Source organism: Meles meles, chromosome 6, assembly GCF_922984935.1.
Source record: "Meles meles chromosome 6, mMelMel3.1 paternal haplotype, whole genome shotgun sequence".
Lineage (NCBI taxonomy): Eukaryota > Metazoa > Chordata > Mammalia > Carnivora > Mustelidae > Meles > Meles meles.
The window spans coordinates 74,576,154-74,677,792 of NC_060071.1; the positions used below are offsets into that span (position 1 = coordinate 74,576,154).

General features: G+C 42.3%; 1 protein-coding gene and 1 long non-coding RNA gene across 4 annotated transcripts; one reads left to right on the plus strand and one right to left on the minus strand.

Annotated features, from left to right (window-relative positions):
- Positions 1-377: 377 nt before the first annotated feature.
- On the minus strand, positions 378-19,131 carry LOC123944467. The gene is made up of 3 exons (XR_006818795.1): positions 18,996-19,131; positions 11,072-11,134; positions 378-677 (listed from the first exon to the last, which is right to left on the minus strand). It is a non-coding gene; the product is annotated as an uncharacterized LOC123944467 (long non-coding RNA).
- Positions 19,132-19,205: 74 nt separating this feature from the next.
- MAPK6 (mitogen-activated protein kinase 6) lies at positions 19,206-59,561 on the plus strand. Of its 3 annotated transcripts, none has more exons than XM_046008605.1 (6): positions 19,206-19,358; positions 41,274-42,463; positions 44,317-44,461; positions 49,790-49,954; positions 54,843-55,044; positions 57,192-59,561. In XM_046008605.1, the coding sequence occupies exons 2-6, from the start codon at positions 41,909-41,911 to the stop codon at positions 58,291-58,293; spliced, it is 2,169 nt and encodes a 722-aa protein (XP_045864561.1). In that variant the 5' UTR covers positions 19,206-19,358; positions 41,274-41,908; the 3' UTR covers positions 58,294-59,561. The 3 variants fall into 3 exon arrangements, with proteins under 3 accessions (XP_045864561.1, XP_045864562.1, XP_045864563.1); XM_046008606.1 differs by lacking the exon at positions 19,206-19,358 and adding an exon at positions 19,779-20,031; XM_046008607.1 differs by lacking the exon at positions 19,206-19,358 and adding an exon at positions 20,038-20,227.
- The last annotated feature ends 42,078 nt before the right edge of the window (positions 59,562-101,639 follow it).

Genomic DNA, 101,639 nt, shown 5'->3' on the forward strand with positions numbered 1-101,639 from the left:
GGAGGTTGGGGAGTACATTATTGGGACCACTAACAAAATTTGTATGAGGGCTGAGGATAAGATTGTAACATATATCAATGTTAAATTCCTGATTTTGATCATTCTACAGAGGTTATCTAGATGAAAGTGCTTATTAGTAAGAAACGCACCCTGAAGTATTTGAGATGACAGGGCATTTCACAGTTTAGACTCTGCAGGAAGAAGACTCTGAGTCAGAGTTTAGTGTCCAGGATGTTTATTAGGGAGTGCCTTTGGTATTGACACCTGTGGAAGGGAAGAGGTGGAAACAGGCTTGGACAGAAAGAATACCAAGCTGTGTGTAAGGAAGGCCCAGCAGCCTCAGTTAACCCCATGAGCGGCCCTGGCACTGAAATGGCCCTTCATTACTGTCCCAAACCAGGCTGCCAGGGCTGGGCTTTAAATTCACGCCTTGATCAGGCATTGGACATGGGCCATTTCCCAAAGGGTGTGAGCTTTGATGAGGCAGCTCTCTGCAGCTGTAGGAGCTGGTAACTGAGGCTATCTGCTGATGGTCCTCCTAGTAGCCCAGACAAGAAGTCTTGCAAAGGGAAATCTCAGGGGCTCAGCACTATGTTCCTGCCCTGTGTTGCTCTCAGATCCACTTCTTCATTTTTGTTGGGAAGTAGCCTCTCCAGGTTTCAGATGAGCGTCTCCTCCTGGGAAAATGTAGAAGAGGAAGGTTTGTAGGACAATCTACAGCCCTCTGCTGCAGCTGTTTTGGGGGTGTTACAGGATTTCTTTTTCTTTAGTGCCCATGGTTCTTAGTCACACTGCTTTGAAGATTGAAGAGAGAGTAGACCAAAGAGTGGTGGGTGGCAAAGCAAAGATTATTGAGCCCTGGTACAAAGCTCCCCAAGAAGGAAGGGCTCTGAGAGGGTTGCTGATTTGGCATTTAGATCTAGGGGTTTTTATGGACTTGTTGGTGGGCTGTTTTAATCTGATTAATCCTCCATGCACCTGTCACCCAATCAGGTTTTCGTCATCTATTTTTCCTGTGGGAAATGGTGGAGGGTTCCCTCCAGGATGGTGTAAAATCCTCTTGAGGGTGGTTTCCTCTTAGGGTGGTGGCCCCTTGTCCCTGCCTGCCTTTCTTCCACCTATCCTTCATCAATATTCTTCCCTACCCTTATTGTATAACAGCAAACCGAACTTCTTCTAATGATCAGGGTAAATACCATGCCAAGATTGTTCCTCTACTTATAGCCCACTCGTTCCTGAATCCTAGGAGCCCAAAGTGCACAGGCAGCAGTTTTCATTAGTAAATCAAAGCAACTCTTGTTGTACCATCTGGTAGAAATATTCGCCTTTTAGGAACCAGGCCTTCACCCTGTGGAGTCCAGGATAGCAGGAACAGGAAGCACAAATTTCCCAAGGGCCCATTGGGAGTGATGATAAGCAGGACCACTCCTACTTCCATATTTTTCCTCACAGACCCATCTATTCTTCCTGTTGGATACATAGCATCGTATGAAGATGGTATGAAGATCTTTTATTCAGTAGATTTAACATATCCTGAAAGATGGTACTCAGAGAATTTCACCTGAGCTAATACTTCAGCCGTGCCTTCAGCAAAGCATCCCAATGCTCTGTCAGGCCAGAAGCTTCAGAGTGCTACCATAAGTGATATGACCAGTAGATAACAGTGTCATAAGTTTACTCTCACACCTTTTTTTGCTGTAAGTTGGGTTCCTTGGTCTGATGCAATGTTATGGGAGGTCCCCTGATGGTGGCTCAAACATTGTATAAGGCTAGGGCAATGCCTGAAGACCAGACATCTAAACCCTTACCGGTAGTATATGTTCTCTGGCTTTTTCAAGGTAGAAAGATCCCGAAGTAATCAACTTGCCACCAACTGCCTAGCCGGTCTCCTTGAAGAATGGTGCTCTATCAGGAGCTCAGCATCAATCTTTTGCTGTCAAGTTGGATATTTGGCAGTGGTAATGGCTAGATGAGTCCTGATAAGTAAGAACCCATGTTATTGACCCAGAATAATCTCAATCTCTGTCACCATGGCCACTTCATTCATGTATCCATTGTGGCAGCAATAGTGTGGTCAGTGACAGAAGCAGAATCAACTGGCTGAGTCATTTTATACTCAGGATTTATATCTGCCCATCCGCCATTTTGATTTCTTCCCTATATGCCATGTCTTTTTTAGTTCCTATATTATTGCCTTCTTTTGTGCTAAAAAAATATTTTCCAATTCCCTTGTCATTTCTCTCTTTTTCTCTCTATTTATAGAGATACATATGTATCTATCTTTTGAGTTATTTTCTTAGTGGTTGCTTGGGGCATTATAATTAACATCTTAATTTATTTTATTTTATTTATTTTTTTTTTAAAGATTTTATTTATTTATTTGACAGAGAGAAATCACAATTAGGCAGAGAGGCAGGTAGAGAGAGAGGAGGAAGCAGGCTCCCCGCTGAGCAGAGAGCCCGATGCGGGACTCGATCCCAGGACCCTGAGATCATGACCTGAGCCGAAGGCAGCGGCTTAACCCACTGAGCCACCCAGGTGCCCCAACATCTTAATTTATAATGACCTTGTTCAGATTAATCACAATTTAATTTCAATAGTATACAAGAACTTTGCTCCCACATATTCCATTCCTTGTACCCTCTTTGTTTTCTTCTGCTTGTACAGACTGAGCAGTAACCTTATTTGGTGCCCATCCATTTTTCAGCAAGTGACACCATGCTTTATTAACTATCTGTATAACTCTCTGTAGGTCGGGTACTCAGGGCCGCCACTTTGATCTTGCCACTCATTATCATAATTGTATCCACATGATTTCTGACAGTTGCATGATGCCATCTGGCTCAATTATTTCTGGGTTGTATTATGTCCATTGTTAATAAGGAGCTCAGGTTTATAACAGCTTCCCCTACTTATAAGTCCGGCCTTCAAAACAAAGCCACAACTAGACTTCACAGTGATCATGGTGCCATTTACCAACACAAGCTTTTTGTTTTGGTAGACACTGTACTCCAGGTCCTCCCATGGAACAGTCATCTGAGGGTTTTCTGATCTTACTTACTAATATATCCACACCAGCACTCCCTTGTCCCTGAACCCTTTTTTCAAAAATTGAGGTAACATGAACATACACAAAATTCTCCATTTTGAAGCATACAGCAGTGGTTTTTATTTTTTATTTTTATTTTTTAAAGATTTTATTTATTTACTTGATAAGGAGAGAGCAATAGCAAGAGAGAGCACAAGCAGGAAGAGCAGCAGGCAGAGGGAGAGGGAGAAGCAGGCTCCCCACTGAGTGAGGAGCCTGATGCGGGGCTCAATCCCAGGACCCTGGGATCATGACCTGAGCCAGAGGCAGATGCTTAACCCACTGAGCCACCCAGGCACCCCAACAGTGTTTTTTAGTATGTTCACAAGTTTGTGTAGTCATTACAACAATCAATTTTATAATATTTCATCCCCCCAAAACGTGACCCTGTGCCAGTTAGCAGTCACTCCTCATTCTCCCCTACCGACAGCCCCTGGCAACCACTCATTCACAGTATGTCACTATGGATTTGCCTCTTCTGGACATGTCTTTTGAATGGAATCATAAATGTGGCCTTTTACGTCTGCTTTCTTCCACTGTGCATAATGTTTTCCAAAGTTTATCCATGTTGTAGCATGGATCAAAGTTTCATTACTACTATAACTGAATAGTTTTCCATAATACAGATACAGCATATTTCATTTATCCATTAATCAGTAGATGGACATTTGGGTGTTTCCACTTTTTGGCTATTATAAATAATGTTGTGATAGATAATTGTATATAAGTTTTTGTGGGGACGTATGTTTCAGTTCTCTTCAGTATTACAAAGAAGTGGAATTCCTAGGCCAATTGTAACTTATGTTTAACTATTTCAGCAGTTGTCACTGTTTTCTCAACTTGCTGTATTGTTTTACATTTCTACCAGCAATGTATGTTGTCTCCAATTTCCCTACATCCTCACCAACAGTTATTATTTTCCATCTTTTTCTTATAGTCATTCTGTTGGTGCTAAATGGCATCTCACTGTGGTTTATTTTTTAAGATTTTATTTACTTATTTATGAGAAAGAGCACATGTGCATGAGAGAGGGAGAGAGGGAGAGAGCGCATATGCAAGCAGGGGGAGGGGCAGAGGGAGAGGGAAAGAAAGAATATCAAGAAGACACTGCACCAAGCACGGAGCCTGACATGGAGCTCAATACCAGGACCCTAAGATCATGACCTGAGCTGAAATCAAGAATAGACACTCAACTGACTGAGCCACCCAGGTGCCCCTCTCACTGTGGTTTTGATTTGCACTTACATACTGACCACTGATGTTGAACATCTTTTCATGCATTTGTCGTCCATTTGTGTACCTTCTTTGGAAAGATCTCTATTGAAATTCTTTGCTGTTTTAGAATTGGGTTATTTTTCTTCTTTTTATTGAGTAAAAGAGATAGATAGATAGATACTGGATATTAGACCCTTATTAGATACATGATTTGCAAATAATTTCTCCTATTCTGTGGGTTGTCTTTTCACTTTCTTTTAAGATTTTATTTATTTATTTGACAGAGATCACAAGTAGGCAGAGAGGCAGGCAGAGAGAGAGGGGGAAGCAGGCTCCCCGCTGAGCAGAGAGCCCAATGCTGGGCTTGATCCCAGGACCCTGAGATCATGACCTGAGCTGAAGGCAGAGGCTTAAACCTCTGAGCCACCCAGACGCCCCTGTCTTTTCACTTTCTTGATGGTATTTTTTTTTAAGATTTTATTTATTTATTTATCAGAGACAAAGGAGAGAGAGCACAAGCAGGGGAACAGCAGGCAGAGATAGAAGCAGGCTTCCTACTGGAAGCAAGGAGCCCGATGCGGGACTCGCTCCCAGGACCCTGGGATCATGACCTGAGCAGAAGGGATCCGCTTAACTGACTGAGCCACAGGCAGCCCTCCTGATGGTATCCTTCAAAGCACAAAGCCTTTTAATTTTGATGAAGTCCAAATTACCTATTTTTCTTTGGTTGGCTATGTTTTTGTCTTTGTTTTTAAAGATTTATTTATTTGTCAGAGAGAGAGAAAGGAGAGAGAGGAAAAGCAGGGGAAGCGGCAGGCAGAGAGAGAAGCAGGCACCCCGCCAAGCAAGGAGCCCAATGCAGGATTCGATCCCAGGACTTTGGGAATCATAACCTGAACCGAAGGCAGAAGCCTAACTGACCGAGCCACCCAGGCATCCCATATTTCTCTTAACATTTTAATCCTTTCCTCTACCACCTGCCAAGACATTTATGGTATTTTGACTTCACTTAGCTTGGGTCATCACTTTTACCATGCGTCATAGAAGCTGTCTTATAGCAAGTTTGCATCATTTCCTGGGGGCTTTCTCAGGGTGTAAATTTTATACTTTGGGAAAGCACACACAAATTGTTACCTAATCTCATGTTCTATCTCCCCTTAATCAAGGACCTTCAAAATCTAGTCCCACATGTATTCCTCCACCTCCTGCAGTCTGTGCCAGTTAGATCTTTTTGCGCCTTTGGGGTCTGGTTTCTTTCCTACCTTATCATGCCCAGAATGTTCCCAGCTGGGTTATACTGCCCCTTAACCTTAATTATAGATTTAGTGGATAGGAGGGTAGGTGGGGGCAGATCCCCAGGGCTGACATGTTGTCTGGCCTAGAGGTGTTGGCATTTTCTCAAGCAAACGGAATATGCAGCTCTTCGTCGGGAAGGGTGGCTCACTTCTGCAGGCACAGAGGGTCAAAAGAAATCTGGGAATTCAAGATTGGGGGGGCATCAACTCAGATGTCCCCATTCCACATGTCAGGGTCTCATTCTTTCCCACCCACAGTGCTGTCTCTAGCATAGGACACCTAGCTCAGTCGATAGTTTAACCTTTGGAGCTCGGCTACCTGATGATTTAGCTCGACCTGGTCCGCAGCGCTCTGCCATTCTTCTGCCTGTGATGAAATCCTCTTGCTACGAAAGAGACCTTCTGGCACTCACACTTGGCTTTCAGCTGTCTGCTAGGCCTCTCTCAGCTTTTTTATTTCTTTGTCTGGAGTTTCAGTGGAGCTAAACAATAACCATTCAACTGTCTTACAGTTACTCTTTCCCCCACATAGTGCACCAGCAAATATACTCTCTTTCGCTGCTATACTATTCCAGTTCACCACAGGTGAAGGTCTTAACAGCTGAGCTACTACCTCCTAGTAGCGATCTGTACTCCATCTATCACCAGCGACGAGGTCCTCCTACTAGCAGAGGGGCAAGTGATCCAGATCCAAAACTCCGTTTTATGGTCTGCTTTCTCAGACCTTTCCTGGCTCCAGCGGCAGCAGTTCGGGTTTCCCAGCAAGCAGACTCTGAGGCAGACTTCAGCGTTCAGAATAATTACTAGGGAGAGTCTTGGGATCAACATCTGTGGATGGGAGGGGAAGCAAACAGGACTGGGCAGAGGTAGATGTTGATCTGAGCTGCAGGGGGATAGCCTCAGCTAACCCCACTGCGAGCTCTTGAGTGGAAATGGCCCATCGAGGTTGTCTTACACAGGGCCAGAATAGCCAGTCCTTTCTGTCCTTCCATGATCAGCCATTGATTTCGGGTCACCTGGGAAAAGGAACATCTCCTTGGGCTCTCTACCAATGAAGCCAACCCTGAAGGCAATGATAGCTGACAGCTGTGTGCTGACCACGGTCCCCACAGCTGGGCAATAAGTCCTTCCTTGAAGGGCATCTAGTCCATGCATCTCAATGTCTGCCACAGAAATGTCAGGTTATCTCAAATTGTTAGGGTGAAAAGAAAAAAAGTTTATTATGCTATACATTATGCTCTATGCACAACTTTTCTGTAAGTTTAATTTTTTTAAAAAAGCAAAACAATACTTTCAAAATAAAAATATTTTTATAAATATATTTTTAAAAATATTGTTTCAAAAATGAGCATACCTCTATAAATTAAATATGACTAAAGAAATACCTAAAAAAGAACCCCCTATTGCTGATACAAAGAAAGGGAAATGACCAATTATACCTAAACTTAAAAAAAATAACAAAAATAAAAAATTAAAATAACAAGAACAAGCAAGGAGAATGATGTTGAAAGACAAACATTCATTTGAGTGAGTAAAACACAGATCACCAGAAAAGCTGGTGGGAAATAAGGCTGAAAGGCAAGTTGAGGCTTCATCCTTGCTGACATGACATACCTCAGACTAGGGCAAGAACAGAAAATGCCTGTTTCATCACAGCTAGCCAGGCCTTTAATTTTACCTCACCTCTTCAGAATAGGTAAAGTCTTTTCCAGATTACCTTTAATAATTACTGTTTCCTATTTTCATCTTTCTTTTGTTCCGTCCCTGTCCAAGGCCATCATGGAACTTGGAATGTGAAGACGTCTTTGCTCAGCTTCCCCAGACTGGGATGAAAATTATTTTTAGGATGAATCTCTGAGTCACAGAGGGAGGAGGGAAAGAACCATTTTAATCTCTTCCTTTTCCCTCCTTCATAACCTGCTGTATAGCTAAATCATTTTAAAATTGTGCCTTTTCCCCCCTCTTCCTCAACAATCATTTGCCTTTTATTTTTCCTTTGGAAAGAGTATCTATCAATCTTCATCAGAAGCTTCTAAAAATGGAGGACATTTGTCTTTGCTGAATGGACCAGAGGCTAAATTAAAGGGGATTGCCTTAAGCCACTTTCATGTAAGTAAATTTATTTATTGTAATACTGATTGTTGGGATCTGAGAGGTTATGTACAGCTACTGCTCACCCCCTCTTCACTGTCCCCTCTGCTGCACCTCCGCTGGGCTTTTCCTTCTGCCTGTCCTTGCCTGAGAGTGGTAGAAGGCATCATTGCTCCCTGTGGGGAGATGCAGGAACAGATTGTGTTCTGGCCATCCACCTTCGCAGCAACAGGCATGAGCATGTCTCATGCTTCACTGTTTGACCACATTTCTTTGAGAGAGAAATAACATGGCAACAGGGAACATGGCACTTTTTAAAGTTTCTACCAAATTACCCGATAAACAATGCGGGAAAAAAATCTTAGCCATGGAAGCTACCAAGAAAGTTCTATCTTGGATAAAGTAGGCAATTGAAGAATATCTGGGGAATGAATTGAATGAAAGAAAGAAAAAGCTGACTTAACTTAAAACCATGTTTTAATCTGGCAAGCTTCTGGGTGAAATATTAATAGCATGCATTATTTATGCGGTCGTTCAGCATTTTCACGCGCATTGTCCCAGGTGATCCTTGGAACGACCCTTTGAGGGAAGTGAGGCTGGTATTATTGATACCATTGAAAGAATAAGATTCAGGGGCGCCTGGGTGGCTCAGTGGGTTGAGCCGCTGCCTTCGGCTCAGGTCATGATCTCAGGGTCCTGGGATCGAGTCCCACATCGGGCTCTCTGCTCGGCAGGGAGCCTGCTTCCCTCTCTCTCTCTGCCTGCCTCTCTGCTTATGTGTGATCTCTCTCTCTCGCTGTCAAATAAATAAATAAAATCTTTAAAAAAAAAAAGAATAAGATTCAGGGGCACCTGGGTGACTCAGTGAGTTAAGCCTCTGCCTTCAGTTCGGGTCATGATCTCAGGGTCCTGGGATCAAGCCCTGCATCAGGCTCTCTGCTCAGCAGGGAGCCTGCTTCCCCTTCTCTCTGCCTGTCTCTCTACCTACTTGTGATATCTCTCTCTCTGTCAAATAAATTAAAAAAAAAAAAAAAAAAGAACAAGATTCAATGATAATAAGTGGTGACCTAGGGCCAGGACTCAGGTCAAGTCAGCTGTCTACTGTTGGTGCCGGGGTACCAGACAGATTCTCCTTATTTCAGAATGGAGCCCTCAAGGGTTACGGCTGGGAAACTTGTCTTATTTAAAACTTGCAGGGACTGCTTGGAAGCAGGCTCATATAGAAAAAAAAAGTCATGGGGCTGAGATGTCCTCAGGCTCTCTGTCATAGTAAATACCAAGCAGATGGATCTAAATTGAGGAAAAGATAAATTGCACAAACCTCTGTGAGTGGACAGAAGTATGGCAAATAAGTTTCATTCTGTACTAATTTTGGATAATGTATTTAGGATTGTTAGTCTGAAGCATACTCAAAAGAAAAGGAGTTTGGAGATATGTTTTATTTCAAGAAAGAGAACCATGAGGGGCACCTGGCTGGGTCAGTCGGTAGATCCTGCAGATCTTGATCTCAGGGGCATGAGTTTGAGCCCACACTGGGCATGGAGCTTATTTAAAAAAAAAAAAAAAGAGAGAGAGGGAGAGAGAACCACAAGTTATTGTTGACTTTTCTTAAAGTCGTATAAAATGTTAGGTCTTATTGCTAAGAATGTGGAAAATAAAACTGAAAGCGTTATTTTATCTTGCATTTGACAAAATGATAATGAAACTATACCTGGAATCGTGCACCAAATTCTGCCCCAAAACTTTAAAAAAAGGGGGGCCTTGTAAATACATGAAGTCATAGTAAAGGACCACTAAAATAACCAAGTATGTTTCCAAGAAGACAGTTGCTTTAAAAAAATTATTAAATAAGTGGAGGGTGCCTGGGTGGCTCAGTTGGTTAAGTGACTGCCTTTGGCTCAGGTCATGATCCCAGAGTGTCAGGATCAAGTCCTGCATCAGGCTCTTTGCTCAGTAGGGAGTCTGTTTCTCCCTCTGACCCTCCCCCTACTCTTGTGCTCTCTCTCTCAAATAAATGAATAAATAAATCTTAAATAAATAAATAAGTGGATACTTGGAGAAAATCCTTACCTTTCTGAAGTTTATGTCATAGAGAGCAATTACAATATTCAAAAAACACTTCATTTCCAACAAACATTTATTGAGCTAATATATTATATTCAGGCCCTATGCTCAACACTAGAGTTTACAATGAATAAAACACAGAAGTTCACAAGCATTGTCAGAGAATACCAGACTGGTTGGATCTTTAGGCCAGATGAGCACAGCTTTTCTTGTGTCTTAAGTGGACTGGCATCTGGTTTGCACACACCGTCTCAGGTTTGGTAGGTGCTGCTGGTTGTCAGAGACCAAGCACCCCCTGGGGAACATGAAGTCAAGTTGTTCGAGCTATAGATCTACAGGACTGGATTCTTCATACCACCATGAGGATGAAGTGAAGTTATTACTTTTATTAATTAATTAACTAATTAATTTATTAATTTATAGACAGCATGCCGTGCATGAGCAGGGGGAGGGGCAGAGAGAGAGAGAATCCAAAGCTGATACTGTGCCAAGCACAGAGCCTGACATGGGGCTCGATCCTAGGACCTGAGGTCCTAACCTGAGCTGAAATCAAGAGTCAGATGCTTAAACTGACTAATCCACTCAGGCGCCCTATGAAGTTATTACTTTTTTTTTTTTTTAAGATTATTTATTTATTTATTTGACAGACAGAGGCTGAGAGAGAGAGGAGGAAGCAGGCTCCCCGCAGAGCAGAGAACCCGATGCAGGGCTCGATCCCAGGACCCTGGGACCATGACCTGAGCCGAAGGCAGAGGCTTTAACCCACTGAGCCACCCAGGCGCCCCTGAAGTTATTACTTTTAATAACCTTCTCATTAATGTTTAGTTGTTTACGTAGGTCTTAACAGACACCATCCTTCTCTGTGGTTAGCATTTCTGAGCTAAGAAGGTACAGACGGGCCCTGTAAGTTCAAGATATGTTCCAAAAGCTGACTTCTAACTTGGTTGTTTGCAAATGCATTTTCCCCAGAGAAACAAAGTGACAAACCGGGGTTAGATTCTCAGGCCCATTCTTAGGAGCCCATTAGCACATGTGCAACTCTAGGAGAGGATGAGAACTGTGACCACAACATTGTTTCTATGAGGAAAATGTGGTGCAGCAGCGGAAGAAGGTCTTCCTTCCTCCCCCACTTCCTACCTCCATGAGTAATGAAGCCAGGGTGTTTACTACAGGAAGTGCAGCTCCCGGTGTGGGGGGCTGGGCGCTGTGGCAGCCTGGAATGCCAAACCCACTGGGCAGAGACAGTCTCTCACCTCTCTTGCCCTAAGCCTGTCAGTGAGGGGAGTAGGAGAAGGTGCGCAGTCATTCCCCAACTCACCTTTTCCAGAATAGGGCTCTTGGAATTCTTTTGAGGGGTTCAGAGTCATAATTTCTGGCGACCCTTGTTCAAAAAGAAAAAAATGCAGCTAAAGGTACTGAAACAGAAAGATTTTTCCTTTCTTCTGGTTGCTCTCTCGATTTGTCCTAGTTTTTTAATTTAGATAGACAGTTTATTACAACTATTTAATATCATTCCAAGTAAGGAAATATTTTGTTATTAGCAAGAATTTTATATTGTACAATGCCAGTTTGAAATACAAGAGCATTTAACTCCTATGTGAAATCACCAAAGATGACACAATTTTTGTTTTGTAGTTCATACATGGATATATATTTTCTTCTTACTAGAGCAGTGGGAACATTGCAGAAAACTAACTTAACCATTATTATTTCACTTCTTGATACACACACATTCCACCACTTTGCTTTATTGAGGGGTAAGAAAGGACTGAAAGGAAACGAGAATGTTTTCAGCATAGGGGTTCGTAATACAGAGAAGAAACATTAGAAAGAAAGGGTACAATAGGGCTCCTTGGTCTTTTGTGTTTCTTAGAATACCATTGCCTTCTCTCTGCGTTCAAAGCAAGTTCTGGTTTCAGTAGAAAGCATGGCCTTTCAGAGCTATCAGTACCCCTACTTACTCACCTGTAGGCATAACACACCTTGTATTTATTCGCTTTGTTTTGCTGAATGCAGCACATTGTGGGTCTACTAGAGTTCTGTGCTCATGGGGCCCCGAGAATGCTATGTGTGAATGGGGCAGCAAGGAATGGTGGACGTGCACATTGTGTCTTCTCTTGCTCACGTGTGTACCCCATTGTCTCATCAACTGCACTACAGAACCTGAGTTCAAAGATAAATTGGTTAGGAATTTCAAGGTGGCAGCAATAGGATATTGAACTAGGTATGGGGTCTTTCTGAATGTGGGGTTCTGTATAATGCCCTAGTTATGGGAATGTGGGGGAGGGGGAAGAGGCCTGTGGCAGCCTAGGTGGGGGGCATTCACAAAGATAGAGCTACCCAGGGTGGGCAGATGGATCTTAGGCCTCTTGAGGGCCTGGGCATTTTCCTTTCAGGACACCACACCCAGGGTATTATTAGACACTGTGATGGCTTCAGTCAAGCCCCCAGAGGCAGGTACTGACCTCTAGGGATGATGACATTTTCAGGGAAGTGTACTCTAGTAGTAACAACGACCGAGTGGCAAAATATTTGTCAAATAGGAGGTGAGAGATTGTGGAAGGCAGACCTACTAAAGCATATTGTAAACTAGTTGATAACTTGAGCACTCAGAATGATCAATGTAAACAAACCTTCCACACAAGTTTACTTAGAGTTATAGATAGTGATTCCCATCTTCCCCAAGTGACAGATAGCTTCTCTATTTCGGAGTGTAAAATGGAAGGGAATGACCTTGTATAGTGAAAGCTGCTTTGTCCCCACAGTTCAAAATATTTATCACTCCCCGTGGATCGGCTAAAGGACATCATGTCTATTCTTTCCTTTTATTTGCAGTGGTCATGTGGCAGAAGTCTGGGTTGTTCTCAAAATTACTCCAATAGGTATTTCCCAGTACATTTAAGTGTTTAGTTACATCACCATTATTCAAGAAGTACACAGATTTTTGTTTCATAAAGCAATCTTATTACACAGAAAGCCTGGCTCTGTCTAAAAAATTTAAGTAGCATACTGCAGCTTTTCTACAAAATCCCATTTATCATAGCCTAAGAGAATGATATCATGTTTATAAAGTGTTTACCTGAAACAGGCTACTTGGTGAGAACTTGATAAATGACACTATTACCATTCTCCTGAGGGGAAAGCTCTTTGTTGTTCTATCAAGTGAAATGCAGGATTTCTGATTTTCATTTATACTTGTCTCCCACTGCAAAAAAGCATTCCACTGATCTGCCTCTTAATGAAATTTATATACAGCTTCAATTGATTTTGACTGGAAACATCCTCTTCATATTTTTTTTAAATTTAAATTTATTTATTTAAGAGAGTGTGCAAGCCCACGCAGGTGGGGGGAGGGGCCCAGGGAGAGAATCTTCAAGCATACTGCCTGCTGAGCACAAAGCCAGATGCAGGGCTTGATCTCAAGACCCATGAGATCATGACCTGAACTGAAACCAAGAGCTGGATGCTTAACCCACTGAGTAACCCAGGTATCTCCCCTTTATAATTTTTTTAAAAGATTTACTTATTTGGAAAAGAGGAAGAGAACGTGTGTGCGCACATGTGCACAGGGGAAGAGGCAGAAGGAGAGAATCTCAAGCAGACTCCCTACTGAATGTGAAGCCCGATGCAGGGCCTGATCCCATGATCCATGACACCATGACCTGAGCTGAGACTAAGAGTTGGCCTCTAACCGAGCCACCCAGCTGTCCCGACTTTCAAAAATTTTAACTAGAGTCAATGCTCATTATTCACAGATTCTGCATGCAAATTTGACTACTTATTTTAATTTATATGTCCCAAAGTGTATGAACTATAAACCAGACATCAATCCATTAAGAACACAAGAAAAGCAAAATCAGTAGTCAGCATTTTTTTGCTGTCATTTGCTGACATGCACAGAGTGGTGAAAAATTTGTTGCCCTCTGTGTCTGTTCCCAATGAGGTTGAACGAGGCAGTACTCTGTCTTCTTGTTTCAACTCTCGTGCTATAAAAAGTGTCTTTTCCATGGTCTATTTAGTGCCATGTTTTTTGCCTTTTCTTCTTCTTTTTTGGTGATATAGCTGTTTAAAATGGCCTCTAAGCATAATATTGATGTCGTGGGTAGTGTCCCTAAGTGTAAGAAAGGTGTGATATGCCTTCCAGAGAAAATATGTTAGATAATCTTCACGTAGCATGAATTATAGTACTTTAGGTCACTTAGCAAATCAACAATATATATTAAATTGGGTCTCTTTAAAGAGAAGCACACATAAAATTATATATTGACTGGTTGACAAAAACATTGTGACCAGAGGCTTGCGGGAACCTAACCCTGTATTTCCCCTAGGAGCAATGGCTCCGCAGCCAGTGATTCAGCGTTCTTGGTGACTTTATAGAACAAAGCTACCATGAACAAAGAGTCAACTGTACCTGGCAAAGAATTTCTTCAGTGGAAAGTTATTTTACTTACAAATCAAATTACAATGTGTTCTTTTAGAAACCATGTCTAAGAGAGCAATCATTTTAAATTAAGAGTATAAACATAGACACATAGAAGCTTTAAGTTAGCAAAGACCTTGGATGTTATCACCTCTCTGCAGGCCCGTCCTCCCCCCATTAATTCCTTTTACAGCATCCCTGACAGGTGGCCATTGTTTTCTGATTGAATGCTTCCAGTGATGTGGAGCTCACTTCACCAGGAAGTCCTGTCCACTGTGGCTCAGTTCCAATATTCAAAACTGTCTTTTCTTATGCTAAGCCAAGATCTTCCTCTTGGAAATTGACCTCCTGATGGTTTAGATCTGAACTCCAGAGCAGTATGGAATAAATCTACTCTCTCCTCTGCAGGTTAAGTAGGCCCAATTCTCTCATCTTTTCTTCAGAGAGCAAGATTTCCACACTTTTCCTGGATGTCTCTTCCAAATGAATCCTAATTTTTTTTTTACATATGGTAGCTCTTTTTATGTGATATCTACATTTGAACACACAAGTTCAGAAATCCTGAGCTCAACAACACAGTCAACACTGTGACCTGAATGCTGTTTTGCTTTAACACAGTTTACATTATGTTAGTTTTTTGGTGGTTGCTCACACTGCTTGAGTATTTGTAACTTACTCTCACAGTATCAGGTCAAGCTGAATCTCCCAAATCCTGGCCCTTTCCAAATGATTTTTTTTTTTTAAGATTTTTATTTATTTATTTGAGAGAGAGAGTGAGACAGAGCATGATGCGGGGGAGAAGGTAGAGAGAGAGGGAGAAGCAGACTCCCCACTCAGCAGGGAGCCCAATGCCGGGGCTCAATCCCAGGACCCTGAGATCATGACCTGAGCTGAATGCAGATGCTTAACTGACTAAGCCACCCAGGTGTCCTTCAAATGATTTATCTGAGTGAAGATACTAGACTTTATATTTACTGTAATAAACATTAATGTCATCTTTAAGAAAAAACGTGATTTTGAATAATTATTCTGTCATCTATCATTTCTGATCTCTTTGAGTTCTTAAATTTGTTATCTTAACTCAGAACATTGACAAAAATATTACTCAGGACTAGCCAAAAGGGGGAAAAAAGTCTGGTTGTTTTTTTTTTTTTTGAGAAGTCAAAACCTCAAGATTTGTGTCACTCCATTAGTCAGCATTGTTTGAATCAACCTCTCTCTGCAGTAATATAAACTCATGTCTCTTCATCTCATCCAAAAGGTGTCTTGACTTTTTGAAATGCCCAACACTTGTTCAGTGACATAATAATCCTATCAAGAAAGGAAGTGGTATTTCTCTTTTCTTTTTATTTAAGATTTTATTTATTTTAAAGAGGCAGAGAGAGCATAAGCAAGGGGAGGAGCAGAGGGAGAGGGAGGAGAAGCAGACTCCCTGCCCAACAGGGAGCCTGACTCGGGGCTCCATCCCAGGGCCCTGAGATCATGACCCGAGCCAAAGTCAGACATGGAACCAACTGAGCTACCCACACGCCCCAGGAAGTGGTATTTCTTTGTAATGGTTTACTTGAAAACAATCAATGACTCCCATTAACTGTTATATTTTCCCTAACACAATGTGTTCAATGATTTATATTGTAAAATTTCCAGGGACTGGCATCAAGCTTAGTGGTCTGTATTTTTAAAATCCGTTTTTCCCTCCATCTTGCAAATAATGACATTGGCAGTTTATCTTAATAGGAAGATAGTAATCAAATTGGGAAGAATTAAACAAGTAACCTAATGTGGGGATTTAAACTCAAACAGGTGAAGTGGGAGCTCCTGGGTGACTCCAGACTCACCCCTCACTCATCTCAGCATTCACCAAGACTAGCTAATTCTGCCCCAAGAATATCACTTGTATTGTCATCACCTTTCTGTGTCCAGTAGAGACACATTCTCTCCCTTTCTTTTTCTCTCATGCTTAAACCAGAGTTTGGATTGGGTTTTCCATCACTGTGACAGAATTCTGACTTACTCAGGAAAGGGCAGCTCTTAGAGGACATCAGAGTATTGTTATCAGATTAAGGATGCAGGGCAGAAAAAACAATGGATTCTTCTACCCTCTTGCTGTCTCCAATTTCTTGTTCATCTAACCTACCCTTCCCATGTATGCCAGAATCATTGGTCTAAAATACTAGTTGTATCCTCTTAATGTGTCTCCTACTTCCTATAGCATAAATCCAAAAGTTTTGGCATAAAATCAAGGCCTTTTCAGGTGCTAACTTGTCTTCATTCCCTTGGGCCTGTCAGATTTCTTTCATTCCCAAAGTGTGCCCTGCACATTCATGCCTTTGTACATTTTTTTTTTTTTTTAAATAGGCTCCACGCCTAGTGTGGAAACCAGTGGGGGTCTTGATCTTAGGGTCTTGAGTTTGGGGTTTGAACTCATGACCCTGAGATCAAGACCTGAGCTGAGATCAAGATCAGATGCTTAACTGACTGAGCCACCCAAGTTCCTGCCTTTGTATGTTCTGCTCTCTCATTCAGAAATCTTCTTCTTGATCCTTCCTGATGGAATCAAGCCCAGCTCAGATATTTTCCCTTCCAGCTTAACCTTTCCTGATGTTCTCATTAATTGTTCCTTCCAATAAGAGCAGGTAATTTGCATTTCTGCTCTGGAAGCCCTCATCTCATGCTGCTTTATGGTGTATTTACTTGATCCTTTCCTGCATTACTCCACTACAATAGTGGCTTTCAGACTCTTTTAACAGTAGCATAGTTTGTAGCAAAAATGGGTGATAAGTAGAAAAACATTTTACATTGTTTATCCAATTGGCACATTTATATATATCTTATTTCATCAAGTTTAAGAAATACTTCTATGTTAGTATTTCTGAAATTACGATATAGCAGAGTATCATATTTTGATGAGATTTTATTTCCTTTTTTTGTTGTTTTTCCTTTCAAACAATAGTACATAAAGTAATGGTGTGTCATAATTTATGACATTTCAGACTTGTTGAAATACAGTACATAATGGAAACAAAAGTTTCACAAAACCATATTTACCCTGTGGGCAATGCTTTCTAGTTTTTTGCTCTCTTTCCTTAAGAAGAAAAATGCTGGTCATAATCCACCAAAATCATTTCACTACTTACTACTTGATCATAACCTGCAGTGTGAAAAATTGAGACTATTTACTGAGACACAATAGGATTAAGAACTCAGACGGACTGCAGTAACATGACTTTACATCTCCACTGTTTGCATAAACACGACTTGAATTCCAAGAAATTCTTGCCCAAGAAGATGAAGTTGCAAATAACTTAATTGCAGTTTCAGGAACTTTCTATTTATCTGAACAATAGACTACTGACTGACATAGCCTTCATCAGGATAAAGAGCCTGCTCCTCAACGCAATTACTGTTGAGTTTATCAAACAACTGTTTGCTCTTCTGGCCTTGCTTCAAAACTCTCCCCTGCCTGTAATCATCTTAAATGATTATATCGCAAATTTAGTTCAATCTCAATCGTGCTTTCATTACAAGACTTGTCTTAAACCAGATGCCCTGAATCTTCTAACTATTCTACACTTTCCTCTTTGAGAGACTACTAAGACTTATCAACATAGTGGAATCACTTGCTGTTGTAAGCAATAAACTTAGCTTTGTTTGATCAACAGTTTCTTTTGCTGGTCTTTGCGGGAAGTCAGGAGCTGACACTATAGTGCAGGCTCTCAAGGGAAAACACAGCATTTATTTATTTTCCTCCTACCTCCTCCCAGTGATGAAACGCTGATGGATGAGGAAGGAAAGGTGTCTCAAGAGTCCGAAAGTATCCTATTGCAGGGGCAGTAGGGACCTATAGTGGTCACAGGTGAGAAGCTCTTGCTTCAGAGAAGCTGCAACCACAAATTAAGGTGAGGAGCTCTTGCTTCAGAGAAGCTGCAACCACAAATTAGAAATCCTGCAGTTGGACCAGGCCTTCCCTTTCTCTTGGTTTTATCTATTCGCCATCTCCTCTTCACACCTGGTATTCAGATGGCATTACTTTAAATGTAGAAAATAGGAATTCAAGTTCCATCCCAACCACTTAACTTCAAGGTACTACGTGATCTTTAAAGTGGTTATTTGCCTCCAGCTTGAGGCTTGAAGATGTATCTAATAATGGGTAAGGGGCTGCCAAACGTTTGGTTCTCATCAGAAATGATTAAGTCATTGAAAAAATATGCTGACCCGCGTCTCTAATTTCATAAATACCTACATAAATTTCCCATAAACACTGGAAAGGCTCCTTGGACCCAATAAGCCGTGGTAAATAAAACAAGTTTGTTCTCATCCAAGTGATCCCAAGAAGGCACCAATCTACATTTCCCAAATTCTAGAATTCAGGCCTAGCCCCAGCTCAGCAACAAGCCAGGTGCTCTCCTCCTTCCTGTTTTTGCTTTCATAGTACCACCCCGCCTTCCTGCCTTCCTCCGGTTATACTGATCCTCCTTCTGATCCAGCTGAAAGGTCACCCGTGGCGACCTCACTTAGAAGCATTCTTCCTTCCTCCTTATCCTCAGGCAGAATTAATGACCTAAGCACCAGGCCTCTAACAGCGTTTGCCTGGTACTTCGGCTGTTGCCTTCTAGACAGTCCATCTTCAGGCCCACGCTATAGTGTTCCCCGCCCATCCCTAGGCACATGGCGAAGAAGGCTAACTCCTCTCGGATCGCCCAGTGGCTTGCCAGTCGGAGGTGCGCAGTAAACCACCGCCCCCACTCCCCTCCAAGGAGTTTGGTCACTTTGAACTGTAGTGTTGGGCTAAGGGCAGGGCTAGGAGGGCCTATCTGCCTACCTGTTCGCCAGTCCCCGGCCCAGGCCCCCGGTGGTGGCTGACTAGACTACGTGCCTCTCCCACCGCCCCCGGAGCGCGCGGAGCTCAGTCACCAGCGTTGGAAATTCCGGCGCGTGCAACCGCTCGGGGCCGGGCGGGGGCGGGGGAACCCGTGGAGTGAGCCTGTGACGCGAGGGGGGCGTGGCTCGTGAAAACCCCGCCCCCTCTCCCTCGCCCTCTCTCGCGGGTCGGGGTTACATGGCGGCGACTGCGGCAAAGCGAGAGCCTCGGAGACGCCGCTGCCGCCAGCACAGCCGGAGACCTGAGCCGACACTGGGGGCTGTCCGCGGGCCCCGCACTCCCTCGATGAGCCGGCGAAGTCCCGTGAGTGTGTGTGTGTGTGTGTACGTGTGCGGGGCGCGCTGGAGGGGCGGCGCGGAAGGGCGCCGCGGCGGGCCCGGCGGCGGCGGCGGAGCCGGCTCCCTCCTCCATTGTGTGTGACCCTCCGGCGGCCGCCGCTCAACAAAGGCGCTTTTGTTCCGTCTCCGGCCCGCCCGTCCGCCCGCCGGCCCACCCGCTCGGGCCTGGCCGGCGCGTCCCCGCGCGGTCCGGCGGGCTGGCGGGCGACGGGCCGGGGTCCCCGCGTGGGGCCGGCAGAGCGGCCGGCGCGCCCCTCCCACCCGGCACGCCCCTCGCCGGCCTCCCGGCCCGGCCGCGCCAGCCAGCCCCCGGGCCCCGCCGCTCGGCTGCGGCGGCGCCGCCTGCGCGCGGTTCCGCGGGTTCGAAGCCCGCCCCGGGCGGCGGGCGAGGGGCGGCGGCCGGGAGGGGCGGCCCGGGGAACGTGAGGTGGCGCGGAGTCTCGCCTTCCTGGCGCGCTGCCCTCGAAATGCTCCCGCGTCTCCTCCCCCATCCCACTCGGGTGACTCGGCCTCAGCTGACTCCGGCCGGGCAAAGTCCCCGGCGGACTCGGCGAACTGCGTAGCGCGCTCCGCTCACCCGGCTGGTCTCGGAGCCCCGGAGTCCTCTGCCCAAGTTCTGAGTTCTGGTCGTAAACGAGGTACAGAAAACTTGCCCGGCTCGGAATTGCTCATTTCTCTGCTCCCCCGCTCCCCCACCCTGCTGCCGCCTTTCCTTCCCTGGCTGTTCGGGACGCGGAGCGCTGGTCTGTGAAAGTGCCTCAATGGAAACTTGTTTTGTCCGTCACCGAAAAGGGCCTCTTGACTTGGCGGTGCGTTTCTACCTGCCTTGGTGAGGTGCGTGGAGAAGTAGAGGTCTCTTGGCCGCCTTTTGTTCCTCGGCTTCGTACGACTCCACTGGTTCAGGTGTTACGTGGGAGCTCTGTGAAGCAGGATCTTTTTGATTCCTTTCCTGTTTTATTTTCTCTTTTGCTTGCTCATTGGCAAAGGTCCAGTGAAGTGGTGGGATTAGAAGCCTTACTGCATTTGCAGCAAAATTCCTGTTGTTTTCCTCATTGCTACAAATGCTTTTAAAAGTCAGTATTAACTTTTTTTTTTTTTTAACGATAGAAGATGATTTGTCAAGGAGGGAAAAAAATTTACGGGGGACAAAATGGAGTGCAGACCGCTCCAGAGTAATTTTCTGATTGGGGCTGCTTCTAGCCTTGTTAGTTTTAAAGGTTCTGATTGAACATAGTCTCTCTCTTCAACCTTGGGAAACTGAGGTGGAAACAGTAATTTGACTAGAAGAATGTAGGGTCCAGTCCAAACAGAGCCTGGCCCTGAAAAGGAACTACCTCTAGAGTTTATTATTAGAGATGTCAGATTTTAATGTTTGAAAAATAATCTTGAATTGGGTGGGAGAATCTCTAAGATCTCTAACGGGTAGTTGTTCAAACACGTTTATGAAGGGTTTGCTTGCTATGTGCCAGGAGTGTAAAGTCCTTTCATATATATATGTTACATCACTTAATAAGAATTGCCTAGTGAAACTTGTAAAATTGCTTATTGGTGTTCTAAATTCAGTAATTGCAGTCATCTAGGAAATATGCCAGATTTGAGCAGGCCATGTTTTATTATTTAGATTTTACTGTTCAGGAAAAAAACAACTGGCAAACAGAATTGTTTATAAAAAACCTATATATATATATTTTGGAGTTTGGTTACTTGCAAAGGAGGATTCAGTGTAGTGTTTGACTATTTGTGATTGAGAAAGAATCTAAAGAAGATTGATTTGAAGATGGGTTAAATTTGTAAAAGAAAGAGTATATGTTCTAATGACAAGTGTTAGTACTAAATGTGTTGCAGTGTTTTTGCATAAGTTCATTTAAACATCGTGAGAATTCATAACTGACAAAATAGTGAGGTTTGCTGACTCAGGGTACATTGGTGAAGGGGATGGGGTCTGGTAGGAGGAAGCTCAGAAGTGCTGCAAGTTTTGAGTTGGGTGATGACTCACACTGCCCACGGACTGCTACGTGGCCCTTTTTTTTATACACTGTATTTTTTTAAATGATAGGGCTAAAATGTTTCTATCCACATTATAATTCTCTCTCAAAAAGAACCACAGTTTCTCTAAGAGTAATGGCTTAAGTTACATTTTAAAAGGAGAGCAGATATCCTACAGGTGGAATTTTATAACATTTGTTGAGAGGAAAAGGTGAAATTAATTGCTGGTCAGTTGTTAAAAGTTTGATACTAGCAGTTTTCTCTTATTGAGAAAGATTTGTTACAGATTATTTATAAAAGAATTTTATGGTGTGAGTAGAAATTAGGCTTTTATTTCTCATTAGTAATGTAAAAGTTACCTTTATAATATCTAGAAACTAGTTTAAGTGTTGTGAAAGTGCAGAAGTATTAATCGGATATAGCTCTGAAAATGAACATTTCATTCAGACAGAATTATACAATAGTGCTTTCTCCCAATCTGTATGGATTTTCTATGTGTATTTATGATATATATGAATTTTCTGTTTTAATAAAGACAACTTGAAGTAGGTATTGTTATAGGCACTTTTCCGTCTTTTTAAGTTTTAAAAAAATTTTTATTTTTAAGTAATCTCTGCACACATCATGGGCTTGAACCCACAACCCTGAGATCAAGAGTCATGTGTTCCACCAACTGAGTCAGCCAGGTGACCCTCATCAGTCTTTTTTAAAGATAAGCAGAATGTACAGTTCCAAATTTAGGACCCACACTGAAATTTGGTAATAAGATATTTTGACTAATTGTTAAAAGCCACCTTTTAGCAGGTTGTCCTAAATTAAGATTGGGAGGAAAAAAAGAGTGAATAGCAGTTCGTTTTAAAAAGTGAGAAGAAAAAACTCCTCATCTCTTAGGTTTTTTTAATATACTGTTTATCTTTTCAAAGTGATTTATTTGAAGAGTTTCCTAAGTAGTAAAATGTATTGTTAAAGGGAATTAAATCTTTGGAAAGATTTTGGAAGTGCCTGACATTTATATAGAAGAACTTTAATGAAGTTTAATTTAAACTTTAAAATATATTTCTTATTAAAGGAAATATAAAAATATAAATATAAAAAAGTACAGATTTTCAAAACATCCTGTCACCTAGAAGTTGAACATGTATTTCCAGGGTTGTTGTTTTTCAAGTTTTTATTTATTTATTCGAGAGCACGGAGGCAGGGGAAGCATTAAGGGAGAGTGAGGGAGAAGCAGATTCCCTGCTGGGCAGAGAGCCTGCCATGGGAATCGATCCCAGGACCCTGGAATCATGACCTGAGGCAAAAGCAGATGCTTAACTACCTAGAGCCACTCAGGAGCCCTCCAGTTTTTTCTTTGTTTGTTTTTTAAGAACATAAGTAATTACCTATCATGCATAATCCAGAATTTATGAACAGAGTGGATATTTTAGCCTGTCTCCTTTTTATGAGATACTGCTTTATGAAATGGTGAGCCACACCACTGCTGTCCATTTCATTGTTTGAACTGCCTGTTTGAACCATGTATGACTGTAGGGCCCCTGTTGAAATAGGAGGCTGTCCCAAGGGTAGTTCTTTGTGGCATTGTTGGCTGCCCCACCTCAGCTCTTTCAGCCTGTTCTGTGGACTGTTTACAATGTTGCCTGTTAGTGGCATGGGGATTTTGGTCACTTTTTTATTGCTCAGAGCCTTGACTGAAACTTCACCAAAACAAAACAACAGTAATGTTATTGTAGTTAACGGCTTTTTCCAGGGAGTTGCTTTTCATGTAGAACTGATGCTTTTAAGGTAACAGTAGTACAGGCTGAGTCCTGCATTGTTTTTTTTTGTTTGTTTGTTTGTTTTTTTCCTCCATGAGCTCTGTATTTAGAAAATATAGTGCGCCTCTCTGGTGATTCTTAGTGGTTTGTCTTTCATACACGTCAGCTTTCAGCCTTTTAAACCCATTTCTGAAAATTTGTACAGAGATTGAATATTTATATGGCAAATCACATTTTCCCATTGCTTTTCATTTAAATTTAGAGTGTCTTTTCATGGAAAAAAAAATGGTAGCACAAATATTGTTTGTTAGAATCCTGGCGTTTACTTCAGGGAAGAAAATTCCTCTGCAGAAACCGAAATCTCTGCATTTCATTCTGTACAAACTACATGTTAGTGTTTACAGGGGGTTCAGGACCAATGTCTTTTTCCAGTTACTTGACAGCTGAGGAAACTGAGACCCAGAGAGAACTAAGATCTTAGTACACAAAGTGTGATTGCTGGACCAGCAGTATTAACATTACCTATGAATATGTTAGTGCAGAATTCTTGACCCCATCCCAAGACCTACTGAATTAGAATCTACATTTTCACAGCATTCTTAGGTGATTCAAATGCACATTCATTTCTAGAAGCACTGTTAAATGATACACATACATCGTTGCTCAGCTGGCTAGTGCTGATTTGGAAAACTCAGATCTTCTGAGTTATTCCTTTTATTGGCTCTCCTAAAAAAGTCAAAAGAAAAATTGAAGATATAATTAATCACTGTTCAGTAGCACTTTTGATAGAAGGCTCTATTCTTTGTTGTTCATTGAAGTAGCCAACTAGCCACATGTGACTGTTGAGCACTTAACAGTTGTGACTAGTGCACCTGAGGAACTGAATTTTTAATTTAATTTTAATTATTTTTAAATAGCTTGCAAGTAGCTAGTGGCTACCATATTGGACAGCTCAGATCTGGGTGATTTATGTTGACACTAAATTTAAAGTAATCTAAGCTATAATTTAATAACTGATTTGGCTCAGTTTAATAATTTCCTCCTTCATTTACAAATTGGAGAGATGGTCAGTTTCTAACTTCCTACTTTTTCAGCATGCCCAGATAGGATTTTTTTTTTGCCCAGATACGATTTTGTAGTTATTATAAAGCACTGCCAGTTTTCTGATTGATACTCTTGTAAAATAGATAAGTTTGGCAAGAATGTGTTTTCCTGTTTGTCTTAATAAAGGCATTTTCACTTAGATTAAAAAAAATTAAAAATTGTTGTTAAATAAATGTTCCTTAATTAGCTTATAGATAGCGTGGAGGGGACCGTTTTTACCTCTGGCCTACTACTTCCAGGCTCATTGGTACTTGTTAGCTGCCAGATTTATCTGCCATTTTTTAATGTTTCCAGGTGTGGAAACATTGGTTCTTAACCTGCCCCCCTTATGTAGTGGTAAGATTCTAACCCTAAAGTAAATCAGACTGGCCTGTGACTAAATCTTGACATTTACTATGTATGTGATTTCAGTGAAGTTGCTTTACTTCTCAGAGCATCCATACTCTTGTTTGTAAAATAAGACTGACAAGGCACTTTATGGTTTTTCAGTAGCAAAATAATTTGTCACAGAAAATGCCTGGCACTGAATGCATACTCAGTAGATACAAATTACCTTCCCAAGCTCTCCTGCTTAGCTTTTCTACCTTCTGTAATTTATTCTTATGCTTGAGATTTCAACCAGGCTTAAGTGACACTCTGATGTTAAATTTTACAGTTCCCACTGATTGCTCTAACTTCAGGCTTTGCTTCACTCATGTTTATCCCTTGTAGATTCTTCCGCTTTTGCTTTGGATTCCTTCCCTTCACTTCTTAAGGACTCATCTCTTGCTTGCATCATGCATTTTCCTGTTTCTTTTGGGTTGTCTTTAGTAGTATACAAATGTGCTCTGAACTCTACTGTCCAGTCTGGTAGCTACTGGCTACATGTGGCTATTTATTTATTTATTTTGTAAGATTTTAAAATTTTACTGATGAGAGAGAGAGTTCACAAATAGAGAGGCAGGCAGAGAGGGGAAAGCAGGCTTCCCACTAAGCAGAGAGCCCGATGCAGGGCTCCATCCCAGGACCCTGAGATCATGACCTGAGCTGAAGGCAAAGGTTTAACCCACTGAGCCACCCAGGTGACCCTATTTATTTATTTTTTTAAAAAAGATTTTATTTGTTTGAGAGTGAGTGAAAGAGAGCATGGGGGGGAAGGAGGGAAGGGTCAGAAGGAGAAGCAGACTCCTTGCTAAGCAGGGAGCCCCATGCGGGTTTGATCCTGGAACTCTGGGATCGTGACCTGAGCCTAATGCAGATGGATGCTTAACTGACTGAGCCACCCAGGCACCACATGTGTGGCTATTTAAATAAAAATTTATGGGGCATCTGGGTGGCTCAGTCAATAAGCATCTGCCTTCGGCCCAGGGTATGGTCCTCCGGTCCTGGGATCGAGCCCTGTGTCGGGCTCCCTGCTTATTGGGAAGCCTGCTTCTCCTTTTCCCACTCCCCCAGCTTGTGTTCCCTCTCTCGTTGTGTCTCTCTCTGTCAAATAAAAATAAATAAATAAAAATTTATTAGAAAAAAAATTAGTTTCTCAGCCCTGCTCACCACATTTCATTTATTCAGTAATTGGCTACCATATTGAACAGTATGGATATGGAAATCTGTTACAAACCCTCTCAGATTCCATTTTCTCTTTTAGCTATTGTCTAGTTTCTCATTTCTCTGATCATCTTTCAAGCAAATTTTCAAGAGTTGTCTTTGTGTGTTCTCTTCACTTTGCTCCTCAACCTGTTCCGGATTGACTTCTGTTAAACCATCTCACCACTTAAAATTGCTCTAAACAAGACATCAATGACTTTAATTTACCAAATCTATCTTACAGGATCTTGTGACAGCTTTCAGTATAGTTGACCATTGTTTTCTGCTTATTCACCTGCTTTTCTTAGCTTATGAAACTTATTCTTGTTTTTCTCCTACTTCACACTTTGGCATAAGTTTTTACAGGCTTCTGTCATCTACTTGCCTTCATGTATTGGCATATCCCAGAGTTTAGTTCCTGCTCTCATCCACCTTTCTAAATTCTTTCCCCAAGTGGTCTCGTTCAGTTTATTAAGTACTATCTACATATGAGTAATTCTCAGATTTACATTTAGACTTCTTGCCTGAACTCCAGACACATAATCCAATTGCGTGCTTGATGTTACCACTCAATTATTTAAATAGACACTACATGAATAGGCTTAACGTATCCAAAATAGAACTCTCTTTCCTGTATCATTCTCCCAGTTTTCCCCATCTCAGTAATTGGCATGTAGGAATTACTCTTAAATCCTCTTCCCCTTATCCCCCATATCTAATCTATCACCAAGTTCTCTTGGTGTACTGGTCAATAAAAAAAAATTCATCATTATTTGAAAGAAGATCTTGGGCTTTGGTTTACAATCTGAGATTCAAGTCCTAGTTCTTTCATTGATATGTAATGTTGAATGTATTATTTAAATTCTCTGAAGTAAAGTGCATAAAACCCATACAGTTAGGATTTATTATAAGAGTATATATGTCCAGTACACTGTTTTATGCATAATACATTCTTAATCAAGCTTGATATTTTTGTTTTTTATATTCTTTGAAAATTCAGATATTAAAAATGCTGTTCTCATGTTCAGTGCCTTTATTATATAAACAAATCCTTTTTTTCCCATTAATTGCTTTTATAATATTTGATAATGTGGGATAGATATGTGCCAAACATACTTATATCCTCCAATTTGAACTTTGGGGCCATAATCGATAATACAATTTTTTACTGTCTTGAAAGTATATACTTTTAAAGCAGGAAGTACAGCCCCTCAAAGTTATTTCAGTTAAAATATGTATGTTTACTTTGATTAACATGGTTAATTTCCATTTCCTTTGGAACTATCCATGAATCTGTGATGATACTTTAATGTTAACATACTGGTTTATATTATGATTGATGTAAAAGTACACAAAAACTACTTGCAGTTGGTGATTTAGTTTTCTTTTTAACCTTCCTTTTACTCTCCATTGATATGTCTGTTATTAAGTAAACATAATGACCAAAAAGGAAGGTGTTTAAAGATGACCCATGAGCCTTTCAGTAGTTATCATAATTTTTTTTAAATAATCTAAACTATTTCACCAATACTGTAAACCTTATGATAACACAATTCGGTTCATCCCCTTCCAACACTGAGCGCTTGTTGTCTTTTATTTCTACATGTGCTATAAACCTCGTAATACCTTATTTTGCTTTAAATAATCAGTCTCTTAAAGACATTTCAACATGTAGACAGGGGGTGCCTGGGTGGCTCATTTGGTTAAGCATCTGCCTTTGGCTCAGGTCATGATCCCAGGGTCCTGGGATTGAGTCCTGTGACAGGCTCCCTGCTCAGCTGAGGGAGTCTGCTCCTTCTCCTTCTGCTTCCCCCCCTGCTCGTGTGCGTGTGTGCTCTCTCAAATAAAAATAAAATCTTAAAAAAAAATAAACATGTAGGGGCACCTGGGTGGCTCAGTGGTTAGCCTCTGCCTTTGGCTCAGGTCATGATCTCAGGGTCCTGGGATGGTGCCCCTCATCAGGCTCTCTGCTCAGCAGGGAGCCTGCTTCCCCCTCTCTCTCTCTGCCTGCCTCTCTGCCTACTTGTGATCTCTGTCAAATAAATAAATAAAATCTTTAAAATAATAATAAACATGTAGATAAGTTTTCTGTTGTTTTTTTTTTAAAGACCTTTTATATTTTCTAATTATTTATCCTTTCTGGAGATTTTGTTCCTTTATGCAGGTTCCATTTGTTGTCATTTTCCTTCAGCATAAGAACTTTTACCATTTCTTTAGCAAAACTCAGAAGTGCTATAGGAAAGATGTTAGGGTTCAAAGCTGATGGCCAAGAAAGAATTCTTGAGACATCTTTGGTGCAAACAGGTGATTTTATTAAGGCACGGGGTCAGGACCCATGGGTAGAAAGAGCTGTACCAGGGTCATGAAGAGTGGCCTGTTATATAATTTCAAGTTGGGAGGGGGTTAGGGATAGCGTAAGTCTCAAAGGAATTTGGAAGCAAAGTTTCCAGGACCTTGAAGGGGCTACCTATTGTTAGGAAAAGATCGTTTATTACTGTCTAATGAAACCTTAGTCATGAGACCCTTTGGATGTATATTGGTGGGCTATATCCTTGGGTTGCGGTATGGGGGGAGAGGTGATTGCTAACATGTATCTTGGGGGTTTTAGAGATAAAGGAAGTTTCCAAAAGAATTTTTGTGTGTTGGGGCGCCTGGGTGGCTCAGTGGTTTAAGCCGCTGCCTTCGGCTCAGGTCATGATCTCAGGGTCCTGGGATCGAGTCCCGCATCGGGCTCTCTGCTCGGCGGGGAGCCTGCTTCCCTCTCACTCTCTCTGCCTGCCTCTCTGCCTACTTGTGATCTCTCTCTGTCAAATAAATAAATAAAAATCTTAAAAAAAAAAAAAAAAAAAAGAATTTTTGTGTGTTAAACTAGGCTTACTGGATCTGGTGGGGTGGGGGTGTCGAACTAGGATTGCCTTTTGCCCTTGGCAAAGTGTCAACGTGGAGGCAGTTAAGTCTCTAGAGGAATGTCACTCTGCACATTTCAAGGACTTGTCAGTGGGCTGTAGGTAGTAAGGAAATTTAATAATTCTTCTGCCTTTGTTTCCCACATCGTGAGGGAGACCAATTCTTTTCACTTTTGTCTCTTTGAAGACACTTTGTGTCTTTCACTTTGTCTTTATTTCATCTTCATTTTTGTTTTTTTGTTTTGTTTTGTTTTTGTTTTTTAAGATTTTATTAATTCATTTGACAGAGATCACAAGCAGGCAGAGAGGCAGGCAGAGAGAGAGAAGGGGAAGCAGGCACCCCGCTGAGCAGAGAGCCCAATGCGGGGCTCGATCCCAGGACCCTGGGATCACGACCTGAGCTGAAGGCAGAGGATTTAACCCACTGAGCCACCCAGGCACCCTCGTCTTCATTTCTGAATGAAGATCTTCATTTCATCTTCATTTCCCTAGGTACAAAATTCTGGGTTGATATTTCTCTTTCTGGCACTTGAAAAATGATGTACTCTTGTCTTCCGGCTTTCATCATTTCTAGTGATTAATCAGGTATCCCTCCTATTGTACTTCCCTAGTATAGAGTTAACTCTCTTTCACCTGGTTCCTTTTAACAGTTGCTCTCCACCACCCCACCCCGCAACTCGTCATTTTCAACAGTTTGGCTATGATAGACCTAGGTATGGGTTTCTTTTCCTTATTCTGCTTGTAGTTCATTTGAGTACTTGGGTCTGTGAGTTGGTGTCTTTTGTAGTTTTGGAAAATTGTTTAGTTTAGTTTTGTTATTTATTTATTTTTTAAAAAGATTTTGTCAGAGAGAGTGCACACATGCCCAAGCGGGGTGGGGGGGCGGGGAGCAGCAGGCAGAGGAAGAAGCAGGTTCCCCCTAGGCAAGGAGCCTGATGTAGAACTCGATCCCAGGACCCGGTGATCAAGACCTAAGCCAGAGGTAGATGCTTAACTGACGGAGCCACCCTGTCGCCTTGTTTTGTTTTGTAAAGATTTATCTATTTTAGAGAGAGCGCGCGCAGGCAAGCAGGAGGAAGAGGGGCAGAGGGAGAGAGGATCTCAAGCAGACTCTGGAATGAGCGGAGACCCTAACATGGGGCTCAGTCTCACAGCCCTGAGATTATGACCTGAGCTTAAACCAAGAGTCGGACACTTAACCAACTGTGCCACCCAGACACCCTGGTTTTAGAAAATTTTTTCTATGATCTCTTCATATATTTCTATCCTGTCAGCTTTCTGAACCTGTTCATCTTAGCTGCCAGCAGCTCTTTGGACTGCTTGGACATTTTCTTTGCTCTCCAGTACCACCTCAGGTTTTCTTTTCTTCTTTCATTCTCTCTTTCTTTCTTTCTCTAGACACAGAGAGATCACAAGTAGGCAGAGCTGCAGGCAGAGAGTGAGGGGGAAGCAGGCTCCCCGCTGAGCAGAGAGCCTGATGCAGGCCTCAATCCCAGGACCCCTAGGTCATGACCTGAGACAAAGGCAGAGGCTTAACCCACTGAGCCACTCAGGCACCCCTCACCTCAGTTTTTCTTTATTTCATGTTTGTGCCCTTTATTTGCCTTAGCGATACTATCTGCCTTGTACTCAGAATGCATTGGAGGGGTTTATCTCATGCTTTTTGACTTGTCCTCCACCTTCAGAACAGCTGCCTTGGATGTGGTGGAGGCCTGTATAGTTTATGAGATACTCTCTTAGCTTTTCTGCCTTGCCCTCAGACTTTAGCTCTCTGTGATGACCTGTGGGAAGGAATTGGCAGGTGGGGCTTATAGCTGGGCCTCCTCTGAATTCTAATCTGTTAATTGCAACCACATTCAGCTATTAAAAGTTGGTTATAAATTTGGCTGGTTTCTTCTCAATTCTGTTGGTGGAAATTTCCTGGCTTTGCCACTTTGCCAGGAATGAGAATAGCCATGGTCTCTTTTATGAAGGGCTTAATATTTTCTAGAATTTAGTTTATTTAGATTTCTTTGCATCTTTAGCTTTCCTGATGGGTTTTTCAAAAACTACAGTATTGTATCTTATCTGTCTTATCATGTTATATGGTGTGAGTAACAGTGTTTTGTAATTTTTCTGCATTCTAATCAGAAGTGGAAATCCTGAACTTTTCATTAAAATGATAAAACTTTAGAGCTGGAAGAGGCCATAGAAGTCATGTAGTTTAGCTACATCATTTTCCTGATGAGGAACTGAGGCCTAGAAATGCTTTGATTATAAGCTAATTTAGCCATAGACCTGGACTAGATGTCACATCTCCTTAACTCATATTTTTCCCCTTTTAATATGGTCTTAGTGAAACTAGAGAGAAACTAGAGAGGAATAGTATGAAACTTCAGTGTGAATCTGATAGGAAACTTACACTTTTTTAAAAAAATCTTGTGGGGCGCCTGGGTGGCTCAGCGGGTTGAAGCCTCTGCCTTCGGCTCGGGTCATGATCCCGGGGTCCTGGGATCCAGCCCCGCATCGGGCTCTCTGCTTGGCTGGGAGCCTGCTTCCTCCTCTCTTTCTCTCTGCCTGCCTCTCTGCCTGCTTGTAGTCTCTATTTGTCAAATAAAAAAATAAATCTTTAAAAAATCTTGTAAGCTTTGTTTAGCCTTGAAGAAAATGAGAAACAAAGGAAGAAGGATATTCCAGGAAAGTTATATGCTATTCTGATTCATTTTTTAAAAATTGGGTGCTCACCAATAAAGCATATGGTTTTCCCTTTGATGAGAGTCCAGAAATATTTTGTATGGATGGCCTTGCATGTTGTGGCCTTCATACCCTCACTAGGGTTAGCTGAAAAATGACAGCAGTTATATTTGGTGTGCAGTCTGGAAAGCTGTGGTGCTAAATGCCATAGAGCCTACTAGGATGGACTGAAGAATAATCAGAATAATGTCAAGGTCTCACATATCTTCACGATACCTACTTGGTATCACATGGGCTAACGGGACTTTTTATAGAATCCTGCTTGTCTGCTAATATAAGACACTATTTCGGTGGCATAATCCCTTCTTACTACCTCAACAGAATAAAACAGGAGCTATAACAAAGTCAAAGTTTTCTTTTTTTTCTTCAGTCTGAGTTAGTTGAAATCCTTGCTTTCGTCATGTATTGACAAACCTATGTGTTTACCATACAGTGAAGCTCCTGGGGGGAATTCCTGGAAAGGAAAGTACCATATCTAGGAGTCATCACTGATGTTCCCCCAGTGGGTCAAAGTGTGAGCAGATTCTGAGGAAGTTGAGACTAGAGCTTGTTTTCTCCAGAATGTTTTACTATCAAATAAAATATGCTGTTTACATTAATTCAGTTAGTACAGTTTATAAAGTGCCTGCTAAGCACCCAGGTACTATGCTCAGAAAGTATAAGTAAAGCAACTGAGTTTCAAATCTTTTTAAAAAAGATTTATTTACTTATCAGAGAGAGAGTAGATGGAGGGCTGGAGGGAGAGAAACTCAAGCAGACTCCATGGTGAGTGTGGAGTCCAGCATGGGGCTTGATCCCACGACACCGAGATCACAGCCTGAACTGAAATCAAGAGTCAGACACTCAACTGACTGAGCCACCCAGGCGCCCCTCAAACTTTTTATTTTATTTTATTTTTAAATTTTTTTTAGATTTTATTTATTTGACAGAGAGAGATCATAAGTAGGTAGAGAGGCAGTCAGAGAGAGTGAGAGGGAAGCAGGCTTCCTGCCGAGCAGAGAGCCCGATGTGGGACTCAATCCCAGGACCCTGAGATCATGACCCGAGCCGAAGGCAGCGGCTTAAACCACTGAGCCACCCAGGCGCCCCTATTTTATTTTTTAAAAGATTTTATTTGACAGAGAATAAGCGGGGGGAGCGGCAGGCAGAGGGAGAGGGAGAAGCAGGCTGCCTGCTGAGCAGGGAGCCTGATGCAGAACTCAGTCCCAGGACCATGAGATCATGACCTGAGCTGAAGGCAGCCGCTTAGCTGACTGAGCGACCCAGGCACCCCTCAAACCTTTTTTTTTTTTTATTGACAGATCACAAGTAGGCAGAGAGACCGGCAGAGAGAGAGAGGAAGGGAAGCAGGCTCTCCACCCAGCAGAAAGCCCGATGCGGGGCTCGATCCCAGGACCCTGGGATCATGACCTGAGCCAAAGGCAGAGGCTTTAACCCACTGAGCCACCCAGGCACCCCAAACCTTTTATTTTAAAATAGAGTTACATACAACAAAGCGGAGGGAGGGGAAAGTGGTAAGGTGGTGCCCTAGGAGAGATTAGACTAGACTAGAGAAGAATGGCCTAAGACAGAGAAGGAGAATAGTATTAGAAAAGAGAGGAGGAAGAAGTTAGTGGGACAGAGAGGAAGCAACTACAATGACCTAGGAGTTTGTTCTCCATGAGGTCAGGGTGATTTCTTTGTTGTTGTTTTTTTTAACCTATTATGCCAAAAACAACATCAGGCATATGATAAACACTCAGCAAGGTTTTGTAGAGTAAAAATGGATGGATGGTAGAATTGAAACTGTTTTAGTCAAAGCTGTTAGAACATCTTGGTTCTCTGCTACTGAAACAATGTTGGGATTGCATTTTCCTACTCCCTTGAAGCAGGTGTGACCATGTGATCTGCCTTGGTCAGTAAAAGGTGACCAGAAGTGAAGTGTGTTTTGGATGGAAGCTTTAGACCAGCAAAATATTCCCACTTCTTTGTTCCTTCCAGCACGTTGAGTGGCAGTGGTCAGAGCTAGTAGTTACTTTGACAACTTGCATGACAGCTGTGTTGGACTTGTTGCATTAGCAAGACTTAAAACTTCTCTTGTAAGTCATTAGATGTTGGGGGTTATTTGTTAACTGTATTTCTAACCTATCCTGACTGCTACAGAAAGTTATATTTTCATCTGGTTGGAATCCTCATATGGCCAAAGATACTTGAAGAAGAAGGCTGCCCACGTGTCTCCTGTTTATATATAAGCACCAGTGTTTCCTTAACATGAGTTAGGAGAGGAGTCTTAGAAATGAGGGCTTAGGCAGGAGAAAGGTAAGAGAGGGGATGAAGGGTTATTATAATTATTTTTAAATTTCTAGCCATAAATATATATAGAGGATTGTGTTTGTTTAATGTTTAGTATACAGAAGTTTGAATCACATATCCCCCAATCTGGGCATACCACCGTAATAAGTGCTTGGGAACAAATGACCAGTGAAGTAAAAGACTTGTACAGGGCTTTCATAGATGATAGACTGAGAATTGGAAGGGTCCTTAAAGATTTTTTGACCAATTTATCTGATCTGTGGAGTTCTTTATATTCTACTACAGGTACCCTAGAAGAAATAGCAACTAGAGATGAGCATCAAAATGAACACAATGGGGGCACCTGGGTGGCTCAGTGGGTTAAAGCCTCTGCCTTCGGCTCCGGTCATGATCCCAGGGTCCTGGGATCGAGCCCCGTGTCGGGCTCTCTGCTCAGCGAGAAGCCTGTTTCCTCCTCTCTCTCTCTGCCTGCCTCTCTGCCTACTTGTGATCTCTATCTGTCAAATAAATTTTTAAAAAATGAACATAATGGCTTTTTAAGATTTTATTTGTCAGAAAGAGAGAGAGCATAAGCAGGCAGAGTAGCAGGCAGAGGCAGAGGGAGAAGTGGGTTCCCTCCTGAGCAAGGAGCCCGATGATCATCCTGGGATCACGACCTGAGTCGAAGGCAGCCACTTAGCTGACTGAGCCACCCAGGCATCCCACATACTGGCTTTTTAAACAAAGGCAAATGCAAGTCCCTAATGTTAACTTGTTATTAGGCAAAGGTTCAGACAATTTAAGAACAGAAGTTGGGAGTGGAAGAGTTTTTGGATACTTTGTTAGAAGCCAAGCAATCCTTTCTTTGACTTCCCAAGTTTGTTCTATAGAACACACTGGTTACTGGTAGCAGACAAGGCCTTGTTAGACTTTAGTGTTTGAGTTTCAAGGTCCCCCTCCCATGCCAGATGACTAAGATCATTCATTGACATTAGTTTACACCATGAGCCTCCTTGAGGTCCAAATCCTGAGAAGGATCTCTGGTAACTGTAAGGGCTACCTTACATCAGGAATAAGGGTATTGTCAAGAATGCATCTGAACACGCAGTTAAGCTGTAGCCTTTGGCCTTCTCTGCCCTAGAAACTTAGTAACTTTGAGAGCTTGAGATAATGATCTTAGGGAAGGATGAATTTGCTATAACAACACCTCTCTGTGCCAGGGTTAAGAGATAGTCCTATGTGAATTTAAGTAGAGCTCAACCTTGCCCTTCTCTCCAAAAGCAACTGGATTTTGGCTGAGGAGATGTGAGGCTGGCTGGATTCCATTTAACTCAAGTTACTCACTTGACCTGGGAGAAGAGCAAAATAGGCAAGAGCCATTGAGGAGGGGGGAGGTGGAGAGCTGTCAGTGCATGTGATCAGGCCAGATGACCCATGTCAACATTTAACCTGATAAGCGGCCGGGTGGAAGATGGTAGAGAAAACCAGGTAAGGTTTATGTTTAAGGCTCTCACCTCAAACTTGCTTTGCACATCCAGACTCCTTTTCTGATATGCGGCCAAGTTGTTCTTAGATAAGAAGGGAAAGAAAACCCAGTTTCTACACAATGGAGAAATGGGGCAAAGTTGCTGTCTTCTTTCTTTTGCATTTTATAACTTTACTGAATATACTTAGACTTGACTCAGAGTACGTGTATTTCTTTTGGCTTGGAGGTAGGCTCAGTGACAGAAAGCAGGTGGTGATTAAGGAAAGAAAGGAGTGCTGGAGGAGACCAGTGTGGCTAATGCAGTTTCAGGGAACTGTCTTATAAACGTAGGAAGCCAGTGCCCAGACTGTGCTACATAGAAAACTTTTACTTCCATTTTTATGGTGGAAAGAAAGCCAAAGGGGAAAGCATAAAGCCAACTTTATTAGTTTTTTAAGATTTATTTATTGAGGGCTTTAAGATTTATTTGTTGAGGTGGCTCCGTTAGTTAAGCAACTGCCTTCCGCTCAGGTCATGATCCCAGAGTCCCAGGATAAAGTCCTGTGTTGGACTCTCCGCTTGATTGGGGTCTGCTTCTCCCTCTGACCTTCTCCTCTCTCATGCTCTCTCTCACTGTCTCTGTCTCAAATAAATAAATAAAATCTTAAAAAAAAAAGATTTCTTTATTGAGAGAACATGCACTAGAGAAAGAGAGAGAGAGAGACGAGGGAGGGGCAGAGGGAGAGGGAAAGAGAATCCCAAGCAGACTCCCTGCTGTGCAGAGTGTGTCTCAGGGCTGAATCCCAGGACCTTGAGATCATGACCTGTGTGGATATCAAGAGTTGGGCACTTAACCGACTGAGCCCCCCACGTACCCCAAGCCAACTTTATTTTTATAAATCATTCCCTATGATTCGTTTTTTCCACCCCATTGTTAAAAGCAAAACATTGGCCCAGCTAATTAAAATTTAAGTAAGGATCCCTCTGCAAGCAACACAGTATCAGCACTGAGATTTGGAGGCAGAGAAACTGGATGCTGGGAAGGGTTATTTTAAGTTACTGTCTCATCTTAGTTACTGTTTTCTTCCCTTGAAGTGTGTGGAAGTGCAAAAGGAATATGGAGCCCCAGATCTTTCTTTGAACTTGTTTTAATGAAGTTAAATGTCAAAGATAATAAAGAAAGTGGTGTAAATGGGACATTTCTAGATTGCTGATTCAAATGGAGCGTGCTTGACCAGTAATCTGCTGGTCCAGTTGAGTTGTATCTGCATACTTGAGTCTGGCCCAAGAATTCCATGATGGATGTGGGAAGTGGAAGGTAGTTGGACACCTCACAATCCGGTATCAGGGTGATAAGGAGGATCTTCATGGTCACTAAGCCTTTTTATGGCTTCCAGAGGCATACATTCTGATCTCCCTAATTAGGTCAAATCCCCCAGTGTGCAGGTCTCAGCATCCCGTACCATTCCTTAGTACCACTTGTCCCTTGCCTCCCCCCTTTTCCTCTTATTAGTTTATTATTGTTTATCCCCAGCCATACTGTAAACCCCATGAGGGCAGGGCACAAGTCTGTTTTTACTTACCATTTTATCCCCAGTACCTAGTGTATTAACAGGTATATAACATTGTTAGCAACTACTTGCTGAATGGAGCATGACTGAATTGGAAACATTCACTGGATCCACTTCATCATACACCAGTGTAACATTACCTTCAACTTACTGCTTAAGGTGGGCTTACTTTCCAAGCTTCTGGATGAAAACATGCTCCAGTAGCTTTTGGTCTAATAGTTATTGAAGGATTTTGAAGAATAGTGCAGAGCAGTGAGGCATATCATTGGGCAAGCACTGCTGTTGGTCTGCTCCACCCCCCACTCCCAACTTTTCATTGGCATAATTCTGACCTAGAGTTACAGTTTGGTGATTAATATTCCTTTCTTTCTTAGAATGGTCTCGTATTTCTGAAAAGTCTGTTCAAGTCTTTCAATATAGTCATCACCTGAATCTGTAATGAGGACTCTGCAGTTCTCAGCCTAGGCACAAGTTCCTGCCCTCCCCAAGGTGAATTTTTACCTACTCTACCTCTGTTGAGTGCTGACCAGTCACAGAGATTTCTGAAAAAGTATTGTCATCCTTGTAGTTTTTGGTCTGTGATTCTTCTTGGTTTCACTGTAATTTAAAGAGAGCAGATGTGGGTGGAAGTCTTGAGTAGAGCTCTCATTCTCTTACCTCTCTCCAGTAATCTGGCTGCAGTTCTATAATAGTGCTAATAGTCAAATAATAGTGGTGTCCTTTTTAGCAAAGCTAAATTATTTGTGCTTGACTATGATTGCTCCACTAGTGAACTAGAAGCTTAAGAGAATACTTAGAGATTTTAATGTTCTTATGTCAAGTCTGTAGAACTGACTTTAAAATGTACATTTATCAAAAATCTAAAAATTGAGGTTTAAGGGATTGGTCACGGAAGGGTAAGAACAGAGAAGAGAGAAAGTATGCATGCACGTGCATGTTTGTATGAACAAACATCTGTTTCAGGTGGAGACTAGAAATGTAAGATCTCAGAAATACTGGAGACTTTAAAAAACACTGTTTTTAAAGGGACATTTGGTAGGGAACTGGAAAATCAAGATGTATACAAATAGAAAAAATTGGGAAGGGGAGACAGTATTCATTAAAGTCCTTTAAAAGTCTGAAATATTTTTTAATTCAAAAGTTTATTTGCAAAATTTAACTTTTTAAATGTTTTATGCAGACTGACAAAGTAGAGAATTTTTAGGAGTCCTCTTGGTTTTTTGTTTTTTATTTTTTCCTTGAGTTAGTTTTTTTTCCTTGAGAAGCAGACAAAAGCTTGCAAACAGAAGAAACTGTCTGTTAGAGTAAAACAAAGCTGTTATGCTGTTAATGTCCTTTACAACGTTAAGCAGATACAAGAAGTGCTCATATTTGTTAAAAGAATTCAATAGTAAATATCAATTTTTATTAAATAAAGCTGTAGCCAGGCGGAGTGGGTGGCTCATTTGGTTAAGTGTCTGACTTTTGATTTCAGCTCTGGTCATGATCTCAGGGTCCTGAGATTTAGCTTCACGCCCGGTGTTAGGGGAGTCTGCTTAGGGTTCTCTCCTTCTGCCCCTCCCCACTTTCTCTTTTGTGGTGCCTGTATGCGCACTTTCTCTCTCTCATAAATCTTTTAAAAAAGGTGTTGCCTTAAGGATTTTGTATCTACTTAGTCTGAGTTATCAGTATCATCTGTTTCTCTGTCACATAGTTGTAATGGATGTGGATTTCTTGAAGTTGAAGATGTGCTCAGATTGTGGCAAGTAGCTGTTACCTTGTATTTCCACATGTGAGTTATGTGGGAATATGTAGCAGGAAGGAAATAAAGGCAGATTCCTTGTTGTATAAAAGCTTCACCCTTGTGAAACAGCTGATGAGTTTGAGAGTCCTAGCAGTTCTCTTAAGCCAAACCTGAAGGTGATTGAAAGTTGTCACATAATTCAAGTTCAGAATGGGCTGCTTTATTTCATGTCTTGGTACAGTTTCTCATTGCCTTTAAATGATTAGCCCTTTGAATAAATGAATATTGCACCTGTCCTGCTTCCAATTTCTTCAGACCCAATCAGAATATAACACTATATATATACCTGTACCAGTTTTTAGATAAAAAGCTAGCAACAAGAAGCCTTTCCATTTAAGGTTTAGGCTGTATTATTTGCTTATGGGCATGTACACTTAAATGAGCTACTATGTTGACTACCTAGTTATTTCTTAGACATGAGGCGCATACTCACCTTCTGGCTTTCATGTGCTAGCCCCTCTGTCCATAGCAGTTACTCCCACATAGCACCCCCTGAGACCCACCCACTTCAGAGCTTTGCTCCCAGTACCACCTTACTAGAGGCTCTTTCTCCTGACCACTCTCCTGGGCTCTTTCTCTTTTATTTTTTTACATCACTTATTGCCATCTGATATCTGTGTTTTGCTTATTTGTCAGCCTGTCTTCTCACACTATGATTGGATCTCTTCATATACATACCTCTGAACTCTATGAGATTCTAATAATTTGTCATACTTCCACAATTTTTTCTTTAAAGAAATAACACATTAGGGGCGCCTGGATGGCTCAGTGGGTTAAGCCTCTGCCTTCGGCTCAGGTTATGGTCTTGGGATCCTGGGATCCAGCCTGTGCTGGGCTCTCTGCTTGGTGGGGAACCTGCTCCCTGCCCCCTGCCTGCATTTCTGCCTACTTGTGATCTCTGTCTGTCAAATAAATAAATAAAACCTTAAACACACACACACACACATTAAAGGGGCGCCTGGGTGGCTCAGTTGGTTAGACAACTGCCTTTGGCTCAGGTCATGATTCCAGAGTCTCAGGATTGAGTCCTGCATTGGGCTCTCAGCTCCACGGGGAGTCTGCTTCTTCTTCTGACCTTCTTCCCTCTCATGCTCTCTCTCACTCACTCTCTCAAATGGATAAATAAAATCTTAAAAAAAAAAAAAAAAAACAAAAAACAGGGGCGCCTGGGTGGCTCAGTGGTTTAAAGCCTCTGCCTTCGGCTCAGGTCATGATCCCAGGGTCCTGGGATCGAGCCCCGCATCGGGCTCTCTGCTCGGCAGGGAGCCTGCTTCCTCCTCTCTCTCTGCCTACTTGTGATCTCTGTCTATCAAATAAATAAATAAAATCTTAAAAAAAAAAACACATTAAAGATGTAGTTGGAGCATACTGTGTAATCCCACCCTTATTACTTCCCTCATTCCTGAAAGCAATGATTATCATGAATTTGGTACTTAACAGCCAAATATGTTTTTAATACTTTTGCTACATTTATATATGCACTCATAAAATAACATCACATGTGCTTATAAACCTGAAGTAAGTGGTTTCAGCATGTGCATTTCTTTTTCCTTTTTTTTTTTTTTTTAAGATTTTGTTTATTTGACAGGGAGAGACAGCGAGAGAGTGAACACAAGCTGGGGGAGTGGGAGAGAGAGAAGCAGGCTTCCCAGAGGAGCAGGGAGCCCAATGCTGGGCTTGATCTCAGGACCCTGGGGTCATGACCTGAGCCAAAAGCAGCCGCTTAATGACTGAGCCACCCAGGTGCCCCAGCATGTACATTTCTATCTGCAGTTTGCTTTTTAAATTTATTGTATGGTGATTTCAGCCATCTCTGTTCATTTTTACTATTATGTAATAGTGCACTCTATAAATAAAATTCATTTATCCCCAAATTGTTGAAAGTTTAGGCTGTTTTTTAATATTTTGCCATTACAAAAAAGGTGGGCATTTGTATGTTCATTTGCAAGTATTTCTCTAGGCAGTGTTTTTTGGAGGAAAAATAGCCAAGTCATAGGTATGCTACTTATTTATGCATTTATTTATTCTAAATTGCTCTTTGTCATTCTTTTACTAATTTAAACTCACCAGTATTGTATGAAAGTTCTTATTTTTCCACATTCCTCCTCAGACTTAATAGTAACAGACTCTTAAAAATGTTTTTCTATTCTGAAATGTATCTTCTTGAGATAGTTTGATTTTTCTGATTATCAATGAAGCCAGACACATTTTCATTGGTTTATTCACTGTTTGAGTTCATTCTATTGTAAATTGAAGAGCATACGCTGTAGGTTTCTTAATTTGTACTGATTTTTGTTCACTGTTTACTGGTGTAGTAAATAAGTAAACATGTTCTTTAAGAAAGTAACACATTGCAGTCTTATTTAATATATATATATTTTAAGAGAAATGGTAGTAATGTAGTACTGCTCAAATTCTAAAGAGTTCTGTAAAAATACTGTGAACCTTCCTTCCTTTGCTCTTTGGCCTTTAAGAAATGATACAACCCACTGACCATAAATATAAAGAATCTAATGTGGTGGGATCTAGAGTCTGAGGCCCGGTACATGTGAATTGCTTACAGCATGGATAGCTATTTTTGATTGAGGGTCATTTTTCCATTTAGTAACTATAAATAAATAAGTTCTGTACCAGTAGTCATTTATAGCTAACTGCCCAATTTGTGCCATTTTACAAAGTTGAAGAGAAGAGTATTTAGTATTTCCTGGTGGTGACTCTTTTCCTTCTTTTTTCTAATCCTCCAGGTTTTATCAGAGTAAGATGGACGGTAGCTTTGATTGTGATTGTGGTGAGCTGGAGCCACCTGATCACTAACAAAAGACATCTTCTATTAACCAACAGCCGCCAGGGCTTCCTGTTGAAATATACAGCAACAAAGGAAGAAAAGAGGCAAAACGGAAATAGTGCTTACCAGCACCTTAGAATGATGCTGCTCAGGACCAGTCCAACACTGAATGTATCTGCACTGTGAGGAGAATGTTCATAGAAGCCTGTTGTGTGCATATTTATTCACATTTTTGTTAAATGTTAAATCGTTTAGCACAGTAAATCTGAGTGCATAGTATGTCATTTCATTCCGTTTGAGTTTCTTGAGTGTTTTCTTTAAATGTCTGCAGAGTTGCTGCCCCTTTCTTGAACTATGAGTACTGCAATCTTTTTAATTCTCAGTATGAATAGAGCTTTTTGAGCTTTAAATCTAAGGGGAACTCAACGGGCCTGGTTGGCATATGCAATGAACATCAAGAAATCATCTTGTTGTGGAAGCAAAATTATTTTTCTTTTCATTTTTTGAAAGATCTTTCCTTTTGATGTCAGTTTTCTTCCTTGTTTACACAAGTTCAACAATTCGAAAGGAAAAGGCAATAGTAAAGGTTTCAAAATGGCAGAGAAATTTGAAAGTCTCATGAACATTCATGGTTTTGATCTGGGCTCTAGGTATATGGACTTAAAACCATTGGGTTGTGGAGGCAATGGCTTGGTTTTTTCTGCTGTAGACAATGACTGTGACAAAAGAGTAGCCATCAAGAAAATTGTCCTTACTGATCCCCAGAGTGTCAAACATGCTCTACGTGAAATCAAAATTATTAGAAGACTTGACCATGATAACATTGTGAAAGTGTTTGAAATTCTTGGTCCTAGTGGAAGCCAGTTAACAGACGATGTAGGCTCTCTTACTGAACTGAACAGTGTCTACATTGTTCAGGAGTACATGGAGACAGACTTGGCTAATGTGCTGGAGCAGGGCCCTTTACTGGAAGAGCATGCCAGGCTTTTCATGTATCAGCTGCTACGTGGGCTCAAATATATTCACTCTGCAAACGTACTGCACAGAGATCTCAAACCAGCTAATCTTTTCATTAATACTGAAGACTTGGTGCTGAAGATAGGTGACTTTGGTCTTGCACGGATCATGGATCCCCATTATTCCCATAAGGTACGTGGAAAGCTAGGTGAGACAGACCTTTAAACTAATGGACATCATCAGGAAGGAATAGGTACTTGTATCTTCTTAGTATATTGTGACAGGTTTTTATCGTTAATTGTATTAAACTTTATGTAGTATCTTTTTTTCTGATACAGATCTACCTTCATTCAGAATGTCCATATGTTTATAAAAGGAAGTTGGAGTGTGATCCTCATTACTTACAAATTCCTAAAAGTGTATGGTTATTTATTATAACTAAAACTGTCCCTTATTTAAAAGTGGAATATATTCTTATGTGTTTAGGGCAGAATTGTGGTCCTGTCTGAAGGTAAGAGAAGTTTCTATTTCAACTTCTAGGTCTTTTGTCCTTTTGAGTCTCTACTGTCTTTTAGGCCTTGTTCAGGCAAATTTAATTTTGCTTAGTATCTAAATTTGCATAAAGATAAAATGGAAGTAAGAATAGCTAAAAAGGGGGCGCCTGAGTGGCTCAGCGGGTTAAGGCCTCTGCCTTCGGCTCACGTCATGATCTCGGGGTCCTGGGATTGAGCCCCGCATCGGGCTCTCTGCTTGGTGGGGAGCTTGCTTCCTCCTCTCTATCTCTCTGCCTGCCTCTCTGCCTACTTGTGATCTCTGTCTGTCAGATAAAGAAATAAAATCTAAAAAAAAAAAAAAAGAATAGCTAAAAGGATTCATAGTAACTATACTTTAGGTAACAATTTGCCTTCTTAGAAGAATTTAGTATTTTCTGAGCTGAACTTCAGTCTTTTAGTTTTCAAATGAAATTGTCTGTGGGACCCTGATGTTTAAAATATTAAAGTGGAGCTCCTTTGGTTATAAAGAACCTCTGGGAACTCCCTGCTAGCTTGGCTTCCCATAGCATACATCTAAACAAACAAATGTTCTTATTCACATGTATCATCTCATATTAAGCATAATTTATTTTTTAAGAACTTGAATGTAGAAATTTAGTATTTAAAATGAAATGGATGACCACATCTTTTTTTTTTTTAAGATTTTATTTATTTATATGACAGAGATCATAAGTAGGCAGAGAGAGAGGGAGAGGGGGAAAGCAGGCTCCCTGCTGAGCAGGGGAGTCCGATGCGGAGCTTGATCCCAGAACCCTGAGATCACAAGGCAGAGGCTTTAACCCACTGAACCACCCAGGCGCCCCTCACCACATCATTTTATGAAGAATGGTGGATAGAACACTGAACTGAGAGTTAAACTATCTAAAATTGAGTTCCATTTCTACATCCAAATAAGCTATATTGACCTTAAGCAGATTCCTTTATCTACCACCCCTCTAAATTGGAGTTAATATCTACCTTCATAATTTTTCAGGGTTGTTTTAAGGATGAAGTAAGGTCATATATGTATAACTATTTTTGTTAAATGCTTTATAAATGTGAAGTAGTAAAACTGATTAGGAATGGGATACATAGTAGAGCCAGGTCCACTGGGTTGTCAGGAGGTTGGCAGTGGTTTATACTTTACCTGTCCCTCATTGATTTAAAGCATCCCAGCTCTTTAAGTAACTTAAGACTTGAAGTGAAAAATAGCTCCTCTTCTGAAACATGTTTGGAATTTGTGACATAGAATCAGCACTAAATTCTTATTGGTCAGCAGACTTCATGTGAATATCTTCTTATAGATGATCAGTGCCAGGGGGAATTTAACCTCCATTCAGCCTGAAAAGTCCAAGAGCCTTGAAAATAGACATAGAAATCAACAGTATTGTTTTAGGATTTCACGGTACTTTTTTTTTTTTTAAAGATCAGTGATTCTTTAATGAATCAAGTTTTATGTACTGTTCTTCAGCTAAAGTAAAAAATTAAAGTATGTTTTTGTTTTTTTTCCAGGGTCATCTTTCTGAAGGATTGGTTACTAAATGGTACAGGTCTCCACGTCTTTTACTTTCTCCTAATAATTATACTAAAGCCATTGATATGTGGGCTGCAGGCTGCATCTTTGCTGAAATGCTGACTGGTAAAACCCTCTTTGCAGGTTAGAAATTTTAAAATATATGGAAAAAAATTACCTCAAAGGAATAATTTTGCATGTATCTGTGAAGCAAGATATGTATGATTTAACACAATTTACTATAGTCTATGATACTGAAAAGATAATTGGTTTTTTAATATTTAAAAAATTTTAAAAACTTACTAATATATTCACTGAATTGTTCACTCAACAAATTTAATCAGAATTCTAGTGCTCTTATTTTATAATTATCTTATTTCTTAAACATAATTTTATATTTTGTGGATTCACAGTGCTCATTGGTAATCTGTGTTAAATAATACCTGAGTTGCATAATCCTGTCAGTATTTGTCACTCCTAGTGAAAATTTTTAGCTGTCATTGAAAATGTAATGATTCTTTGTCCCCTGTCATCTGTGTTGCCTGAACTGCTGTATTCTGTTGCCTGACTGCTGTGATCTTAACAGAAACAACCAAACAAACAATTTTTTGCTGAGTTTGGTTCTATGAGGGAGTCCACAGAAGTGTAAGAGAGAGGATTTAGTCAAGATGGGAAGGGATGAATAACCCATGAATGAAAAAACATCAGGTGTTATAAAACATAGGATGAGTTTGTATAAAATTATTTTGTATAGATTATAGGAGCTATAAACTTAGAGTGTTCATCATTGATGTCTGGAACAAAAGGCATGAAGAAGTCAAAAGATTTTCCACTACTCAGGAATAGTGAAGAATTTTGGTGGGAGGAAGAGAGAAAAAAAAATGGTATTATATAAATGAGAGTATGAGCCTGAATCAGTGAGAAAAGTTTGATGAAAATAATCATGTATGTGCATAAATTAGTGAGAAAAGTTGGATGAAAGGAAGGTGTCAAATAATGAACACATTTATGACTAGTTTAAAATAGGGCCAGAATACTTAGAAAGTAGACAGAGGAATTTCCATTTGGAAAAATAGGAAATAGTAGGGTACTGAAGATTTTTTTAGTTAGAGAAGAGACGATGGTAATTTAGGTCTTTTTCTCTCTTTTGACATAACTTTTTTAGAGTGGCCCTCCCACCACTTACATCAAAACACAGTGGCTTAAACAACAAACATTGATTATCTCAAAGTTTGTATGAGTCAGGAATTGGGAGGTGACTTAGCTAGGTGGGTCTAGTCAAGATGTTGGTTGGCTTTACTAGGGCAGAAAGACCCACTTCTAGATAGATTTTTTTTTTTTTTTTTTATTTCTTTGAGAGACAGAGATCACAAGTAGGCAGAGAGGCAGGCAGAGAGAGAGAGGAGGAAGCAGGCTCCCTGCTGAGCAGAGAGCCCAATGTGAGGCTCAATCCCAGGACTCTGAGATCATGACCTGAGCCGAAGGCAGATGCTTAATGACTGAACCACCCACGCGCCTTCCCCCACCCCTTTTTTTTCATTTCTAGATAGCTTACTCATGTGACTTTGAGCAGGAGACCTCAGTTTATCACCATGCAGGTTTCTCTGTAAGATTGCTTGAGTGCCTTCATGATATTGTAGCTGGCTTCCCCCATAGCGCTCTCCAAAAGAGAGCAAGGAGAAAGCTTTTGTATCTTTAAAAAAAAAAATTCCTATCAATATGTAATTCATAGGCCAGACGATTCACCCATTTAAATATATACAGTTGAGTGTTTTTTAGTATATTCACAGGATTGTATAACCATCTAATTTTAGGACATTTTTGTCATCTCTCTCCCTTGCCCTGAGAAGGTACCCTGTAACCATTAGCAGTCACTTCCCATTTCCCCCTTCTTCTAGCTCCTGGCAACCACTAATCTGCTATAGATTTGTTCTGGACATTTCATATAAATACATCATATAACTTGTGGCTTTATGACTGGCATCTTTCACTTAGCATGGTACTTTAGAGGTTCATCCATATTATAACATGTATCAATTCGTCGTCTTTTTATGGCCAGATAATTCCACTCTGTGCATATGTCATACTTCGTTTACCCATTCATCAGTTTATGGAAATTTGGATTTTCTTTTTGATTATTTTTAATGATGCTACTATGTACATTAGTGTACAGTTTTTGTGTGGATGTATGTTTTCCATTCTCTTGGGTGCATATACACTGAAGAGTGGAATTACTGTGTCATATGGTAACTCTGTTTAACTTTTTGAAGAAATGCCAGACCATTTTCTAAAGTAGTCATAACACTTTACATTCCCACCATCATTGTATGAGCATTCCAGTTTCTCCACATTCTCACCAACAATTATTTAAAGTGTAGTCTATCTTATGGTTGTCTTTTTGAATATGAAGTAGTATCTCATGGTGGTTTGGTTTTGCATTTTCCTAATGACTAATAATACTGAGCATTGGCAATTTTTCTTTTTTGAAGAAACACTTAACCAGATCTGTTGCCTATTTTTTTTTCCATTGCCTATTTTTAAATTGAGTTGTTTATATTTTTTAATTGAGGTAAGAGTTCTTTACATATTGTGGATACAAATCACTTACAGATATATGATTTGAATGTATTTTTTCCCATTCTGTGGGTTATCTTTTCACTTTCTTGTTGGTTTTGAAGCACAAAAGATTTTAATTCTCATGAAATCCAATGACCCCTAAGAACTTTATCGTTTTAGCTTTTAAATTAGGTCTGTGATCCATTTTGAGTTAGTTTTTGTGTGGAGGTAGGGCCCCAACGTTATTCTTTCACATGTGGATATCCAGTTATGCTGGCACCATTTGTTGAAAAGATTATTCTTTCTCCATTGAATTGTTTTGACCTTAAATGCAAAATACCTTTTTGTGACCTAGACTGAAAAGTGACACAGTCATTTCAGCTTATTTTATACAGAAGTGAGTCACCTAAGTATACCTCACATTCAGGGGGAAGGGAATTGAATTCCACTTTTTTTTTTTTTTTAAGATTTTATTTATTTATTTGACAGACAGAAATCACAAGTAGGCAGAGAGATGGGCAGAGAGAGAGGAGGTTGCAGGCTCTGTGCTGAGCAGAGAGCCCGATGTGGGGCTCGATCCCAGGACCCTGAGATCATGACCTGAGCCAAAGGCAGAGGCTTTAACCCACTGAGCCACCGAGGCGCCCCTGAATTCCACTTTTTGAAGGGATTAGGGCCAAAGAATTTGTGGACTTTTTTTTAAAGTAGGGTCCACACCCTCCTTGGGACTTGAACTCACGACCCTGAGGTCAAGAGTCACATGCTGTACCAATTGAGTCAGCCAGGCACTGCACATTTATTTTATTTTTATTTGTTTAAGGAGGTTCCACGCCCAGTGCCTGACCTGAGGCTTGAACTCATGATCCTGAGACATTTAATTTAAAAAAAAAATTATTTATTTATTTGAAAGAGAGAATACAAGCAGAGGGAAGAGGCGGAGGCAGAAGTAGGCTCCCCGTGAAGCAAGGAGCCCCATGCGGGACTCGATCCCAAGACCCTGGGTTCATGACTTGAGCCACCCAGGCATCCCTGGGTGGACATAATTTTAATGCTACCACAATAATGAATATTTTATCAGGAAAACTAATTTGTTTAAAATTGTTAGATCATGCTCTAAGTCATTTGAAATGGGGTCAAAACTTACTGCTGTTCTAATTATACATAGGTACTTAATGTATTTTTAAATGTTCATTCAGCATATTTAGAATTGTTCAAGTATAGCACTAAAAATAATTGGATTAAGATACATCTAAATAACATAATTTTGATCTTAAACCCATGTAAACTTTTAACAGTTAATGGGAATTGTTTCGGAAATGATTTGAAAGATCTAGTTTTAGTTTACTTCTTTCTTATAAAGGGAGATTTGTGAACCATTCAGTAAAAGCAGCATGATGGAGATCTGTTTATTAGGTGCAGTTTCCAAATACACAGCGCAATAAAAGGCATGGACTAAGATGTCTAATAGCGTCTCAAATTTAACCTATCCAAAATTGAACTCCTGATATTTCTCCCTCGTATTTTCTTTTTCTGCTGTCTTCTTCATCTTAGTAAACCAGATCCCCTTTTTAGTTGCTGAGTCAAAAATCTTGGCTTCATCCTACACTTCTGTCAGTACAGATTCTATGGGCTCTTCCTTTGAAATATGAATAGAATCTAACTGCTTGTTATTATCTCTCTCACGACCCGCCTCCCCACAGTTCAGTCAACCATTATGTTTCTCCTGGTCTAATGCAGGATTTAACTGCTTTTTCTGCTTTAATATTTGCTGTCTGTAGCCTAGTTACCACATGGCAGCCATAGGAGTTCTCTGAAAACATAAATCAGAACATGCCATTTTTCTGCTTGAAACTCTGTAGTGTCTCCCTATCAAATTCAGGATAAAGCAAACCCTTTGTGTTCTGGTACCACTTCATTTCTTATACACACCCCTCCCCCTCCACCACTCTGTTTCAGCCACACTTAACTGCTGTTTCTTAAACACACCAAGCCCACTCTCCTCTGAGCCTTTGCACCTTTTCCCATCTTCCTGGAACTCCCTTCCTCCTTGTGAATGCATGGTGTGTTCCCCAACTTCCTCCATTTTTAGCTTCTCACTGAGGCCTTACTTGGTCATCCTTTATTAATTAGCAATCCTACCCATAAAGTGCCCTTTATCCTCCCTGCTTACTCAATTTTTCTTCATAGCATTTGTCACCATTTGACATAAATGTTGATAGAGTTACTATCTGTCTTCTTCCACTGGATTATAAGCTCCACAAAGGCAGGGACTTGGTCTGTTTTGCCTCACACTTGTATTTTAAAGTGCCTTGCTCACCGTAGATACTGAAGAAAAATTTAGAGGTGCAATGAATTCTAGAAATCTGTGGAAAAGCAAACTGAATTTTTAGTCACTATTTAGCTTAATGTTCCCCCTGTTATTTCTTTAATAGTGGTTCTGAAATGCTACCTGAACCTGACCCGTAACTATAAAACTTCCTGTAGTGCGAATCTAGTCCAGCCCTCCATTTTACTGATGAAGAAATGAAGTCATTACTATGCTAAGTATTCCCAGAGGTATAGCCAGTTAATTAGTGGTATAGCCAAGACTAGAATCCATGTCTCTTGAATCCCACTTCATTGCTTTTTTCACTACTTTGTGATACCTTAATATGAGGCTAAACTTAAAGGGTCAGTTTCTTAGGGAAACAAAGCAGCCAAAAGTAAGTATATTCGTGAGCAGACACAGATACACTTTTTGAGTAGATTGATATTCAGAGCAAAGAAATCTGCTGGTTAAGGATTCAGTTAGTCATTTTCCTCCCAGTGGTCATTACAGTATTTAAGTTAGTTTCCTACAGCTTTAGAATGTCTGTTGCCAAATAAGTAAACCTTGAGGAATGTGTTTATTTATATTTGATGTTTATTTAATCTCAGGTGCACATGAACTTGAACAGATGCAGCTGATTTTAGAATCTATTCCTGTTGTACATGAGGAAGATCGTCAGGAGCTTCTCAGCGTAATTCCAGTTTACATTAGAAATGACATGACTGAGCCACACAAACCTTTAACTCAGCTGCTTCCAGGAATTAGTCGAGAAGGTATTGTTACTCAAGAGTAACCATCATGTGATGGGGTGGGTGTGTGTGTGCACGGGTACATGGACAGAAGCAGGATCTGTGTATCCCAAATCGTCTTTAGACACTATACCTTATCTAAAACTTCACTCTTTCTCCTTTTTGTCTGGCTCTTAGGCAGGGCTTTGTGGGTTTGTTACTCTGATTTTTCAGGTTACATAAAGTGTATCCCTCTCCTGGTTCTAACTCCATCACCTTTACAGCTTATACCTCTGATAACTATCTACCGTAGGCGAACTTCTAGAGTCACTGTCCCTCACTAAGCTAAAATGGAGTTTTGTGAGGGTTATATGATAAGTAAGTGTGGCTTTGAACATGAATGTGATTTAGGTATGAAAGAGTAAATTGAGTTGGGGAAAGCAAAGACTTCAGGGCAAGGAAGAGATGGAGGAAAGAGCAAAAACTCTGAGCAAACACACTACATAAGAGTTTGCAGATCGTGTTGGGAACATTAGGTGTTAAATGTGAGAGTTTGTGCAAACTTGGAAGGGGTAGAAACTTGAAGAAAATCAAACCTTTGTTGACTACTAAAGCAAATAATTTTGTGTCTCAGAGTGATGTCTTTAGGATTTGTTGCTATAAATAATACACAAAAGTCTTTAACTGTTGTAGTAATTACCTGCCATAAGGTAAAAAATTTTTTTTAAGATTTTATTTATTTATTTGACAGAGAGCCAGAACACAAGCAGAGGGAGCAGCAAGCAGAGGGAGAGGGAGAAGCAGGGAGCCCAATGTGGGATCAGGACCTGAGCTGAAGGCAGCTACTTAACCAACTGAGCCATCCAAGCGTCCCAATTGTTTTTTTTTTTTTTTTTTAAGATTTTACTTTTAAGTAATCTCTATACCCAGTGCAGAATTTGGACTCACAACCCTGAGATCAGGCTTTGTGTGCTCTATCAGCTGAGCCCGCCAGGCACCCAGGATAACATATTTTTAAGGAAGAGGGTTAGACATGAGAAACGTCTTTCTTAAAAGTTGATTGTGTCTTATAGGTTTAAGAATTATATTAAGATGCATCAGTGTCAGGATTGTATAGTTCTTTATGATTCAACAAGTTGGGAAGGTACAGTTTTCTAAGCATCTTAAGGTTTGTCTGAATTATATACCCCTTATTCATAACACCCACTCTGATCATTATATGTGGTTCAGGATATTGTGTATCAAAGTGTTTTAAAATTTCAAGTGTTTGGGAGCATCTGGGTGGCTTAGTGGGTTGTGTCCAACCGACTCTTGATTTCAGTTCAGGTCTTAATCTCAGGGTTGGTTGTGTGTGCGCCCCCCCCCACCCTGTTAGGCTCTGCTGGGCGTGGCGCCTACTTAAAAATAACTGAATAGGGGGCGCCTGGGTGGCTCAGTGGGTTAAGCCTCTGCCTTCGGCTCAGGTCATGATCCAGGGTCCTGGGATCGAGTCCCGCATTGGGCTCCCTGCTTGGCGGGGAGCCTGCTTCCCCCCTTCTCTGCCTGCCTCTCTGCATACTTGTGATCTCTGTCTGTCAAATTAAAAAAAAAAAAAAAAAAACTTTAAAAGGAGCAAGTATTTTGAGAAATAGGCACTGGATGGCCAAATCATAATGACTTTTTGTTTTCTCAAATGTGCTTAAACTCCTATAATAAATGCCTAAGTAAAAAGGAAACCGGCTGTATTTAATTTCAGCAGGTTTTGTAGGCTTCCTTTTCAGTTTTATACGTTCCTATCTGGTCTTTACATCTATTTTCACAATCAGATTCCAGGGCTGGTTGTCTTGCTCCTGACCTTGGACCTGTGATGACATCCTTGTTCATAACTGAACAGTAGTCACATAGCATTTGACTGTGCCTCAGAATCGTCTGTGGAAGCTTTCTAAAAATGCAGGCTATTAGGTCAGAATTCCAAAGGGGTGTGGGGAGCAGAGCATGTGTCTTATTTTACTTTATTATTATTATTTTTTTTAGATTTATTTGAGAGAGAGAGCACATGCATGTGAGAAGGGGAGGGGCAGGGGAGAGGGAGAGCTCCTCCTCCCAGAGCTGAGCGAAGAACCTGGCATATAGGGCTCCATCCCATGACCCCGAGATCATGACATGAGCCTAAACGAAGAGTCAGATGCTCAAACAGAATGAGCCACCCAGGCGCCTCACCTGTGTATTTTTTTTTTTTTTTAAGATTTTATTTGTTTATTTGACAGACAGAGATCACAAGTAGGCAGAGAGGCAGGCAGAAAGAGAGGAGGGAGCAGGCTCCCTGCCGAGCAGAGAGCCCGATGTGGGGCTCGATCCCAGGACCCTAAGATCATGACCTGAGCTGAAGGCAGAGGCTTTAACCCACTGAGCCACCCAGGCGCCCCCACCTGTGTATTTTTAAAACCCACTACAGGTTTGGCTCTGCTCGGCCAGGTTAAGGGGTAGGAATAAACTTGATTGCCTTTGGCGTCATTGTCGCTGTTGCTATGTCTTATTAAAAGAGGCAAGCTAGTAATATAGGACATGCTGTTGCAGCATTTGCAGTGTAGCCAAATTTGAATCTTCGTTTTCCCTGCCCTCATTAGGGTTGGGATCATGTCTTAGCTGTGAACCAACTTGACTATTTGGCTGATGGCTGGAATTATTCATAATGCATTGACTGTATGTCTCTTATAATGGGTTAATTAACCATCAGGCAAAGATCGTAAGTGGCAGAGCTATGCTCACATATAAGTGTAATGCAGAGTTTTTCAAGTTCCTGAAACTAAAGATTTACTATGTAGATACATTCTATACTAGTTTTTTCTTGATTAATATTGGAGTTTTAGGGGCGCCTGGGTGGCTCAGTGGTTTAAGCCGCTGCCTTCGGCTCGGGTCATGATCTCGGGGTCCTGGGATCGAGTCCCACGTCCGGCTTTCTGCTCTGAAGGCAGCCTGCTTCCCTCTCACTCTCTCTGCCTGCCTCTCTGCCTACTTGTGATCTCTCTCTGTCAAATAAATAAATAAAATCTTTTTAAAAAAAAATATTGGAGTTTTACTCTTGGGCAGAGCATATTCTGAGGCATTGGGGACTTAGTAAGAATAAAACATGTTCTTTTCTCACATGTTCATGATCTTCAGAGGGTAAAAAAAACAAGATTAAGTACATATGAATTAAAACATTAAGATGATTAGGAACCCTAGTGGTCTTTTGTCTTTAGATGAAATATCCTTTTTCATTTTCCTCTATACTTAGCTCTCATCCTCCATTTTGCTGTAGTTTACCATGCATTTCTGTATCTTCGCATACTACAACACCATCATAGGCAATAGATTGATTTCCTTTAGAGCAGTGCTGTCCAGTAGAACTTCCAGCAATTATGGAAATAGTTGACATATGCATATGCTGCATGCACTTGGGAGCTCAGCTTAGGGGCTAGTTTCTTTCTTACCTCTTCCTGCTGCCTACAGTTCCCAAATGCTAGGGATTTTAGAGTATATTCCTCTTGTGTAGTTGGATACATATTTCCTTTCCCTCTGAGAATGGTGATTGTGCTGGGTAAGCCCTGTGCTTTAGAGTCTCTCTTGCCTGGAGACACAAGGGCCCTGGGCTAATTAAGATGGACACTTTTGCAAGAGAACCAAGAATAGCTTGATGTATTGTGAAATGACTTCCTAGATTAGGGTAATATAAGGGGGGGTGTATAGGAAACAGTCCTCAGCCCCAGGCAACTGAAGGGTATGAGTCGCAATGAGCTTTAGGTTTCTTTAGTCATTATTGGAATGATTTGAGAATTGAATAAGATAATGTATATGAAAGAAATCAGCTGTTGTTTACATTGATAAGAAATTGGGAATTGAGAATAGCGTCCCCTCTAGAGTATAGCTTAATTTTAGAGAAAAGGATTATCTTTTCCTTTGAAACAGAGATAAGGATAAGAAGATATATGACAGGCCGTTAGTGAAGAAGTAGGTATTAAGATAAATGTGAAGTAGGTTTAGATATGATAAACATTGAGAGCATAAAGAGATGGTGTGGAACATTGCTGAGCAGTAGCAAAGGCCAGATTGCAATCCTACAATATGAATTTTTCCTGAGCTCTGTGTGTGTGTGGTTTTTGCATTGAGATTTCATCAGTGCTGTATGACTAGGCACAGGGAGAGTAGATGGGGGAAACGATTCACAGTTAAGGATTGGTATACAAGTGTGTGGTTGTATAAGGGCAGCCTTCAGGCTGGTGACAGGTAATGGTTCAGGATGGGTTAGGAGCTTATGAGCTAAGTTAGTGGGAAGAATTGGGTGTGTGGTAGGTAACTCTTCCAAAGTCCTAAAGTGATCAAGTGCATTTGTGTGTGATGTTGGAGTGTGATTGTTGTGAAACAGAGATCAACAAATTAGTACCACAGCTAGTCAATGAGATAAGGGAAGGAAAGGGGAAAGGATTTTTTATGAAGCACTAGACACTATGCTTTACATTTAATTTTTATACTTTATATCTTTCTGTTTCCATTTTATACATGAAAAAACTGAAGTTCAGTAGGTTTAAGCCCTGTCTAGCCCTTTATTGCTAGTAAGTAATTCATTTAAGCTAGTGAGTTGCAGAGCTGAGATTATGACCTATAAAGTATTAGATTGAACCATATGAAATTGCTGTTATTTGACCACTTTTGACTGACAAAAATAGAAGTCTTATGTGGTTCAATTTAATGTATTCTTTTTCTTTGTAACTGACCGTAGTATGAGATTGGGGTACATTTCAAATATTTACTGTGTTTATTGAGTATCTTTTCTTTTTACTCTGTAAATCAGATAAATTAGTTTTATTTGTCTGATAAACTTAATTTACCTTTTAATTATATAATCCTTTTCTTTCCTTCATTGGTTGGTGGACCTCCAGTACAATTAAGGTGTTTTATCGCTTTTCTTTTGCAGCACTGGATTTCCTGGAACAAATTTTGACATTTAGCCCAATGGATCGGTTGACAGCAGAAGAAGCGCTTTCCCATCCTTACATGAGCATATATTCTTTTCCAATGGATGAGCCAATTTCAAGTCATCCTTTTCATATTGAAGATGAAGTTGATGATATTTTGCTTATGGATGAAACTCATAGTCATATTTATAACTGGGAAAGGTAAATTGATCCTGTTAGAAAAATACCATTTGTTGTATTTTCATAGTGCACAGTACTGACTACTATATGATTGTGGCCCATTTATTTTCTTTTCAATAAACCATAATGAATTGAGTTTTATTTTTTGAATTATATAGGATAGGACAGTATAGATGTTTTAAAAGCTTAGTAATGGTCTTCTTTGGGTTTCTGCTAAAGTTATTAATATCTTTGAATAGCCTTTATGTAATTTAAATATTTAATGGTTACTGGATAAGATATATACATAATGGGAAAATGTAAATTCTACTTTGAAACATTTTCAAAGCCATTAAGTCATGTTTAGTTGTTAACAAATAAAAGGTCCTTATTTAAACATGAGGGTTGAATGTTGGAAATCTGAACCATTTTAAACTATTGCTTTTGTATTTACAAAAAAATCACAATTGTTTTTTAAATGTTGGATAACAAGACAACTGTATCCAAATAGGTATATCCATAATGTCTCAAATTTTTATGTAAAAACACTTGTATGTTAGGATAGAAATTATTTTGATTCATGGTATATGCTGTTCAAATCTGTTTTTCTGATGACACAAAATTAATCTTGGCCTGCTTGAATGCAGGTTCAGTATAAAGAGACTCTTCTACTTTGAATAGTATAAAATATCAAAATGGATAATATTACACATTTTAGTTAAAGATTTTTTCCCTCAGCTTTCTTTTAGGATTTCTAAATTCCTAGGGAAATTTAAATATAATTTATTATTATTATTATTATTATATAATTTATTAATATAATTAAATATAATTTTGCTTATAATTTTTGTAGTGGTATATACTAATGAATCAGTATGATTATTTTTAAAGATTTTATTTATTTTAGAGGGAGAGCATGAGCTTGGGGAGTTGCAGAGAGGGAGGGAGATTTTTTTTCTTGAATCTTTCAAGCAGACTCTGAGCTGAGCGTACAGCCCTATGTGGGGCTTGATCTCACAACCCAGGAGTCTGAAGCTCAACTCACTGAGCCACCCAGGGCACCCCATGAATCAATATTATTTAAAATCTTTGGGTTAGGGCCTCTGCCTTCGGCTCAGGTCATGATCCCAGGGTCCTGGGATCGAGCCCCGCATAGGGCCCTCTGCTCTGCGGGGAGCCTGTTTCCTCCTCTCTCTCTGGCTGCCTCTCTGCCTAGTTGTGATTTCTGTCTGTCAAATAAATAAAATATTAAAAAAAAAATTCTTAAAATCTTTGGGTGATTTCAATATTTAGCCAGGTGTCAGTCACTAATGACAATCTTAAAACTTTAAAATTTCATATATCTCTATGTTTAAAAGAACAGTATTTAATAATTAAATAGTTAGTTATTAATTTAGTTTGTTTAGTTACTGCATTTTTTTCCCCTCCTATAATGTTGAGGTATTTGTATGTTTACACATCTGGCAACAACCTGTTGGTCTGTGTGAACATTTCTACTGTCTACATGTAATTCTTTCATACGTACTCAGATGTTTTCCAGTCTCTTTTCTAGTCCCTTCTCCCCATCCCCCAAGTGTGTGTGTGTGTGTCTGTCTCAGTCTGCCTCTCTGTGGGGCATGGAACAGCCACCTTGCTGTGATGTGTCAATACGAGCATACCACATTCAATAGTGCATGTACATGGAGAGGGTTATTTTTCTATTTGATGAATCCCAGCAAGGGATTCTAGTCTGTTCTAGTCTGACTTGTTACCAGGAGAGTAAAAATCTGTAAGAGACCTGATTGAGATTAGAGATAGCTATTTTGTGGCCATGAAGTATTTTTTCTCTGTATGAAACTGTTGGAATTGAACTGTAGATAAGCCAGCCAGTCCGATGTTTATCTGCAATTGTCTTTGACGGTCAATGAAAAATAGAATAGAGAAAAGATGAAACAAGTGTGAAATGATATTTCTTAAATTTAAGAATGGATGACTCAACATTTTACTGTAATTATGTTTCATTGGTAATTACCAGTATTGTCTCATATTACTATATGTAGTAACAATCTTACCTATCCATTAAAATTATGAGTTATACTCCTATTGTCCCCATAAAGACCTAGCAGAGTGCTTTCACCTGAAAGGCACTCAGTGAATTTGAAAATGAAACCCTATACCTAAAACTCACATTACTGCATTAATTTTTTCAGGTACCATGATTGTCAGTTTTCAGAGCATGATTGGCCTATACATAACAACTTTGATATTGATGAAGTTCAGCTTGACCCAAGAGCTCTGTCTGATGTCACCGATGAAGAAGAAGTACAGGTTGATCCTCGAAAATATTTGGATGGAGATCGTGAAAAGTATTTGGAGGATCCAGCTTTTGATACCAATTACTCTACTGATCCTTGTTGGCCATACCCAGATCATCATGAAAACAAATATTGTGATCTGGAGTGTAGCCATACTTGTAACTACAAAACAAGGTCATCATCATATTTAGATAACTTAGTTTGGAGAGAGAGTGAAGTTAACCATTATTATGAACCCAAGCTTATTATAGATCTTTCCAATTGGAAAGAACAAAGCAAAGAAAAGTCTGATAAGAAGGGCAAGTCAAAATGTGAAAGGAATGGATTGGTTAAAGCCCAGATAGCTCTAGAGGAGGCATCACAGCAACTGGCTGAAAAAGAAAGGGAAAAGAATCAGGGATTTGACTTTGATTCCTTTATTGCAGGAACTATTCAACTTAGTTCACAACATGAGCCTACTGATGTTGTTGATAAATTAAATGACTTGAATAGCTCAGTGTCCCAACTAGAATTGAAAGGTTTGATATCAAAGTCAGTAAGCCGAGAAAAACAGGAAAAAGGAATGGCAAATTTGGCTCAATTAGAAGCCTTGTACCAATCTTCTTGGGATAGCCAGTTTGTGGGTGGTGGGGAGGACTGTTTTCTTATTAATCAGTTTTGTTGTGAGGTAAGGAAGGATGAACAAATTGAGAAGGAAAACACTTACACCAGTTACTTGGACAAGTTCTTTAGCAGGAAGGAAGATACTGAAATGCTAGAAACTGAGCCAGTAGAGGATGGAAAGCTTGGGGAGAGAGGAAATGAGGAAGGATTTCTGAACAACAGTGGGGAGTTCCTCTTTAATAAGCAGCTTGAATCCATAGGCATCCCGCAGTTTCACAGCCCAGTTGGGTCCCCACTTAAGTCAATACAGGCCACCTTAACACCTTCTGCTATGAAATCTTCCCCTCAGATTCCTCATAAGACATATAGCAGCATTCTGAAACATCTGAACTAAAACACTCAGCAGACATTTCTCTTTGTATTCTTCATGAAATGTGTTGTCTTTTTTATTACTAGTGTTTCAGTCATTTTTTTACTTGAATCATATGGTGTCATTTAGAAAAGATTTTATTAGTTCTTGGTTTTTAAAATCCAGACTTTTTTTCTACATGTGAGATGGTTTTCATTTTAACTGGCATGTCGTTTGCACACAAAAAAATAAAGAATAGAGCAAAATAATGCAATGCAGGAGGTGACAAAAGAAATGCACTAAGACAAGTAAAAAACATTCTCTCATAGAACAATGATCTGTTTTACAGGAAACAAAAATCTTGCCTTGAAATTTACACAGTGAGACTGTACATAATTGCATGAAAATATCTATTTTTTTCCTAAAACATTTTTCATTCATGAGTATTTTCAAGTTTTTCATACTGTACACATTTCTTAAAACACATGATACCAGCAGCAACTGAAAATGAATGCCGAATTTGGTACACATGTGTTATCTACCTCAAGGTAACAAAAGTATGTGGCAAAACATAGACCACCCATAGTGCTTCACATATGCACTTCTATTTAGCCAGCGTTTATTGTAGTAAACTATTCTTAATAAGATTCACGCACCGTTTATAAATGTTCTGATATGCATTCTTTATAGTGAAGTGTTACTACATCACATCTTATTTATTTTAGCAAATCAGTATATTTTCTGTATTTAATTATAAAAAGTTAACTTAGTTTTTGAAATTTATTTGCAAATACACTTTTCCATTTGGCACTATGGTTTGTTGCCTACTTAGCTGATTATATAATGTCAGCTCATCCTAAGGCTGTCCACGTACTTAATTTACTTAAGTATTCATTTTAAGTAAAGCGCTCACTGTGTATAGGAATTTGTATTTTGGAGGTGCTTGATCTATCTACAAAGAAACATTAGGAATTACTTTATTATAAAATGCTCCTAGAAGTCTTAACTGTGTTTATTTAAAAAAAAAAAAAAAAAAACTGTAATGTTAGACTTGTGTGCATGGAAGTAACTAAGGTACATCATTATTGTAGTTTAAAAGTTGTACATGATAAGACATATTTTGTTTTTACTGTATGTTTTTACTGAATGATCTGTTCCCCATCCCAAAGCAAGCATGAATAAAATTAGGTTAAATGTAGCATGTGGCTTTGCGGTCTCTTAGAATTTGTTCCTTCTATTTTATTTTATTGAATACTGTCTGTATCTTTGCTTATCCTGTTCAAAGAGAAGGACAAATAAAACATGGCCAATGAGTATGGCTTCTGTCGAACTCTTTAGGTAATGCACATTACCTGCTAGAAAGAATAAAAACCACTGGCAAAACCTTTACCTGGTTCTACTCTTTGGCATCTTTAAATTGGGGCTGTACTTTATTTTTTACACATTTTATTTATTTACTTGAGAGAGCACACAAGCATGGAGGGAGGAGCTGAGGGAGGTAGAGAGAAAATCTCAAGCGGACTCCACGCTGAGTACAGAGCCCAGTGTGGGGCTCGACCTCATGACCCCGAGATCATGACGTGAGCTGAAATCAAGAGTCAGATGCTTAACTGACTAAGCCACCAGGCGCCCCTCAATTATAGCTATATTTAAACCATGTTAGGCTAAGCAGCTTAGGAGAAAAAGGTTCTTGGCCTCCACACAGAAACCTCTTGTTGACTTACCCTCACACATTAATATGGAATAAGGCTTTATGTATTTCAAAGCTATCAGATGCATGTGTAGGCAGAGGAACCTCTTTTAAGTGTGTTTGCTCTGCCATACATCATCCTTCCTTTGGTTAAGAACTCATCTGTTTACCTATCCAAATATAAAACCTTTTTTCCTTTAACCTCACTTTTCTGTTTGTCTTCCATCCTTGTTTTTTTTTTTTTTTTTAAAGATTTTATTTATTTATTTGACAGAGAGATCACAAGTAGACAGAGAGGCAGGCAGAGAGAGAGAGAGGGAAGCAGGCTCGCTGCTGAGCAGAGAGCCCGATGCGGGACTCGATCCCAGGACTCTGAGATCATGACCTGAGCCAAAGGCAGCGGCTTAACCCACTGAGCCACCCAGGCGCCCTCCATCCTTGTTTTTATACAAAGCCAGTTCTATTAATACCCTGACTTGTGCCTTCCCAGTGACCTATTCATTGATTTCATTTGGTTTCACAGACCTTTAAAAAATACAGATATTTTCTGGATGAATATCAGTCACACATTGTGAATTTAAATATATATTCCAGGGGCGCCTGGGTGGCTCAGTGGGTTAAAGCCTCTGCCTTCGGCTCAGGTCATGATCCCAGGGTCCTGGGATCGAGCCCCGCATCAGGCTCTCTGTTCCGTGGGGAGCCTGCTTCCTCCTCTCTCTCTGCCTGCCTCTCTGCCTAGTTGTGATTTCTCTCTGTCAAATTAAAAAAAAAAAAATTATTTATGTATATATAATTACATATATATATATGTATTCCAGTTACCTTAAAAGAACAAACTCTTAGGGTGCCTGGGTGTCTCAGCCCTTAAGCGTCTACCTTCAGCTCAGGTCATGATCCCGGGGTCCTGGGATCGAGGCCCACATGGGGCTCCCTGCTTGGTGGTGGAAGGTATGCTTCTCCCTCTCCCACTCTCCCTGCTTGTGTTCCCTCTCTTGCTGTGTCTCTCTCAGTCAAATTAATAAATTTAAAAAAAAAAGACACTTTGAGGTTTTCACCATTGGATGTAATGTTAAACTGCAGATTTTCATATATGGCCTTTATTACCTTGAAGTAATTTCCTTCTGTTCCTACTTCGCTGAGTGTTTTTTGTTCATGAAAAGGTGTTGAATTTTGTGACATGCTTTTTTGGCATCTGTTGAGGTGATCATGTGGTTTTTGTCCTTAATGTGGTGGATTACATGGATTGATTTTTGAATGTTGAACCATTCTTGTATTCCAGGAATCCCACTTGGTTCAGGTGTGTAATCCTTTTTTTTTTTTTTAATTTTTTTTTTTTTTTAAAGATTTTTTTTTATTTATTTATTTGACAGAGAGAGATCACAAGTAGGCAGAGAGGCAGGCAGAGAGAGAGAGGGAAGCAGGCTAAGAGAGCCCGATGCGGGACTCGATCCCAGAACCCCGAGATCATGACCCGAGCCGAAGGCAGCGGCTTAAACCACTGAGCCACCCAGGCCGATTTTATTTATTTATTTGACAGACAGAGATCACAAGTAGGCAGAGAGGCAGGCAGGGAGAGAGGAAGCAGGCTCTCCGCTGAGCAGAGAGCCTGATGTGGGGCTTAATCCCAGGATGCTGGGATCATGACCTGAGCGGAAGGAAAAGGCTTAACCCATTGAGCCACCCTGGTGCCCCTCTGGTGTGTAATCTTTTTTTTTTTAAAGATTTTTTTTACTTATTTATTTGACAGAGGGAGAGATCATAAGCAGGCAGAGAGGCAGGCAGAGAGAGGAAGAAGCAGGCTCCCCGCTGAGCAGAGAGCCTGATGCAGGGCCGGATCCCAGGACCGTGGGATCATGGCCTGAGCCGAAGGCAGAGGCTTTAACCCACTGAGCCACCCGGGTGCCCCGTGTGTAATCCTTTTAATGTGCTGTTGGATTTGGTTTGCTTGGTGTTTAGGGTTGTTTTTTTCTTTAAGGTTTTATTTACTTATTTGACAGAAATCACAGGCAGAGAGGCAGGCAGAGAGGAGGAAGCAGGCTCCCTGCTGAGCAGAGAGCCCAATGTGGGGCTTGATCTCAGGACCCTAAGATCATGACCTGAGCTGAAGGCAGAGGCTTAACCCACCGAGCCACCCAGGTGACCCTTAAGGGTTTTTGTACCAATACTCATAAGAGATCTAGTGATCCATAGTTTTCTTGTAACACCTTTGTCTAATTTTGGTATCAGAATAGTGCTGGCCTCGTAGAATGACTTCAGAAGTACTCTCTCCTCAGTTGTTTAGAAGAGTTTGAAAAGAATTGTTAATTGTTTAACTGGTAGACTTAACTAGTGAAGCCATCTTGTTTGGGGTTTTTCTTTGGAGATTTTTTTTATTATGATTCACTCTCCTTACTCATTTCAGTTACTGTTCAGATTTTTAATTTCTTCACAATTCACTCTTGGTTGCGTGTATCTAGAAATGTATCCATTTCTTCTAGGTTATCTAGTCTGTTGGCGTATAATTGTTACAGCTGCTTAGGATCCCTTTTTTATTTCTGTATCACTTGTAATGTGTCCTCTTTTCACTTCTGATTTATGTTGTTTTTTTCTCTTTTTTCTTGGTGTACTCAGTGGTTTGTTGATATGATTTTTATTATTTCTTTCCTTATGGTAACTTTGGGTTTATTTTGTCTTTTTTCTAGTTCCTTGAGGTGATTGGAGGTCTTTTTTTTTTTTAAGTAGACCTATTTTTAGAGCAGTTTTAGGTTCACAGCAAAATTAAGCACAATGTACAAAAATTTTTGATATGTCTACTCCCCACAGCACATGCATAGCTCCGGGTATTATCTACATCTCTTATCAGAGTGGTAACATATGTTACAATCGGTGAATTTAGACTGACACATCATTATCACCCAAAGTCCATAGTTCACATTAGGGTTTACTCTTGGTGTTGTACATACTGTACGTTTAGACAAGTATAATGACATGTATACACCCTAGGGTGGTTTCACCGCCCTAAAAATTCTCCGTGCTCTGCCAACTCCTCCCTTAACCCCAGACAGCCATTGGTCGTTTATTCTCTCCATACTCCTGCCTTTTCCGGAATGTCATATGTTTGAGATCATAGACTATGCAGCCTTTTCCACCTGGCTTTCACTTAGTCCTATGCATCAGCTGGCTTGATTTTATCTCTTAGATGTTACTTCATTTTTGTTCATTCTTTTTTATGTACTTCTGATGTGATAACTTTGAATGAATGGCCTTTGAGTTCATTGATTCTTCTGCTTGATCGAGTGTGAATTTTTCAGTTTTTGTATTCTTCAGCTCCAGAATTGCCATTTTTTTAATATATAGTTTTGAGATTTTTGTTTTTTCATTTCGTTCACAGATTGTTTTCCTAATTTTGTGAAGTTATCTGTGTTTTCTTACAGCACATTAAGCTTAAGATGATTATTTTGAATTTTTTGTCAAGTAATTCATAGATCTCCATTTCTTTTTGGCTACTTTATGGAGATTTATTTTGGTTTCTTTGATTGGGCCATGTTTCCCTGTTTATGTACCTTTTTATTTTATTTTTTTTATGTGATTTTTGCATTTGAGAAAATAGCTTCCTCTGTCTGTATAGACTGGATTTGAACCGGGAAAGATCTTCACCAGTCAGCCCAGCTAAGTTTCTGGGGGTATCTCAAACTTTTTATGGGGATATGTCATCTCTATACTTTGTGTGCATAATCCAGCCCCCTCCTCACCCCAGGTTTGATGGGGTTTTTTTGTTTTTCGTTATCAGGAAGTTGTAGTGTCTTGCTCTGTCGGGGGGCCTGAGGTATTGGTTCAACAACCCACAAGCGTTCTCGTGTTCTTAGCAGCCCCCAGGCATCCAAAGTAGTGCTTTGAGTCAGGCCAGACTGAAGCCAGTCTCTTGGGGAGTCCCCCCTCAAAACCTGGCACAGTGGATGATTGTTCTGTGCTTCTCTTTCTCTTCCAAGGCAGAAGCTGTGAGGTGGGCTTTTCCTCCCAATCATGAGCTTTGCTGGCATGGGGTTAGGGACTGATGTCGTTGCAATAAAACCTCTTTTCTTACCCATTTCAGTGCACCTCTTCTTGGCTTTGAGATTGTCTGGGAACTGTGACTTTCTAACTGGCTTCTGGAGTTTTTGTAAAGGAGACTATACAAGGTCTTTTTGGGCCATATATTGTTAAGTCCGTGTTTCTGTGGGGTTTCAGTTCTGGGACTTCCTATTCTGCTGCCTTATGTCCAAAAACAGTTTGCTTTTTAAATGACTTATTCTGAATTAGAGGAATGTTCTAGCTTTTGTGCCGCTTTCTGACTTTGGGGATGATCTGTATCATTAGGTTTGTCATGTTACTGAACTGATGGGACATTACCACTTTTAGACCTATTTCTTAAGCTTTGACATTAGGCTTAATTTGGAGCCAGTAGACCCCCCCCACACACACTCCCACTCCCACACTTTTTTGTGTGGGAGTTTAAAGGCAGACGCTTTAACCCACTGAGCCACTCAGGCGCCCCATCAAGTATAGCATCTTACATTAAAATCTTCAGGATAGGGGCGCCTGGGTGGCTCAGTGGGTTAAGCCGCTGCCTTCGGCTCAGGTCATGATCTCGGGGTCCTGGGATCGAGTCCCACATCGGGCTCTCTGCTCAGCAGGGAGCCTGCTTCCCTCTCTCTCTCTGCCTGCCTCTCTGCCTACTTGTGATCTGTGTCTGTCAAATAAATAAATAAAATCTTTTAAAAAAAAAAAATCTTCAGGATAGAGAAGAAAAAGAACAGACTGGGAGTTGGGAGGTCTGACTCCTGAATCCATTTCACCACTGACTCACTCTTTGTCACTTGGTGTCACCTATCTCTATGGGCCAAAGCTTCTTATTAACTAATGCAGATTGCTGAGCCTAACTTTTTTGGTTATTTTTTAAATGTCATTTCAAATATACAGAAAAAGTATGGAATTTTTAAAAACCATATATCATCACTTGTTAGCTCGTCTGGTGTTGATTTGCATCAGATAAACACCTATAGATATAATTGAATCACTCTGTTTAACCCTCCCAGATCAGATTTCCTGCCTGTCAGAGGTAGACACTTTGCTGGATTTTTTTTTTAAGATTTTTTTTTTTTTTTAATTTATTTGAGAGATGAGGCAGAAGCAACGGGAGCCCAAAATGGGAATCCATCCCAGGACCCTGGGATCATGACCCGAGCCGAAGGCAGAAGCTTAACCGACTGAACCACCCAGGCGCCCCTTACCTTTGTTGCATTTTATTTTCATGCAGTTTTTTTTTTTAAAGATTTTATTTATTTATTTGACAGAGAGAGATCACAAGTAGGCAGAGAGGCAGACAGAGAAAGTGAGAGGGAAGCAGGTTCCCTGCCGAGCAGAGAGCCCAATGTGGGACTCGATCCCAAGACCCTGAGATCATGACCTGAGCCAAAGGCAGCGGCTTAAACCACTGAGCCACCCAGGCGCCCCTCTCATGCAGTTTTATACTATTACTATACATGATTTTGTAAACATAGTATTTTGCATGTTTTAAAATTCCAGATGGCATATTGTTCGTATCTTTCTTCAACTTAGATTTTTCACTCAACATGCCTCTGAAATGTAGCGCTAATTCCATTTTCATTGCTGTGTTGCAATGTTTTTATCCACTTCTTAATCACTTTTATTCACATTTTATGCAAAATGACATTTGTCCTCAAAATTTTGCTCCTGTAAACATGTTTGCAGTGAGGGTTTTTGTGAACCATGTTGAGGAATGTCTAGGGTAGAGATCCAGTTGCTGGGTTCCAGAGAATGCCTATCTTCAACTCTGTGAGATGCCACGGTGCGCTGCTGCCAGCGCTGTACGAAGCTGCCTATTCTTCCACACCCTCCCACACAAGAACCCAAGTCTTTGCCATTCAGTTCATCCTAGCAGGCCAGCTGCGTGTGGTTTACTTTAGCTGCAATAGTAGTCGAACTTCCTAATTCCAAACAGCCGCATGACAGCCACGGTTGCACCTTAAGGATCCTTATGCAGCCACTTTATTTCTGGTAAGATAGTCTCGTTCCTTGTTTCCCATTGCAGTTGTTGTAGCTGGTAACAGGTGGTTTAAACTTTAAAGGCTGAGCCACTTACGTGATTGACACTGGGACCTATATCCAAGGAGTCAAAGCAGAACATCAAGTAGTGTTTGTTTTTTTTTAAAAACATTTTTTCATTTTTCCTCTTTGCATTTTTTTTTAAGATTTAATGTATTCATTTTCGAGAGAGAGAGTGAAAGCATGAAAGGGTTCGAGAAGTTCAGAGGGGAGAAGCAGACTCCCCATGGAGCTGGGAGCCCAATGTAGGACTCGATCCCACGACTCTGGGATCATGACCTGAGTGGAAGGCAGTCTCCCAACCAACTGAGCCACCCAGGGTCCCTCTTCAGGTAGTGTTTTCAAAGTAAAATTCAACATGGTATCACTCTTGCTTCCAGGTTAAAACAGTGCACAGTATTGCTCCTTGTGAGAATTCTTGTTTTGTTTAAAAGTACTGTTTTCTATCAGATGCTGGGCGGTGTACTCTAGATGCTGACTGGTCGTCCTGTCATTTGAATTGCTCACCTCCTAACGTCAGCCTTTTCAGTTCCTGTTTACTGTTGAATTCCAAAGTAATAGAGGCTCCGCCCGAAATGAGTTTATTGTGTATCTAAGTTAGTTGTGGTTTTACCCTCTGCCTGTTCCTAGTAAGACTGCTTATCATTCAGGTCTAGTATCTTTTTTTTTTTTAAGATTTTATTTATTTATTTGACAGATAGAGATCACAAGTAGGGAGAGAGGCAGGCAGAGAGAGAGAGAGGATGAAGCAGGCTTCCTGCCAAGCAGAGAACCTGATGTGGGGCTCTATCCCAGGACCCTGGGATCATGACCTGAGCGAAAGGCAGAGGCTTTAACCCACTGAGCCACTCAGGCGCCCCATCAAGTATAGTATCTTACATTAAAATCTTCAGGATAGAGAAGAAAAAGAACAGACTGGGAGTTGGGAGGTCTGACTCCTGAATCCATTTCACCACTGACTCACTCTTTGTCACTTGGTGTCACCTATCTCTATGGGCCAAAGCTTCTTATTAACTAATGCAGATTGCTGAGCCTAACAATATCGTCTGCCTGGGACGACTTCTGAATAGGACACTGCCTTCTCGAATTCTAACTCAGTGTAATAGCCACAACGATGGCCTTGTACTGATATATACTGCTTATAAGTCTTATTTCCATAATTGCTACATGGGCTGGGCGTATTAATCTTCTTTTAAATAAGTCAAGTATGGGGGCGCCTGGGTGGCTCAGTGGTTTGGGCCGCTGCCTTCGGCTCGGGTCATGATCTCGGGGTCCTGGGATCGAGTCCCGCATCGGACTCTCTGCTCGGCGGGGAGCCTGCTTCCCTCTCACTCTCTCTGCCTGCCTCTCTGCCTACTTGTGATCTCTCTCTGTCAAATAAATAAATAAAATCTTTAAAAAAAAAATAAGTCAAGTATGAAGTTCTGTGTTCACTGCACCCTCACCATTTGGTGGAGGGAAAGTATCAAAAGTATTCGAACACCAAGATTGTAGTTTACCTTTGGTAGAGCAGCGTGAAATTCACCAAGCTCTTTCCTCATACTGCCTGGAGGGGTCTCTTTAAATAAGCCTGGTGAAGGGGCGCCTGGGGGGCTCAATCAGTTAAGCATCTGCCTTCCACTCCGGTCATGATCTCAGGATGCTGGGACGGAGCCCTGCGTCAGGCTCCATGCTCAGTGGGGAGCCTGCTTCTCCCTCTGCCTCTGCTTGTGCTCTCTCTCTCTCTCAAATAATAAAATCCTGGGGGGGGGGGCGGGCAGGTGAGGAGAGGGACCTTTGTGAACTCTTCCAGTGGTTGGTACTAACAAGTATCTTACAGAAGAGAGGGATGTTTGATTACCCAAGCTGGAGCACTATCTCAGTTCCAGTGTAGAGGTCTAACGATCAAATTCCATTGGATTTGCATATTTATCTTTGATGCCTTGGGATGAGGTGATGGTGTTTACAAATCTAGCTCCACGCAATACTCCCCCTCCTTGGAATCAGCAGCATCTCCGGTGCCTGGCCTAGCTCTTGGTGCTGCTGCGGTAGGGTGGGGGGCGGTGGTGTGCCAGATGGTGGGCTCCGGGTTCCAGCTCCTGTCCAAACCTGTTTCACCACACCCAGATTAAAGCGCAAACTTGGATCCATATTTGTCTGTATACTTGGACCCTGCTTCCACTTGGGCTTACCACTCCCACACCAACCCAACGTGAACCCCTGAGATGACTTTCATGGCCAAGAGAGACATTGAACCTTGCGGTATTGCACAGTCTCTAAGCACACATGCTTAAGAATCGGGTCTAAACTAGCTTAAATCTGTATTCTGCTACCAGTCTTGTAGGGGCTATTTTAACATTCCTCATTTGTAAAATAGGGCTAATGACACCTACTTTGTGCGGCTGATGGAAGGATCAAATGAGATACTGTACACAAAGCTTTTGAGCCTAATTCCTCTTATTTTATAAATTATCACTACTCTTATCCTGTTTGAATTATTGCCATTGTCTCCCAAATTGGACTGAAACTCTGACCCTGACTTTACTTTCAGTATCGCATCCCCTTATCTAAGTATCATAACTCCTGCCCTTGACCTGTGATGGCTTTCTGTGCTAGCCATCAGCGCTCACCAGCTCGACCCCACTCCCGGTTCTAATCTTTGGTTCTTCCTCCAGCTCAGCACAGGAAGCTCTCAGATCTGTAAAGACATTGTTGCTTCCCCACCCGCCACCCTGACCCCAAGCAAGCATCTTTTGGGAGCTAAAAGCCTGGGATTCACCTTGTACTCCTCGCTCTGAAAACCCGTACCCAATCCCTCAGTGGATCCCGTGGCAATATCCAGCATCTGACCACTTCTTGCCGTGTCCTCCACCGTCACGTGGTCTACCCCACCATCGTGTGTGTGCTGGACTACAGTAGCCTCTGAACGGGACCTCCCAGGTCCTTCTACGGTTGACTCTCAATACAGCAGGCAGAGTGATTCTTTTACAACAAGCTGAACAGCGTCACTCCTTTAGTTAAAATTGGAATGACGTCCTCAGAGTAAATGTTAAAGTCTTTACTGAGGCCTGTAGGACATCTCTCCTCTTTACTGAGCTCACATGGCTCCCGCCAGCAGTGCGGCTCCCATCTCAGGACATTTACTCGCTCTTCCCTCTGCCTGAAAAGTTCTTGGCCCAAAGGGCTGCACCACTTCCTCTTTCCCTTTCAAGAAGTCTGTGTTTGAATGTCACTGTATCACAGAGGCTGTGCCCGACCAGAGTGTGTGTGTATGAAGCACCATCTGTCCATCTTCACTACCCCCTTCACTCTTCTTTCCACCACATACACCGACGTCTTATTTTATATTGTCCCTCTCCCTTCACTTGGAACAGAAGCTCCCTGAGGTCAGGAGTTCACCCTCTTTGCTCACTGCTGTACCCTCAGCCGCCCACCGTCGCGCTTGGCCCATAGCAGGCACTCAATATTTGCCAGATGCAGGCATGAAGGAAACTAATGGTAACTACTGTTTTTTTACATTCCTTCTGGATGGATGGGGCTCAGGAACAGCGAGGCTCTATGGATAGTTCTGGGGTTTGCCTCTTAGTTTTCAGTTTAAGTTTTAGTATTCCTGCTTCTCCAACTTTCTGTAACCTGTGCGGGGAGACCTACACATTCTGGATTCCTTAGTATGGACTCTCCCAAACCAGCGAGCTTGAAGTTGCAGTCCCAAGAGCAGTTAGAAATTCTCACAAAGTGTAGTCTGGTCCAGCAGGTTAATATCCTGGATTGTGCTGTCAAATGTGGGTGCAGTTTAGGGTAATGACTATGTGGCTGCTGACTCAGCGGCTTTGCTTTTCTCTGTTGGAATGACTATACCTGTTCGGGTTGCACAATATGTTCACGACCTAGTTAAGACAGTGCAAAGTACTGCCTCCGTACTGTTCCTGTGAATCGGAACCCTGCTATATGAGCCACGCCTAGATTGTATGTTAGTTTAAGGATCTTTGGCAACAGACACCTCCTGCTAGCCTTTGAAAAAAGGGGAAATTTATCAGGATTCAGGGGTGCCTCTGGGAGCCCAAGAACTGGGCCTCGGGAAGAACCACAATCAGGGCACAGGGCTCCCGCAGCCCGAAGAGGGTCAGGCTGTTCCTTACCTCTGCCTCGTTCTCAACCCACCGGGCTTCCTCAGCCAAAGACGGCTGCTCATAACTCCCAGTTCAAATGAAACTGTTCTGGCTCGGTCGAGTTCTGCCTGGCTGTCCCCCCCTCAATTCTCTCCCCCAGTTCAGAGTTTCTCCGGAAGAACATCGTGTTGGCCTACCTCCCAGTCCAGTCAACCGTGGGCAGGTGGTGGAGTGGCGTTGAGGAAACACTACCGCCGGAGTCAACTCTTACCGATGGAGAATGGGAGGCAGGGAGGGCGGTCATACTGAGCTGCCTGCCCCCAAATATCCCCGCAACACCTGGGTAATAAACTATCTCTTTCTTTTTAGGTTTCAGCCACCTCTCAACCATTCTGAAGGGTGCTGTTTCTCCAGCTGGACCCACTAGGGTCCTCCAGGCATTACTGTCCCCAGCTTATGTCTTGTTGAGTTCATCAAGACAATCTATATCTTCATCAATCACAATTCTTTGACTTGTCTACAGGGTTTATTTTCAGAGCACCCTCCCATAGTTTGTGTGAATTTCCTAACAACCCTATGAGGCCAAGTAGAGCAGATATTATTATCCCCATCTGCAAGTTAAGGGTACATGAAGAGAGCTATGAAGTAACTTACCCCAGTTTGGGCAGTGGTAGCATCAGGACTAGAATGTTTTGCATATCACTCCCATGTACCAAACTGCCTTCCAAGGGGCTGCTCCAATTTTCACTCACTGTGAAATTTCTCCATATGAATGCCTCTTTCCCCTCATTCTTGCCCATGCTGCATATTTTGGGGGGAGTTCCTCATTTTTGTAATGATTTTACTTTATTTTAAATTTTTTTTAAAGATTTTATTTATTTATTTGACAGACAGAGATCACAAGTAGGCAGAGAGGCAGGCAGAGAGAGAGAGGGAAGCAGGCTCCCTGCTGAGCAGAGAGCCCGATGCGGGACTCGATCCCAGGACCCTGAGATCATGACCCGAGCCGAAGGCAGTGGCTTAACCCACTGAGCCACCCAGGTGCCCCACTTTATTTTAATTTTTAAGGATGTATTTATTTAAGTAATCTCTACACCGAATGTGGGGCTTGAACTCACAACCCCGTGATCAAGAGTTGCATGCTCCACTGTCAGAGCAGCCAGGCGCTCCTTTCGTAATGATTTTTTAAAAAAATAATGATTTTATTTTATTTTATTTTTTTTTAAAGATTTTATTTATTTATTTGACAGAGAGAGATCACAAGTAGGCAGAGAGACAGGCAGAGAGAGAGGAGGAAGCAGGCTCCCCGCAAAGCAGAGAGCCCGATGTGGGACTCGATCCCAGGACTCTGGGATCATGACCTGAGCCGAAGGCAGAGGCTTAAACCACTGAGCCACCCAGGCACCCTAAAATAATGATTTTAAAGACCATTCTCCAAAAACATTACACGTGTTACAAAAGTTCTTCGTGATTTATATTTAAAATTTGTAATCTATTTTTCACTGAAGATTATTTCAATGTACTCCATCTGTAAATATTGTTCTTTATATATTCTGAGTTCTGTGTTGTACTTAGAATGGCCTTCCTCTCACCAAGATTATTCATCCAGTCTTCTCTGTTTTCTTTTATTTTTAAGGCTTATTTTACATTTATTTATTTGATCTACCTCAGATTTATTTATTTGTTCCACAGCTTAATTTATATAACATACAATTTACCCTTTTTAAAAAGTATAATGAAATGCTTTTTACTATATTCACAAGCTTTTGCAACTATCGCCGCACTCTAATTCCAGAACATTCTCATTTCCCCTAAAGAACCCCAGTCCCTGTTAGCAGTCACCCCCCCGCCCCCAATCTTCACCCCTTCTCCGTTCCCTGGCAAATACTAATCTATGCCTGTCTCTCTAGATTTTGCCTATTCTGGACATTTCATATAATGGATTCATACAATAGAGGGTCTTTTGTGAATCACTTCTTTCACTTAGCTTAATGTTTTATATTATGCTTCTTTTTTTTTTTTAAAGATTTTATTTATTTATTTGACAGAGATCACAAGCAGGCAGAGAAGCAGGCAGAGAGAGAGAGGGAAGCAGGCTCCCCGCTGAGCAGAGAATCCAATGCGGTGCTCAGTCCCAGGACCCTGGGATCATGACCTGAGCCGAAGGCAGAGACTTTAACCCACTGAGCCACCCAGGCGTCCCTATATTATGCTTCTTTTAGCAACATGTTTTAACTTGGTGTAGCATGTTAGGTACCTCATTTCCTCCTTTTGATGAATAATAAGATAGATCACAATTTGTTTATCCATCGATCAGTGGGTAGACATTTGTTTTCCCTTTTGGCTATGAGGAATGATGTGTACACTTTTTGTGTGGAAGTATGTTTTCAAGTCTCTTAGATACATACAGAGGAAGAGCCCTGCTGGATGACATGGTTACTCTCTGTTTAACTTTTTGAGGAATTGCTAAATTGTTTTCCACAGTGGCTACCCCATTGTACAATACCACCAACAATGTATGATGGATTCAATTTCTTCACATCTTTTTTTTTTTTTTAAAGATTTTATTTGTCAGAGAGAGAGTGAGCAAAGCAGGGGGAGTGGCAGGCAGAGGGAGAAACATCTTCCCACTGAGCAGGGAGCCCCATGCGGGATTCAATCCCAAGACCCTGGGACCATGACCTGAGCTGAAGGCAAATGCTTAATCTACTGAGCTACCCAGGCATCCCGATTTCTTCACATCCTTGCCAATACTTGGTATTGCCTGTTTTTAAAAATAATTATTATAAAAAATAATAATTATTATAGCTTTCTGAGTGTGAAGTGGTATCTCCTTGTGACTTTGATTTCCGTTTCCCTAATGATGTTGAGATAGGTTCATGTCTCTAATGGCTATTTGTACATCTTCACTGGACAAATGTCTACCGGGACCCTTTGCCTATTTTTAAGTTGTGTTTTTCTAAATGATTATTGAGCTGTAAGAGTTCTTTACATATTCTAGATACACCCTCCTTAAGATATATGATTTGCAAATATTTTCTCCCATTCTGTGGGTTGTCTTTTCACAGAATTACTTGAGAAATAGTCATTCTTCTTCTATTTTTTGGAAGAGTTTGGGAAGGATTAGTATTAGTTCTTTGAATGTTTGGTAGAATTCATCAGTTAAGTCATTTGGGTCTGAGCTGGGAAGTTTTAAAATTAATTACTAATTATCAGATTTATTTCTGGGTGTGATGTTAAGGTAGGACTCTACCTTAATTTTTTCTAAATAGCCAAATTATCTAACACCATTTCCAGAGTATTCTACCCATTTCTACTAATTGTTATGCCACAGAAACTTCTTGAGAACATTTTGGATCTTGAATGCCACTTTACTCTTGATGAGGCACAAAATAAATTTGCTTTATCAGTGGCTGTAATGTCAGAGCCGTGAGACATTCTCTGTCCTGTTGGAATGTGAAGTTGGAAAACAGAAAGGACCAGGAATAGCTCATGACTTCCCTGCCTCCCCATGGATGTGTCAGTGTGGTTTGGAATGCACACAGGGCCCACCAACACCCTTTGTCCCCAAGGCTGAGTGCACGCCCCTGGATGCCTGCCCACCCACAATGCAGCGGAGATCCGCTGGATCTTAGTCTGCTGGCCTTGCTCTTGTGGTCTCGATCCCTGGCTCCAGGGCCTTCCTAGACTTTGGAGTCCGCTTGCCACACTGGGCTTACCCATCTTTCCTGCCCTCCCCACATTCACATTCTTCTCAGACCCCCTACTTGGTCTTTTAACACGTGTTAGTGTCCACTACTCCCTCCACACTTGGGAATAGTGAGCCCTGTACTCTTTCTTTCAGATTCTGAGCACTGACTGTTCTAATCAGCAGCCCTCTCCTCCAATACACACCTCTGCTGACCACCCCTCCCCCCGACCCTGCACCTGCCACTCACTCCACAATCCCTCAGGGCTCAACAAGAACATGCTCACTGAGCCCTGACACCAGGAGCTATGACCTTTGACTCTGGACCCTCCCCTCTCTCCTGATACTATTACAGAGGTGTCTGTGATGCCACAGGAATAAAATGGGGTGGTTGAGAGCAGGAGCTGAGAGTGAGAATGAAGCAAGACAGGGCCTCATGGAACCCCTCTCAGAGGCCAGAGAGGGGAGGAGCGTCCAGTGTGGGCGCTGGAAAAAGTGACCAGAGAGCCAGACAGAAAAATCAGGAGAACCTGGTGGCTGAGAAGACATGAGATTGCTCCAGGGTGGAGGGAGAAAGCAGCAGTACTGAATACCGCTGAGAGTTCCCCTGCAAGGCAGATTGAAAAGTACCCAGGGGTTTGGTAACACAGAGGTCATCAGTGACTTTTGCAAACTGTCAACATTCATGTAGCTCTGCTGTTTAAAGCCCTCAAGGCTTCCTCGTGCCCTGCAGAGAAAGCAGCCTCCATCCCTGCACCGCCTCTGACCCCTTTCCCGCATTGACTCCAGGCTCTAGCCCCGGTGAGCCTGCGTGGACACACCCTCTCTCACCGTCTGTCCTTCTGACGAGTTCCAGCACCATCTATCTCATCCAGGAAGCCTTCCCTGACCCCTGGGTCGGGCTGTGTGGTTCTTTGTTCCCGTCCCATCCCGCTCTGGGATGAGTAGGGTACATTCCTTGGGCATTCTTGCCCACCTTCGTTCCCGTCTCCTGGTCTCCCGGCCAGGGCCTGCAGCTCTGGGTTTGGGGCACGCAGGGCAGCAAGCCTCCGCACCGGGAGTGGGGTGCATCCAGCTAAGCCCAGCTAAGTAAACACCTTCGAGCTAAACTGGCCGGCAGCCAGAGGGTGACTGCGTCAGTGCCTTGAGCTACGGGCACTCTCTTTGCTCTTGGGTTTCATGTAGGTCAAGTTTGCTAAGAGACTGGGGCCAGGAGTACAACTGCTGATAACCGGGGGTGGGGGGTGTCATTGGGTTGCAAAATCTCCAGCATCATCCAGGTCAGTGACTTTTCACGGTGCTGCCTGTGCCTCTGCCTGACTCACCCTCCCTACTCGCCCTCCCCCCGCTCTGTGCACCTCTCTTTCCAGCATGGGAGAGCATCCCACTGATTCCCATTTGCTTCTGCATTGACTGATCTCAGCACATCTTCTCTTGCCGGAGGGCGCTCCTTTTTCTCCCCCAGCGCTCGCACGGTGAAAAGGTGACCGAGTTCGCTCTGACTGGTTCACTGTTAGAAGGTGGAGGAGGGGCAGTAAAGTCAGTTTCCTCCACGGAGAAGACCTTCGGAGACGAAAATAGTACAAGCCACTCCATACCGTTGACACCCGGTTTGATTCAGGGTCACTGACGGACAGGATCCGCGACCCTCTGCAGCTCTTCTTCCCCCCACTCAGCCCCCAACCGACCTCAGTCCCCAGCTTTTCCCGAGGGGCGCGGTGCTGCGGTTACAGGGTAGTTATCCTGAGTGGCACCAGCTGTGGGCCAGTCCCCTCCACCAATTATCTCAAGTGGGGCCTTCTGTGCACCGCTTCCGGGCAGGGCAGAAGCAGCCTCCCCTCCTTCGGTCCGGGCGGGCGTTCGCCGCCCGGGGGTGGGAACACTCAGCCCCCCGGGGCCGTGGCCTTGCGGGCGTGAACAAGATGGAGTCAGCGATGTCAGCTCTCCTGCATTCGGGTACTTAGCTCCCCGCGGCGAGGAGCGTGCTCTCGCGCCCTGTACTTGCGCTAACCCTAACCCTAACCCTCAGCTGTACCTACTTACTGATTTCAGGGAAAATGGACTTTTTCATGATTACTGAGACAGGCCTCAGAGTGCCAGAAGCTTCTGGGCCGCTCTGTGCCTGGCTCCTGGGCATGGAGGTGGAAGCAGGCAAGAAGTGCGCCCTCCCCGCGGCGGCCTGGAAATCCGACCCCGACCTCCGGCCTGCGCCCGAGCTCTCCAGAAGGCCCGCGCCCTCTCGCGGAAGAACGCCGTCTTCGCGGAACGGTCAGGCCCCTCCCCGCCTGGAAACTGCTCCTCGCTCCATTCTGCAAACCCCTTCCTGGGGCAATGGGTAGATAAACTGCGCTTTTTAAAACACCTCATGCCATATATTGTTTTATTCCTGATAATACGTACTCGTGTTAGCAAATATAGCAAACTGCAACCATAAGATAAAAAATCACCATCCCATCTTCCGCCAAGCCACTGTTGATTATTTTGGTGTTTTTTTGATTTTGTTATCTTTAAAGATTCTATTTATTTATTTGAGAGATGGCGAGAGAGATAGCAAGAGAGAACACAGCCAGGGAGGAGAGGGAGAAGCAGACCTCCCGCCGAGCAGGGAGCCGCAGGAGGGTCTCTGTCCCAGGACCCTGGGATCCTGACCTGATTTAATGACTGAGCCACCCAGGCTCTGCTCTTGTTGTTGTTTAATATATGAGCTATTTAAGAATCCACATAAGGATAGATATAGGGGCGCCTGGGTGGCTCGGTTAAGACTCTCTCTCTCTCTTGGTTTCTGCTCAGGTCACGATCCCAAGGTCCTGGGATCAGCCTTGCATGGGCTCTGCTCAGCAGGGAGTCTGCTTACGTTTTCTTTCTCTCTCTCTGCCCCTTCCCCCTACTTGTGCACTCTCTCTCTATAAAACAAATAAATAAATCTTTTTTTAAAAAAAGGATAGATATATAGTATGGGTGTTAAATAGTTAACAGGTGAGGATATAGGTCTCTTTTGCCTGTAGATGTACTCCTCTTGACACCTATGCCTTCAAGTCTTTTTGTCCCTCTGACCTTGCTCTCCTTTTGTTTCCTTCAACCCATCACCTTTAACCTTCTTTGCAATCTTCTTATCTCTTATGTTTATTGTCTCTCCCTTACACCCTCAGTGTAAGCTCCTGGAAGACAGGACCCTGTGAGTTTTGTTCAATGATGGATCCCGAATGCCTCGAGCAGTTCCACACACATAGTAGGTGCTTTATAAATCTTTGTGGAGGATCATCCAGGATTATATCTTCTAATTTTTATTACTGAAAATCAGTTGTAAATGTATCTGATAAACAAAATTTATCATATTCCATTCTACAGCTATATCATGACTTATTTAATCAGTCCCCTGTTGTAAGTCATTTAGGGTGATATAATTTTCCATCATGGTAAACAGTATTTTTTTAAAGATTTTTTTATTTATTTGACAGAGACACAGCAAGAGAGGGAACACAAACAGGGGTAGTGGGAGAGGGAGAAGCAGGCCTCCCGCTGAGCCAGGAGCCCGATGTGGGGCTCTATCCCAGAACCCTGGGATCATGACCTGAGCCAAAGGCAGATGCTTAACTACTGAGCCACCCAGGGGCCCTGATAAGTAATATTTTGATAGACCTCTTCGCACTCAAATCTCTTTTCATATTTCTTATTATTTTCTTAGACTACATTCTTAGAAGGTTAATTTCTGGGTTATAAGGTGGTAATATTTAATGTTTTCCCGATGGCAATACCAAGTTGATTTACACCATGCTTGCACTATATGATAATATACATCCAGCCTCCCCCAAATCATGCTGGTGTTGGATATATCCTCTTCTCAGTCTTGGCTAACTTCCAAGCAAAAAAAAATGTCTCATTTTACTTTGCGTGTCTTTGATTTTTAGAGAAGTTATAAAGACTGTCACAGGTATTATCCATTTGGTTTGTTTTCTCCCCATGATATGTCAGTTTATGAATTTGCCCAGTTATGGGGGGGTTGTTTTCTTGTTGAACCATGTAAGAGCTTTGTATTTAATACTGATAATAATGCCTTTGTCTTTAGGTAGTAGCCTTTGTTGTATTTGTCACTCACATTTTGCCCAGATTGTTGTTTCACTTTTTAAAAATTAATGTATAATGTATTATTTGTTTCAGGGTATAGGTCTGTGAATCATCAGTCTTACACAATTCACAGCACTCACCGCAGCACATACCCTCCCCAGTGTCCATCACCCAGCCACCCCATCCCTCCTACCCCCTTCCCCTCCAGCAACCCTCAGTTTGTTTCCTGAGACTAAGAGTCTCTTATGTTTTGTCTCCTTCTCTGGTTTCATCTTATTTCATTTTTCCCTCCCTTCCCCTGTGATCCTCTTTTTTTTTTTTTTTTAAAGATTTTATTTATTTATTTGACAGATAGAGATCACAAGTAGGGAGAGAGGCAGGCAGAGAGAGAGAGAGAGAGGAGGAAGCAGGCTCTCTGCCAAGCAGAGAGCCCGATGCGGAGCTCGACGTGGAGCTCGATCCCAGGACCCTGGGATCATGACCTGAGCGAAAGGCAGAGGCTTTAACCCACTGAGCCACCCAGGCGCCCCATGATCCTCTGTCTTGTTTCTCAAATTCCTCCTATCAGTGAGGTCATATGATAATTGTCTTTCTCTGATTGACTTATTTCACTTAGCATAATACTCTCTGGTTCCATCCACATCATTGTGTTGTTTCACTTTTAATTATGGCTTTAAGAAAACTTGGAGTTAAAAAGTCCTTTTTGGTGCTCAGATCTATCAGCCTCTTTCTTTGGTATGTACTGCGCTGCTTTTGTGCTTCGAAAGTTTGTTCTAAATGTTGAGAAAGTTCTTTCGTGGTTGCAGTATTTTAGTTCTAACATTGATTGTGGTATATGGTGTAAGGTGGCTACCTCAGCCTATTCTCCCCTCCAAATGATTAAGATTCCAATAATATGTATTAAAGAATTAATGACTTTCTGATAGATTTTAATTATTATTTATAAAGTACTTAAGTGTATTAAGATTTATTTGCTAGTGTGTTAGAGCATTAGTACTATACCCTAGTACTAATTGATTAGTGTAGCATTATACTTTTAATCTTTTTTTTCAAATTTCTCATCTTTTTTTTTAGATTTTATTTATTTATTTATTTATTTGAGAGTGAGTGAGCATGAGCAGGGAGAGGGACAGAGGGGGAAGAAGCAGACTCCTTGCCTAGCAGGGAGCCCAACATGGGGCTCCCTCCCAGGACCCCAAGATCATGACCTGAGGTGAAGCCAGACGCCCAGCTGACTGAGCCACCCAGGCGCCCCTCTCCTCATCTTTCAAGAATATTTTTATCTACTCTCCATTTCCCAAATTTTGATAAACGAAGGAGGTGATTCAATTCAATATTCTTTTACACATACTTCTGAAACGTGTGGGCTTACTGACACTTCCCATCTTCACTGCACTGTGCAAGTCACAGCTCAGTGACTTTATTGTCTCCTTTTCAGATTTTTAAAAAAAATTTATTTGTTAGAGAGCAAGCGAGTACGAGCACAGGCAGACAGAGTGGTAGGCAGAGGCAGAGGGAGAAGCAGGCTCCCCGACCAGCAAGGAGCCTGATGTGGGACTGGATCCCAGAACGCTGGGATCATGACCTAAGCCAAAGGCAGCCGCTTAACTGACTGAGCCACCCAAGTGTCTCTGTAGTCTCTTTTTTGAAGATGGGGAAGCAAAGGTGAAGTGATGTCAGGCTGTAGCTCCAGGAGAGTCCTCCTGCGCTACTCGAGACTGAAGGTGGGTGGGTGGGCGGGTGGGAGAGTCAGCCTTCCTAAGCCCCAGGTGTGCCTGTGGCTGTGGGAGGGGCTGTGAGCTCAGACACAGCCTCATGGATTCCCAGAGTCAAATCCTCAAGGGACGTCAGTTCTTTTCATTTTCTCTGTTTTCACAGAGGTTTGGATAAAACTCCCAAAAACATTTGCAAAACCAGAGAGCAAATCAGAAAATTTCACATAAAGATATAAATTTCCAATTTTATCTGAAAAGAAAATCAGAGAGTGGAGGTGTTCCCACCTGGCAAAAATCTAGGGGCTCAGCCCCTTTCAGATGATTTATGTGTTCCCTGGCTCACTTAGTTATTTTCTTGCCTGGCCTCGTAGGCCTCTGAGGGGATGCTTCCAGAGTATATGCTAGGTGTAAGAGGCCAGACACAAAAGTCACATACTGTATGATTTCATGTATAGGAAATATCTACAGCAGGCAGTTCAAGGTGAGAGAAAGTGGGTTAGTGGTTGTCTAGGGCTGGGGTTGGCAAGTTGGGGAAAATGGAGGATGACTGCTAATGAATACATGGTTTCTTCTTGGAGGAATGAAAATGTTCTAGGGTGCCTGGGTGGCTCAGTCATGATATCAGGGTCCTGGGATTGAATCCTGCATTGGGCTTCCTGCTCAGCGGGAAGTCTGCCTCTCCCTCTGCCTGCTGCACCCCACCCCGACTTGTGCTCTGTCTCTCTTTCTCTCTCTCTGTCTTGCTCTCTCAAATAAATAAATAAAATCTTTAAAAAAATTCTAAAATTGATTATGGTTGTACAACTCTCTGATGTGCTAAAAAAATCATTGAGTTGTATATTTTGGGTAAATTGTGAACTAAATCTCAATAAAGCTTTTATATTAAAAACCAAATTTGAGGGGGGAAAAAGGCAAAGCAGAGAATTACATAATATACCAGTCTTTTCTTAAGACAGGGGTTAAAACTATAGTAAAAAAATCACAAAGGAAGGATAAACCATAAAATAAAAATAAGTTGTTACCTGTGGGAAAATAAAGGGATAGGGGCAAAGGGCCTGGGATAGAAGCTAGAATTCTCTGAACAGACTTTGTAGATTTGGCTTTGGAACCATGAAAATGTTTGTGTAAGTATAGAACGTTAAAAAAAAATCCTTAAACAATTAAAAGCAACATGAACTTTGTGTCAGTTATAGTTCTAGAAAGATCTCTTTCTAGAAGTGATTTTAAAATAGTTATTCGAGTACAACCCTAAGGACAAAAAGAACTTCAAGAATATCTTAAACTTTCCAGTAATCATATTGTTAGTGATAGCAAGGGTACTCTTATCTCAAGACTGCGGGATGTATATTGTGTGAAAAAGTTGGGGCGCCTGGGTGGCTCAGTGGATTAAGCCGCTGCCTTCGGCTCAGGTCATGATCTCAGGGTCCTGGGATCGAGCCCCGCATCGGGCTCTCTGCTCTGCAGGGAGCCTGCTTCCTCCTCTCTCTCTGCCTGCCTCTCTGCCTACTTGTGACCTCTCTCTCTGTCAAATAAATAAATAAAATCTTAAAAAAAAAAAAAAAAGTAAAAGAGTGTGTCGAGAAGTGGGGTTTTTAGCAGGAGAGAAAGGAGGTGGAAATGAAGATATAGTTAAATAATAACCTTACAGTCTTGTATTGGAATTGGAAGTATCAATATGAACCCATAATGTGTTTTATTTATCCATATTTATCAATCTGCATATTGATGAATTGTCTTTATGATGAATTGTCTTTATCATCTCTCTGATACTGTGATTTATAATAAATATATATTTGGTCTTCATCCCCATTTCTGGCACAAAGCTCCTAGAGCCCTTGAGAAAGGTGTCTTATGTTAATGGAGTGACTTTTGGACCCCACCTATGGCTGGGGGCCAAGGGAACCAATCTTGTGACGAGGGGGTTGGAACTATCAGTCCCAGCCCCTGACCTCGGGAGAGAGGAGAAGGGCTGGGTGTTTGAGTCAATGAATTAATCAGTTATGCCAGTGGAAGGAAGCCTGCATAAAACCCCCAAAGGATGGGGGCCAGGATTGGTGAACATGTGGAGAGGTGGGGGGAATGGTGTATTCTGAGAGGCCATGGAAGCTCCCTGCCCATTCCCCATACCTTATTTTTTGTATCTCTTCCATCTGGCTGTTCCTGAGTACATCCTTTCACGATAAACTGGTGATTGAGTAAGTAGAATGTTTCTCTGAGTTCTGTGAGATGCTGTAGCAAATTAATTGAACTCGCAGAGAGGGTAATTTGAACCTCTGACCTATAGCCTATTGGAACCATATAGGTTGGTCAGGAGGTGATAACCTGGGCTTGTGAACGGCATCTGAAGTGTGTGTGTGTGTATGGGGTAGGGAGCCCTTAGTCTGATGCTATCTTCAGATAGATGGCATCTGAATTGACGTGAATTGTGTGACACTCAGTTGGTGTGGGTAGGGAATTGCTTGGTGTGGGGGAATAATCCCACACATTTGGTGACTGGAAGTGTCAGGAGTGAAGTGTTTCATGTGAGTAGCATAGGAGACACATAGGAAACAAAGATATAATAAAGAACTGGGTTTTCTCCACACAGCTGGAAAACTGAATCCTTACACTGTCATCTGTCATCTGTAACCCATCTCTATCTTTGTATATTGTCCTAGTTCTGACCACCAAAAAGGCTTGTCTGTAGAAAGGGCTAAAACAAATTATTTCTCCTTCTCCAATGGAGTTTACTTTCTATAGCTCTGTTCTCCTGGGAGTCTGATAAGAGTGGAATGTCAGCGGCGTTACTAGGCAGCATTGCTTGTGGTAAAAATGGTTCACTGTATCTGGACTGTGAGGACAGTGAATGAATGAAGAAGCCCTCATGCGAAGCTACGGTTTGGGAGAATCATGACTTGGAACTGGACTTGTCTCTTACCAGGGCACAGGAGCAAGCTAGTCCCATAGAACTGTTACTAGTGATATTAGCTCCTAACTGGGATAAGAGGGTTTTATTCATTGTTTTTCTGAAACTGAGGTTTAACTGGGCATCCTGCACTTGAGCTGGCAATCCCACGGTGGGAACAGGGGTGGGGGTGTTGGTTTGCAAACTGGCCCCTATCCCTGGAGGGCAAGGAGAGACTGAAGAAAGAGGCGGACCCCTCCAGATCAGTAGGTGGCAGGTTTAATCAGCAGGGGAACTTTCTTATGAGGCTGGTCTTGTGTGCTAGCAGCAAGATGAACAGATCTCTGCCTGCAGAACCTTCAAAGTCCTACAGAGGACTTAACTGGGTTCAGTTACAAGCACAGCCCAAAGGGTCTCCACAATACCTTACTCTATCAAAGCTATGTCCTTGGAATAGCTCGCACTGTGGGAGGGGTAGGCAGAAGTGTATATTCCAAGCACTGGGGGTGGGGTTGGAATAGGGGTTGGAGGTAGACTGATGGAGGGGGTGGGTGGTGGTGAGGAGCCTCTCATTTTCCCAGGCTAGCTCATGGGTCAACCATTAGTCCGCGCCCTCTTGATGACCTCCTTCAATGGGGGCAGGGAGCGTAGGACCTAAAGAAATGCCCCCCACTGCCTGGTTGGCGTGCTGTGTTTCCTGTCCTTGGATCCATATTCTAAGTGAAATCACTGCCAAGTATGGCCTATTATAGTTATGTGAGTCTAAATGTTTAAAAGAGCCTGAAAAGAATGCCAGAGTAGGCACTGTAACCTAGAAATGGTGACCAGCTCAGGATCAGTCTCACCCTGAGAACCCAGATTGGACACTCTAAATAATATTTATTTAAAGGAAATGGCTGAGGGGCGCCTGGGTGGCTCAGTGGGTTAAGCTGCTGCCTTCGGCTCGGGTCATGATCTCAGGGTCCTGGGATCGAGTCCCGCGTCGGGCGCTCTGCTCAGCGGGGAGCCTGCTTCCCTCTCTCTCTCTCTCTCTCTGCCTGCCTCTGTCTACTTGTGATCTCTCTCTCTGTCAAATAAATAAATAAATAATAAAATCTTTAAAAAAAATTAAAGGAAATGGCTGATTCCATTTGGGACACTAAAAGTACAGGATGAACCTGGGATCTCTTGTCATACTGGAAAACAGGACCACTTGAAGATGACTAAGTTCATGTTGGAGAACTCAGGAGCTTGTATGGAGAAGCTAGGATTTGCTTATGTGAAGAGACAGAGTATAAAGGAGGTATTGGGTATGTGAGGATTCATTATGTCATTTCCTCTAAATTTGTATTTTTGGAATTGTCCATAATAGAAATCTAAAAATAATAAAATAAGAAGTGTCTGTGCCAATTCCTTTTCCCTCCAGGAATTGTAGAATCATAATTATCATTTAAAATGGCTGCACAGAGTTGAAGTAGTATAAATTATTTATACATCCATCTATCATTTTAAATATATTTTAAAAGACAAGTTGTTATTTAGGTTGGGAATTTGAAAACTTTGAGTGTAAAAAGACCACGTAAAAAATTGCAGAGACCTGACGTACAATGAAGTTAAATGCATCAGTAACTGAAAAACTAGCTTTAACAAGTAAAAAACCAAGGTTGAGAGAGAATTTCAATTCTGTTTAACAGAATAAACCAGAGGAACCACACTGGCCGTTGTGGGATGCATGTACCTGTGAACTCCCTATTCTTTTGTCTGGGAGCAGAGATGGGACAAACCAACCACGCCGGGTCCCCAGAAGACCCATTCTATGAGTCTAGAGGTAAGGCACCCTTCCTGTCTCTGCATATACAGGGCTCTTAGGACAAGTCATCACCCCGTCTTGCCACAAGGGGACGCTCTGAGACAACAGCCTAAGGTGAGTTAAGGGACACGGAGAAGGAGGCTACTTCTTCATGGGAGGAGCCAGGGTTGCTGAGAGTTACCGTTCAAAAACCTCTTATCTGTTCAGTGCCCCTGAGGAAGTTGTGCTGGGACGCAGACGAAGTGTCTCTGAGCGCCCTCCTCAGGCAGTGTGGATGCTGGCAAGCCCCATGCTGTGGCTCAGCCTGTCCCAGGTCACCCAGATGCCCTGAGCCCATGAGGAACCCCCACCCGCCCACGATGCCACTTGCTGTCTTTTGGACACTTCCTGTCTCCTTGTAGAACAGGCCCTGGGCCCCAGCAGAAGGGGCTCTGTGGTGGAAGGCCTTCTGGACGGTTGCCAGCCTTGAGGTCTACTTGCAGTTACTGGAAAGCAGCTTTAAAAATAGAAATAGCTGTGGTAAAAACTGTGGTCAGAGCCGTCAAACCACAGTAAGGCCAACTTCTCTCTCTTGGAAACTCATTTCTGAGAAGTGGTCTGTTTCCAGCGGTGGGAAACTCCAGTTCCTAAAGTTGCAGAAGAAGCCTGTGGTGGATGATGGCCCCACTTTCTCTGACCCTGGCTGACTTGTCAGCAGGAAATCAATTTCATAGCCAAATTGGGCCCCTTTTAGATATACAACTGCTGCCTAATACTATCTTTTAAATCAAATTTACTCTTGCTTCACCTCCTTGATTTTTTGGGTAACAGAAACATACAATTACAGCCATGCTGGCAAGCATTTGCTTCTAGAAAACTTCAGTGTCTCGTTTTTAGAATGAAAAAAGCTTGACTTTGTATGCCATTCTTCTTATCCCTGTTAAAACACTTGGATGGCCTACCTTGGGAGCACAGATTACAGAGTAATTATTATTTTGGTTCAGCACATATAACAGGGAGGAAGCACAAATGAGTAAGACTGTATCTTATATTTATTTTATTTTTTAAAAAAGATTTTATCCATTTGGGAGGGAGAGAGAATGAGAGAGAGCGCTTGAGAGGAGGGGAGGGTCAGAGGGAGAAGCAGACTGCCTGCGGAGCAGGGAGCCTGATGTGGGGCTCGATCCCAGGACTCCAGGTTCATGACCTGAGTCAAAGACAGTCACCTAACCAACTGAGCCACCCAGTTGCCCAAGATTGTATTTTAGATAAAACAAAGTGCTCCTCTGCCAGGCCTTTGAGGTCTTTTTCCTCTCCTACTGTTTAACAGATGCCACCCCTATTGTCCAAATACTGTGCCTCTCTAAGCCTATGAAGAGAAAATGTGGTTTTATGTGCTCCTTCCCAGCCATGACATTGATCTCTTGTCAAACTCGTCTGGAATCATTCTCTGCCTACTCTGAAGAAAAGCTCCTCTTGGTCCTCCTAACCTTTTTCTTTCTACGGATGTTTTGAAGACATGAACAGAGACCTGGGTGCGTTCCTTTTTTTTTTTTTTTTTTGGTTCATTGTCGTGGAGAGGAGAACATTTTATGTATGGCATCCATGGGCTCACATCTCTCATATCCTGTATAAAATTCAACCAGACAAATATTTATCAAGTGTCTACAGTCAGTAAGAATCTACCAGAAATAAATTTGGCTGCAAGTGACAGGAAAAAAAAACAAAACCTATAGAGACTTAAAAAGTGAGATTCATTTTTCTCATGTAACAAAAATTCAGGAGACATGCAGCTTCTGGAATTGGTTCAGTGGCTTATTTGAACAATATTATGTATAACATCTGTGATTGTTTTGCCATTTTCTCACGAGTTCAAGATAACTATTACAGCTCCATATTCATCCATATGAATCTATATGCAAGGCAGGGAGAAGGATGAGGGACCATGCTAGCACGGTCTGTGCCTTGACATTTGGAAAGACTTTTGCTAATATCGCATTGGCAGGACTATGTCCTATGGCCACTTTTAGCAGCAAGGCTAGCTGGAAAAGCAACTATTTAGCTTTTCCCATTCCAAATGTAGAGTCCAGGAAAGAAGGAAGTTGGGAGTGGGCACTGGGATAGCCAAACTACAGTGTCTACAATGAGACCCTTCCAACTATATTTGGAAAAGTAAATGGCATCAAAGAAGTCCATCATCCAAACATTAGGTGTTCTGGAGGAGAAAACAGAAAAGCAGAAAGGATAGCATCATCAATAAAATGCTTCAACAAAATCTACCACAACGGAAGGACACAAATTTCCAGGTTGAAAGGCTCATTGTGCCTAGCACAATGGATGAATATCACGTATCATCGTGAAATTTCAGAACTCTGGGGTCAGAGAGAAGATCCTACTGGCTTCTGGTGAGAGAGAGAAATCGAGCAAGAGAGAGAGGGAGAGTAAAGAAAAAAACAGTCCGCAAAAAAAGGATCGGGAATCCATACTGGAAGTTAAAAGAACATTAGAAGAATACCTTTAACAGTGGAAGATAGAAGAAAATGGAAAAATGCCTCTAAAACTGAGTGAAAATAATTTACAATCTAGAACTTCATGCCCAAAGTATTAATCAACTGTGAAGGTGAAATAAAGACATTTTCGAATATGCCAGGCTTCTAACTTGTTATTTCTCACACTTTTCCTCAGAAAGTTACTGGAGGACGTGTTTCAGCAAAATGAGGGAGAAAACCAAGACAGAAAAAAGGCAGGGATTCAGAAACAGGAGACCTAAGAGGGGTGGAAAGTGAAGGGAATCCAGGATGATACTGAAGGGATATTGCAGGATGACAACTCTGTCGCAGGCACAGGGGACGGTCAGCCTGCGTTTGAGCAAGCCAGAGGCTCTGGGAGACAGTTCCTCAGAAGGAAGAAACTATAAAATGCCTGATGTGAATACATGTCTTGAGAAGAGATTTAAACAACTGGAGGAGGATTTAAGAATGGATTGCTAAAAAGTTTATAGACCATTAATAAAAAAAAAACTAACCAAGTAGGGCACCTGGGTGGCTCAGTTGGTTAAGCTCCTGCCTTCAGCTCAGGTCATGATCCCAGGGACCTGGGATCGAGCCCCACACTGGGCTCCCTGCTCCGTTTCTCCCTCTCCCTGTACCCCTCCTACTGCTTGTGCACCTGTGCCTTCTCTCTCTCTCAAATAGATAAATCTTAAAAAAAAAAAAACCCAAACAAGTAAAAAAGATAATTTTTAACTCAATGAAATAAAAGAAATGTACAAGAAAGGAAAAATAATCATAGTTTGTTACATGGCTCAACTCCGACACACAAAATTATAATAATGTAAAAAATGAATATTGATTTAAACAAAATTATGTTATAACTATATCAGGTTGGGTAGGGGAACAGGAATCCAAGAGTGGCAGGAGATGGGAGGGATGAAGGACTTACGTCTTCATCTGTCATGATATGAGGACAACAGCTATATCCCGAACTGAAAATCAAGAAGGAGTAATCCAGGCAATCTACTTAAAGATACAGAGGCGAATACCAAAAGAATCAGCTACAAGAGTTAAATGAAGTTGTATATGGGGCTGGAAAATGGAAGGAGGGAGAAGAGAGACTAGATCTTATTGACCTATTGGACTCATTAAATCACCACGATGTCTAACTTCAAAACAAAAAAGTAAAAAGAAAAAAAAAGTTGATACTCATATAACTCAAGTGGACATCCTTAATATAAGTATCTCAAGATTTAAGTAAAATTTCTTTAAAAAATAAGATTTAAGTAAAACCTTACCTGGATCAATTAGCTTAATGGAACACAAATGGAACCACATTATCACAGACGGTTAACTATCAGGTCCCCATTTAATGCCATGATTCTCAACCCTGGTTGCAGGACTCTGGTGGGTCGCACAGGAGAATCACCCGGAGAACTTCTAGAACCTGCTCAAGCCACGTCTCACCTAAGCCAATCAAATGGAATCTCCGGAGCCAGCAGGGGCATCCCTAGGGCTTTTTAAAGCGCTGCACGTGCTTCTAGGGTATAACAAGATTGACAACAACTGGTCTAATGACCACCTGAAGAACATGTTTGAAAAACTTGCCCTGACATTTCGTTTCGAGGCAGCTCATATGATCCTTCGTCAGTGGCCCACCATCTGCTGAGGAGTCTGGCTCCACTTGCAGAGGAAGGAGGTGATGTGCAAGATGTAAGTGGAGGCTGACATGCACGCCCAGCACAGAGGTAGGAGTGGACCGGGCCAGCTCAGCTGCCTGGAAAAATCAAGGTCAGTGTTGCCTCAGTCCTAGGGTCAGGAGATGGTGGTCTCCACAGTTTCAACGCCAGATTAGGATTGCAGGGTGCAGATCACAGACTTATTTACTTTCTTATTTTTGCATTTTCAATTCCTCCTGAATATCAAATGCTGGAAGATTTCCTCTTTACCAGGTGGTGGGAGCAAAAGTTCCTCAGTGGCCCCTGAAAACATAAACATGAATATCGAGCCTTCAAAACTATTTTTAGCAGATGGTAAGTGCACCTGATTACCCATTACAATCCCCTACCTGTGTAGGCTCACCAGACCATTTATTCCGTTAGTCTTGGAGGCAGGATGGCTTCATGATCCATCAGGTCTGCTTCCTATTTTTCATTTATTTATTTGTGAGAGAAAAACAGAGAGAGGACACAAGTAGGGGGAGAGGCAGAGGAAAAGGATCTCAAGCAGATGCCCTGCTGAGTGGGGAGCCTGACTTGGGGCTCCATCTCACAACCCTGAGATCATGACCTGAGCCAAAACCAAGAGTTAGATGCTGAACCGATTGAGCCACCCAGGTGCCCCAGGTGTGCCTCCAATATCTAAGAACACATTTTACGGACAAGCATTAGATCGGCAGCAACATCCTACTCAGCGTTCTTCATAAATCGAATGCAGAAAACACTTGGAGCCAAGATGTGCCAAGATACCCGGGGCTGTTTCAAGAAATCAAGGTCATTATCATTGTAATCCAAGTCAAGAGCAATGGCCTCAGATCTCTGCTCTTAAGATGTAGTTTTGGCAGTTATGAGGCGCCCTTACCTGAGGCATAGGATGGAATCTTGCTTGTAAGCAAAATAGAGTTCCATCTTCCTCAAGTATAAACTCCCCCCACTTTCCTCTAGGCTTGTAGATTTCTCCTGGCATCAGACATGGAGATCTGATAGCAGTGTTGTAAGTGCTTTGTGCGAATTATCATCACCAAGGACTCTAGTCAGAACTAAGAGTCAGATATCAAGGTTGAAGGCTCACACTGGGATGGCACTGGGTTAAATGCCCACAGGACAAAAGGGACTCTGGAAAGATGTGAGGGAGGGCTGCTGGGAGGCCGCAGAAGAGGAAGGTGATGGTGGTGCCAGACGGCCCCCCTTCTCGACTTCTCCTTTCTCTTTATTCAACCCTCCTATCCCACTCACCTCTGCTGCTTGCCCTCTCATCCTCTCCTGGGAAAAAAACATTGGACCAGGTGGGCTCTGGAGTGTTCCCATTCACACATACCTGCGGCCTGGTATGTACAGCTGTCTCAGCAAATGGCTCCCACCTGACGCCGAGGTCCATGGGGTCAGGGGGCTGGGAGGGGTTCTGCCTTGCAGTCAGAGCACTCTTGGGTGATGAGAACAGCTGTGTCCTCTGTGCCTGCTTTACAAAGCCTGAGGCTTCAATGGGATGTTGAGCTCAAGGATGATGGTAAAACCTAGCTCTGTGATGTTGGTGTAGAGGGAGACACTGCCTGGACTGGACGCCGGATCATAAACCAGCGATCAAACTCAGAAAGTTGCAGCTGGTAGGTCCTAAGCGCCTCTCTAAGTGTATGTCTAACCAGATGGGGACAGCAGGGCCTTGCTTTGGGTTTTTATAATCTGTGGTCACCAACATTTTCAATTCCTTTGAATTTCACAGGGTATCAGAAGAGGCGTGACTGAGAAACACAAACAGATACATGTCATTAGCCCCTTGTGTAGAAGTGGAACAGCAGCTGAAAGACGGACAAATCAGGACCAAGACCTCAGTGCACTAGCTGCGGAGTGTGGCGGGTTCACAGGCGTGGCCATGGCTCTGCGTGGGGCAGAGGGAAGATGACGGCAGCTTGTCTAGGAGAGGTGTCCTGCCCTCCGGCTGCAGGGACGGTAAGTCAGGATGGGTGGGGTCTGTGGCAGGCAGGGGACACAGGTCATAGAGGTTCCATGTTAAAGGCGCAAGGTGTGTTTTCCTCAGATTCTCCTTGGTGAGTCCTCTGCCTTTCCCCTTTGAAACCCTGAGTTTAAAAGCTGAAGCTGGAGCTTTTTTTTTTTTTTTAAAAAGATTATTTATTTATTTGACAGAGATCACAAGTAGGCAGGGGGTGGGGAGCAGGCTCCCCACTGAACAGAGAGCCCCATGTGGGGCTTGATCCCAGGATCCTGGGATCGTGACCCGAGCTGAAGTCAGAGGCTTTAACCCACTGAGCCACCCAGGTGCCCCTGAAGCCAGAGCTCTTATACGTTGCTGATGAGCATGTTAGTATGACTGCTGTGGAAAACAGTTGGGCAGTTCCTTAAAATATTAAACAGAACTACCACATAACCTATAATTTCACTCCTAGACATATACCCAAGAGAACTGAAGATTTGTCCCCACATTTTTGTAAAAGAATGTTAAAAAAATATTCATGGCAGCATTACTCATAATATCCAAAAAGTGTAAACAACCTACGTCCATCAGCAGAAGAATGGATAAACAAAGTCGGGTATAGCCGCACAGTGGAGTACTACTCAGCCATAAAAAGGAATGTAGTATGGATACATGCTACAATGTGGTTAAATCTTGAAAACATTATGCTAAATGAAATCAGACACAGAAAACCATTTGTTATATGATTCGGTTTATATGAAATGTCCACGATAGGCGGATCTATAGAGACAGAAAGAGATGTTCTGGTTGCTAGGGGTTGGAGAGGGGGAATTGGAAGTGACCTCTTTTTGAGGAGATGGAAAGGTCTGGAATTTGGTAATGGTGCTGGCTGCTCACATTGTAAACAACCTAAAAACCACAGGGTTGTACACTTGACAGTGGTTAAAATGGTGACTTTTATCTAAAACTGCATTGTAAAAAATAATGGAAGAACAAAAAAACCTTTAACTTTTTAAAAAATTGCCAGAAAAAAACCCCCAGCAGATTTATTTAGTGATGTGTTTAACTTCCAAAACCTTGTGTCCTAGGAAGATTTTTAAGTGGCTCGTGATTCCTCCAAATCTGAGGTATTAATTGTACTTCAAAGTTTTATTTTAGATTCCTCTTTGCTGTTGCTTCTTGGAAAGACTCTTTCTGCTGCGTTTGTTTGTTCTGCCATGAAGTTAGTTTTCTAAGTTTGGTGATTCTTGGAAGTTAGCTAAGAATGACTGACGAGGGTTTAGATCAGTACTTAATTCTGGCTGATGATGAGAATTAGCTGGGAGTAGGCCGGCTGCATCAAAATTGGGGGGAAAAGGGAGAGGCACCGAGCGTGGGTACACGGTCCCCCCAGGCGATTATGTGTGTGCCGGGAGTTGAGAGCTACTAATGTTGTGTAACTGACATGTTAGTTCTAGCCAAGCCTGAGTCCGTTTCCTGGTAGGCACTCCGTCTCACGTGAAAGTGGGGGCCCAGGGATTCTACCCCAGGTGATTGTGGTGCCTGGGAAGCACTCATCATAGGTAATTGTGGTGCCTGGCACATTCTTTCCTAGGCAATTATCTGGGTCCAAGAATCTTTAGATTATTGTGTGGGGCCAGAATCTCTCGGTGATTGTGGGGGGCCAAGAAAGTCCAATTTAAATGATTGGGGCCCAGGAAAGTCTACCCTAGTTGCTTGTGTATGCCCAGGCAACTCTTGTGATTGGGGAAACTCCTTGATTGTGGGCGTCCAGAAGACTCTAACTTAGGTGACCATGGTCCAAATAAATGATACCTTGATTGAGTTCAGATGCTAATGAAACTCTCTCAAATGACTTTGGGGTCCCAGGAAACACTCCTTTGTTGATATTCAGGGCCCCAAAAGCTATAGCTATACAATTGTCAGGGGCCAAGATTCTTACCTTGAGGTGACTTGGGGTGGGGGTGAGAAGACTATCCTAGGGGACTTGGAAGGCCAAAAAGCTCCAGATTACTTGATATAAGTGGAACACAAATCTTAGATGATGGTGGGCACCCAGGAAAGTTTCCCATAGGTCCCAGGTAACTGGACTATAGGTGATTATTGGGAGTGGAGGGAGGTTATGGGGGACAGGTGTTTGTACATTAGGTGATTGTAGGGGTCAGGAAACTACAAATGTGTGATTGTGCGTGCCAAGAAAACCCTATTTAGTTGATTATGCTGTCCATGGAACTGTACATTAGGTAATTACAGGGAAAATGGGTGCGTTTAATTCTACCCTTTGGTGATGAGGGGCCAGGGTCCTTGTTCATAGGTGATTGTGGGTGCCAAAGTCACTGTGACTTTGGGGACTGTGAGTACAAGGACACACAGGTGGTTGTGTGTGCACGTTAATCTCTGTATTAGGTGATGCGGGGGGGCCTAGGAATTCAAGCCTAGGCGATTGCTAGAGACAGATGATCCCAAACTGAGGTGATTGAGAAGGCCTGTAAACACTAGTTTTGGTTATTGTAGGTGGCCCAGAAAATGTGGCTTCAGGGATTGTGGGAGCCCCAGGAAATTGAGGCTGAGGTGATGGTGGAGGACAAGGAACACTACCAAAGTTGATGTGGGGTACCAAGTAATTTAGGTGATTCTGGATGTCCAGGAAACTGAGTTATTTTGAAGTCAGGAAAATCTACCGTAGGTGATTACGTACCATTAAGGGAGACTATGTGAATCTGGCATCCCAGGGATCTTCCACAGCAGGATGCAGGGAGGGGTCCAGGAAACTCTAGCTTTTGTGACTATGGGAACTAGAATAATCTACTTTAGATTGAATGTGAAGGCTAGGATAGTATACGTAAGATGATTGTTTGGGTCTGATATCAGATACCCTAGATAACAGTAGGGGCCCAGGAAACTTTACCACAGGGACAGGGGAAGAGGGTGGTCAGGAAATTCTTCCCTAGGTGATTGTGGGAGACAGGAATGTGTGGCTCAGTCACTGCTGGGGTCAGCACATTCCAGATTAAGATGCCTATGGGGAAGCAGAAAAATCTACTTGAGATGATGCTGGGCTCCAGAAACTATGGGAGGTTGTTGTGGCTCAGACTCTAGCTAAGATGACTGCAGGTATCCAGGAAGGTCTAATTCGAAGGGTTGTCATGTCCCAAGGACTTCTATCACAGGTGAGATAGTAAGAGCCCAGGAAACTCTACCTTTGGTGATTGCAGGGACCCAGGATATACCTTAGGTGACTGGGGGGCCCCAGAAGTTCTACCTTATATGATTATGGCTGATCAGGATAATGTACCTTTGTGACCAGGTGACCCCAAATATCTATCTGTTTGTAGAGTCTCAGGAGTGTCTACCTTGGGTGATTGAAGGTGCCAAGAAAACTCTCTTTTGGGGGCCAAGAAACCATACCTTAGTGACTGTGTGGGGCTTAGGCAATTCTCCTTTAGGTGTTATGGGGCCTCAAGGAACACTACCTTAGAAACCATAGATCTAGAAGCTCTATAGAAATAATTGTAGGGGCCCAGCCAAACTAAACCTTAGGTGATTGGATCCAATCCAATGCTGCCAGATTGCTTGTGGGGGCCCAGGAGACTGTAGCTTTAGGTGATTTTAATGGAGAGCCAGGACATACTCAGCTTAGTGGATAAATTGTTGGGGCCCAGAAAATTCACGTTAGGCAATTGTAGGGGGTTCAGGCCACTTCAGCTTAGGGTATTTCATGGGGAGTAGGGGAAGAAGGGTAGAAAACTAGACCTTAGGTGATTATAGGTGCCCAGAAAACTTGACATTAGGTCTTTGGGGGAGATAAGGAATAAACCTTGGTGAATTTTTTACATTCTCCCCCTCCGCCCTGCCAATTCTACCTTTGGAAATATTGGAGGCCCTGGAATTTCTACCTTAGGTGTTTGGGGGACCCAAGATGTATACCTTAGGCAATTTGGGGAGTCCAGGAAACTCTTAGGGAATAGTGGGGGCCAGGTTTTCTACTGTATGGGATCATGGTAGTCAGGAAGACATACCTCAGTTGGTTGTGTGTGTTGGGTCAGGAATGCATCCCTTAATGATTTGGGGTTATCGGGAAATTCTACTTTGGGTCATCTAGGGAACCCAGGAAACTCTTAGCTGATAATGGGGGACCAGAAATCTCTCCTTTAGGTGACATTGGGGTCCCAGAAAATACTTCTCTAGGTGATCTTCCAGACCCAAGCAACTGACTGTTCGGGGGTGGGTGGGATTCTCACCCTTAGGTGATTTGGGGGGTCTGAAAACTCTTAGAGGATTTTGGGGGCCCCACTCTGTTGGTTGATATCAGCTGTCAAGGAAACACTATCTCATGGTTGTGGGCACCTAAAACCATGTTCCTTAGGTGATGGTGGAATCCCTGAAAACTCAATCTTAGGTGGGGATGGGGGAGGTTGGGTGGGGGACAAGTATCTCTACATTTTGTGATTGTTGGGGTCAGGAAAGTATGCCTTACGTGATCATGGGTGTCCAAGAAACTCTTAGTTGATTGTGCTGCCCATGAAACTACGTTAGGTAATTGCAGAGAGGTTGGGCATCTATGAACTCTACCCTTTGGTGATGAGGGGTCAGGGTACTTTTTCATAGTGACTGTAGATGCCAAGGTCACTGACTTTGGTGACAGTGGGGGACTCAGGAAACTAGCTTAGGTCATCCCAGGGGCTCAGGATTCTCTACTTAGGTAGTTATGTTCATGAATCTCTACATTAGGTGTCCTGGGAGCCCAAGAAACTACAGCTTAGATGATTTTGGGGGGTAGATGACTGCAACCTTAAGTGATTTAAACTCTGGCTTTAGTGACTGGGGGGGGGGCAGGAAAATACAGCTTCAGTGATTGCAAGGGGGCCCATAAAGTTAGCTGAGGTGATGGAACACTCCAGAGATTGATTCGGTGTTCCTGGGAGCTTACCTTAGGTGATTCTGGATGCCCAGGAAACGGAGGTTCTTTGGCTCCAAGAAACTCTACCTTAGGTGATGATAGGGACCATTAATAGAGACCCTTCTGTGATTGTGTGGTTCCCGGAATCTTCCATAGGTGAATGTGGGGCCCAGAAAACTAGCTTGAGTGTGGGGCACGGGAAGCTGAACCTTAGGTGATTGTGGGAGCCACAATAATCTACTCTAATTGAATCAACTCGTGTGAGGGGCCAGGCTAGTACATTTGAGATGACTGTGTGGGGCTAGTATCATGTACCCTGTAACACTGTGAGCCTGGAAACCTACCTCATGTCTCTGAATGAGACAGGGTAGGTACTAAGATTTATTATCTAGAGTCCACTCGAACTTCTACACTTGAAAATACTCAGGGATCGGGGCACCTGGGTGGCTCAGTGGGTTAAAACTTCTGCCTTTGGCTCCGGTCATGATCTCAGGGTCCTGGGATCAAGCCCCGCATCAGGCTCTCTGCTCTGCAGGGAGCCTGCTTCCCTTTGTCTCTTGCCACCTGCCTCTCTGCCTACTTGTGATCTCTGTCAGATGAATAAATAAAATCTTTAAAAAAAAATACTGAGGGACCTAGAAATTCTAGGGGACTGTAGTCAGGAACTTGTACCTAAGACAATTTGGGGAGACCAGAAAACTATTTCTTAGAGGTTTATGGGTTGCCAGAAATTCTGAGGGTTTTGTGGTATTGTGGAAACTACACCTTAGTTCATTGTGTGTATGGGCCAGAATATATTCCCCAGCGATTTGGGGTCCCAAGAAATTCTGCCTTGGGTAGTCTAGGGTGCCCAGGATACTTTCTTGTTGATTATGGAGGGCTTAAGAAACTGTACTGGAGGGAATTCTGGGAGCCCAGGATACTCCAGTGCTAAATTAACTAAAGGTAAATTTCCTAGTCCCCCTAGATCACCCAAGGTGTAACATTCCAGGCCCCCAAATCACTAGGGAATATATTCCTGGCCTCTACCCACAGTTCACTGTTTTCCTGGCCTCCACAATTTTTTTATTGAGTTTCCTGGGTTCCCCTAATTGCACAAGGTACATATTCCTGACTCCCCCAAAACACCTCAGGTATAGTTTCCAGGGTCCTCAGTATTTCTGAAGGCCGATTTTTGGCAGCCCCCAAATCACAAAGGTTTACCCTGTGTACCTCAACGAACTGAGGTTGAGTGTCCTGGGCACCCAAGGCTACCTAAGGTCAAGTTTTCTGGCATCCCCACAATATCCCAAGTTACAGTTTCCTGTCCACCCCCCCCCAAATGCCTAAGGAGATTTTGTCCCCACAATCAATGAAGTGGGGGTGGACTATGTCCTGGCTCTCTAGTCACCTACAGTGGACTGTAAGAAGCCCCCAGCATTCTTCTCAAGCAGGATCTTGACTCCACAGAATCACCTAAAACTGTAGCCTCCCGGACCCCCACAATCATTTATACAGAATTTGTGGGCCTAGACTTGCTAAGATAATGCTTCTTGGAATCCAGCATACCTAAGGGAGAACAACTGCTTAGGTTCCACAGAATCAGTCTCGTATTTCTGGCTTCCTCAATGAACTAGGCTGGATGGTCCTTGGGACCTTTCATCACCTAGGGTAGAGTTTTCTGGGTGTCTACAAACACATCAGGTAGAATGCCACCCCCCCACCAGTTCACATAAGTTATTTTCTTGGGCACCCCAATCATATAAGGTAGAGTTCCAAGGCCCAACAAACATGTAAGATAGGGTTACTGGTTCCTCAAAATCACCTGATTGCTTTCTGTGCCCCCATAATCCCTAAGTTCAAGATCTTTATTCCAAATATTTATTAGAGAATTTCCTGGCCCTCCATAAATAAGTTTTTCCCCCAGTCACTCACAGCAGTTTCACCGCCCCCTCCCCCCCATTTACCAAAGCCAGTGTCTTGTGACTATACAAAATCACCTCCAGCTACAGTGTCCTTGTCCCCACATTAATTTGTAAAGCCCTTGTTTGGAGGAAATTACCAAAACTGACTCCTTGGGCCTGATAATTGCCTAAGATGCAGCTTCCTGGGCCCACAACAATTGCCTAACAAGGTATAGTCTCTGCCCCTCCCTGCCATTGCCTAATGTAATTTTGTCTCTTAGGTCCCCGACAATGGTTTAGGGTACAGTCTCCTGGGCCCCAACAGTTATTTATGCTAGTTTCCTGGGCCCCCATAAGCACCTACAATATGGAAACAACCTAAGTGTTACTTGATAGACAAATGGATAAAGTGGTTCTATATATACAATGAAATATTACTCATCCATAATAATGACTGAGATTTTGTCACTTGTAACCACTTGGATAGACCTAGACAACATCGTATATGGTGAAGTAAGTCTGACAGAAAAAGACAAATCCCATTATTATTTCACCTAAATGTGGAATCCAAAAAAAAAAAAAAAAAAAAAGATAAAGCTCATATCGCAAAGAAAAATCTTGTAGTTGCCAGAAGGCAAGGAGTTCAGGGGGATGGTGTTGGTGGAATACAGAGGGGATTAAGAGGTACAAACTTCCAATTACATGTAAGTCGTGGGGTGCAAATTACAGGATACGGAATATAGCCAATATTGTAGTAACTTTTGGTGGCAAGTGGTAACTACACGTATCTGGTAAGCATTATTTGGTAATGTATATAAATGCTGAATCACTATGTCGCGTGCCTACAACTATTACTGTATGTCAACTACAATTAAAGATGTTATTTGAGAGAGCAAGAGATTGAGAGAACGAATGCAGGGAGAGGCAGAGGGAGCAGACTCCAGAAAGAAAGGGTCGGAGAGAGACCAAGTGTGGGGTGGACTGGCTTGTGCATACACAGTGTAATAAGGCCAGACCCTTGGCCGCTAAGCAGTCTGACCTGCTTTTGGAAACTGGGTCATCATTACAATATTTAAATCTGGGAAACTTGATGCATCGACTGGCTGACTCTATTTTTGAGAGAGAGAGAATGAGCAAATGCACACACACAAGCAGAGGAAGCAGCAGGGAGAGGGAGAAGCAGCTGCCCTGCTGATCAAGGAGGCCTGGGATCATGACCTGAGCGGAAGGGAGTTGCTTAATCCACTGAGCCACCCAGGCACCCTTGACTGGATGGCTTTTTTTAAAATTAACATATAATGTATTATTTGTTTCAGGGTACATTTATGTGATTCATTGGTCTTACACAATTCACAACATTCACCATAGCACTTGCCCTTCCCAATGTCCATCACCCAGCCACCTTATCCCTACCACTCCCAGGAGCCCTCAGTTTGTTTCCTGAGGTTAAGAGTTTCTTATGGTTTGTCTCCCTTTCTGATTTCTTTTTTTCCTCTCTTCCCCTGCAATTGTCTGCCTTGTTTCTCAAATTCCACATATCTGTGAGATGTAATTGTCTTTGTCTGACTTATTTCACTTAGCATTATACCTTCTAGTTCCATCCACACTGTTGTACTTTTTTTTTAAAAGATTTTTATTTATTTGACAGAGATCACAAGTAGACAGAGAGGCAGGCAGAGAGAGAGAGGAGGAAGTAGGCTCCCCGCCGAGCAGAGAACCCAATGTGGTACTCAATCCCAGGACCCTGGGATCATGACCCGAGCCGAAGGCAGAGGCTTTAACCCACTGAGCCACCCAGGCGCCCACTGTTGCACTTTTTTGATGGCTGAGTAATATTCCTGTGTGTGTGTGTGTACACACATATATAAAATCATTATATATTAATGTTGACAGACATCTAAGGTCTTTCCATAGTTTGGCTATTATGGATATTGCTATAAACAGTGGGGTGCATTTGCCCCTTCAGATCACATTTGTATCTTTGGGGTAAATACCCAGTAGTGCAATTGCTGGGTGGTAAGGAAGCTCTATTTTTAACATCTTGAGGAACCTCCACACTGTTTTCCAGAGTGGCTGCACCAGCTTGCATTCCCACCAACAGTGTAGGAGGGTTCCCCTTTCTCTGCATCCTCACCAACATCTGTCGTTTCCTGACTGGTGTTTGAGGTGGGATCTCATTGTGGTTCTGGATTTGCACCTCTGTTCTTATCAAGGTACCAGTCCTAGTGGATTAAAACCCCACCCTCATGATCTCATGTAACAGTAGGGACTTAAGAGATGTAATACTTTCCAAATGTAGTCACACTGGGAGTTAGGAGAGCTGTGTGTAAACGTGGGGGGTGAGAACGCAGTCCTTAACTGTCAGTCCCACATTTACTTACTTATTACATCCCTTAAGTCCCTAATGTTACATGAGATCATGGGGGGTGGGGTTCAAATCCACTAGGACAGGTACCTTGATAAGAACAGAGCTCTAAGAAAAGCATGCAGTGGGAAGCCTGTGGGGCTCAGGGGAGGGAGTCTTAGATCATAAATGTCTTATTCAAAATTTTTTTTTTATTTGACAGAGTTAACAAGTAGGTAGGGAGGCAGGCAGATGGAGGAGGAAGCAGGCTCCCCGCCGAGAGCCCCATGCGGGGCTCGATCCCAGGACCCTGGGATCGTGACCTGAGCCGAAGGCAGGGGCTTTAACCCACTGAGCTACCCAGGTGCCCCTCAAAAATTTTTTTTTTTTTACATTTTATTTGACAGCACAAGCAGGGGGATGGGTAGAAGGAGAGGGAGAAGCAGGTTCCAGGCAGGGCGCCTGATGTGGGCCTCCACCCCAGGACCCTGGAATCATGACCCACGCTGAAGGCAGTTGCCCTTCTTCAAATTCTACTTGAAAAGCAAGAGAGAGGGGCGCCTGGGTGGCTCAGTGGGTTAAGCTGCTGCCTTCGGCTCAGGTCATGATCTCAGGGTCCTGGGATCGAGTCCCGCATCGGGCTCTCTGCTCAACAGGGAGCCTGCTTCCCTCTCTCCCTCTATCTCTGCCTGCCTCTCTGTCTACTTGTGATCTCTCTCTGTCAAATAAATAAATAAATAAAATCTTTAAAAAAAAAAAAAAGAAAAGCAAGAGAGAGAGAGATCTTGGTAGTTTGTCATTTAGCTCAAATACTAACTCTCAGTGAGACATACAGGCAGGCATGAGACCATTTAAGAACGCAGCCAGCTGAGGTGCCTGGGTGGCTAAGCTGGTTGAACTTCCAGGTCTTGATCTCACTCAGGGTTGTGAGTTTGAGCCCTGCACTGGGCTTCATGCTGGGTGTTCTGGGTTAAAGATGAGTTTTGTTTTTTTTTTTTCTTCTATCCCTCATTTCCCATCTGGCTATTTTTTTGTCCTCAGATCTTTAAGGCTGCGGAAGGACGAAGGACTCATATTCTGTAACTTCCAGTGAGTGGGGTTGTAGAGCTGTCCCTACCTATGGGACCAAAATTGTCCCTACGGAGGGCCACTGCTGCAGAGTCCAGAGGGCTCGCGGGGCTGGATTTGTTCTGAGTACTAAGGATCATGTTCTGGCTCGGTGAAGGGCAGGAACTGCTTCCACATATCTGGACAACAGAAGAAAACAAAGTGAAGAGAACACACTGGGATTATCGTAACCAAAAGAAGAAGAGCAATGTGATGACCCTTTATCGTGGGCTGTAGCCCACCTCCTGACCAGGAGTGTAACCAGTCATAAAGAGCACCAGTTTGATGACTCCCATCAGTAAGTAACCCTGTTCTATTTCTGTTAGTATCTGAAAGAATTCTGCCTTAATAATGGCATATATTCCTCCTTGTGCTGCTTTTAAGACCTCTCCTGCCATTCTACTTTGTAAAACTGCTTTATGCATTTGGGTCATTTCAGTGTTTAATACTGTAATGCTATTTTGAGAATCATTTAAAGCCTTCAGTGTGCACTGATCAAGGGCTTCCACGGGCCATATGCCATTTTCTAAGCCTGATGGAAGAAAAATAGAGGTCAGATGTCTAGACCCAGTGGAACATGGGTCTTGTCTGTCAGCGCTGGGAGCCCATCCCTGGGTTGGCATATTGTCTGAAGGTAAGAGGAAGGCCTCTTTTGGCCTGGAGAGTTCCATGTAATATTTTCCATAGGCCGGCAAGAAACGTGTTCTTAGTAATGGAAATATCCCTGTGTGTGCTGGTACTGAGGCGACGCATCACATGGGCTCTGTATGGATACAAATACTGCTCATCTGTACTGTGTAATGGAGAAGACCACTAAGGGCGGCCTGGAGTGCTTGGTCGGGGCAGTAAATCACAAATCCGGTAAGAAGGTTGGTTGTGTGCCTCAGCATAATGTGCCCATTGTAAAAAGAAGTTTAGGTACGGTAGGCACATCTGCTAAAACTCTGGATACACAGGAAGAGCTGTCTGGGACGCATGTACAGCATTTAGTCTTAGTATTAGCATTCATAATTTCCTCTTTGACTTGCAGTCAGG

Bases quoted from the DNA above. Each gene is read 5' to 3' on its own strand.
- MAPK6 (XM_046008605.1), top strand. From the start codon at position 41,909: ATGGCAGAGAAATTTGAAAGTCTCATGAACATTCATGGTTTTGATCTG. The intron at 49,955-54,842 runs GTATTGTTACTC...TTTCTTTTGCAG, and splicing joins TCCAGGAATTAGTCGAGAAG to CACTGGATTTCCTGGAACAA. The intron at 55,045-57,191 runs GTAAATTGATCC...TAATTTTTTCAG, and splicing joins CATATTTATAACTGGGAAAG to GTACCATGATTGTCAGTTTT.